A 115214-nucleotide genomic window follows, 5' to 3' on the forward strand; every position below is an offset into this window, starting at 1 on the left:
CTTTTTAACCCTGCTTTTAATTGTTCTTTTTTGAATAATCGAAACAGTTAATTTTATTGGTTTTTCTTATTATATTCACTATTTTTAGTTTTACTTATATGACACCAATTTTTAGCATGTCCTATCAGTACGAGTTAAAACACGAGACTGATCTATATTTTTACAAATCATAGCCTCACCGGCGTAAGTAGAGTTGCCCTTGCCAGGGCTGTTCCTTAACTTGTCTAGCACCCGATAATAAGTGTTGAATAATACCTTACATTAAGTGTTATAAGCTAACTAAGTGTTATAAGTTAACTTACATATATATAATTTAGTTGTTGTTGTAGCTGACGTTGCTGTTGTCTAAAACATTACAAACAAATTGAGTTTGGCTCGAATTATGCCTGGCCTTTGGCGTGCCAGACAACATGGCTCGCATGGCCAACGCTGCGCTAAACTTGGCCACGCCCAAGCGCCCCTAAAGTGACTGCTGCAAACTGTTTCACTTTTGGACACAGCCACATAGACACACACGCCCATATACACGTTCACACCAACAGCCAAAAGTCATTTGAGCTGCTTTTTTCTGGCTCTACTCTTGTAATTTATGAGTTTGCGCCTCAAGTTGTGGGCCACATGGTGGCAACATGCACTTTCGTCCTTTCACTCTGGACTGCAGCGGCTTATCGCCATTGTCTCTGCTGTGCCATGTAGCTGTTGCTGCTGCTGTTGCTGCTGTTGTTGCTGTTGCCTGGCAGTTTATGAAAACTGCAGTGGCAAATGTTTGGCTTTGCTCTCGCTGCCGCACACACACACGGCCATCCTCTTCATCTCTTGCGCTGAGCGAGCACCCTGGAGTGCAATGTCCTTGTTTATGCGCCGACACTCGTTGCTGTTGCTGCTGCTGCTGCTACTGCTACTATTGCTGCTGCTGTGGCGCTTGATTGAATTGTGTCCTTGTCAGCGCATGTCCTGCAGCAGTCGACTGGCAGCTCGTGTGCGTGTCAAACAACTTGCTGTTCACCTAGAAGTTTAATTAACTTTTTAGCTCAATTTCTAAACACGCTTTTCATTTCATTTCACGCTTTATTTCATATTTGCAGCCGAAAGGCTAAGCCAACTAATCTCATATACAAATGTGTTTTCCAAATACTTTTGCCAAAAGTGAACTGTGAATTTCAAAGCCAATCCCAACTGGCTTTAAGCTGAATTTCAGCAAATCCTATCTTTTGCAGTCAAAGCCAGTTTCTGAGCAGCTATAATTATGTGTGTATGGTGAAAGTGTATGTGTGTGCCTGTGTATGTGTGTGAACTGTCAAGTGACTTAAAATGACAGCAACAGCTTTTGACAGCTGCAAGCTAACGGTATTACAACTGACAGCTGGCGTCTGTTGCGGTTTATGTTAAAAGCCCAAAACCCCTCTCCGCAGCCCACACACACGCACACAAAAGCATGTATATTAATGTGCATGTGTGTCGTCTTCTTAAGGATGTGCACAAATTTATGTTTATGTTAACAGAGTCGAGCCATTCAAGTGGCAAACCAAAACAAGTAAGCAGCGTTTACAGCCGCAGCCACGGGCCACGAGCCACGAGCCAGGAGCTATAGCTCAGCCAAGCCACCACACCACACCACCGCACCGCTACCTTTCAGTGCGGCCTCCCACCGTCTATACATTGAATGCAGTCATGTGCACGAAGGCGAAAATATTGTAACCGAACGCGAGTTTTGGTAGATAACACAGCGACATCAACTGCGTGTTGATAATTTCGAATGTTGATGCCTACACTGAGCGAAATTTCATGCAACTACGAACAAAACGAAGTATTAAACTAATAACATGTGAATATTATTCGTCGGGCTCCTCCTCCTCCTTTGCTGGCTTCTGCGGCTTGTCATGTGTCTCCGCCTGTGCCAAGGCGCTTGCCTCAGCTTCAGCAGCCGCATCCATCTCAGCCTTGTGGTCCTCCTGCAGGCGCCGATTCATTTCGGCCGCATATTCCGTAAAGGTCAAATTAATATCATACGGTGTACGTCGGAAGATTTGACCCGGTGTATAGTTGATCTGTATGGGCCAGAAGAAGCCATCATCGTCACGTCTAAATGGCACCTTGCCATACACACCACAGAACTCTTCGAGCGTATAGTAGAAGCGGGTCGAGGACAAGACCAGTTCTATGCGCTGCATTTCCGGCAGCCATTTTCGAAAGATATCCGCTGGCAATGTATCTGAGACGGCGACAGTTATGCGTTCCAATTGACTGAGCGAACGTCTCTGTGGTTGATTGGTCTCTTCGCTTCCACCTTCAATTTCGAATGTCCCAGTCGCCTCTTGCACAGGCGTCTCTTGTTGGGATGACTCGGATTTGATTGGATGCATACTTTCGCCAATCAGTGTGCATATGGTGAATAGTTTGTCCTTGATGATCAGATGCTGTTTGCCCATCAGGTACTCGTCCGTGGGCGTCGACGGCGGAAACTTTTCGTTGAGAAAAGCAGCTGGTATGCGCCTAAACAGCAGTTCTTTTGTATACAGCTGGAAAGGGCCTAAGTTAGTAGTGGAGAAGTTCTATTCAAATTCAAGTAATCTGTTCCACTCACCTCTTTGATGTGATCCTCGATATGGAAGACACGATGATTTTGCCAATAATCAGAAATGGAGCTCAGCAGCGCCTCGCAGAAGATGCCTATCATATCTTCGGAGCTCTCCAGCATCATCATGGTGTATTCATTCATGTAGAGAACCAGTCCGCACAGGGGATCAGGTGAGTAGGCTAACTCCCGACATTTTGCATGCAGCTCCTGTAGCATATCGGTAAATTGAGTGAATATGTCCTTTGGCTGTTGAGGTGCTTGCGGTTCAGGCTCTGGTTCCTCTGGCTCTGCCTCCTCTTGTACATCATCATTGCCATAAAATCGGAAAGTGCGTGTCACCGTTTCCTTATTGCTTCCCTCATTAATTGTAACAGACAATTTATTGAGCTGACCGGCATCCTGGAGTTCGTCCGAATCTTCCTCCGTGGCCATCTCCGAATAGTGATCTTCTTCCTCAGCAGCACGATTAGATCCCGCATCTGTGTTCGCATTTTGGGAAACAGCTTCGGCATTGTTTTGTGCTTGCTCCGCCACAGTTTCGCTCATTGGATCCACATTCTTGGCCAGTATGAAGATACGCTGATAGAACACCGACGTGTTCATATTCAGCAGCTCCTCGTCCAAATACTCCACCAGAGATTTACGCACCTGGAAGACCATCGGGCGCTTCATTGTAAAGATGGCATGCCTCACATTGTGAGATTGGCGCTGCTTGCTATGCAGCCCTGAAACTGTCCGAGTAGTCCGACCACTATTCATCTTAAGGGCAGCTCCACTAGGCACAAATACCTGACCATCTATACCCGTCAGGCCTCTAGTTATTTTAAATGTTGTCTCGTAACTGGCAAGCAAAACGGTTGCTAGGTTATGTACTGCTGCCTATTGACTATTTGCCTAACTACCTACTTTGACAACAAGCAGGCTCACAACGAGTTGCCATATGAACGGAGTTAGAGTGTTATAGACATATTTGCAAATATAATAAGCAAAATAAAACTAAATAACAGGAAGATTAAGACGGATATGTGTTAGGGGAAATAACATATAACATATAACAATAATTCTACTTGAATTCTGGAAAATCCCATAATAAGTACAATAGAGAGAAAGAGAGAGCTAAAGAGAGATAAATAGAGAAAGACATAGAGAGAGCTACAGAGAGAGAGAGAGAGAGGGAGAGAGAGATAGAGAGAGATAATTAGAGAGAGAACAAGCGAGAAAGATAATGACAGAAGGAGAGAGACGTATTGAGCGATAATGATGGAGAGGGAGCGATAAAGAGAGAGAGAGAAAGAGAGAGAGAGAGACAGAAATACAGAGGGAGAATGAGAGTTTGAGAGAGCGAGAAAGAGAAAGAAAGGCAAATAGAGAGATAGAGAGAGAGAGAGAGAGAGAGAGAGAGCGAAATAAAGACAGAATGAGAGTGAAAGATAGAGAGAAGTGGACAGAGAGAATAGAGGTAGAGAGATGAGATATATGACATAAGCCTGAGCTCAAAGCTTCAACATTCCATTCAGACTTATTCCCGTTTTTACCTGTGAGCAGCTAAGTTTCTTGCAGTGTAAACTTGCCAAACTGTTGTTATTTGACAAAGAGAATGTGTGTCTGCGTGCGTGTGTGTGTGGGTGTGTTGCCCTAGCTGCTGCCTCAATTATTATTATCACTCGCTTGAAATCCAAACGCTGTAACTGCCTTTTGCTTTTCAGCGAGTTAATTTATTCATGGCGCATTTATGAGCAACTACAACAAGGCCAAAACAGCAACAGCAGCAGCAGGAGCACTGGCAATGGCAGCAACAATGTGTTGTAAACTTCTTCATCAGCATGCGCTCCCTCTCTCTCTCTCTCCCTGTCTCTGTCCCCCTCTCTTTCTATCTCGTTATATCTGCTTCCCATCTTAGTCGCCGTCTAGCTCTTTTGAACAATCTGAAACACTTGGGCATACAACATGCTGAAATGATAATGAGCGAAAATTGTTTTTTGACTCGCTCCCCAGGTGTTTTGTTTGCAGCACAAAAGCAAAATGTTTTGCATCAAAGAGCCAAGTCTTGCCGCCATTGAGGTGCTCAGCTTGTGCTTAATACGGCTCGGTTTCAGTAGCCGTTTAACATTTTAGTTTATTAGCCTGCAAAAGTTGAGCAGTTGAGCAGCAATTTGTGCTGTTGTCTGTTGTCCTGGCGACGACATCTTCATCGTTTTGAGGTCTGCGACCAGAGGATTCCTTAAAGTCAACTTTAAATTTCATTCGTCGAATTGAGTTTCACTTTCAACAGCAATGACATTGCCACGACATATATGCAGACTGAAATGCTCTGGTCTGCCAACTCCCGCCGAGCTACCGTGCTGCCGAGCACGCCCATTTGTCGCCGACAAGCGCCAGCGTTGATTGCACCCGAGTTCTTAGTCAATATTTGTCAATTTCAATGAAATGAGAATTTGACATGCAAGCAAACATGCCGACAAACTGCTCTGAGCCTCACTGCGCTGGCGATGACGATGACGATGACGTGCATCCAGATTGCCCGCTGCCTGCAACTGTAGCTTCAGCGGCCTCATGATCCACAGACCCTTCATATGCAAACAGAGTAGCTGGCCTTGGCCAGTAACCAGTGGAAATTCGCTGGGCATCAGCCACACACACACACACCCACACACCACACACAGAGACCAGGCATACCAATATAGAGTACAAGCACGTTCACACACTAAAGCCAAGCAGACATACACGAATAGGTAAATTAATTGCGATTTGTATGCAGTGGCATTTTTGTATGGCTAAGTGATTGATGGGCAGGTGCTTGCTGCAATATCTGGGAGCAAAAACCAAAAAAGAAGCCAACATAAAATAGATTTAAGAGATGACTGTAACAGCTATAACAAACGAAAGAGATATATGTTATATATGCACAGCATGGCGTAGATGAATGTGATGTAAGCCGATCGATGCGAAATATGAGGATGATGAGGGAAGCGAGTTGCGTACAACGATTAAAAAACAAGTGTAACGAGTTATGCGTAGCGATTAACGAATATGCTACTATTTGGTATGGCAATGAATATCGATAGCAATGAGAAAAGCACAAGGGAAAAGTAAGTATCGAGTAGTAAGTCACGAGTAGTAGTAGTAGCAACTAACGAAGTAACGAGTAACGATTATGAAGTAGCAAATAACAAGCAGAGTTTAACGCGTAGCAAGCAGAGAAAAACTACGATAGGAATAACGAGAAGGTCAAAAGTAAGGCGAGTAATTAGAATAGAAATGTTAGAGCAACGCGAAAATGAGTAAAAACAGAGGAAGGTAGCAAAAAGCAGCTAACAGAGAGCTATGAGCAACGACCGACGAACAGCAAATAAAATGTGAATAGCTTAGTTTCGACTTCAATACATTCCAAGCAGAGCTCAAATTATAATATTCCAATTGCAGTCAGTCTACACGATATTCTATATAATAATATATCACATCAAGCCAACCGAATACCCAATCAAAAGTTACAAACAATTGTGAACACAATACAGTAATTGCAATTAAACTTTCGAAAAATCGCTGTGCGCCAGAAATATTTAAAACTTTGCGACTATATATGGTTTTTTCGTATATCGCCAGCATATTTTATTATAAATTTTAATTTAATTCTGTGGCGCATCGGTAGCAACGGAACAACAACAAATAATCTGCAGCTTGGAGAAAAGTTGCCCTGGCAATTAGTTGGTTGTCACGAAAGTTTTACCAATGCAATTAAGTTGGGAATTGAATGAAATGCAATTGCTGCGATAGCGATAGCAAAAGCGATTGCTGACGAGCTGTTTAATCAATTAAAGCTTTGGGCACTAACTAAGTGCCGCCGGGCGATTCGATGTATTGTAAAAATGCTGGGCGCTGACCGATTGCTCAATTAATGTCGGCTAATTTAGTTGGCCAACAGAGCAGGCAGAGAGCCTTTTGGCCAAAACAAAAAAAAAATAATAAGAAAAAATCAATACAGTCTCCCTGCTCCCTCAGCTCTGGCTGGTTTCTCAATTATATTTTTATTTATGCGCCAACATTCGCGCACTCAACAAATAGCATTTGAGGGTTGTCTTCCGATCCTTAGGCAATGGAAAATTTATTGTTTCGCCAATCTAAGCAAATTTTTGGACGGAACTTTTTATACTGTTCGTCCTTGTCTATGCGAGCATTAATAAAGTTATGTATTTGATTATGAAATAGGCGAGCGGAAAGCATTGCGAATGGATTCAATTGCGCGGCACAACGGGCCGAGATATGAGGACAAGGCACATCATAAAAAAGAAGTTGGCAATATGCGAGTTTTATGATGCAAACTTTGCTTTAAATGAAATTGCCCAGTGAAGCCTAAGCACGAGGAGCTACAACTGATAAAAATTAACAGCGCACATTGAGCCAAGTGATGTTCCCAAAAGCATTTGCAACCACAAGTTTATCCAAAGCCTTCAACTTCAAATGAAAGCGAGAAATTGTAGAGTTTTAGCTCCTGAGCACGCGTTCGGCTATCAAGTGGTCAACATGACCCTTTTTTCCGCTGCTTCCTTTAGCCATTTTCTTGTGGCATTCCAAAATGGCACATCCGGTGCTTAAGTGTGTGTGTATGTGTGTGTGTGAGTGCACATTCCACAAATTCAACTTGTGTGCGGCTTGAATTTCACTCTTTTATGAGGTCATTTAAAGCCAACAGAAATGCCCCAAAAAGGAACAAAGTTTTCCTTTGCCCCTTAAAATAAAAAAGAGTGTGAAGCATGTATTTTGGCGTTAGCACATGATGACAACAATTAGCATTCAGATAAACGTTTTTGTTGCATATAACAAACACTTGCTAAGTTTTTTCTTTGCAGTTTATACCCTAAATACAAGCGAGGTATAAACGTTTCGGCTGGCAGCAGAAATCAGTTGAAGAAGAAATTGGGTTTGAGATAATTTTACCTATATATGTCGTGCAGTCTTCCTCAACTTAGCACTGTTCTGGGAAAACACAAAAATTTAAATTGTTTTCTTACTTTGAATTTCCTAAAATGAATTTAAATCAATTTTCTTCCTTAGATTTTTAGTTGCAGCTCGAAAATTTTAAGAATAAATATGGTCTTTGTTAATACGCACACTTCAGATCATACGACATTTAATTTGATTTATTAAAGAGTAACTGCTAGTCGAACTTATGCAACTCTCATTTGTTATTCTTAGTTTTCTTTGAGAATTTACAATTTAAATGAAGTAAAAATGCACAAAAGCATGAAATTGCATGTTCTTTGTCAGAGTAGACAAAAACAACAATAACAACAATGACAGGGCTTGATTAAAATGAAACTGTCTCTATATTTGCGCATATCACGATGTGTAAATGTGTGTGTATGCGTGTGTCTGTGTGTGTTTGTGGAAATATCAAACAATTAAGCAACACACCAGCTGAAATAAAAATGGAATCTAAAAGTGAACTCAATTTGCTGGCATCTAAATCATTTTTAATTTGAACAACAAAAGCTTTTGTGCAGAACAACAAATACAATATATACTATATACACATGTGAATGTGTGTGTGTGTGTGTGTGTGTGTGTTTGTGTGATTGTTTGCTGTGCATATAACAATAAAAAATTTAGCGCACATCTGAGCATAAGTTTACAAACAAATACAGGAGCTGCCACACGGGAGCAGCAACAGCAACAGCGGCGGCAGCAGCTACCGTAATGCAATATACTCTGCTGCATGTACCGTTACACGCTGCTGCACAATTATTCAAATCCACGAGCCATGACTGCCATCAGCAGCTAAAGGCTGCCGGCAGGTGGAGAAAGCATTTTTAGAAAGCCTTCACTCGTTGCCACGTTTTTTGTATTTTTCGCTTGTTTCATTTCATTTTTTATTCTAATTCTGTTTCATTTTTCTCTTCTCATTTCGACTATTTGTCACAATAACAAAGCATTTGTATAGTAGTCTGTCAACAACTACATTTTTTTATTTTAATTTAACTTAATTACGACAAGGACTTGTCGAGCGCATTGCAGCTGCAACTAGATGCAACGATGCTTAGCTTAAAGCATAACTGTTTATAACTGCTATGCCAGGACAATAAGTGCTCTTTAAAGCCGAACGCTGTTCGCCTTTTCCGCTAATTGGGCTTTAAATTCTAAATAGAAAAGCAAACGGCGAAAACCTTCCGCAAATCCAAAGAAATTTATGACTGGCCCACGTGAGTTATCTGCTCCTATAAGCTGAGCCTTGTAAGCCCAAAAAATAACAGCAAAAACGAAACAAATACCAGAACGAAAAAGCGAAAAAAACTATCAATTACGATGATCACGTTGCTAACAAGCAGCTGCAGCTGCCTCGTTCTGTCCAAGAGGCTAATAAATACGCCTAAGCACTGTCGTTTCAGTCGAAATGACAACGCCAAGCAAATTACGTTGAATCAACGAGGGTGGCTCATAGAGTATGACCAGATATCAGATGACACCATGTGACACGGCTCGAGTTGTGCAACTGAACAAACAGCTCTGACTAAGGAAATATTGATAGGGAACTTATGTGGCAACCCATGCGCCTTTAGCGACTTACTCACATTCAGCAAAGCACGCCTATAAAATGGAAAAAGGGTCTCATTCCAGTCGGTCTGATTGGTCGCTGCAACATGGCGTATGAGCAACGCGCTGCTGCCACTTAGTCGTAATAACATGCCCGGCAGCGGCATATAAAATCCGCGCGACGCTGACAATGCGTGTGTGGGCCATAAAAAGGCTTTGTCAGAGCAAGAATAAGAAGGAGCGAAGAAAAAGTCGTACTTAGCTTAATATCTAACACTAAGGCCGCGGGAAATGCGTCGCGACTTTGGGGTCACATAAAAATCCACGGCTCGTCGGGCGCATAAAGCCTCCGATTGATTTACCTGCAACGGGAGACCAAACAACACACAAAATTGATGTGTCACCATGGGCAATATTTTAGCCTGGTCAATTTGCATTGTCTGTACTCCTTTAGCCTGCCTGCTACTGGAATTAGCTGCCGTCGCTGTCCTGTTATGCTTGCCAAGTGTCAAATGCCAAGTCGGAAGTTCTTTAAGCTTCAACTCTCTATCGGCGCCCCCAGCACACAGCACACAGCACAATCAGCAGTCAGCAAGGCAGCAAGGCAGCGTTCGAAACAAGCCAACAGCCAACAGCCAACAGCCAACAAAACTTGGTTAGTTAAAAGTGTTTGTCATTGTTGACACCTTTCGTCTTGTCGTTCAACTTGACACTGCGACAATGACAGCAAACAGCGCAAAAGGGCAAAGTTTTGCCCTTTTTACTTTTGCCTCTGCCTTTGGCTTTGCCATTGCCTTTCTTTGCTCAGCCGGATACCCTGTAGTGAGCTTCTATGAGCATGCCGATAAGCATATCAAATTTGCTTTCACAAGTTGAACTCTTTAAATATTTATTTAATCTATAATCCTTTATCTAGCTTTCCATATTCTTTACTTCTTTACAGGGCAGTCGCCCGTCGGGCCTGGCCTGCCGCGACTAGACTTAAATTTCGAACTGCTTTTTGTGTTCTGCTCAGTAAAGCTGTTTTGTGTTGTGGGCGTGGCGCTGCCACGTTGATTGCTGTTAAATATTTGGCGGCGTCGGCGCAAGTTGAGCAAATCTAATTTATTACATTGGCCAAACCCACTTTAAAGCCTTAACTGTCAAGCGACAACAACTTACACAAATTGACTGTGCGCGTGTCTGTGTGTGTGTGTCTGTGTGTGTGTGTTAAGACCTTGTGCATGACACTTTCAGCGCTTTTGTTTGTGCCATAGATTTGCGAGTGGCTAGCGGCTGAGCTCATGTGGCTGTTAGACATGTCTCCGAGCTATCCTCCTCTCAAATTCCTTTGCTGTCATGTCTCAATATCATTTGCTGTGAAAAGCGAAACGCCCTTGTCGCTGCTTAAAGCTGAGCTGAGCTGAGCTGTGCTGCGCCCATTTATCATTAGCTGGAAATTGGAACAGTTTCAAGTGGCCAGAAGTGACAGAGCATACCATGCAGCAGACGCTGTCTCCAGCCCCATTTAAACTGCAATTTAACTGCAATTCAGTTTGCGTTTTCATTACGGCCAGCCATAAAAATGCAGCGCAAAAAAACCAGAACTGAAACTGAAACTGAAATTGAAGCGATACGAAACTTATCAGCGTAAACAATTCAAGCACTTCAACTAGTTTTCGGGCGTCTCGATAGTGCTCCAGATAATAGTTTTGTGGCCGAGCTAAGGCGGCAGAGGGGGATTGAGATCTACTTGGATTGCATAATGAAAAGTTGCAGACGAGCTGGCGAAAAGGCAAAGCGACAAATTTTTATGAGCAAACTTTCAATTACCCAAGTTTTTTCTTGCTTGAATTACTTTTGAAAAGCACTCACACGCACACCCACATACACTCGCACACCCACACGCACACATATATGACTGTTGTCTGTTGTCTGTTTTATTGCTGAAATGTGTTTTCAATATGTGCGCGTTCCATTGACTGCGCCTCTTACCTGATATAGACTGTTTATTGCTCTCGCACAATTTACGAGCGGCTCTTCGCAATTTTTCAACTTGTTACTTAGCGTCACTTTAAGCATTTTTGGCGCAATATTTGCACATTAAAGACAGCTTCGAGGAGCTGTGCTAAAAGCTCCTGCAAGGGCAAGACGGAACAATGCCAGCTCCTTGGCTGACCCCGTACGCTGCCATTTCAGCGCCAGCTGCTGTACACATAAACATAAATCATAATCTGTTGGCACAGTACATAAATTATTGACGCTAAAGAGTTCAAAATGCGCAAACAACACACAACAAACACTAACACACACACCCACCCACACACACACACACACACACAGAGTGATAATAGCTACTAAACACCTACTTACCGTTTGGAGCACAGTTATTAAAATGAAAGGCAAGGAACTGCAGAGCATACGCAGCTGCTGCAGTGCACTAAATATAAAACCACATGGCAGCTGGGTTATCTATGAGGAGAGCAGCAAAGCGAGAGAAACAGCGAGAGAAACAGCGAGAGAGAGAGAGAGGGAGCGAGAGAGAACAATTTCAGTCAGCTTTGCTTTTAATGGCTGCATTTGCAGTCTATAGCCTGGGCGTACGTAGCGTATGAGTTATGTGGCAGTATTTTTAATTCAGTTTTGAAGCAGCAAGCAGTCTTAGATAAAGGACATAAATAATGCTTGAGCCTTGGCCATAATATAATAAAAATATCCAAACTAAATAATTGTTATTTATTTATTGAAACAGACGCCAAGGCAAATGCTCTCAAATTGACTCAATTTATTTAAGCACATCAATTTGAATGTTCTTTCGCAGCCGTCAGTCACATCATTCACGATTGATTCGCTTTGTCAATTCGAGCAATTCAGTCGACACAGTTTCTGCAAATATCTATCCATAGACCACATCCGAGCTGCAAAATGTTACGAGGAAAATCAGAAAACTGGCATTTAAATTTCTATTGCCGCTTGGCAGCTTGACAGCAGCAGCAACAGCAGTGGCAACAGCAGCAACAGTGGCAGCAGTGGCAACAGTCGCAGTGGCAACAAAAGGCGGCAAAAACACAACTCGATAAGCTTCGGGAATAAACAAACAAACTGTTTTTTTCGATCGAATTTCCCTCTGTCTCTGCGCTGCCTCTGCATTGATGAATGCCGATTTGGTGTGCGACCCTCTAAGTAAACAGAATGCACACAAAATGTTCAGCAAATGTTCAGCAAATGCTCCTCAAATTACAGAGCGCAGCAGAACATTTGGTTTATTTTTTGCACCTCCTTTTTTCGTCGATTTTAGCCGAGTTTATTCGAGACCAACAGCAACAAAAATACAGGAATTTAAAGTTAGCTTGTGCTTGCAGAAGATCAAATACCCTAGCAGAAGAGAGATTTCCGTAGAGATATGACTTGACTTGACTTGTTAATATATGAATACAATATATATGGTATAGATGTATAGATAGTATTAAATTTCTATATTGTCTGTATCTCTAGATCAAGAGCTGAAATCGTATAAAGAAGTATATAAAAATGTATATTACTAGGCTATATAGATGCTTATAGATATGTGATGAGAAGATCTAGTGGAACTTCGGAAGTACATAGATGTATAGTTCTTAAAGTATATAAACTATTAATAAATTTGGAAACATCATGCTGCAGGACACATTCGATGTAAAAATATTAATGCTCTCTGAAAGCGTATGAAATATGGGCTTGCAATTTGTATGTTGTCGCTTCGAAAAGCAGGCTTTACATTTTTGTGACATTCAGTTAAAAAGGGTATATGAATAGTTTAAAGGGGTGTATTAACTATGTAGTTGAATAAGACATGTATGGAGTGTCTCAATGTCATATGTAAGTCTAGACTGTAGAAGCAGAGTTTTTTGCTGGATTATATAGAAAGCAAAGTTTCAGCAAATTTATTCTTGTTCTAAAGTCAAACCCTAATAAGCAGCAAAAATGTGCTTTTACTGTCTATACTTGCATATGGTAAGACTACATTGCCTTACTTCCACTGTCTGTAGAATTGCTAAGAGTATTTCGACTCACTTTCTCACATCTCTTGGGCACTACGACTACCTTACGTTACGTCCACTATCTTTTGAGTATTTAGACTACCTTCTGCATATACATATATATAGACGACTTATATCACTTTGAGCACTTGGACTGGTAGCAGCTGGGACTATTGCAGCTAAAGGACACTCGAAGATAAATCGTCGGGTCAGGATAGCGGTCGTGTGGCATGCCATGAATCAAACGAGCAGCTTAGGCATCGATTGTGCCGGGTCAGCAATTAAAAGCACATAATTCATGCATCAAATAAACTACAAGCTGCAAATTGTAGCCATGCCATAGCTCGAGAGAGAGAGAGAGTGAGGCGTAGAGCTCTTTTAAAGGTCCTGCCTGTTGGGGCATAATTAAATTGTGGAACTAATTGGGCTGCCTGGGCTGCCGCCTGATGATGGAGCAGCCCTGGCTGACGTCTCTTTAATTATCCGCAAAGAAACACGAAATGGCTAACGCCGACAATATGCGTCCCAGTGCGGCATTAGAATCCGGGGCGTGCCAGCCCGAAGGAGGTAAAAATCATTTCGGGCTAGGAAGTTGGCAAGCCATGTAGCGACAGCTGCGACAATGACACATGATTATCAGGCAACGCTGCTGTTATTGTAGTCGCCCGACCTGACCTGCATTGCCACAGTCCACAGTCCACGCCCAAATCTACGCCAGCTGGCCGACCAGGCACTAAGAGCCACGTTTTGCTACCTGCTGCCAGTTGCCGGTTGCCGCAGCAAAAACATATTATAACATATAGCTGAGCATTAGTAGAGGACCGTGTTTGCCTCTCGCCAATGGGCATGTCCTAGCATGATGTTGTTGCTGTCGCTGGTACGACACGAGCCATTATGCATGCGTATGATTAATGAGATCATGTTTCTGTTGATGTGCACGGCAAGCAAGCCAGTTAGCAGCAGGTCTTGTGCTGGGGCTAATAGCCTTGCACAGGACACTGCTGCCCGATAAGCCGCACACAATATTGCTAAACAGCTCTAATCAGTAATCAAATATTTCAATAAGCAGCTACAGTCTGTTAAGCATACGCCGCGGATGACTGCAGGCAACGCCACAAAAGTCCTCCGAATCCATTGAATGTGGCTTAAGAGGGTCTTGGGTTTGGTTGCTGGCAAGGCAAATGTAACAGCAATAAGGTAGAGTATAAACGTATTGCTGCGCAGAAGCTACTCTGTGGACTGCTTCAGACAAAACTTGATAAGAATTGTTAGCTTTGAATGACTGCAACTTGGCTGAATCTAATTCAATAATCGAATAGTGTAGCTTTATGGACTTCTATGAATCTTTGGCATTGATTAGCACTTCACTTATACAAATATAAAATTTCAATTATTCTTATAAATTGTCAAAGGTTTTCATACAAATTTTAAGCACTGAATAAATAGCATCAAAAATTCTGTTAAGCTTAGAACTTTTACTGTCTCAACAGTCGTTTGGTTTTCAAAAAGCATATCTCTTTAAACTTATTTAAGTCTCCAATGCAATATTGGTTATGAATTGCATTACAATTTGTACTTCATTTGGCTTATTTTCGACAAAGAGAGATTTGATTGAATGCAACTCGTTTGAGGACTTGACTTTTGATTGAATGTAAATTGTATAAATTAAGTTCAATTAGCAAATAATATATATTTTTTCAAGCTTTAACATATTTTTGCTCTCAGCTTTACCTCAGAAATAACTAAATTATTGATAACTAAATAACAAATTTATAATCGAGTCATCAAGCACAAAGCATCAAGCAGTCACTGGCTCTAGTTCTGCAGCTATATATACAGATTACTTGAAAGAGCAGCTCAGTTAGAACATTGCTTTAGTCAGCCAGCTCTCATTTTGAACTATTTCATATTGATCTATCATATCCGTCCAGCAAAGGTATTTAAAGTATTATTTTTGTACGCTTTGTGCACGTTTCAATGCATCAACGTGTAAAGCTAAGCTTTTATGCATATTACCGCAGCGCTGCAGCGCTGCCAGCGCAGTGGGTCAGCTGTAAGTGCACCACATGAGTCCGCACCACAACTGCCCAACCACAACTGTTTTCGCTGCTCGCCCATTGTCGCGAGCGCTGCGTGGGACGCAAATCCACTTCAATTTGGTTCAGCCGCATCACAAATTCATGACGCGCTCGTCAAAAAATGCAGTTAAGAGAGAGACAGCAAGAGAAAGAGAGAAAAGGAGAGAGGGAGAGCGATACATTTTGGGTTAGCCATCAATCAAAAGGGAGATGGCATAAGAATCGTTTGCAAAATTGTTGTGGGCGGCAAACATTTGTTGGTGCCACGTGGCGTATGCGTGATGTGTGCTTGACACGCAGCACGCCACGCTGGCATGCTGGACATGCTGGACATGCTGGAACGTTTATAATTACACTCGTAACATTTTAATAATTTCAATTTATTTTTAATTAACTGGCCAAAGTCGAGCAGTTTGACAATTTGGTTTATACCAAATTGACGCTTTGAACTTTTGCCCCAGCGGATTTTCATATTTTATGACCCCGCAGTGGTTGTTGCTGTTGCTGATGCTGTTGTCAGTCAACGCTTAGCTGCACACAATAGAATTTAATTTATTGTTGGCGCTGCCTGTTTTTGGGTTTTGCGCTGACAAGCGATTTAGATTGATTGCCAAGAGAGAGATTAATTAATAAACGCAGCGACGACAGCGCCAACAAAAACCGAAAAATGCAAAAACAAATTTATAATTGTGCGAATGTGTGCGCTCCTTCGTCATCTTCTTCTGCTATTTTTGGCTGGGCACTGCAAGCTGCAAATTGACTGGCATCTGGCCACGCCCACCAGGCCTTGAGCCTTGTAATTTATACATTTCAAAGGGCTGGGGCAACGCTGTTTTTCTGGCATTCATTAACTTGTCGCCAAGGTGTCGCACAACTGTCTATCCACAGATGTCAAACAATTCACGAAATTCATTTCATTTCATTGCGCGACTGTTTTTGGCTTAGCTGGCGCTTAAATTAAATGCCAAATATTGCTGAAATCGCGTTGAAGGACAAAAATTAATTAACATTTCCCACGGCGACGCTCAACTGCTGTTCGCTGCCAATTCGCAGCGAATGGCAACGCACGCGGGGGCGTATGATTAATATTTGCCAAGCATTAAGCGAACCGGCTGCACGTGTTAGGCATTTGGTCGAGCCGGTCCAAATGTGTGTGTGTGTGTGACTGTCTCTTTGTCAGTTTTAAAATTCAGCCCTGGCCACGCCCCCAAAGAGCGCCTACTACTACACGCACTTGCCCCGCCCACAACCTCGTGCGCCCTACACATAAATCTCTCAAGTGTCACATAAAATTTCCGCACATGCACGGAATCAAAATGAACAAAAAAAAAAACAGAAAAGCAACAAAAACTGTATTAAAAAAATGGAACAGAAAATCTTAAATCTAACGAAGTGAGAACACACTTTTTGATAAATAATATATAATTAATAAAATAATTAAAAAACAATTGAAATTCCAATAATCTGAGACTTAAGTCAACCCAAATATTTAAGCAGACGAGAATTGAAATACCATCGCCTAGTGCATGTACCTTAGTGCAGTGTATAATCAGCGAGTGTAAGTAAAAGCTATATGGGAAGGGGGTTTTTAGGCTTTAGAGTCGGCGTCACTCAGTGGGGCAGTAGTGCAATAAGTCAAGTTATCAAAGTTAATAATTCCTAATGTTAGTGCATAAATAAGACAAGGGCAATGAGCACTGACAGAGGCAAACAGAGCGACAGGCAGGCAGCGAGACAGACAGCACTCGGGCTGAGCCGTAAAAGTATGCTATATGACAGTCAAAACGCAGAACTTCAAATAAATATAAAGATGAAATTTTGAAATTTATGCAAAAGACAGATGAAAAAACTGAAAGCAACCGATGCCAGGCAAACCGAAAAAAAGCAAGCGAAACGAACACTAATTTGCATAAAGAAATCGGCTGGCGGCAAACGAATACCGATATCTGGGTGTGTGTGGGTGTGTGTGCATATTACCGCAGCGCTGCAGCGCTGCCAGCGCAGTGGGTCAGCTGTAAGTGCACCACATGAGTCCGCACCACAACTGCCCAACCACAACTGTTTTCGCTGCTCGCCCATTGTCGCGAGCGCTGCGTGGGACGCAAATCCACTTCAATTTGGTTCAGCCGCATCACAAATTCATGACGCGCTCGTCAAAAAATGCAGTTAAGAGAGAGACAGCAAGAGAAAGAGAGAAAAGGAGAGAGGGAGAGCGATACATTTTGGGTTAGCCATCAATCAAAAGGGAGATGGCATAAGAATCGTTTGCAAAATTGTTGTGGGCGGCAAACATTTGTTGGTGCCACGTGGCGTATGCGTGATGTGTGCTTGACACGCAGCACGCCACGCTGGCATGCTGGACATGCTGGACATGCTGGAACGTTTATAATTACACTCGTAACATTTTAATAATTTCAATTTATTTTTAATTAACTGGCCAAAGTCGAGCAGTTTGACAATTTGGTTTATACCAAATTGACGCTTTGAACTTTTGCCCCAGCGGATTTTCATATTTTATGACCCCGCAGTGGTTGTTGCTGTTGCTGATGCTGTTGTCAGTCAACGCTTAGCTGCACACAATAGAATTTAATTTATTGTTGGCGCTGCCTGTTTTTGGGTTTTGCGCTGACAAGCGATTTAGATTGATTGCCAAGAGAGAGATTAATTAATAAACGCAGCGACGACAGCGCCAACAAAAACCGAAAAATGCAAAAACAAATTTATAATTGTGCGAATGTGTGCGCTCCTTCGTCATCTTCTTCTGCTATTTTTGGCTGGGCACTGCAAGCTGCAAATTGACTGGCATCTGGCCACGCCCACCAGGCCTTGAGCCTTGTAATTTATACATTTCAAAGGGCTGGGGCAACGCTGTTTTTCTGGCATTCATTAACTTGTCGCCAAGGTGTCGCACAACTGTCTATCCACAGATGTCAAACAATTCACGAAATTCATTTCATTTCATTGCGCGACTGTTTTTGGCTTAGCTGGCGCTTAAATTAAATGCCAAATATTGCTGAAATCGCGTTGAAGGACAAAAATTAATTAACATTTCCCACGGCGACGCTCAACTGCTGTTCGCTGCCAATTCGCAGCGAATGGCAACGCACGCGGGGGCGTATGATTAATATTTGCCAAGCATTAAGCGAACCGGCTGCACGTGTTAGGCATTTGGTCGAGCCGGTCCAAATGTGTGTGTGTGTGTGACTGTCTCTTTGTCAGTTTTAAAATTCAGCCCTGGCCACGCCCCCAAAGAGCGCCTACTACTACACGCACTTGCCCCGCCCACAACCTCGTGCGCCCTACACATAAATCTCTCAAGTGTCACATAAAATTTCCGCACATGCACGGAATCAAAATGAACAAAAAAAAAAACAGAAAAGCAACAAAAACTGTATTAAAAAAAATGGAACAGAAAATCTTAAATCTAACGAAGTGAGAACACACTTTTTGATAAATAATATATAATTAATAAAATAATTAAAAAACAATTGAAATTCCAATAATCTGAGACTTAAGTCAACCCAAATATTTAAGCAGACGAGAATTGAAATACCATCGCCTAGTGCATGTACCTTAGTGCAGTGTATAATCAGCGAGTGTAAGTAAAAGCTATATGGGAAGGGGGTTTTTAGGCTTTAGAGTCGGCGTCACTCAGTGGGGCAGTAGTGCAATAAGTCAAGTTATCAAAGTTAATAATTCCTAATGTTAGTGCATAAATAAGACAAGGGCAATGAGCACTGACAGAGGCAAACAGAGCGACAGGCAGGCAGCGAGACAGACAGCACTCGGGCTGAGCCGTAAAAGTATGCTATATGACAGTCAAAACGCAGAACTTCAAATAAATATAAAGATGAAATTTTGAAATTTATGCAAAAGACAGATGAAAAAACTGAAAGCAACCGATGCCAGGCAAACCGAAAAAAAGCAAGCGAAACGAACACTAATTTGCATAAAGAAATCGGCTGGCGGCAAACGAATACCGATATCTGGGTGTGTGTGGGTGTGTGTATGTGGGTGTGTGTGTGTATGTGTGTGTGTATGTGTGTTGTGCAGTGAGGCGGCAAATATGAAACTCGCAAGTGTTTATGCTGACGTCGCAACAAAAAACATATCTATATATATATATATATATATATATATATTGTTTTTTTTTAGATATATACACACGCAAACTGTTTTGCTTTTATTTGGCAAGTCTTTGTGCCTAATAGCGCACACTGTTTGCTTAAAGCAGGAAAGCATAAATGCCACAAAACATCAGCAATAAAGCGCACAATGATCCATCCACACAGCAGCTATATATAACACATATATATATATATCAATAGATATATATATATATATATATAAATATATATGTGTGTGTGTGCGTGTGTATGACCATTGGCCATAAGGTTGGCTTTGCGGTCAACAGCTAACGGCTTTGGATTTAGTTTTATTTAACACATATGTTGTGCATTTTGTTAGGCCTTTATTGAACTGATATAGATATGAGAATATTATTCATTTTTAATGCTAATTCTTGTTATTAAACATATGACTATAGATATTTATATACATATATCTATATTTATATAAATATATTTAATATTTCGGTTTAGGTTATGTATACTATATTTGCATAACTTTCTACTTTAAAGCTCAGCAATTGCCTTTTGTGAATTGATTGAAAGAAAAATGATATAAATTTAAGCTTTAAGTATAACATATATATATAAACATGTACATATATAAACATATATAAATATATATATCTTATCATATGAATTTTTGTAGCCCTTTTTTTTAGCGCTTTTTCTTTAAGCCATCAATATTTTCATAAATTTTTAGTCTTGGTTGCCTTCAGCCTAGCTGAAATATAGATATCAGCATGGGTTTAAGTGCTTTTCTAGTAGTTATATATACATAAAATGTTTTAAATCAACAAACTCTAGTCTTATACAGTGCCATCTTGCTGTGTGCTATAGATGTCTTGTGGCAATTTGAGAGAAACTATGTCCTTCCTATGTCCTGGCATGGCATTTACCTCCAGCTGAACTGGCCAGCCAAGAAATTGTTGAAGGGTTAGTATCTTGATATTGTAGTCTACAAATTCATTCTTTGTTTTTACCTGCACGATAAATTATCTTCAAGCCCCGACATTTCATCTGTTAGCAATTCGAATACATCCACAAAATAATCTTAAAATCTTGTTGCTCTGTGTAACACGCCTCATAATTTTAAAGAAACCTTTTTCTTCCTTTTCACTAAACACCTTATTTTTATTATATATCATAATGGCTATTTAGCATATTCATTCTGCACTATTACTAACAAAGCGTTGCCCTTAGCTTTATATACCGTACTTATTATCATAAATTTAAAGAATTATTCGCGCTCCTTCATTCAAGCTAAGATACTGTGAGAGAGAGAGAGAGAGAGAGGAAGAGGAAGGTAGATATATATATATATATATATATATACTTTAAAAACGCCCTCTAGCCTTCACATAATTAGCTTTGTGCGTGTTTTAGATTCTTAAAGAACTGGCTGCACGTTAAAATTTATGCATTTAAGGCCAAAGGCCTTTGTGCCACATTTCATTTGGCTAAAAGTGTACGCCAGTTAGCCCGCTAGCTGAGCCATAAATGTTGCCCTCGAGCCAACAAAGCGATTGCATCATCTTTTGATGGCAAAAGCAGGCAGCTCGATGTTGGATGCTGAACGCTGCTTGCCGGTTACTGGCTGCAGTCAAGGATGCTGCAGTCGTTAATGCTGTTAGCCAATTGACAACCCGCTGGGAATGCACAGCCTCTGCCCTCCTAGGTGATTATATTGCATTTGTTGTGGCAATTCCTGGGCGACTCATATTTTCATTTCATTAGCTCACATATTTCAGAAGTGTCTGGCTTTTAAGTAAATATAAAGCTATGCTTTAACTATGGTAAATCTATTTATCTACACTGAAATGGGGTATAATGTGTTTGTGCAACTGCAGGTAACAGGTAGGAGAAGGCGTGACCGACTTCAGACAGCATACCTATGTGTGATGAGCTAAGTTCATCTATCCAGCCATGTGAGCTTAATCACTAGAGACGCGAAATTTACAATATATCGTTTTGTATACTGCTTTCAATAACTATCGATAACTGTCGTGCAGAGCAGACTATGTTGTATGGTGTCGATAGCTATTGATAGCCATCGTGAAGAGTAGATAAGACTTTAAATTATAAAATTCAAGTCACTTGCTTTTTGTGATTGTTAAGAAGTTTCTTGTTATCGATATAAATTGATATGTTTAAGTAGACCTTGAATACCCCAACAGCAACGGATACCCAAATGAACATATAAATATATCTCATGTATATATTATTAGCTATTCATAAACGACCTAAGGTAGATTAAGCGCAGCATGTGCTTAGGTCTGTATACGAATATGTTTTCGTGCATATATTATATGCATAGTAGAAGTAGTAATTAATTGCGTACGTGGTCAGGGTATTTGCTAGTCTGCCTTGCTGGCTGGCAATCAATTTGATTGTTGCGCGCTGTCTGTCAGCTCGTTGACTTTAGCTTTGTTTTATAAAAAGGAAAGTAATTTACATTGAATTGCAAAATGCTATAATATACCTACTGCACACACACACACACTTGCACACACAGTGCTGTTGGCATTACGCAGTGCGCTCGACAGGCCGCGTTAAAATCTCCACTGACCGGAAACTAATTTGAAAATGTTATTCATTATGCATAGCACTCGCAATGGCTGTTATTTCTCGCGCACTTCCTGCAACGCTTTTTGCAGCGCTTTTCTTGCATTTTTATTATTATTATTATATATTTTGTTACATTATTTTACTTTCCTCTTTTATTCACTCTCTCTCTCACACACACTCGTGACTTCGCACAGTTTGTTGCAGCTGCTGGGTGAAAGTTCTGTGTGTGAGAGAAAGTTGAAGCGAAAAGTTTCGCCTTGCTGTGCTCAGATTTTAACTGGCGCCTGTTTGTGAGTTTTAACCAGATTGTTGCTTATAGCCGAATTAGCGCATTTTAGCGGTCGCCAGTGGAAAATCCTTTAATGGATAGGAGCTGCACAGTTTTGAATAAGTGCGCGTATACCACAGTCACCTCCTGAAAGCATCTTGACTAGAGCACCTAAATAATAAGTCGACCAATTCTAGTTGACTGTTGCCAAAACTAACAACTAACAGCGTTGCAAGCGAAGGGAGTGACTGACTTTATAATACTCGGTAGTCCCAAATACAGCTGGAACAGATCTCGTTGCTCTCAGACAGACAGGCGAACTGAACGGCAGGCAGACAGCCCGCTAGATGTCACACAAAACCCATATACTCTTTTCACTTTGTGAACGGCGTATAAAAAACCCAAAACAGCAAGAGTCACCGAAACGTTCGTCCCAGGAAATGGCGAATGCTTTGCTTCAGGCAGACCGCGTAGCACGGGAAAAAACCAGCTAAAACAATGACAGACAATGGGGATGCGGATGTGGATGTGGATGCGGATGCGGATGCGGATACGCTGCAAGGGCAGAGCCATGGCACAAGTTTTTAGAGAAGACAAAAGTCTGGCTAGGGTTTAAGGTTTTAAGCATACATATAGAAATAAAAATGGCGTGCGGCGCATGCAGCATGAAACAGAAGAAAAAATGGCACCCACAAGAGCTTCCGGCAGACGTCCGCTTTAACAACTCTGTTATCCACTCACACACACACACGCACACACACACAGAAAGAGAGAGAGTGGGAACACACATGGGGCTGCAAAATCAGCGACAATAAAGTGCGCCCTGCACATTAGCTGCGGATCATGGCTCTGGCAATGGCTGTGGTGGTTAGCAACGTTTTTGTCATAAACCCATTAAAAGTCAAGGACAAAATTCATGTTGCATGTTTACTCAAGCACACACACACAGTGAGACAGACAACTGTTATACTAGCAGCAACTGTACTAACAGTCACAACAACAGCCAGCAGCAAGCCGCTGCTTACAAAGTAGCTTTAATTAATGAAACTCATTAAAGGGATGCCAAGCGCTAACACACATACACACACACACATACACTTACACATACGGCTAGAGTGCTGGCCAGGCAGGCCTAGACAGCATCGCGCGCTTTGACCTGCCACAATGCGTTGCCATACATTAGCCTATACCAGACCGACTTTTGGCCTGGCCGGCGCGCACTTCATTCCCGAGTCCATAGTCCCTGGTGCTGGCACGTTTAGACTCTACGACTTGGCCAACTTAGCCGACGTTGTGGCACGAGGCATGTACGAGGCGTTGCTGTCACGAAGAGCGACGAGCACGAACAAAAACGAGAGCGTAACGCAAGCTTTACTGAGCGGCAGCTGGGGTAAGATTTTGGTAAAGTTCAAAATAGTCCGAAAAAGGTGAAAAAATTCAAATGGGGCGGCAGTTAATAAAGCAGTGCAATAAATGTTACTGAAACAGCTTCTTAAGCAGTTCATTAGATCTTATACTTGTATTATGCGCAACAAGCAGTTTTATAAGTTACTCTTATACGCATTACTCAGTATATAAACCTACGCAGATTTGTGAATGTAAATAAAAAGTAGCTGAGCTGTAACTGAGGACATTACTTTTTGCCAGGGTTAGATAAGTTCAAAAAGAAGTTAAAGCATTAACTAATGGAAGAGCGGAAATTCCCTGTATGACAGACACTTTACAGTCTTATACTTGTATTATACACACCAAGCAGTTTTATATGCCACTCTTATACAACTTAGCCTGTACACAAACTCACGCACATTTGTGATTTTAGGCGGACACCTTGCTGAGCTACAAATGAGGAATTTTGTTAATTTAACGTAACAAATTCTATAGCTGTAGCAAATAATAATAAAAGTTTTAAAAGAAATTTCACTGAAACTGCCTATAAAGCATTGCCATAAAGTCTTATACTCATAATTATACTAAATCAAGCAGTGTTATTTGCTACTCTTATACATCTTAGCCTGTACACAAACCCACGCACATTTGCCGCTAGAGCTGTTTTTATACCTATTTTATAACGAATCCTCCCTTATAAGCCCTCTCTGTCACTCGCTTGTTCTGACTTTCTCTATCTCCGTGGTGCTCCCACTCGCAATCACAGGCATTTGACTCAACACACCTGTATGAATTGGACCACTCTCTGCGCTCTCTCGCACACATGCGCCCCTTTGAGCTGTTGCTGCTGCTGCCAGGACTAGGCCAACAGGCTGAGCTGCTGTCGTGGCTGCAAAGCAAGCAACAGCTTTGGCAGCGACGTCAGCGTCAACGCTGACATTATCATGTTTGACAACAGCAACCCCTGATACAGCTTTGGACGCTGTCCCACATCCTGTGCCATGCCCGGCACCTGCTGCATTTCAAAACAAAAGCCATTTATTTAGAATGGCAGGTGCAAAACGGATACAGCAACAAGGTAGACTACGTTGCCTTGACAACTGTTGGCCACAACAAACGAACTTTCTGAACTGGCTGAAAAATCTAGACACCGCAGTTTGAGCAGCCGAATCCAAAGCCAAAGCGATTTAAGTGGAATTCTCTGAGCAATGCAGCTAAAATATTTGCGAACTCTGCTTGAGGGGCAGGTGAGACTGGGCGGGACTACCTTTAGCTAAGCAATACTCACGCCGTCCACTTCCAGGAGCAAATCCAGCGCGTGGCAGGACTCGCCTGGTCGCCCAATCAGCAGAAGTTGGCCATAGCCACCGCCGATCGGCACATTCTGCTCTACGACGACGCCGGCGAGCGGCGGGACAAGTTTAGCACGAAGCCAGCGAATGCCGCCAACGGCAAGAACTCCTACGTCATACGCGGCCTGGCCTTCAGTCCGGACTCTACCAAGCTGGCTGTGGGCCAGAGCGACAGCATTGTCTATGTCTATAAGCTGGGCGAGTCCTGGAACGACAAGAAGGTCATCTGCAATAAGTTCCCCCAGGCGGGCGCAGTCACTGCGCTCATTTGGCTGGCCACCGGCGCCATTGTTGCGGGTAAGTGGATGCCACCGATCGAGTTGATTGTGTTGTGTAATCTCTGTGTGCTGCAGGCCTGGAGGATGGCAAAGTGCGCGCCCTGCACTGCAAGAGCAACAAGTCGCAGAGCCTCTACGGCGGCGACAGCATCTGCATCTCGCTGGCAGCGAACACCAAGGGCAATGGCTTCCTCAGCGGCCACAACGATGGCACCATCATACGCTACTATCTGACCGAGGAGGTCAGCGAACCACTGGGTCGAGTGGTGCAGCATCCAGTGCCACCATTTGCACTCGCTTGGCCGCAGGGCGGCTTCTGTGCCGCTGGCTGTGATCAGCGCATTGTCTTTTATGATGGCATGGTAAGGGGATTGGACTAGCTAAGGGCACTGTCTCTTGCTATCTCTCACTTTCACTTGATTCTCTACTGTCTCTCTCCCTCTCTCTCTTCCCGCGCCGCTCTCTTCCAGGGCCGTCAGCAGCGCTGCTTCGATTTCTCCCGCACCGAGGGCGAGCGAGAGTTCACTGTAGCCGCGTGCAGTCCCAACGGCCAGGCAGTGGCCTTTGGCAGCTACGATCGCATACGCATCTTCGCCTGGAGTCCGCGCCAGAGCGCCTGGAGCGAAAGTGCCAGCAAGGAGATAAGCTGCCTGTACACGCTGAGCGCCCTGATCTGGCGCAGGGATGGCGCTCGGCTGGCCCTGGGCTCGGTCAGCGGAGCTGTGCTGCTGTACGAGTCCGTGTTGAAGCGCACCATTTGGCAGGACAAGTTCGAGCTGATCTTCGTGGCGCCCAGTCAGCTGCTGGTGCGCTCGCTGGCGGAGCCCACGCAGCAGCTGACCATTGAGTCGCAGCTCGGCTTGGAGATCGATGACGTGCGCATCATGGGCAAGGACAATTTCCTGGTGGGTCGCACCGAGGAGTCGCTCATCCTGTGCGATCTCACGCGCAATCTGGCCAGCGAGGTGCCGTGGACGGCGTCGGGCCGGCACGAGCGCTTCTACTTCGAGAATCTGAATGTCTGCCTGATCTTCAATGTGGGCGAGCTGAGCCTCGTCGAGTACGGAGACAACCGCATCCTGGGCTCGGTGCGCACCGAGTTTGTCAATCCCCACGTGATCTCGGTGCGTCTGAATGAACGCGGCAATGGGCGCGAGAACAAGAAGCTTGCCTTTCTGCTGGATGCCAAGACCATATGCGTGGTGGACCTGGTCAGCCAGCAGATCAGCGGGCAAATCAACCACGAGGCCAAGATCGACTGGCTGGAGCTGAGCGAGACGGCGCACAAGCTGCTCTTCCGGGACAAGAAGCTGCGCCTGATACTCGTCGACAACTATAACGGCAAAAAGCAGACGCTCCTGAGCAACATCTCCTTTGTGCAGTGGGTGCCGCAGAGCGATGTCGTGGTGGCCCAGAGCAACAGCAATCTAGCCATCTGGTACAACATCGATCTGCCCGAGCACGTGACCATGCAGAGCATACGAGGCGAGGTTATCGAGGTGCTGCGGGAGAATGTAAGTGCGCTTGCCTCTGGAGAGGATTGCAGGATCCTCCCTTAGCCATCCAGTTATCTCTCCTCAACTCACTCAATCCTCCCCGTCTCCTCTTTTAGGGTCGCACTGTGGTACGCTCTCAAGACGGACCCAGCGAGCACAGCTACCAGCTGGACGAGGGTCTCGTGGAGTTCGGCACAGCCGTCAATGACAACGACTTCGGACGAGCCGTTCACTTTCTGGAGTCCCTGGGCGATAAGCCAGCCGCCAAGGCGATGTGGCATAATCTGGCCATCATATCGCTCGAGGAGGGCAACTTGCGTGTGGCTCAGCGCTGCTATGCGGCTCTGGGCAACGTGTCCAAGGCCTACTATCTGGCCGAGATGATACAGGAGGCGGACGACTATGAGCAGGGCACTGGCGAGCCGGGCATACTCTGCCCGGAGGTGAGGGCCAAGCTGGCCTTGCTTGGCTCCGATGTGCGTGCAGCCGAGCGCATCTATCTGGAGCAGGGCGACATCGAAGCCGCCTTGGCCATGTACCAACAGCTGCGCATGTGGGACGAGGCCGTTGCCCTGGCGGAGCGCCGGGGCTATGCACGCCTGCCCGAGCTGCGACAGCAGCACATGGATTTCCTGCTCGAGACCGAGCAGCAGGAGAAGGCGGCTCAGGTGCTCGAGGATGAGGGCGAGCTGCAGCAGGCCATGGCACTATTTCTGAAGGCCAACAAGCCGGCGCGGGCTGCCCGCCTGGCCTTGAAGACGCCACAACTGCTGCAGGATGAGCAGCTGATGCTGCAAGTAACCGAGGGCCTGGTGCACTGCGAGCTCTACGAGCTGGCCGGAGACATTGCCAATCGTCTATCCCGGCCAGAGGCGGCCTTGGCCCTGTACCGCAAGGGCGGGGCCTACGCGCGGGCCCTGGAGCTGGCGCGTGTTGTGTCCCCCCAAGAGGTGACGTCGCTGGAGGAGCAGTGGGGCGACTGGCTCGTGAGTCGCAAGCAGCTGGACGCCTCCATCAATCACTACATCGAAGCGGGCGCCACCCAAAAGGCTCTAGAGGCAGCTGTGGGCGCCAAGCAGTGGCGCAAGGCGGTGCAAATTGCCAAAGTGCTGGACGAGCCGGAGCTCATACAGCGGTACGCCTTGGACCTATCGAAGCACTTGGCCTTTGCGGGTGACCTGGATGGCGCCGAGGACTTGCTGGTGCGCGCCAATCTCTACAAGGATGCCATCGAGCTGCTCAATCGACATGGCAAATGGGAGCGCGCCTATGTGCTGGGCGAGAAGTATCTGAAGACGGAGCAGCTGCGCGAACTGTTCATCCAGCTGGCCAGCAGCCTGGAGGAGCAGGCAAAGTACCGGGACGCCGAGAAGGTGCTCATCGCTGTCAACGAGCCAGATCTGGCCATTGCCATGTACAAGCGCCGGGAGCTGTACGACTCCATGATCAGGCTGGTCGAGCGCTACCACAAGGATCTCCTGGACAGCACGCATCTGCACCTGGCGCGGCAGCTGGAGTCCCGTGGCAAGTTCAAGAACGCGGAGCTGCACTTCATTGCGTCCGGCGACTGGAAGTCGGCCGTGCACATGTACTGCTCCTCGTCCCGCTGGGAGGATGGCTATCGCGTGGCCAAGCAGAAGGGCACCGAGGGCGCCAGCCACCAGGTGGCCTACATGTGGGCCAAGTCGATGCCGCTGGAGAGCGCCGTGCGTCTGCTCAGCAAGCTGGGCCTGCTGGAGACGGCCGTGGGCTTTGCCTGCGATTCCGGCCAGTTCGATTTCGCCATGGAGCTGTGCCGCTTCGCCGGCAAGCCCACGGACGAGGTGCACTTGAAGATCGCCATGTCCCTGGAGGATGAGGGCAAGTTCGAGGAGGCTGAAGCCGAGTTTCTGAAGGCGCACAAGCCGAAGGAGGCCATACTGATGTACCAGCATGCTGGGGATTGGAAGGCGGCTCTCAGCGTGGCCGAGCAGCATCTGCCAGATGCTGTGAACGAAGTGCTCATCGGTCAAGCCTCCGCGGCGCTCGAGACGCGCAACTATCAGGACTACGAGATGCTACTGCTGCGAGCACAGCGGCCCGATCTCATCATTGAGCACTACAAACAGGAGTCGCTCTTCGACGACGCCCTGCGCATTGCCGAGGAGCACTACCCGGCAGCCTTGAATGATCTGCGACGTCTGCAGGCGCAGCTGCAGCGGGGTCAGGCGCATGGCGAGGACGCGGGCGCCGATGCCCGCGCCTATCTCCAGCGCGCTGCAGAGTTTGCCAAGCGGGAGCAATTCCGCAAGGCCGCCGAGTGCCTGATGCAGATAGACGCCAGCAATGCGGAGGATGCGGCCACCTTGGAGCGAGCTCTGCTGCGGGCCGCGGAGATAGTCAACCAGTTTCTGGAGGGCCAGGATGCGCAGGACCTCGCCCAGGCGCTGGGACCACGTCTGCTGGCCATCAAGCAGATCGGGCCTGCAGCCCAGCTGTACCTGGCTGCCGATATGCCCAAGCAGGCGGTGGATGTGTTCATACGCGCCGAGCAGTGGTCCAAGGCGCGTCGCCTAGCCAAGGAGATCGATGCCGAGCTGCTGGCCTACGTGGAGCAACAGCAAAAGTCACGGCTCAAGCACGAGGGCAATGTGGAGCAGCTGGCGGACATTGATATAATTAGCGCCTTGGATCTGCTGGCCGAGCAGGGTCAGTGGCAACGCTGCCTGGAGAAGGCCAAGCAGCTGAGTCCCTCAGTGCTGCAGAAGTACGTGGCGGCCTATGCGGCGCAGCTCATACGCGAGGGCGACAGCGTCTCCGCTCTGGGTCTCTATCTCAGCTATGGAGCGCCACCCATCGAGGAGCACTTCAACATTTACGCGCGCATCGCCCAGGATTGCCTGGCGCTGCGCGAGCAGCAGTCGGAGGGTGGCGCCCTGTGGCAGCGACTGCGCAACTTTCTGCATACCCTGCTGCAGGGGCTGCGTGGCTCGGAGCACGCCCAGGCCAAATTTACGGCTAACGCCGAGCAGTTCCTGCTCATCGCCCACTACTACGCAACGCGCGCCGCCTGCAAGCAGGTGCAATCCCTGCAGCCGGTGGCCGTGCGCTTATCCTTGGCGCTGCTGCGACACACGGACGTGCTGCCCGTGGACAAAGGCTTCTACGAGGCGGGCATGGAGCTGCGCCAAGCGGGACGCGAGGCAGAGGCCTTTGTCATGCTCAATCACTACTTGGACGTCTGCGAAGCCATTGAGGAGGGCTCGGGCAATCTGGTGGATCACTCGGACTTGGCCGACACCGATTTTCCCAGCTCCGTGCCGCTGCCAGAGGACATCCATCTCAAAAACGAGCCCAGCCTGCACGAGGAGGTGCGTGAATGGGTGCTGGCCGTCAGCATGGATCAGCAGGTGGATCAACTACTACCCAACGATGATCGCGGTCTCTACGAGTCCAGCTTGGGCCCAAACGATCTGCCTTGCCTGCTCAGCGGCTACCCGGTGCGTGGCCGTCAGCCAGTGACCTTCTCAGCCTCCAACAACCAAGTGAATCGCGATGTCTGGAGCAAGTTTGCGGTGGCTGTCAAAATGGCACCGGCCAGCAGCGTCACGGACATCATTGGCTTCGTCGAGAAGTGGCAGGGCGTGGCCAGCTACGTCATGCACTAAAACCAGGCACAATACAAATCAATATATATATTCCTAGACGGTAGGGGCAGTCTGGCAAATGTCATTAACTTATCAGGCGACCCTCGCATAATAAATAATTATGTACTCTCTATTTAACTGTCAATAAATGTTAATTACAATCAATTATTATTTTGTTGAAAGTGGCTCAAGGTATTGCGACCAAATACACACGCTAAACGATGTCATTATATTTAATATATATATTATTAGGTAAAAATCTAGGCTTCGACTCAGCGAATCATGTTGGTGCCGCCGCTGCTGCTGCTGCTGCTGCTGCTGCTGCTGCTCAGTGTAGGGTATTAAAGAGATCGCCGGCTGATGGTAGGGGAGCCAAGCCGCCTGTCACATCTGGCAGCTGCGTCAGATCGGGCAAATTGGATAAATGATCGTGTATCTCTTTTTGCAGGCCCAACATCTTCGCCAGCTTCTTCTTGTGCTCCTGCAAATATACGTATACAGAACACATTAGGCAGGCAGACAGTTGGCTTTTCGAGTTGGTAAGTGAGTGGGAAAATGCAAATACATATATACTATATGCACATATATATATTGTGTATATATGCATATTGGATGTAGACCAATTGAAACATTTAATGCAGAGCAAAAGTCGATTAATTTTCATATATAAACAATTGGCAGACAACGTACATCCAAGCGCTGCTCCGCCTGGGCCAGCAGCTCCTTTTGTTCCGCCTGAAAGTCACGCAGCATCGCGGCCAACTTGGTGCGCTCCTCCATTTCAGCTGCGAGACGCGCATTGTAGTCGTTCAGCAAGTCAACGGCCTCATTGACCTGGAAATCAAAATGGAAATGCTCAGTACACGCACGTAGATTGCCTCTCGGGGACTCACCTGCTTGGCCAAGACCTTGGCCTTGTCCTTATCCTCTAGTTTGGTAATGCAGCTTATTTCGGATATTTCCGGCGGCAGCTTGGCGATGCGTTCGCGCACCAGCGCGTCGCTTGACGCGGAGTTCTCAATACTGGTCAGCGCTTTGATCAGCTCCTCGGGCTCGGGCGGTTCGCCCAATGGCAAGTATGGAGGCGTGTGCCCATTTTCCGGCTCAACAGCAGGCGGCTCCACACTGACGCTTTGATGATGCGAGGCACGTGGTCGCTTCGACTTCATGTGTCGATCCTCGTGTTTGCGCTTCTCGCGTTTCTCCGACTTTTCCGCTTTGTTATTGTTGTTGTTGCTGCTGCTGCTGTTGCTGTTGCTGCTGCTGGTGTGGTTGTGCTTGTGACCGGAGACTGATTCACTGCTACTTTTGCTGCCATTGGACGCAGCAGCTGCTGTTGCTGCTGCCTCACGGTTCATGCGCGAGCGATAATCAGCAATCGCCTTGGGATCATAGACGCCGCGCTCTTGCCATATGTTCAAGATGCGTCCCAGACTGCCCATCAGTTTGTCCGAGCTGCACGTTTCGCCAATATGGCCAAACACCTTGGGCAGCACATTACTGAACTCTTTGCCAAACTCCGGACCCTTCTTTTTGCTATTCTGTATGACATCGTTGGCCAAATACATGAAGGTTAATTTCTTCGGTTCCGGCACTGCAAACAGAGATTATCTTCTGTACTAAATCCACTCCCGTTTCTTGCCGCTGGTTACGTACCATTCTGTAATTCGCGCTGCCAGGTTTGCACTATGACCGTGTGGTGTTTCCGATGGTGGATGAGCCATAGGGACAATGTTTGTATGCTCTGCTGGCTGGGGTTCAGTTCCGATAGTTTCTTGATAAGAGCGGATTCTGTAAAGGCTGACATTGCAGCAACTCTGTAACTTGGGCCAATTCTATTTATATGCCGTTTTTTATTTAATATGCAACACGAAAAAAAGGGACAGAAAAACACACGGGCCGAAAAACAAAAATAATTAAATCTTCCTCTTCTCGTGTGGTGATAACAGCTGCAATAGCTTAACATTAGCTATGGCTGTTAACTAAGCGCGCCCTTAACTACGGCTATGCTGTTGTTTGTTTTCCTGCATACCAAGTTCGTGAAAAATTCTATAAAAATAATAATTTAAGATCTTATTTCATAGAAAACTTTATTCTACAGAATACAATTGTAAAATCAGTAAATACGCGTTGATAAAAAAATCAACAGCAGTGCCAGAACATAAACGCATAGGTTACTGTTAAGTCCTGGAATAATCGATAAGCAAAATGTTAGGCAACCAGTATGTAAGTTAACAGAATGCACAGCTGCCAACTTAATGCAGAGTACAGGGCTGCCTGATCGATTGATAAAATTAAGAATTGGCGCCTATTTTTAGATTCAAAATATAACCATGGCTAAATCGAAGATAACTGATAACGAAACTATTTTTTAAAGTTTTCGTTTAATTAATCATAGAGGAAATCAATCAACGAAATTAATTAGCAACTATAATATGAACATGCGTCAAACATTTAGCGCTCACTTCACACCGATAAGCCCTTCAAACCCGACAACGGGTGTGATAGCAATGCGTCTAAACACTTGCCACCAGTTGATCGCCGAAGTTGAAGCGTATTGGACGGCGCGCAGGTGTCATATACAAATAGAGCCCAGCCGTAACGCGTGTGCCGTAGCTCAGTGAGCAGTACAATAGCCGTAACAGCAACCGTCTCTGGCAATCGACAGCGACGACGACGCTTATCAGCTTTGCCAAAGAGTAATTTGTGATACCTGTCCATTTTGTATTGGGTTGTAGCAGCGCGACGAGCTTAAGTGGTGTTAATTTTTTTATTAATTATTATCGTATTTATTGCCAACCAAAGTGAAGTGTGAATTATTTCAAGTGCTTTGCCATTAGCCAATAAATTACAATACGAGAACAAAACAAACTACAAATAAAAAAAAAAAAAACAACAAAAAAGGAAGAAACTGCATGGCTCTGTCCAGTGTGAACAGTGTGCATGCCAGAGATAATACGTTTTATTTCAAATTTCACAGAGTGTGTATGTCTTGATAGGCGAGTGTTTGTGATTTACAAACCATTAGGCGCTATCAACAACACATTAGACAAATTGCTAAATTAGCTGCTGGCGCATTGTCACGCAGCGCTCGCAAATTGCGATACACTTCGATTGGCTTTCGTTCTCTTATTGCTTTAGTATGAGTAGAATAAAGCACCTACTTGAATCCGATACTCTAAGATATCCGAAATAATCACAAAAACAAATACTCGTACGCTCTTCGCGCTCGCCCTCACTCTCTTAGCTCTGATAAGCTCTGGCTCTGGCTGCCTGACTGACTAACTCAATGTGTTTTTATGGCCCCAGTGCGTAGTTCTCCAAGGAGCCTAATCTTTTAGTCGAAAAGTCTTGGGAACGACATTCAAGCCACTTCTGTAAATGCTGCCAATAAACATGCTGACGACCTGAATGAGAGCAACAAGTGCAAACAGTATGAATTCCCAATATAATGCGAGTAATCGTACGAATTCATTTCGTTCCAATCACGAGCATGTCCAGACGACGATTAATGAAAAGAACTGGGAGTGGTCTTATCTAGTGGTAAGCAGGAGGAATTCCCTACTATATCTACCGCCGGCTAATCTCTTGGATTATATTATATATATAGCGAAAATGTCGCAATCTGGAGCTAGAGGAGTCATATGATATATATATGCGCCGTCTGCGTATTGGCTATCTGTCCATTTTCATCTTTATCGAGCTGCTCGTGACCTTCACGCATGCCTTGCTGGTGTTCACCTCAGCGGATCTGACCTATGCCTACGTTGACATGATTGCCTATGTGGTCACGGGCGTGCTCATTTGGCTAATACTCTCGGTCAACTTTCGCAACGAACTGATCAGCAAACACGGCTGGTTGATCTATGCCTCCACCTGGCTGGCTGTTTCCCTCCTGGTGCTCATGGGTAGTTAAATCCTTGTCTCCTAGACCAATTGCTACTTCATATTCTCTCCACTCTTCAGATATTGGCTTGAATGTTTATCATGCCACCTCCAACAACGACATACTTAATCCCATCTATGATGCATATACCTTGTATGCCATCTATATGTTCATGCCCATTCCGCACGTGCTGCAGCCTTTCATATTGGGCACCGCCGTCACCATTTGCTACATAATCAATTACAGCTTTGTCATTTCCTCCAAGGAGGCCAACCAGATGCACAGCATACTCAAGTAAGTCTCAGCGTTGCGCTCAGCGAAAGCTGCCTTCACTGTAGCTCCTTTTACAGTGAGGCCATCTACTTGAGCTGCGTCAATTTTCTGGGCATATTCTTTCGACTGATGCGGGATATTGCGCTGCGCACCACCTTTCTGGACCGGCGTCAGTACGTGGAGGAGAATCTGTTGCTGCGCTATGCGAGAGACCAGGAGCGCAGTTTGCTGCTGAGCATTTTGCCAGCTCAGATTGCCGATCGCCTGCAGGAGGATGTCCGCAACCGCATTGAACGCTCCAAGCAGCAACATCATCGTCGACCCGGCTTCGATCCTGGCTGCAATAAGAACAGTCAAGCCTTGAGGCGTTGGCGTCAACCAGATCATGGGTGAGTTATGCAGGTCCGAGTTATGAGTTGTCCTGCTCCAATGCTAGCTCTACACCTCATCCGCAGCACTCTCTTCATCGAACCACACAAAGATGTCACCATTCTCTATGCGGATGTGGTGAACTATACCCATCTGACCACAACGCTGGATGTGAAGAAGCTGGTGGAGGCGCTGCACGATCTGTTCGTGCGTTTCGACATTGCCAGCGAGGAGTACAACGTGCTGCGCATCAAGTTCCTGGGCGACTGCTACTATTGTGTCGCGGGCTTGGCCAGTCCCAATGAGGATCATGCAAAGTGCTGCGTGGATTTGGGCTTGCGCATGATCAAGGACATACGCGATGTTAGGTGAGATAGCTCCTGCTCCTGGCTCGCTTACTAATCTCTACGTTTGCCAGGGAGAAGCGACATCTGAATATTGATATGCGCATCGGCGTTCACTCCGGCGACGTGCTGTCCGGCGTCATTGGCGCTGCCAAATGGCAATTCGACATTTGGTCCAAGGATGTGGACATAGCCAATCGCTTGGAGGCCACTGGCGCCACGGGACGTGTGCATGTGAGTCAGCAAACGTTGCGGCTGCTGGACGGCGAATACTTCTACGAGGATGGCACGGAGAAGGCACGCGAGGATCCAGTGCTGCAGAAGCACGATATACGCACCTTTCTCATCAAATCGTTGCGCGTGAGTATTGCTCCATGGACTCATGGAAGCTCCCGACCAGGCGAATTGCACAATTAATCAATGTCGAAAGTTGTAGGCCCCAATGCATGATCCGCGTCGCGTGCAACGTGAGCGCCAGGCCAAGAAGCTAAGCGAGGCCAGCAAATCCAACTTCATGTACAACTCGACGCTGCAGCAATACAATCAGGTGCGGAACCAGGCCAAGCTGGAGATGTGCCGGGAGCTGGACAAAATGCCCATCGGTCGTATACAGTAAACTCTCTCTAACGCACCTAAAGTATACTAGAATTAAACCAATTCCTTCCACTAGAATCACAAAGATTTGCAGACGATCCACAAACCTTACCCAAGACGAAATCGAGGAGGAGACCTTTAGACGCAACATTAGCTCCTTCTGCTTACTCTTTCGCGTACGCAACTGGGAGATCCAGTACATACGAGAGCCGGATGTCATGCTCAAGTACAGCATAGTTCTGGCCTGGTTTGTCTACATGTGCCTGCTGGCCATACAGCTGCTAAGCAAGGAGTGAGTCACGGCATGGGAGATGGACGAAAGTTTTAATACTCAATATGCCGCTCTATTTGCAGTCCCCAATATCACTACTGGATCTATGACGGGATCACTGTATGCGTGCTTACCACATTGCTAATCATCTCGTGGTATAAGAAACTTTGGATTATGTGTTCCTCCGATACTGAACAGTCCTTGCCGCAATATAAGCTCAGTCGCTTTCTCTATAAAATGTCCGATGGCATGCAGAGCAGCATCGCTATACGCCTCACTGTCTACGTGCTCGTTATTGTCTCCTGTATTGCTGTGACTGCCATGCAAGTGGTGGGTTAAGTGAAAAAACTTTGACTTTATTTTAAATAATTTAAATTTAAGTAATTAGGTGGCAACGCTGCAACAATAAGTTGGCAGCCCTGCTCGATAAATTGTAGGCTTAGAGCACTAAAAAGCTAATTTACAACACTAGAAGATATTTAAAAATGCGCGGGCTTTGTATAGCATTAATCAGCCATACTTAATTGAAGACATTTTCCTATATTTTACAGATCGACTGTGGTCCAAAAACAGATACAGATCTCATACAATGCTTTCATCCTTGGGTAAGTCAGAGGAATGAAAGCAAGCTGTTAAACATTCTGATTTAATTTACAAATTATTATCTTAGATCCTAACCAATTGCGTAACTTTAATGATTGGCACCGCCTTTCTGTTCACACGCATACCATTCGTTGTTAAGACGTCTGTAGCTGTGCTCATCACTGCTGTCTATACGGTGCTGGTAGTCTATGAGTTTGACTATATCTTTGCCGGAAGCCCTTCGACGAATGTTAATCTCAATGCAAAATATTCGCATTTTCTGCTCATCATCATAACGTTGGGCATTTTTCATTTAATGGAACGCCAGACGGAATTTATAGCCAAAGTGGACTACAAGTAAGTTGTTTTACTATTCAATATCTGAGCTGCCTTATTAAATGCAGCAGCAATTGGCAGCTGGAAGCGGCAACTTATGCAGAAACAGGACGATGCCTTAATTACAAACGATACGATCAAGGTGCTGCTAGTGAACATATTACCCTCACACGTGGGTAAGTTAAGCGACAGAGACATTGTTTATATAATACTAATCGATTTCTATTGCTTCGCAGCCGACTTCTATCTATCCACGCAGCTGCAGAATGAGCTCTACTATGAGGAGTACGACAATGTGGCTGTGATGTTTGCCTCGATCAAAAACTTTGATACCGATAAAATCGGTTTGCGTGTGCTCAACGAGATTATATGTGACTTTGACGATGTGGTGAGAATAGACAGAGAAATATATATTAATATAGCAGACTTTTAGTATAATATATCTCATCTTACAGCTGAACAAATATTCGACTAGTCTGCGCGTGGAGAAGATCAAGGTGGCCAACTGGACCTATATGGCCGCTTGTGGTCTGGACGTTACTCGTTCCGAGCAGGTGAATGCGCCACAGGTGAAATTCCGGAATGTCTCGCTAATGCCCAATGGCCGACGAAGTCAATATCGCAATTTGGGCTCGGAGCAACTGCAGCGTGTGCCCTATGGCAACGGCAATACGTTGGCCCTGGATATGGAGCGTGGCCAGTATGAGGGCAATGTGATAAGTGGAACGCCGAGGCTAAGCAGTAGTGAAAATGATAGTGAACGCAGCAACGATGAGGTGGTCAAGGTGATGGCCAATTTCGCTTTGGATCTGATGCGCGCTATGCGGCGTTTCAATGCCGAGAACATGCAGTCGGAGTATGAGGGCAGCACGGACTATGGCATGCTGCGCATTGGCATCTCGCACGGACGAGCTATGGCCGGTGTTGTGGGCATATCGAAGCCACACTACGACATCTGGGGCAATCCGGTGAATATGGCCTCGCGCATGGATTCAACAGGTGTGCCAGGCAAAATACAGGTGACCGAGAATACCGCCTTGAAGCTGCGCAACTTCAATATTCAATGCAACTATCGGGGCAAAACGTTTGTCAAGGGCCGTGGCAATATACCCACCTATATACTGGGCACCGATGACGAATACAAGGGCTTCCTGCCCCACCAGCCGCCAACGCAGGCGGATAGTTAAATTATAAACAAATATTTATGTAAATAAATTTGTAAAAAAAACACTGTACAGCAAATATAGTTCAAACTTTAGCTACGCTCTATCGCAGTAGTCAATACAATCAGCAAGAATTCATTACAGGAATTTCGGGAATTTCCACCTCAGAAATAGTCAGCTTATGGACACAGAACAGGCATATAGAAAGTGTGAAGTGTGAAAGACTTTACAAGTCCAGGCAGTAGCACGGCGCGGTATCCCCTAGTCGAGCACTTCCAATAGGAGTTACAGCGTTCTCAGTCAATTAGAATACTTGAGTGTCTCAAATATATAATAAATGCAAACTAGCCATGAGCAGAGCTCAGCGAGAGTCTGTGACGGAGATACCAGAAGTTTCATCACATCAGAAGGGCTGGGAATGGGTTAATTTGCGCGTGAGTCCAACCGTTAAATCCAATCGAGATGACAGCACCTGATTCACCATTCCACAGTCACAATTTGAATATCTTCACTTGGAGCCGTGCTACCGCCGCTATATCGAACGCCTGGCCGTGGTCAATGTGTCGCTCTTTTTGTTCATCGCAGAGCTGTTGATTGGCATCCACATCATTTTGCAGTTGGCTTACAATCAAGTGAGTTCGTTAGCTTTCGCGCATTGCCTGCCGAGTTAATGCAGTCTCTGCCCTTGCAGTATACAGCACTGACAACGTGCCCATATATATTCGTGATGGTTCTGCTGCCATTCATACTCTGGATATGCATGATGGACAAAAATAAATATTCTCGCTTTCGTTTTTGGAATATCTTGGCCAGCTACGGAGCTGTTCTTCTAGTGACATTTATAGGTACAGCCGAGAAATTCTAATGCTCTACAGTGGTTTCATTCAGTTTGCTTAGATACCTTCTTCATTTTGCTAACTGGTGCTGCTGACACTCATCTAAGAAGTTCCTACGATCACATCATTATTATATCAATATATTTTCTACTACCAATTTCCGTCTATGGCAGACCCGTGTTCCTCGGCTTTGGTGTGGCCGTGATCCATCTGTTATATTATGTTTACACAAGCTTCATGACTGCGGAAGAGATCAGCATGACCAACCATGGATACTATGCCATCTATCTGGTTTCGCTGAATCTGTTCATGAAGGGCTTTCGCTTATTCATCGAATTCAAATTGAGGACAATGATATTGAATCGTCGCCAGTTGCTGTCCCAGAACTTTAAGCTAAGGGTAATTGCAATTGTTGGCTAAACCAAATACGAACTTGTGCTCACATCTCGTTGCATCTCTCTAGTCCACCGTGCTAAAGGAAAAGGACATCATGCAACAGCTACTGCCGTTAAATACAAGCGATACTCTCAAAGAGGAAATGTACAAACGCATCGATGAGCAGCGTGTGGGCATGCGTTATTTTGTCTCAACGTTCGTATAATCTGAAGATCGCATCATGTCACATGTGCCTAATGCCATTTGTAGCCTTCTCTTCATAGAACTGTATCCCGATGTTTCTATACTGGTTGCCAGAATAATGAACTATGAGCTAATAACACAGCTCGATGTGTTAGAGATCCTCGAAGTTCTTAATGAGATTTGTGTGCGCTTGGATGGATCAGCAACGTCGCATAATGTCCTGCCTATCAAATTCGTGGGCAACATCTTTAGCTGTGTCGCTGGGGTCACACAAAATACGGTCAGGCATACCAATGCCTGTGTCGATCTTGCGTTCGACATGATAAATCTAATAGAAGAGATAAGTAAGTCCAAGAAACTCGATATCGGATTACGTACAGCAGTCCACAATGGCGAAGCCTTCACTGCCATTGTGGGCCGCAAAAAGTGTTGCTTTGATATCTGGTCAAAAGACGTGGCCATTGTTCAATGCATGGAATCGTTGGGCAGACAGAACATGGTGCATCTGTCGCAGAAAGCCCTGAACTCGCTGCATAATGAGTACATCTACGAGGATGGGCCGATAGCGGCCCAAAAAAATTCCCTCCTGCAGAAGGCCAAGATCAGCACGTACTTGATTGGGCCACAGCCCCGAGTATTAAAAGGCATTGGCGGCAACTATTTGCTAAACATTGGAAATGATTCAGCTACGTCTTCGCAGACGAGTTTGAAACGACAATCGGGACCTTCGGCAAGTTCAATAGCAGAATTCAATTGCTTTGATGACCTTCCCCAGAAAACAGCTAAATGCCTGCTCGAGAAGATGGAATGCATGCCCGTCGACAGCATCCAGTAAGTCGAGTCCATCCACATGGATAATACTTAATCTGAACATACACAGCTTGGCAAGAATATTCGATTTCTCCGATCGCATCGAACGTGGCAATGAGGATTATGTAATTAAGCCGCATATTACGCCATTCTGGAGAATCTTTCGCCAACGCGACATTGAAAGCGGCTTTCTAAATCAGCCAGATGTAGTCTTTAAATATGCTCTCCTAATGATGGTATTCGTCGGTACAGTCTTCTGTGTCATCACCCTTATGCCACCAATGTAAGCATCCATTTGATATGTGCGTTTCGGGGAAACATCTTGTGACTGAGATTAAATGGATCTAACAGTTCTTGTACGAATTATGTTTCCCTGGAATTGCGCACATCTGTTATCACCTCTTAACATTACAGCCTTTATAATACCTGTAATGAAATCCTATTCAAAGAACTGAAATCGCATACAAAACGTTTATATTGGACATAATATTGATTGTGATATGTCTGTTTGGTTTCTATAACAAAATGGCGATAGAGTTTTGCAAGGTTCCACAAAGTCGTTGCTCCAATTTCTTTCTGCACCGTTGGCTTTGTCGAGTATCCAAAATACTGGAAGAAAAAATAGTGATACGCGCTCTAGTCTTCGTATTGTCCCTCTGGCTGGTCTATGTGATGGGCAATCTAGAATCGGTACGTCTAGAAATGATGCTTGATATATACAAATATGATTGATATGTGTGTGTTCAGGTCATACTTCGAATGGAGCAGATCGAGCAGAAAGAAATGGCTAAAGTACCACATACGCTATTGACTGAGCCCTGGGTAAGCTTGGATGCCAAATGTGAGGCTGAGTAATGAATAGACTCCCGTCTGCAGGACGCTTCAGAGCATATCATTCTTATATTTATGCTGCTGACTTACATGTCTGTGCCGCTATTCATCAAGACGGCCATGATCATTCTGGTCTGCATCATGCACATACTGACCCTGTACGTGTTTTACAGCAGAAAGGCCAGAACAAAGGTAAGGAATATGGGCTTGCCGCCAGAAATTGCAAGCATTTGGTATTTGCTGACGGGCAGCATCTTCTACCTGATCGTGGATCACCACATAATCTACCTGAATAGAGTCAGCTATTAGTGAGTACTGGCATAACTTGCCTTACATATAGTAGTAGTAGTTTCTAACTCCGTTTTCCAACGAGCTTCGTGTTCAACGATCGCAAGAAGCAAGTCCTAACGGACAACAGCAACAGCAACGCCAACCTGATAATGTCCAACATATTGCCCTCTTACCTGGTATCAATGTTTCTAAATCGTGGTTCGAAGGAACAACTCTATCATGAATACATTGACAATGTCGCAGTGCTATTCGCTTCCATTGTCAACTTCCCTTTGGATACGACCAGTTTGCGTGTGCTTAATGAATATATTTGCTATTTCGACGATCTAACCGAGAACTATACTGAAAACTATAAGGTTGAAAAGATTAAGGTCATTAACTGGACCTATGTGGCTGCGTGTGGTCTAGGTAAAGGTGACCATCAATCCTGCAGAAGCACAGATAGCGGAAGCAAATTAATGGAGGATCATTCGACCATAACACCAAATATATCGAGTGAGTAGATACTTCTAAATACCTTTGTCAGGAGGAGCTGCTATACATTGGCCCCTCTGCAGGTGACTCCTCACTGAAATTGCAGCACTATGAGCCACGTTTCGTTCACCCGCTTCTCGAACCCGACGATTATTGCGTCCTGTATCTGATTCACTATGCTGCCGATATGCTGCGCATAATGCAGGATATAAGCAAAATAAATCTGACAATGAGATTTCCCAACGCAATGCCCGGACAGCTGAAAATTGGCATTTCGCACGGACCCGTTTACGCCGGTGTTGTCGGCGAATCGCGCCTGTTTTTCGATCTCTGGGGTCGAACTGTCAACCTGGCCTCGATTATGGTAGACAAGGGTGTGACTGGCAACATCCATGTCACTGAAAACACGGCCCAAGCATTGCGACAATATGATATCAAATGCGATTTTCGCGGTATCGAGAATGACAAATTCGAGGGCAAATTGTCCACATACCTCGTCGACCTGGATGAGATGCTCAACTTTCAGGGTGTCGATGACAACTATAGGCTTCAGTCTTTAAAAGATGAGCAATTGGCCAGACTCGAATCATTCTATGTTGAAAACCACATTGCTAACTATGAGAGAAAAGATAAAACACAGTAATTAGAAATATAGATCATTAGCACTCGAATAAAATCGAATGTTTGGGATCTTTTCAAATTCAAAACAAGTTTATATATAGATAGATATATTACATATAGATATATTTGTATATATATTCGTATAATACAGATTATTCTGGGTAAGGTTTAAAACATATTTCAGTTGTCTGTCATACATAAAATATATATATGGTATATATTAAATTTATATAAAGCATAAATTATTTACTATTATAATTAAAACACGCATTTCAACTTTAACATTTCGTAGAGCATTTGAGATGAACGAAACACGAAGCACCACACGGGTAATAGCATCCTCCACTATGGGATTTGTTTAGTTTTGTGCACAGTTTTGAGCTTAAGTTATGATTGCAGCTGGTCGTTTGGGGAGCGGCACAATTTTACTCAGTTCCATTGGCAGAGAGCAGAGCTGTATCCTCCGGTATAGCCTTTCGCTTGTACGAGGGCTCTGTGGCCAGGTAAACAACGAGTGCGCCAAATACAACGTAGAGCACGCCGATTATGTTGGCCAACACACCAGCAGCGGGCAGCGTCGAATAGTTGGGGCTAGACAGAGACAGAGACAGAAATCAGTTAGTATTGGCCAAGTTATAAACAGCGTAACTCATATAGCATACATCGCAAATATGGCCTTCTCGGTGAGTCCCATAACGGCGCTGGCAATGGCCAACACAAAGCCAAACAGTCCGAAATATATATGCAGCGGCATCAGAGCAATCTTATAGTTCTCCCGCATGCCTGGCACCAGAAAGGCCATGAACCCAGCCACATACTGCAGGCAGAAGATGATGACAGCGGACAGGCCCAGCCACGAGTGCAGCGAATACATATTGGGAATGGGCGGATCAACCAGATTATGCGAATCGAAGACCGTCTTCAACGCAATCACCGTCAACACGAAGGCGGCCATGTGTATGCCGGCGTGGGTGAGCTTCAAAGTCTTCTTGCGTGTAGTGCGAAAGCCGCGATAAATGAGAATGGCTGCAAAAGAATTGCATTGGAGTGCCCGATTAGTGGCGCCCTTTCCGGCCTAGTTAGCCAAATAGCTAACGCCAGCTACTCACAATTGCCGTACAAGTAGATAAAGCCAATGGTCATAAAGAGCGGATGCCAATTGAATTCCTGCTTGGGATTGTCAGTGCCGCCCAGGCCACCAAAATGCTGCCCGATCCAGGTGCCGACCAGCACAATCATCGTCAAGCCACACAGCTGTGTCAGCACGTAGAGCACCTTAAAGTTGATCAGCGTCGGATCCATATTGGACTTGTTGCCTAAAAGAAGAATAAATAATTAAATAAAACTGGTAAGAAAGCTCGGATATGCCCGACTACGAGATACCCTGAGATGTGATTAAATAGAAGTTGGATAACATTTTTATTGATGACTTCGAGACGGGAAAAGTTATCGATTATTTGAAAGAAGTACAATGATGGATCTACATAAAAAAGGTTTCAGATCGATACATTTATATATATGGATCCTGATCAGGAATAGATATACTTATCTATTCCAGCTGCCTAACAAGCCCCAGGTATGTTGAAAGCAGGAAATGCTCAGTTCGCAGTAACCCCTTATATATACTTTATTCTAGATCTGATCTATACATTTGTATACCTAACTAGTCTAAAATGCCATTTTTGTTAAACATTTCAATTAAAAATAAATAAAATTTATTTATTATGTTTATCTAAACATTCAGCTGTATTGAGCAGCCAGAACGTTCTTATATAAATTTCATATACATTTTTTTCTGATCTAATTTTAGAATTTTAGCGCTACTTGGTAATTGACCCGACGTTTTCCCCATAGCTTATACATGATATCATAGCAGAATTCAACAGACTTCAACGCATTCGAGTCGACGAGACATATAAGCAATAAGTTGTAATTCCAATAAATTTAGCAATAAACATAGACTCATCTAACAGCGTCGCCGGCAAACTGAGATCTCTAAACAAACAAGCAGCCAGCACGCTCTGATACGATAGATTATTAGATTACATCGCCTCCAACTGGAGACTCGCCCCTCAGCTGATGTTGTAATTGTTTTTAGCGAACATACTACTTCATATATATATATATATATATAAGATGAGAGGCAGAGGCTAGCCCACGACTTGCCTGCGAAGCTCTTATCAGAGAAGTGCGTGTAAACATTGTCTAGCAGCCACTACGGCAATCTTTGGCAGTGGCAAATGATACCAAATCGCTTTAAATAGCATTGTTCAGCGTGTGTCTATAGCATGAGGTTTGGCGGGGCGCAAGATGAAAGATGAAAGAAGAGCGAGAGCGAGAGAAAAAATGGCAAATGAATTAAAAATTTCTGCGCTTCTTTGATAAACTGAACTATTTCTGTTCATGTATCGAATAATAATTTACTCAGTGTTGAAAACGAGTCTAGAACTAAGATAAATAATAGAACTTAATGATATACAAAGAAGACGATACACTTTGAACAGCAAGATCTTATAGACTGTGATGAGTTGAAGAGTAGAAGAATGTGGATAGAAATTGAAATAAAATAACTAAAGTTTTCTAAATTATTTAAAAATCGGTAGATAGCAATATATGGTAGTGTATATAGTCGCATATAGTAGCAAATAGTAGTAGTAATATAGTAGCATATAGTAGTATATAAAGTATTGCATATATACTGCTATATTCTACTAATAGTAGTATACATAGCATGCTACTCTATACTGCTGTATTTTGCTATATACTACTATATGATGCAATATACTACTATTTGCTATTACAGTACTATAGTAGTATAGTAGTATAAATCTGAGTATAGCAGTACACAGTTCTATTACAGCGCTACACACTATAAAGTAGCATATAGAACAGTTATATATGCTCACTTCTCCGGGTTTAGTTACCAAGTTAAGAGAAACCTTGAAGCAAACATTGCTCAGATAGCAAATTTTGAACATTGGCTTATCAGACGCTTTAATTGAAGTTTTTTCTTATGCAAATGAGTTTTAAATTTTCAATTGGCACAAGAGTCAAAGATAAGCCAAATGTGGCACAGTCTTTTCATTACAGTTATACACCTTTTCACAGTTATACAATCAACAGCACTTTTAGGTGGCTCCATAATTTTGGGGCAGTGAAATGAATTGGACATATTTGAATGTTAATTAAGGTGCACATTAGAGTTAATTGACTGTTAGTTAAGCAGGCGTGCTGCAGCAGCGGCTGCTCGGTAAAGCGTTGCAACAGATCGTGCGCAAAATTTGAAGGTAATGGGCAGAAGAAAATACAAGCAAGACATAAGTAATCCACATGAAAAGTAAAACTTTTTGAAGATGCGACGCCGATGACTTTGGAAAAGCGTAAAAAGTTGAAAACGGCAAAAGTAAAATAAATAAAGCATTAAACAACAAAAAAAAATGCTGAAAAACTAAAGTGAAATTCAACTTGGTGCGAAAATGTTGTTGACTGAGCAAACTGAAAAAGACAGAGTGAGAAAGAGAGAGGGAGCGAAAGGGGAGGAGAACTGCAGCAGACGCCAAAGAAGGAGGCGAAGCACGAGGATAAGCAACGGTAATGCAATTGCATCGGCTAACGCTCGCTCTCCCGCTCACTCTCACTTAAACCTATCACTTCTATGCACGTGTGTGTGTGAGTGTGTGGGTTTGTTTGGATTTCTTTCTTTTTACGCTTGTCCGTCCTGTTCGTCCGGCAATACGTTGTCTGCGCTTTATTATAACTTTTACTAATTCGAAACTAAAATGTTATGCGCTGTTATTGGTTAGCTGTTGGTTTTTTGAAAGCCACGCGAAGCTATTTGTTGCGCTTGCTGTTGTTGTTATTATTATTGTAGCGGTTGTACCTTTATTTGCGGTCGATTCGACGGTGGCAACTGACGGCTGCACTTGTTCTGCTGTTGTTGTTATTGCCGTTGCTGGTTGTTGCTTTTGCTCCTCAACCGCCTTGCTGCTGCTATCGCCATTTGTTGCTGTTACTGTTGGCGCTGGGACTGCTACTATTGTTGTTGTTATTGGTTCGGCAACAGCCACAGGTTCCGCTTTAACTTCTATTGAAGTCGTCGTCGTCTTTGTCGCCTGCGCCGCCTGCTCAACATCCATGTCCTTTGACATTGTGTTTACACTTTTAACAAAAATCAATACTAAAATCGTTGGCTAATGTCGGAGGTTAACAGCTAATCCAGCTTTGATTTGCATGCAAATGAGTAATAATACTCAAAAGACAGTAGCACAGAGAGACACACCACACAGAATTAATTAACACAACGACAGCCACAACCGAGCACCACAAAGTGCAATGCGCAACTGAATTCAAAGTTGGCGCTTTGCACAAAGCAGAGCGGCAGCGTCGCAACGTAGCAGCGACGCGAACAGCGCAAAGCTCGCATGCGAGTGTTACTGCCGAATAAGCTTTTAATGTTTTTTCTTATGCTCCTAAATGTAGTTAATTATTAAATATATAATTTGTTGTCTTGTCTAATGCACATTTGAGCGTGTAATGTGTTGGCCATTGACTACTAGAAATTGGCATGCAATTGGTTAGCCCAACCTTGTTGTTGTTTTTAATATGCTAGGCATACGCAGCGGCGATTAGTGAGAGGGACAGGGAGAGGGGTTGGGTACATTCCTTTGACTCTATTGAAATGGAATTTTTTAACGCGCTGCATTTCAATTGAGGTGTTGGTTAGCTAATAACATGTTCTATGCATAATAATTGCACCCACACATACACGCAGCCTCACACACACATACACACAGTCAAATACACCTACACACTTACCCAGCGAGAACAGCATGTCGTATGCTTGATAGAATTTTGCTTGTTTCCTTTTTGCTGCTGTTGTTTGTTTTGAATTTTAAGCGGCTTATCAATCGTGTTCGATTGTGAGGTTTTTTAGATAATAAAGTCTTGACTTGCAACTATTTTTTATTTTTTTTTCTTTTCAGCCGTCTTCACTTGTTGAACAAACTGCGTTATTTGCAGGATTTGACCTGCTATGCTCATGTACATCAAAAGTCATCCATATGGAAGCAGCGAAAATATCTGCAAAGGCAGCGACGCCTACGCAATACCCCTCAAAAAGCGCCGACAGCAGCGTCCAAAGCTTTTGTGGAAAAGCTTTTAGAACCTAATACCAACAAACTACAATATACATACACTCAATCTTTGTTAACCACTTGTTGGATGTTATTGATACAGTCATTCATTTTGTTTATGATGCAACTTTTAAACAGGGTTTGATATTACAAAATATTACTTACAGTATTATGAGCCAAGTCGTTGAAAATTATAACAAGCGCCACGTTATTTTTTTTTGGAACACGCGACAGCCAAAAATCCAAACACAAGAGAGGCACAGCAATTTTTACCACAACTGAGCGATCCAAGCAAACCACAACAACAGCGGCAGCTTCGTAAACGTCAGCGCTGATGTCGGCGTCGGCAGAGAAAGCAAATAAATGAGATCAAACAAACAGTAATCAGCGCGCGCCAGAGCCACTGACCGATTATCAGTCATGACCATTGGGGATTAACATTACAAAAACTATACAGAAGTTCAAGGTTACACTTTCACTAGGAGGGTTTTGTAATCGATCTATGTGGCCCTACATTTCGAATTAATTGTTGTTTACTCATTTGGAAAAGGCAGTTGTATCAAATATCAGCTGGCTATAGAGATGAACGATATAAACGTGCACCTGTAGCAAGACTATCGCTACTTAAGCTTAAGTATCGCTTGTTTAGCATATCGATAGCTTTGTGGTACTTACATCGCTAACGGTTAGCAACAACAAAAACTGCAGTTTAATTTTATTTTTAATTTATTACAACTAAATGCAATATGCTTTCCAATCTTATTGTGACCAATCAAAAGGTCGTGCTCATAATTGGTAAGCAAATTTTAATAAGAAATAACAAAGAACAATGTTAATTCATCATTGGATTTGCAGATCAACTAAATCGCGATCGCATCGCGCTAAAGTTCATTGGCAGCCAGCTAAACGAGCAGGGCGAGGGCAATGATATTAAAACACTGCCAATTGGCACGCAATTGAAGCACGTGGCCAGCTTTGAGGCGCTGTTAAATGATTGCTACAACAATGCAAATAATCAACAATCAAATCCAACCGAGCCCATCCCAACAAAGACTGGCTATAATATAATACTGCCAACGCTGGCAGATTTGCTCTGCTATCAGACACCTGCCTATATTTTTGACTTTCTCAATAAGTTGCGCCGCTGCGAGCATGTCCGCCGTGTCTTCCTGTGGGCGTCACCGAAACATCTGCAGCACCCAGACGCTGAGTATATCCTGGCTGGTTGTGAGTATCTGGCAGAGCTGGTGCTACGCTTGGAGACAGACAGCACGTTGTCGCTGATATCTCGCAAACCCGGCGGCGGGGTTACCAACAAACGCTACAGGTGCCAAGTCAGCAAGACGGAGTTCCAAGTGACGCCTCTGACAGAGGGTGCCGACGCGACTGCTTCTCCTGCTACCACAATACAGGAGACGCCAGATAATGCTTCAGATCCTGGTCGCACCTTCAAGATTGAATTGGATGAGGATGAAGTTGTAGCGCGCAATGCGCTCACATTGCCATATGAACGGTTAGTTAAATAAGTTCATCATCAATCAGTCACTAATCGTAACACGTATCTTGCAGCATCAGTGAAGCGGAGGAGGGTAACATCATCTATACGCCAGATGCTAATGATGACTTCGATCATGAAGATCCCGATGAAGATTTGTTAATTTAAAATGTGCTCGCACAGCGAACGGCAGTACAAATGGCCTTGGCTTTAAATATTTAAGTCTAACAAACAAATATATAAAAAATGAATATACCTGTAAGCGAGCTCAACAATTGAATTCCGGTCAAAATGAAACCAATCTTATAGTTGCATAGTTCAAAGTTTATACTAAATAGTAGAGATATACGTATGTGTCCAGTGTTACAATTGCATCGCAAGGTTACTTAAACACTAACAATAATGTTTGTAATACTCATTAAAAACTTGCGCACATTCACACCGAACTGCAAGCTGTGGCAAGTCCCCAATCTCATTCCCATTTTACATATATCACAACATTATAAAAGAAGAAAAGATTTTTATGTAAATGTGTTGAATTTGAATTGGAAAAAGTTTGAAGAGTGCAGAAATTTCAAGCCAAACCACTTAAGATTAAGGTGACAAATCGAAAGTTAATATGCTCTTGCATAAGCTCAATAATTTAATGGACGACGCTGTATATAACATAATTGTTGATATTCTATCTAGCTAAAATTGTTGATATATACAGATTTCTCAATGGAAAACAGGTTTCTCAGTTTAAGCTCAGGTTTGTAAAATTAACAACAAATATAAAACTAAATAAAAATCATATATCGAGGCTTATGCAAGAGTCTAGTTAACTTTCAATTGTTTGCGTTTTGTGTGCGTTGAGCATCAATATGTTGCAAAAGTTCTTACTGAAAATATGATAATTAAGTATTTATACGAGTAGTAAACAGATGGTTAAAAACACACAGAGCGCGAGTGATACATTCACAACTATGTACAAAAACAATATGAATAACAAATGATAAAAAAAATTGATCAATGGTAGCGTTTACGAAAATGGCTATAACAAATGACTGTAAGACTGTGGCCAATCTATCTATCGACGCCTGAGCAGCGCCTCCATATCGCTCTTGGGGTCCGCGGACAGCGAACTCCAGGCGGTGTCTCGACATAGCGGCAGCTCCGGCAGCACGCTAGTTCCATCCACAATGCAGGTTTCACGTAGTTGAAAGAATTTGCCAACCAAATCATCGATCCAGCTGTACAAAGGCGGACCAATCAGTTTCGTACGAGCCAATGCCTCTTGGCGTAATGCAATGACTTCGCCGTCGCTGTGCAGATGTTGCTGCCATTCCTCGGGCTGTTCAAAGCTCTCGGGCAAAGACACAGTTTGACCACCATTTTGAGCGCGTGCAGCAGCTACAGTGTGAATTGGCTCGCCATTGGCATAGGCTAGCGGAGCGACTAGAAACCTGAGCTGCGCGTAGATGGAAGTTCGTCCAATTAGCTTGGCTGTCCAGATGCCAGGAGTCAGCGGCCGTTTCAGCAACGTTTTGGAGTGATTGATAACATCGATTTGATAGTCCTCCACATGCAGCTCATTGAAGTCTTGCAGTCGACCAAATGGATCCAGCCAGATCAGCGTCAAATTGTACGAGTGCGATGCGTCCTGCGAGGTAGCTACACCCTGATATGTGTAGCTCAGCAATAGATCGCTGTGTGGTCCCAACAACTTGGCGAAGTTACGCGCCACCTGCTCCTTCTGATCGAAGTCCGTAGAAACCTCAAAGTTGCGCAGGCGTTTAGTAACACGTGAATTCTTCGCCACTTTGCCGTGCTGCACAGGTCGCACACGCGTCTCCAGCTGCAGCTCCTTCGAATCGTTTCTAGCCAAGGCACTGTAGCGCACTAAGAACCCCTTATATTGATCCCGATGCAGGTAGTGTGTTAGCTCCAGCAGCTGCACCGCATCCAGTTTAAACTGTTGCGCAGATAGACGCATTAGGCTGTCGCCAACAGTGCGCGCCAGATCATCGCCCGCACCATGTACATCTTCGTGATGGTAGAGCGATTGCCAATAGCCGTGTAGATTGACATATTCACTAGTATATGGCCCATAGAGCCACTCCTCCAGCTGCAGCAGCACCTCCTGATTGATAATCGGTTCGAATTTTCGCGCAAAAAAAAGTGACTTCTGTTCCGTGGACTGTAGCCGAGGCCAGTCTTCCGGCTTAAAGTCATTCGGACTACAGCCGCACCAGTCCACCACGTGCTTGTATTGACACTTGCAGCCCTGCTTCCGTTTCCAGTTGGTCACATGCAGATTGTTGTCCACATAGCTATGGCAATGCTGCGTGTTGCGCAGCACCGTATGGAAGAAAGATTCAGCTGGCAGCAATGTGTGCCGAAACAATTGCAGCAGAGCCTGCAGCAGTTCGTCATTCTGTGCTGGGTGCGTTACATAGTTAACAAATGGACGGGATAGCGCCACCCAGTCGCTGCCTCCATCCACCTGTATTCCGGCCGGCAGCTTGCGATCGCCAATGCGCCACATGTGCGTATCGCACTCCACAAACGTCTTGTCTAGGCCCTGCTTCTGTATGAAGCGCTGTGTCTCACGTCCATGGCTCTTGACAAAATTTCGACCTCGATTAGCGCTCATAAAGGCAACCAGCTTGTCCAGCGTCTTAACAGGAAAGTCACTTTCGCTCAAATTGATGACAAAGTCCCAGTCCCAGGTGGACTGCAGCAAATCCTGCATGCACTGCAGCAGCATGGTCAGCAGCGAGGCGCCACCCCATATTGTCGAGAAACGTTTGCGTGCTAGACGTATATTTTGAAACTTTGGTTCCAGCTCCAGCAATTTGCGATACAGATAATCCTGACGCTGTGAAAAGAGGTGGATTTCAATGAAAGTTTTTAAAGGAAGTAAAAATTATTCTAAGTTTTGCATATCTGTTGACTTTGTAGAAGTGCTTCAAATTACGTTAAATATTCATAAGTGAATATCGATTACATAAGAACTTTACATAAATTATTATATCTTATGTAAGCCTTATCATATTAACCTACAGCTTATCATATTGCAGAAAACTTTGCTTATACAGTGGAAAATTGTAAAGCACTAAACACTGCTACAGCTGTGAGGCGTTAAATTCTGCTCAATTAACACAAATTGTTCAACTGGCTTTAATTATGAATTCCGCCGGCATCGCCTCACCTCCGCCCCGTGCAACCACTCACCGCATCAACGTGTATGTAGTAAACGTGCTGCGGCTCATATAATGCTCGCAGCAGTCGATGTACCTGGCGCAGGGCCCGTCCGTTCAATGTCAGCAGGAAAGCAATGCGAACGTTACGCTGTTCGTCGCCCGGGGCTGGACTGTTGGCTGCCGTTTGTGGCGTAAACTCTACAATAGATTAGGCATTGTATAAACATAATTAGTTGATTAGGTAACTCGACTTACTTGCAATGCCCGTTTCGTAGACGTTCATGGCAAATATTCCGCCACAAATTTCCTTGGCGTTGCCCACGCATTTCATATTGCAACTAGAGTCGGCCAGTTTGGCGGAGCTGGGCGGCATGTCGAAGCCACAGAAGCATTCACGGGCGTACTGCACGCCTGCATATGGGTAGCCGGATTGTAGGCAGAGCTCAACACAGCTGCCTGGTGAATTGAACGTTTTTAAGCTGGTGAAGTAGCCGCCTAGCAGGCGCGAATCCTTCTCATCACGATAGCAACCCAGCGATACATTGGCTGTATGATTGCCTGCCGGACAACTGCTCTGCAGATGAGAGGCATAGAAGCGTCCGGCTTGAATAGCACAGGCTATGTGGGCGATATGTTTACGGCAGTCTTTCGTCTTGGCACGCTGTAGTGCCGATATTGCTTCCTTGGCATTGATATCACACTCGGGTTCGAAGCCCAGTTCCTTAGAAGTTAGGCGTGAGTTCTTAGCTACAGCCTGCACAGGAGCTGGCGGAGCTACGGGCTCTGGTGGCGGCACTTCTGACTCGTGAACGTCGCGCTGTGTGCGCAGTGCGCCCGCCAAATCAATGTCAACCGATTTGTAGGCCAGAAATATCTGGATGGCAATAATTAAAAGTAATATTAGAAAGCAGACACGGTAACGGCGCATCCAGCGCACGGACAATGACGACTGTTGCTCCGTGGCCATCTCTGAAGAGGATCACGTTGTTTATGGCAGTTGACCCGCGTGTTAATGCTTATGGCTGTCGTGGTTCTATGAATGCGATGCAGTGGCATGTCCAGCGTTTATCTTATTAGTGTGAGACTTTAGCTTAAATAACATTTAGAAGTATATACAATCGCTACAATTAGCTGCACTTTACTTAAAACACTCCCGCATTTCACTTAGAATACTGATACCGTACTCAATCAACAATATATCGATAGCTTACTTGCGATATTTGGGAATCTCAGATATTATCATTAGCGATATTCCATTGGGCGCTGTATGCTGTTCTTAGTGAATAAATGTTAGCACAGAAACAGCGGACAGAAAGTAGATTTAAAAGTGTGACCAGATTAAGTCATTAAGTATTCTTACAATAACAGTTTAACAAATTTAATTATTATTCCTAGAAATTTGGTCATAGTCCTCAGTCTCTCAAACATAATATAAACAGTGCAGCGCTACTGGCTGCTGACCAATATTCAGCTTAGTATCTTGGAAATTTTACCTTGCTCCGCGATCAGCATACTAGCCATTAAGCAACAAAAGTTTTTAACAATGGTTGATCCGAATCGTAAAATCAACAGGCTCTCAGATAAAGATATTAGCTTTTTAGAAGAATGCGAACAAGAATTCGCTTCACGCTACACAACAGACGATGTCGAATTTATGGCGCATTGCTCTAAGCCGCAGCCGGATCCGCCGCTAGTAGAGAATTGGATGAGTGGTGGTGGAGGTGCGGCCGGCGGTGGAGGAGGTGGTGGTGGTGGTAGCGGCGGAGGAGGTCGAAATGGAGGTTTTTCAAGCCCGTACAATAATCGATATAATGGCGGTCAGCGAAGAGGAGGCGGCGATCGTGGATGGCAAAGACGTAGTGGCGGCTACAACAATCACAACAGCAACAACGAACGCAATTTCAGAGGCAAGCAAAATATATATATATTTAACCAAAATACACTAACCACTGGCATCTATAGATCACCATCGGAACAGATATGAGGCTAATCCACGCAGGGATCGTGGTGAAGGAGGAGATAGATCTTCGGAGCGCTCCTATCAGCATAGAAGCCGCAACGAGCAGGGCGGTCAGGGCATGCAGGTCAGGCGGGACTATGGGAACTTTGTGCCTGCCTCCAAAGATTAGTGTTTAGCCTACAATTTCTTTTGTTTAGCACTATTAAAAAAACGCATTCACACATGTTTGTGTATGTGTATGTAGACGTATAATTCGATTTTTAATGCGATTTTAATCTTAATTTATAACTGATAAGTTCCTGTTTGTGCCTTAGACAGCCGACTCTGATAGATCCTTGGACTTTTCGTCTGCAGCTGCAGCTGACATTCCCACGCCCATGGCATTAAATAAATTGGATACGGGACCTGCGCCGCCCATTTGCGACTTATAGCTGTCCATCATATTGCGCAGCGTATTCACGTTTATATTAATAGGCTCAAAGTCCTCAATGTCATCGAAATCATCCTCCGCAGCATTGTGCTGCTCCGATGTGCTGGCAGCTGTGCTACTCTTGGCATGAAACGATTTGCCCACAGTAGTCTGTGCCAGTTCACGATCCATTTGCTCCATATACGCCTTGATATTACGATCCAAACGGTAGTTGGCGTCGCCGCCACCGCTGGCATTGGACAGCGCATCAAAATTGCGCTCTATATCCTCCTCGTCCGCATAATCACTCATCTCTGAATTGGAATCCCAGTTGTCCTCTGGTATCACAAAGTCCAGAAAATTGCGCACATGTGTGCTGTCCTGCTCATCGGATTGAATCAAAGAGTTGCGTTTGCAAGCCTTCCTCATCGAAGCGTTCTTTTTCACCTTTGCGTTGCTGCTCGTCGCACTTGTTGGCGCCGGTGGCTCGTCGTCGTCTGAGTCCAGCTCGTCGCCGGCATCACTCGGCCCTTCAATACCTTCAAAGTTGGATTGCCTGTCCAAGAACTGAGATAGATGCTTGGTAAATTCTTCTGCATTCATATCGCCATTGGGATTGTACAGCTTTTGTGGTCCATAGCGCTGCTGCAGCATCGCATCCAGGTCCTCGGCTGTGATGTTCAACCAATCATCTGAATCACTAGGTAGGAGATTGTTCTCCTCGTCACGCAGCAGCTCCGCAGCGCTGCCCTCACCAGGATGCAACAGCATATCTACTATTTCGGCGCCAACCAACGGTGCAGTTCGAAAGCGTTCCTGGTTGCACTTAAAATACTCCTTAGCAGTAGCCAACAGGCGTTCATACTCTGCACTGCCCTCTATGTTGTCCCGAAAATAGCCCTTGCCCTGCAAGCTTCGCAAATATGCACGCCAGGCAGGTGACTTGTCGTCCAGCTGGTCATCAGCACGTTTTGCCTGGCTGGCTAGTATTTCCAAGCCGCTAGTTAGCTTTACGCCCAGCAGCTGTTCCTTATAGCACTCAGGATTGGCAACGGAGTCCGTCAACTGCCAGCCCAGCCGACGCTCCGGTGTATATTGGCTATGCATTATCATGGCATACAGATAACGAGTGAAGGCGACATTTGTGCGTTTGCGTGGGGTTTCAGGAGGAAAATAGCGCATGGTACGCAGCGCTTTTGTGTCGAGCGTATCTCTTTCGCAGAAGGCGCGCACAGCTGACGCCACTAGACCAGGTCGCTGCTTGAGCAACTGTGCCGCATTCTGCGGTAGCTGCACTATTTGGCGATGAATAGAAGCGTGTGGCTGTGCTGGCTGAAATTCTTGCAAACGCGCCTCGATGCAATTCTGAATGTCACGGGAACAGCGATAGAGCGTGGGATTGAGACGTATGCGCTGCACTGCTTTAGCCATGGGCATACGTTTGCTGTCGCTATTGTTGGAGGCATTTTGTAACAGCTGCAGTCCGCCATTAACAATGTAAACGCGCTGTTCACACGTCTCGGGACTCGCCCAGTCGGGCAGCACATCGGCTGCTTCGATAAGCAGAAACTCGCCGTCGCCATCGAAAACACGACCTATGCAATCCGGTCGAGAGCGGGTCAATTCGCTCATGAGATAGACAATAAACCACTCATCCCCAATATTGTCGCCATAATGCGTGACGCCGTGCAAATGGGGCGGCAGCATACCTAAAAATGAGTGCAATTTGCTATAGCTATATATAGAGGTGCATATATAATGCACTTACCCTCAGGCTCCTCCTCCTCCTCCTTGTTGCCTTCCTCGTTGAGCAGACGTTCCTCAGCACTTCCCGTGCGTACTTGCAGATGAAATTCATCCTTGTTCCAAATATAACAGCGTTCTGCAACCTTCTTTTCCACGAGGGCCATGCAATCCGTACGCACTTGCTCCAGCTGCTGGCGCACTTTCTCCACATCGTGTTCATCCACGTCAGCTAGCTTGGGGAATATATAGTATTCGACAAAATCATCCTCGCGCACGAATTCCAAATTGGCACCTGGCAGCTTATTCATTGTCTTTGTTGTCTGCCTTTGTTTTGGTCACAATGACTCAGTTGCAGGCCAAGAGCGTGTGTATCCCTTGTTTGCACTGTTGGTCACAAAAAAACAGGAAAAATTCTATTTACGCAATAAATATTTAACAAATGACACTCTTGGCGAAATTCGCAGTAGTTTTTAATTAAATTTTCATTTATTATTGGTAAAATATATTCTTTTTTATTGGATAGGGAGCTGTTGCTGTGGTCACTTACGTTATCGAGAAATTGCCGATAACGATATCCGTATCGATAAGTCAATGGTTTTAAAAGTTAACTATATTACTTAAATTTTAAAAAGGGGTAGAGACCAACTTATTGAATAAAATTCTTAAATTTTTTACCTAATCGAGATGTATAAATGCTTATTGAGCTTCTATCTGTTAAAGTTAATGGACAAATGCCATTCGGATCAATAAAAATATTCATATTTCTGGGCATGCTGCAGCATTACCTCCATGGATTTTTTGCCTTGCAGCACTCCATTGCGTTCCATGTAATTCCAAATGGAAGCCATAAACAGGCAGAATAATATGACACCAAACACAATAAACTTGAGCAGTAAATAAATTGTCTGAAGTCCAACCGGTGGTGCAAATTCAATCAAGAGCACAAGGAGCACAAATAGAACAGTTGCTGCACAATAATATAACAGACGATCAGTATTTAATTGCAAGAGGGAAGCTTCGCATAGAGCTAATGACTCGTGCAGCGCTGCTGTACGAGCAGCAGGCAAGGACTGGCCATTAGCTGTGCAGGCCATGCCATTCATAGATTCAATTCCTTTTATTGCATGCCCAGCGCCCTCTGCCGGGCAGACTTCTTCAACAATATTGCACTCTACATGCTCCGTATTTACAGAAGTTGCTACTGGAGCTGCTTTAAGTTCCGGCGGCAGACGGGTAAGTCTTAATTTAGCCAGCACTGCTTCATGGTCCGAATAACTGAACTTTTGGCCAGGCACACGGTCTGGAAATGGTAGCGTATAGTCAATAATATCCGCCTTGATATTATCTGCGCCCCTCACAAAAATATGATCGATTCGTATGCCTAAAGGGTTCTTGATGAGCGCTCGGGACGATGTGTACGAGTTCCTGCTACACTCATTGGTTCGCAGCGAGTCTGACGCACAGCTGTCTGTCATCTTCGAGGTAAGTAACAGCACCTTATATGGAATGTCTTGAGGTTGAGTATTAAGATCACCAGCCAGTATCTGCAGCACCGATGTTCCGCGCGTGGCCTCTATGAATTGGGCCGTGTCAAATGCCTGAATTACACGATGTGTTTTGTATTCATCGTTGTCGTTATCGTATTCTGCATGCAAATGGGCATTATATAGATGCACGATTTGGTCCTTGATCAGGATTCGACAAAGGCCCACGCCCTTGCCGCCAAACCAGTCGGCGTGTTGTATACGATGGAAGTAACCGTTGACAGACCAGGCATGGAATAGTGTACCTAAAATTGGATACTTGGAGAGCACCAGCAGGCCAGCACCCATAACACCACTGTGAAAATAATGGGAATAAGGCAGGACACTGGCCGTGCCCTGCTGGAGTTGCTCGCTATCATGCTGTGACCAGACTTCCTGCAAGGACACAATATCATACTGACCGCTGCTTAGTTCCTTGCTAATGGCCTCGATACGTGGCGCGCGATTGCTGGATACAAGTGGTATACCCCTATAGTATATGTAATAGTAATTATAATTAGATTTGGACGAAAAAAGCGATTGCAAGGCGAATCGGTTTCAGCCGCGTGACCAAATTGAGAAAACATACCAAATGTTCAGTGTTAGAATTTTCAGCTCCAATAGCAGCATTTTGATATGTGTCGTGTTTATGACTCCCTCATCAGCTATCACTGGCGTACAATGTACGCTTGCCGCGGCACGATAAGATTAAAATTTTGTTTCCTAACAAATCAACTAAGCATTTGTGTTCAACGCATTTCTTGTTTGGCGCAATTTTGAGCGCAATGAAGTTGGCTGTACGCAATTATTTTGCCAACGTGAAGTTGGCTGTGCGCAGTTGTGGGTCCTAAAATAAGAGAGCACATGAAACGAGAATAATTTAAAAATATTTGGAAAGCATATCAGAGTCAAATATGGCACGAACCGAACTAGAAATAAAAAAGCAAAAGCGTAAAGCCAAAAAACGCAAGCATGAAACTCAGTCAGTTCCGAGCGACGACGAGGTGGCTAACAAAAGCTTAATTGTGGAGGAGCAAGTGGCAGAAGGAACGCAAACAGAAGAAAAACAGCTCCGCAAAAGTAAGAAGCTCATTCCAAATATATATATATTTTAATTAACCAATATTTATGTACAGGCAAAGCTTCTAAGCGCAGGCAACAGTCGGAGCACGGCGCCATCAAAGAAAAACGCAGTAAGCAAACAAAAGAGCCTAACGAAGACGCCGCAGAAGATGAAGACCTAGATGACATGCCTACAGCAGAGCAGCTGGAGCAGGCAGCTAAACCAGAGAATTCAAATGCCATTGTAACGGTACGGCAGAAGAAAAAACAAAAACATTTACAACGTTTGGAGGTGCAAAAAGATCAGAATGCTGACAAGGAAGGCAAGCGTAACGAGGAGTATCTCAGGAAGTGGCGGGACAGTCGACAAGACTGGAAATTTGAAAAACTCCGACAAATTTCCATACAACAAACCGCCTTCAATGAGAAAAAACTGAGTGCCGATATATGGCCCATTGCCTTGGAGTATCTGGCGGGCTCCAAAGGCGCTGCGAAGGCAATCATCAGCAAACTTGCCGAAGACGCCATACAGGAAATGGACAAACAGTGTGAGGAGCTCAGTGAGGATACGGAGCGTCAGAAAATTGTTGAATCCGTACGATATCAGCGAGCTCGAAACCTGTTGCAAAGTTTTGACTAAAAGTTAGTTTGTAGTTTCAATATGAATAGCTTAAAGGCGTTGTTAATTATTAGGGTTTAATAAACAATATAAAAATGTTGTAATTTACAAATCTACATAAGCCAATAGCTTGTCCAGATGTTCGATGCGCTGTCGCAGAACCTGCTGTTGCTCTTCCTTGTGCTCTTCCAGTTTCTCGAGCATAAAGTGCTGCATAAACAAGCGAATGCTTTGCTTGAATTGCTGCAGCTTCGAATTTTTGGTTATGCGTTCGAATGCCTGATAGAGTTGAGTCTCCTCGCTAGACAGAAGCAGCCGCGTCATAATCTCGCGCATAAAGTAGAAACTGAGTTTATGCAACTGCATAAAGTCCACAACTTTCAGCACAGACAGTTGCAGGCCAGCCGAAAGTATTAGCTGCTGCAGGAAGCTGGCGAAGTTGCGTATTTGAACTTTTGAAAGTGTTTCAATATCATTGATACGATCCCAGCTGGCGAACTGAAAGGCCAGCTGAAATTTGCGATTGTACTGACAGAATTTCAGTGCTAGGTGAGCATAGTAGGGATTCGCATGTCGCTCATTGAGCGCGCAGTGTATGATCACATAGGCAACGGTTCGCTGATCTTTCAGTGACAAATGCAGAATCTTTTCGAAAGCATCTACATAGTCGGCGGCGCTCATGATAATACAAAAGATGCTGCGACGTTCGGCGGTATTCATATGTTGTTTCTTGGCCAGTTGCAGTAGCTTTTCCGAGTAACGTTCGCCTCGAGGTTGTTGAAGCTGCTTCTCTTGCTCTGCCTGCGCCGTGCCCATTTCGGCCAGATTCCCCGCCCATGCTGAACCAACTATCCACCATTTGCCTAGCTTATCGGCACGTAGCAAATCTTCCAAGGTGATATTCAGTGTGACAACATAGCGTTCATTTCGTAGCATTCCCTTGAGGCGTTTGCGAAGCATCTCCGCCAGCTCAGGATCATACTGAGGCAATTTGCTCATGTTGTTGTTCTTCACAGCATTTAGTATATCAACCATAAAACGTAAGCGAGGATTCTCCTTCAGCTCCAGTGGTGATGCCGCAATTTGCGACTGCACATTTTGCATCATATTTTTAAAGGCCAATGGATCATCTTTGCGTAAACGAAATCCAACCGTTTGGAAGATCAGGAGCAGGCACTCAACTGACTTCTCGCACAGGCTACCCGCAAGTCGAGCAATCAGTTCCAGTAACAAACGTTGTTCGTAGATCTTAAAGATGTACATGTAGCACAGGATGAGAACCAAATTGTTTAGACGTTTATCCTCCACATCCAGAGCGTCAATCTCCCTCACAAAGCCATCGAATTGTTCCACGAAAGTTTGCAAAAAATGCGCACCTATCTCACTGCCAATGTGAGCATGCAGAAACGCTAACAGAACCATATGTTCTTGCACCATGCGCTCATTGGATCGTGATCGACCAAGCAGAGCCTCTTGCAGCAGTTTTGTCAGCGTTTCGTTCATGTTGTAGCGGGAGTTCTTCATGTATAACGTCTCGATGCCACTAGAAATTTTGTGAAGATTTGCTTCGGACAAACGATTAAGCAAGCCCTTGCATTGTTTCTGCAAGCGTGCCAGTTGCTCCGCCTGTTGGGCACTGGAGTTCTCGTTGGCGGCAAGCAGCGCGCGTTGATGTGGAGGTATATATTTCTGACCAGTCACCTTTGCATCCACCTCTGCACTGTCAGGCAAAATGTTTCCCTCGGCATCTATGCGACGACCGTAAATGTCTTCCTTGTCTGAAAAATGTTCATAGTTAACTGGTGTAAAAGAAGAAACGTCTTTTTATAATTACATGTTGTTTTTTCTGTTTCTTCCAGTTCGACTTCACTGTTTGATTCTAATCCCTCAGCGTCCTCCTCCATTTCACTTTGATCAGTCAGATCATTTTCGCCATCAACTTCCTCCGTCTCGCTGTCCTCGTCCGGCAAATCCATTGGTTCATCTTCATCGTCACTCCACATGCCCGCCTCTTCCTTCTCTTGCTGCTCTTTAAGTTCTTTTTTACGACGTTGCTTTTCCTCCCATTTCTGTTTCTCTTCTTCGTCGTCCAACACAAAATCGAGCAGATAGTCCAATCCGTCGTTGAACATTTTTCGAACTGAACGATTCTTATCCTTGGTCTTGTTGAGCTTCAACTTTTTCTCGAGCTTGGCAATTTCCTTATCCTCCTCTTCGTTCTCCAATTTCAACTTCTTCAATCGCTGTTTCCGTGATTTGCTTAGCAGCTCTTTTTGCTGACGCAATTCTCGTTTTCGTACTTCCATCTCGTCTAATCTCTGGATGCCAGCGTGTTTCTTGGGCTTCTTACCCACCGGTTCATATATTTCAACTTTACGATCTGCCGGCAACCGAGCATCCACTTCCGCATCACTAAAGTCGGAGGCAATAGATTCATCATTATCGTCATCTACTTCGCCGGCCAGCAGCTCCTCCCGAGAAATTTCTTCTGGTTTTAACTGTTTCTTTTTAGGTTTCTTCTTTTTTCTACCATTTTTATTCGCTGCTAGAGCTGCAGCCGCTGCTGCCTCTGCTACGCGTTGAGCTCCATTTGCTTTGTCCGCATGGTAGATCCTCTTATTGTTTTTTTTCCTCTCCTGTTTTAGTTTACGCTGTTCCTTGCGACTTAGCGGCTTTTTAGGTGCCTGCGCTTCCTTCTTTTTCAGCTTGACCATGTCAGAAAACAATACTTTCAAACGGTTTTGTTAGTGTTGCCAAATCAGCTGTGCTCAACACGTGTGTTGGATTTTTTAGTACATTACTGTTGTATACATTTTATTGATACATTTTCCAGGCAAACAGCTGAGAACGGTTTGCTAATCAATTGTCATATTTCTGTTTTCTTCTTTGTATCAAAACATAAAAGTTGAACTATGTCCACGCGGTGGTATCCTATTTATCAACGCGGGAATCCACAGTTGCGCGTCTTCTTGCCCAACTTTTGGATGAAGTTAGTTCGCCCTACAGAAGAGCAGCCGGCAAATGTTGTTACCTTCGCTGTGTCCACGGAAATGACCAAACATGATGTGAAAAACTATTTAGAGAAGATTTACAAATTGCCTGTGGTAACTGTTCGCACGCGCATTGCGTTGGGCGAGACCAAACGTGATATAACATATGGCTATGTGACCAAAAAAGATGATGTCAAATATGCTTATGTAACCATGGTGAGTGAAGACTATTTGAAAACTTTTCTCGAAGGAACGATATATTTGTATCTTTTTGTAGCCGAAAACTGAGGCGTTTACCTTTCCGGATATATTTGTGAATAAAGCAGAGCAGCAGGAAAAGGAGGAAAAGTCACTAGATGAGTCGAAGGCTGGCTTTCGAAAGTTCTTGGATCGCAACAAGAAGAGACCTGGCACGCCGGGCTGGTACTCGATTTAAGCTATTAAGTTAGATGTAGTTTAAGTTGTTTGCAACGAGTAATAACATTTATTTTGAAAATCCCAGATCATTGAGTAAAAACAATTTAAAGCTTAAAAACATCTATGATGGTTCGGTCTGGATTTCTATTGCTTTGCATTTTTAACCGCTGTGGCTACCCAAGCGCGAATTTTATCCTCGTCCTGCAGCCCCACCATGCGCTGTATTTCCTTTCCATTTTGCATAATAACGAGAACAGGCACAGCGCCTACATCGTAGTCCAGTGCTAGCTCACTGTGCTCATCGATATCAACTTTGGCCAATTTTATAGAGCCTGCTTGCTCGCCTACAATGCTTTCGATGCGCGGCGTCAAAAGCTTGCAGGGATTACACCAACTGAAGTGGGAGATATTTTTTAAAAGTGACAGCATTACAGTATGCTCTGAACTTACGTTGCGAAGAAATCGACTATAACTGGCTCCTGGCTGTTCTTCACCTTCTTGTCAAAGTCCTCGGGGCTTTGTACTTTGAAGATTTCTCTTTGCTTCGGCGTCACTGAGAATGCGCGCTGATTACTTCGCACTTGTCGCGCTACATTTTCAAGCAGATTTACCATTTGTCTTTGCATTTTGTATTTTTGTTAAAAAAAATAAAGTTACGAGATTGTATGACAGTTGGAATTCTCAGCGTTACCAATACTCGCGACACAGCTGTTTTTATTAAGCAGTGTGACCACAGAAAAACGAATTATAAAATACTGAAATCTCTGTGTCGTAAATGTACTTGTTTATTGGAATTACCGCTACTTTAATACTCTAACAGGCTTCTGAATACAAATTACTAAAACATCACCTACACTTACAGCAAAATTTTCAAATAAATGGTATATTTAGTTTTTGACATAGCTGAATTGTTTTCTAACGAACATCAGAATAGCTCTGGAAAATAAATTCGATAGTAACATCTATAGGACTTTGTGAATCATTACACATTGTCCATGTGTAATTTAATAGACCTCAACAAGAGTATTAAAATACCGAAGTATTAACTAACAAGAATACCTTAAAGGTACCCGTTTTTTAAAATACCGACTCACATATACACTCACGATAAACTCACACTGTAACACGTATTCGCGTCAGGCATAAAAATTGTAATATCAAAAGTTCAATTTATTTGATTGCACACTGAAATCAAATTTTAAGTGTTAGTTCCACTTTGACGGTTTGTTTGAAAGTTTTCCAAACGTGTTTAGGTGCGAATTGAGTGTTTAATAAAGAGAACATACAGTACACGGATTCTGAGTGCAATTAGTGAGCGCCTCTTGAACTGCGCAAATGGCACATAGCCATAGAAAGGTGGAATCAGCAGACGACGAACAGTAGATCATACCAAACGTACAACAATGGATGATCTATCGCAGGGCGACATATGTCGCGTCTGCCGCTGCGAGGCATTGCCAGATAGACCGCTCTTTTATCCATGCATCTGCACTGGCAGCATTAAGTATATTCACCAGGATTGTCTGATGCAGTGGATGCGTTATTCGCATAAGGAATACTGTGAGCTATGCGGTTATCGATTTAGCTTCCAGCCCATCTATGCACCGGATATGCCGCGCGTTCTACCATTGCGGGACGTTCTAATGGGCCTAATATCCGCGGTCTTCGAGGGCGCACGCAGTTGGCTGCACTACTCACTGGTGGGCATTGCCTGGTTTGGAGTGGTTCCACTGTCGGCATATCGAACCTATCGTTATCTGTTCCGGGCAAGCTCTTTTGATATGGTTCTGTCACTCCCGTTCGATCTCTTCTCCATAGAGAATCTGGATGCGGATGCTTTTCGTGGATGCTTTGTGGTAACTTGCACACTATTATCTTTTATTGGCCTGGTTTGGTTGCGTGAGCAAATTCTTCACGGTGGTGGACCTGATTGGCTTGAGCGCGACGAGGCACCGGCGGCAGCAGCAGTGCCAGCAGCACCTGCTGCCGATGCCGCCGCTGCGCCCATTCCACCAGATGCTGCTCAGGATGACAACAACAACGGCAACGCACCGCAGGATGTACCCATGGATAATGCCGCCCCAGCTGTGGCTAATCCAGCTGACAACGAGGGCGATGTGCCCCAACCAGTTGTCGAGCCCGCTGTAGGAGCTGCTGCTGGTGGAGCTGGTGGCATCGCTGCTGATGCAGACAATGATGAGCAAAACTGGAATCCCATGGAATGGGATCGTGCCGCCGAAGAGCTTACCTGGGAGCGTTTACTTGGCTTGGATGGTTCACTTGTCTTCTTAGAGCATGTTTTTTGGATAATCTCTTTAAACACCATGTTCATTTTTACGTTTGCCTTTTGTCCATATTGCGTGGGAAACTTTATACTAAGCTCCATGGATTTGTTGCAACCCGAAAAGCCGTTGTTGCATTTTCATGGACTGATTACCACGTTGTTTGGTTACTGTTGCATCGGATTGACCCTGGTAGTGCTTCACTTCTTTGCACGCGTCTTTAGGCTTCGTCGGATCTGCTGGTTCATTGGCCTTTGCTACATTGTGGTAAAGGTATCGTTGCTATCCGTGGTAGAGATAGGCGTACTGCCGCTCATCTGTGGCTGGTGGCTGGATATTTGTTCGCTGCCGTTGCTCGATGCCAGTCTCAAGGATCGCAAGGCCAGCTTCAAGGCGGCACCGGGTACATCTCTCTTCGTTCACTGGATGTTTGGCATGGTATATGTCTATTATTTTGCTGCTTTCATATCGCTGCTGCGCGAGGTGCTGCGTCCTGGTGTCCTATGGATCTTCCGCAATGTCAACGATCCTGATTTTAGTCCCATTCAAGAAATGATTCACGTACCCATTGTGCGTCATATACGACGCTTGGTTGCCTCGGCAATGATCTTTGGCTTCGCCGTGCTGCTTATGCTCTGGCTGCCTATACGTATACTACAGGTCGTCTGGCCCAACTTCTTGCCATATGCCCTTAGCGGAGATTCGGAGGTGAATGATCTGAGTTTGCAGCTGCTTTTACTTCAAGTACGTATACATCTTTATATAGTTCATATAACTAATGCGACATCTTATTCGCAACAGATTGTGCTGCCTGGTTTCTTCGAACAGACACAAACGCGTATTTGGCTAAAGGGCTTACTACGTCTCTGGTGCACAGCTGTGGCATGGCTGCTTGGTATACGAAGTTATTTATTGCCTGCACCGGAGCCACCAGCAGCTGAGGAAGGCGAGGCAGCTGCTCAGCCAGCCGAAGTTGCCGGTGCAGCTGCTGCTGCACCACCGCCACCACCACCGCCACCTCCAATGCCAGAGCCGGCTCCACCACGCAATTTGGCTGCCGCCCATCAAGCGATCATGCAACGAGATGTACCAGTTGGCTTTCAACCTTATGACCGCCCCACGTTCTTTACTCTGCGCTTGTGTGCACTGCTCACGCTGATGTGCTTCTCTATTGTTTGCGCCGCCATGGTAATACTAACTGTGCCAGTCTACATAGGACGCCGTCTTATGATGCTCTGGACGGGTCAGCCGGGTGACAAGGCTGCTCAACCCGTGCCAGTTGACATGTTACCAGCAGATTCGGAGGCGGCACGTAAAAACGAACGTATGTTGCGTCCCCATGAGCTCTACACGGCGGAAATTGGAGGCTACCTATGCTGGATTGTCTCACGCGGCATTGCTGTAGTTGTCACACTGTTGCCACAAGGTCGCACCGCCATCGTCAACAAGATGAAGCATTGGGCTCGCGTCGCACTACAATATGCACTTCCTGTGCTGACTCTGTTGGGTATTTTTGTGCTAGTGCCATTGCTGTTTGGACTGCTTTTGGAGCTTGTGGTTGTCATACCAGTACGTGTCACATGGTACCAGACGCCTATACACTTCTTGTGGCAGGATTGGGCACTGGGCGTGCTGTACACTAAAATCGCCATAGCACTCACTTTGATGGGTCCGGATTGGCATTTAAAGCGATCCCTGGAACGCGCTTATACGGATGGACTGCGAGATTTTGATTTGAAATTTGTGATGCGTGATCTGGCAGTGCCGGTGGTTACAACATTTGGCCTCGCCTTGGCGATTCCTTATGTAATCGCTCAATCGATAATGCCGATCTTCGTCACCGACCCGTACACTCGCCTGGGCATCTATAGATTGGTATACCCAGTGAGCTTTATTGTTGTGGGCAGCGTTTGCTTTGTGCTCTTCCAGATAAAGCAACTTAAGAAGTTATATCTGTCGATAAAGGTGGACAAATATCTAGTGGGCCAGCGTCTGGTCAACTATGAGCATCGCAAGAAGCAGCAGGCACAGCAAGCGGCTGCCGCTCAAGAGCTGAAGGCACGCCAAGAAGCCGAGGAAGCACAGCAGGCACAGGCCCAAGAGGGTGTAGACGGAGTTGTCGAACGGGAGGAGGAGCCACTACTAGATCAAGCGGAACAGGCAGCGCTGCATGCGCGACGGCGTCGTGAGCAGAGGCCACGCCCGCTGCTTGTGGACGCCAACGAGGAGCTGCTCTAGGGTTACGTCTATTTTATGTGCATGTTTATAATGGAGTCTCTCCTGATCTATCTCTGTTTAATTCACACGCTTCATCCAGAGCAAGCCATCTAAGTTAATGGCCATCAAGCTGCTGTAACCGAAGACCCTAGATGAAGTAGCTGGAGGGGAAAGGCGCTTCAAATTATCAAGTTAAATAATTTTTCGTTTTTCTACTTTAGTTCTTTATTTTTTTACCGTTAGCCACAATTGTTTGTTAAACTTTTTCGCTTTTAGGTCCTAAACTGTATGATAATTTAAGCCAGCCAGATATAGCCAATAATTACCAACTGATTTACTACACACTGACTTACTCTACGAACATATACCATATTAACACTTCGATTTGAGTTCTGAGATTTAAACAAATCGCTACGATACACAAAACACTAAAAATAATTATGAACATTAAATCCAAGTATGGCACTATAATAAATATATATATTTATATAATAATGGGGGTTCATAAATAAAAAAATAAATAAATATATATATATATATATATATATATAATTATTAATATATATGTGTGTAGAGAGTTTACCTTGTATTAGAATCTGATACGATATGTGTATTTACGAAAATTATTTCTCGATAACAAGAATATTTAAAATATAAAACAAAAATATATAACTTGGTAAATGTGGTGAAACCTTTTGAGTAGCTTTACGAACTTGTAAAAATTATATATGTATACATTTAATATTAAATGAAATATAATTAATAAATAAATTTAACTTTAAATTTCAATGGAACAATTTGTGTGTTGCATTTGTTTCTCCATTAAGCTCTAATATCTTTGCCAATTTGTGTGGCACATGGATTAAGATGCTTTCGACCACATGCTAGATCCCATGTACATATATAAATATACATTGAGGAGATAAGGACGAAATACCATGAAGAAATGAAAAGACCTCGTATACTAATAATAGTTCCCTCTATTTCCTATTCCTATTTCTTAATACAAAAGCACAACTGAATGAGCCATACAAGATTATGAGGAGGGTAGCCCATCAAGCCATGATATCGAAGCAATTGAGTCAATCGCAGAGGCCACTTAATTAAATGACGGTTACGCAATCGCTGCACATTTCTTTGGCTTCCTGCTGCTGCTGCTGGCCACTTGATTATGTGCATTTATCGTGGCCAGAATGTCGCCTGGCTTTGGCATGATAATGCAGCCAGCTGGACTGTGTTATACGGTGACCGACCAACGTCCAATCACTGACAATTTCAATTACGCTTGGAACAACAACGACAGGCGAAGCTTGAGATGATGCCCAGCACCACAGGCACCGCATATTGACAGCTCAAATAGAGCGTAGTAAGCATGGACAACCATTTGCGTTTTGAGAATGTTTTCTACATACTCGTTCAGCAGGTGAAGGGTTATATGCGACTTCTGTGTAGGATGAGATGCTAGAGACTTTAAACTCCTAAATTATTAGATATGTTATATTAAATGTGAAACTTAAGTTTAATATTCTGACTTCAAATTCGAATGCGACCTTACTAAAAATTCAATTTGCTTGAGCCTAATTACCAGCCAAAGGCTCGACCTGTACTAATCCCTTGAATATACGACCTGTTTAAAGCTCAACAAATTTACCAAAGCATAAAACGTATACACACACAAATATATATATATATATATATATATATATATATATATATATATATGCATACATATATCCAATTCCCAACACCCACATAATCTTACGTCCATTACTTTTAAGGTGGACAATGCCCACACAGACGTTGTTTAATTTTTTAGCCTTTGCCTTAGGTCTGGCCATGCCTACGAGCCGCCTGCGTGCTTTATAGCCCGTAATCGAGCAGCTGGCAGCACTTAGCACTCCTTAAGTTTAACTACTTCACGCTCAATCAGCGACGAAAGCGTCGGCGTATAAAACGCCACAGCTCGAACTTCAAACTTCAAAAGCGCCCCAGACATGCCACAAAACATAGAAATACATATATATATATATATAGTACTGGAGGTGAGCAAGCAAACTTAAATTGAAGAACTCAGGTAAGCTCACAACGCTGGACAACACCCATAAAATAAAAGCTACAACTATTTGAACCCATGTATTGTTGACATAAAATTTCAAAAGTCACCATGGGTACAAACCGCAGTGGGCAGCCGCCTTATCCCTAGGCGAACAAAATATCGAGCATAAATACAAAAAAGCATTCAGTTGCCCTTTGTGACTAAAGTTTTGTTTTTTGTATTATTTTTTTGTGTTTCATTAGATAACAATAGACACAAAGGTGGACATCGGGTACAACTGAAGGCTTATGGGAATATTTAATACAGTCTGACAATCTGATTAGAATTGAGCTTTAAATAAAATACATTATATATATACTAAATAAATATAATTTTATATAAATTTATTATTATATTTTTATAAATTTATTATATATTTTTGAACAAATATTTTTATTGAGTAATGAAAACATTTAAAAGGAGAGAGAGACGATAGAGAGAGAGAGAGAGAGAGAGAGATGTAAGAGACAGAAAGAGAGAGGGAGAGCAAAAAAAATTGAAAGCTTCTGCACTTAAAAAAACAAATATGAAGTCTGCCTATTCGAGATCTCAAATAATTAATACTTAAGCCGAACCTAAAAACAATAATATTTGCTCTTAATAACAGAATAAATTGTAAGCCACATAGAAAATAATAGAGTGCGTTTGAGTAAACAAAAAAAACAGCATTAAGAATTAAGATAACTTGTGTCTTTGATAAATTTCTAGACACTCAAAATCATTTTTTAAATTACTTTAATACAAACTTGCTATAAAATAAATCATACAAAAATTCAATATGAATATTATAAACATTGTGAAAATGCTTTAAGGATAAATAAATGGGAAGAGGATCTATGAAATCTGAATAAATTTCAGGATAAGAATTCAAAAGGCTATTTTGGAAATATGATTCTAAGAGATGAAGTTGCTCAGTAGCAGCATAAGTAAACAAGATATGAAATTACATATGCTGCCAGCCTAGAAATATGTAAATTTATGTATATATAGAGAATGTATTTTAGGCAACGGGGCTCAGGGTGTTTCCTAGTCAACTTTTAGTTATTTTGCCAGCTTTTGTTGCCCTCATCATTTCGTTACTTTGTTTTGTTCCCTCTGGTTAACCATTTGGCATGCTCTGAAGCTTTTACGCAAATTATTTTATTTTGCGTTGAAGAAATAATAAATTGTGGCAACGCAAATCAAAAGGCCACTTCAATGAACAGCATGAAGGACTCACAAAACAAAAAGCAGAAAAGCAAAAATTTAATTCAAACACTTTTTCGCCGTGGAAATGTGTATTTTCGACTAAGGCTGCCAGCACGAGCTGCTCTGAATGCGTAGGGTGAGCTTAGTAAGTGCGTGGATGCTGCATAAGCCCAGCTAAGATCAACAGCAACGGCAACAATAAAGCGACTAGCTGCTTGCCGCTCTGACTTTATGGCTAATTTTAGACAATTAATGAAGTGTTGGCTACGCTTGATAAGAGCTTCAAGTGAGCCAGCTGCAAATCATAACAGCAGAAAATAAGTCATGCAAATGAGCGACAGTTAAGGCTGCGGCATGGCACAAAATTCATATATCACGCATATGCCGCGTCTGCCGTTGCTGATGTGTGGCGCATGATAAAGGCGTAAATCCAGCAGAAGACTAATGCGACGAGGGCAAAGATTTAATCGCTACTGACATATGAACTTGTTAATTTTGAGCAGGAAAACAAAAAAAACCCCTAGAGCTGCTAACATTTCGAGTGGTTAAACGTGGTTGAGAGTTGAAAAACTTTTGAAACAGGAAAAGCCGAAGGGTAGAAGAGATGTTTATACACGAAATAATTTAGTTAACTAACAAATAGAAGAGGAGAATACTTTAAATTTTCAACCATTTTAGTTAAATTGATAATGTGAGCGCTTTCTGGCGCTGTGGCTCTGTAGCATCTGTATGCATTGAATACGCTTCTGTTGTACTATATTTTATTTATTTCGCTCGCCACATATTTGTGTGCTGACACCCGAGTGATGTGTGGAACGAAAGTAATTAAATATGCAGAGCATTATTTAAGTGGACCAATATTTCGACTGCCAGCACAATTTTCGCTGACATTTGAATTATTTAAATGAATGTTGCGTTAGAGTTTCCACAAAATGCCAAGCTGTGGCGAGTGCATTGATTGAATTGTATTTACACAGCCATTCAAAGTGTGTGTGACAGCTCCATTCGGGCTATGCCACAATCATCAATACTCTCCATACTTGTTATGGTTTTTGTGGTACTTTTCATGTCGATGGAAACACAGCTTCGATTATAGGCATTGTGCCTTTTTGGCTCGGTTTGCCAGTGGAGCTATAGAAATTTTGCCGTCCTAAAACTGATAAATTTTGCATGCCAAAGACTTTTGTTCTAGTCGCACGCGGCGTATGCGTAATTTGAGTGCATTTTATATGCATTGCGCTAGTCGCCAGCAGGACGAAATGAATTATGCGACAGCAACAGCTACATCATTTTATTTATGATGCATCACTGCCTTGGCTGGAGTCCAAGGCGCTATTCAGCTCTTTGGCACAAGAGAAAAACCAATTGAAAACATTTCAACAATATTTGAATAATATGTATAATTTGCATTTGCAACTGATTGCGTTTTCTATAAAACTCTGACAGTAATTGAGTTGTATGTAGATTGAATTGAATTACTTTACTTCTGTTTTAGAAACAGCTCAAACGGCTATGCCAGAGGGCTGACTTGGATATTAAGAGGTCAAGTGCGCATTGAGTGTGGCTATTATTTCTATCGATTGCCCAAGGCTAGTGCCATATATTCTCGCATGTTACCTAATTCGTAATTGAACTCATCAAGTGCTTGTAGACAAATGCCACAACAGTTCAATCAATTAGCCATTTGAAACTGAAGCGAATTCACAATGTTTACAGCTGTAGCTGACAATAAATCAAAGTCTAGGCATATTGTATCCAAATCCTTGACAATCAAATGAAATTGGATAGATGAGGAATGTGGCCAACAGGGATAGAGAGAGACGGTGAATATCTTGTCATTATGTCAACCATACGCCCTTTATGACAGTTGGAACAACGGCATATGGCATATGACCAAAGGCCGGTCATGCGTTGAGCTCGCTATTAGGCAAGTTTTTGCATAATTATCGTACAAGAAAAGGCTGGCTGGGAGATGCAGAAAGCGTTGCCTGGGCAGCCAAATGAAGCTGCTCGGCCATACACTTGCTGGCAATTCCTGACGAAAATATCCCAACAAAGGACCGTTTCTGTTGTGCGTGACTCAGAAAATTCTACAGTATTTATTTAGCTTGCGGCTGGCAGCACAATTGTCTGAGTTGTTTGTTTCAATATGCCCTAAGTGAGAGTTGATTGGACTTGTATCGAAAGATGTAATGAAGAGAGGGAGGGAATGAGAGAGAGGGAGAGAAATGAATGGAGGCCGAGAGAAAAAGAGCAAGAGATTATTGAGGGAGATAGACTAAGAGAGGAGACAGATGGAAAGAGAGGAAGACAGCGAGAGTGAGACCAAGAGAGAGAGAGAAGGACAGAGACATAGAGAGAGAGAGAGGAAAATATAGAACAGAAAGAAAAACTAAAAGAGATAGAGGGAAAGAGAAGAAGATAGTCAACGACTCAGAGAAGGGAAGTCAATGCTAAAAAGGCAATGAGAACCGCATAGAAGAGCGTCCTTTAAATTACGTTCACTTATGTGGCATCTTCTAATATGAGGATATTTAATCTTCGACATTTCATTTAAGATTTGCTTCTTCTTTGTTTTTTTGACAGCTTTGGCATCTACTTGTCACATTCTGTTATTGTCTTGCTCTCGGTTCGGGGCAAATAGAAAAGTTTTCAGTGTTTCTAACTTAAATTGTTTTGTGGTTTAACATGACAACGCAACTGCGATTCCGACTGCCAGGCAGCTACCAGATCCCAGCCAGCCCAGATCCCATTTCTCAGCTCCCATTTGTAAGCTTCCACTTTCCAGCTCCCACTGGCGCATTGTGTCTCGGCCAATCTGAAGTGGTTTATGCGCCAGCGACTATTAAAATGTGTGGCAGCTAAAAGTTAAGCCCTCACACAAATACAAATTGCGAGAGATGAGCTAAACAAGTAACAAGTTTTGCAGTTGAAGCAACTCGACAGGAAGTTAGCCTCGGTTTGAATGTAGAGAATGGGTGCGACTGGAACATTTGAAGACATTTTACAAGTCAGAAATGCAAACTTAATGGGCTCAGCTATTTGTAAACAATAAATGATATATTCATTTTGATGTTAAAAACTTTTCAACATGGCAGTAGTCCAAGCGACCCACATCTGCTCAGGCAAAACAGAGTATAGCTAGCATATAATGAAATAAGTCAAATCACATAATTTATATTGAGCAAAGTTGAAAGTTGACGCGTGCCTAAGTGGAGCCAACAATTCTTGGACAACGTGGCAGGGGACAAAGGAAATGAATGATTAAACTTGAGCTTTGTTGAGCTTAAATTGAATTGAAGTTGTTTTCTGTATCATGACTTTGGGTCTGTATACATAATTGAAGTCTAGCATAGTCTAGAGTACACTAACTTATAAAATCCACTGTAAATGCCAACAATAGATATAAAATGAAAGATGCGCACTTGCATGCAAATTGCGTAAGCTGTGGTATCCGACAGACTGACAGGCAACACACATTAGCTTAAACACTTGACAAGTATAAAACATTTGCCGCTAATGACAAACGCAGCGTAAAAGTTTTCACTTTAGAATTTTTGATGTACTGCTGCTGGCAATATCCAACTCCAGCTAATGCACTAAGCGATATAATTAAAATCAAACTAATTAACTTTACCACACAGTCAGCTGCGTAATTTGTGCACAATTAGATAATCAAGGCTGCTCTGCTCGGGGGCTTCATTAGGCTACTGAATAAGCTCCAGCTTATGCAACAAATGTTCACGATATGTGAACACTTTCAGCCGAAAAATGGTTAGTTTTTACAATGCTCTGCTCTGCACATTGTGTGGGGCATAAAGCAGCTTGCTAAGTAGGCCATCATGGCGTATGAGTTATGCACTTAGCATTCCCATCTGGACATCTAAAATGTAGCACTCATGATATGTTTGCATGGTATTAAGGAGGCGGGGCTGCACGGTTTTGTTTTCTTCTTTCCTTCTTTTTCTAACCAAAGCAATTTGTTGGCACCGCATTGTAAAGTTTTTAATAAAGCCACAGCGGACAGGATAATAGGAAAAACAAGTTTATATGCACATGGCTAACTCGAAGACAGAAGGCATAAGCAATACCAAATTCATACATATATATATCTATATATTCATATGCTTTTTCTTATATCTATATACAACGAACAATATGGAAATCTATGAAAGTAAATATGAATGGGACAGCTAAGGCTACTGAAAAAAAGATATAAATTCAATGCATGACGAATTCACAATTATAAGTAGAGTAGGAAAAAAGGGAATAACAATGGATTCATTTTTTTTTGTTTGTGAATTGTGATATACGAAATAGAAAAACTAGATATGACTATATTGGCTGAAGATTGATTACAATTGTATAAAAAATGATAGAGTGTATGAGAAAACATGAATTTCGATGTTTGTAAATATTGAAAGAGTAGAGCGCATATAGATAAAGGTGTGCGGTAAGCCGATGTAAAACATAAACAACACATATATAACACTGAGTAATTGCTGGATGCATTTATTGATTACGTTATGCCCTAATCAAAGTTACATCAAAATAATAGTACGCTTTAAAAAGTTCCCTTCTATAATTTTCAGCAAATACAACTGTTGGCAACGCAACTTTATTGACAGTTGAAAGTTTGAATGTGGCAACATGTCGTATGTGTAATATTCTTGAAAGCAGCACAGAAGCCGCAGTTTGTCTGCGCAATTAGCTAAACTTTATAAGCAGCCATTACATATCTATGTTTCAAAGTTGCACAGTTGAACTTTTGGATTAGTTTGGAATTTCGGGGCAGATAAGCAATTAAAAAAGAGAGCTGTTTGGCTTTAGTTGGTTGGTTCAGGTTAGTCTTTGGGGTGTGCGCTGTGTTTTTGCAACTGTTTAACACAATTTTGTGGCCAAAGGTTACTTTTTGGGGCTAGTTTCGTGTGCGGCAAATCCTTAATTCAATTTTGTGGTCAATTTGGTTATTTTTTTTGAGGGGATCTGTACAAAATATGTTGAAATTGCGCACAGTGTGCTGTGGCTTTGTGTGAATGGCACAGTTTAGATGTTTCTTTGCTGTTGTTGTTGCTCAATTAGCAAAATAGATGCGGCTCAGCTGCCCCTGGCTCACCCGAGGCCCTTTTGTGTTGGCTCCAGTCAAATGCCAACAGCTGGATGTGGCGACATCACTACGACAGTTGCCATGTGAATGTGCTTTGTGGCCAGGGTCACGCCCACAAAGTATCCCTTTTCTGAGTATGCATAAGTAAGTGTATGTATTTGTGTATTCGAAGCTTGTGTTTATTTCAAAGGCCATAATTAAATGCCAAAGCACAGCTGCTGTTGCTGGCTGAGAGGGCCTTTTGAAGTCTGTCCTCAGGATTTTCTTTTACCCGAAGTTTGGGTACGCATCATCAGGATCAATATTCAGCGCCAGCTGCAAATATTTGGCGCATGTAAAGTAGGCTTATTTCAATTTAATTTTAATGCTGCCACACCCACACCCACACACACACATACACACACACCATTCAATTGGCTCATTAAACCCTTCAAATACAATTATTTATGAGCCTACACTTGGCACCTACAAGTTTTCGAAGCGAAAGCTAACTGCAAATATACATATTTGAATTGATATATATATATATATATATATATATATATATATATATATATATATATATATATATGTATGTATGTATACATATATACCTATTGTATATACGGCTTAATTTAAGCCAGCACATTATGGCCAGACGACGAGACGTCAAGTGGGAGTGCTTAATCATTTGAAAGTGCTTAGCAACGGTAATTTCTGCTGCCTGTTGTCAAAGGCCGTGTTGCTAGCCATAGCTAAAGACAATTGGAGTTAGATAAATATATACAGAGCTTTGCCCAGGGAAAGAGGTGTCGTTGGCACCTTTGGCAGCTAAGTCAACGTCCCAGATGGCCAAAGTTAGCATTACGCTAATTAAAAAATTGTTCAATCGCAACGCAACACCAATCTTGAGCAGACAAGTTGAAAACTCAATAAATATTGACTCGAAAAAGAAATAAATACATAATATATATACAGATATATACATTTTCTTGGCAAATTTTTGTGCCTGCCTTCGACAATATATCTTAAAAATATTTGTTTATTTCTCAAGAAAACAAATCGAAATTGTGTAGAGGCTAGTGTTAGAAATCAGTTGATAAACATGCAGAAAACTGGTGAAAAGGAGTGAAAGTTTACAGCTTTAAAATTTTAAGTGAGATGGATACGGATTCTCAATTCTGCTATGTTAACATTTATGTAAACTCTAACAGTCGCTTGCTTTGAAAATTCTGCTCGTGCCAGGTCGCTTTAACAGAGCTGATAACAGTTTCAAGTAGTATCGGAGTACTTATCGACAAAGTATCGAGAATGTCATGCAGCAAGTGAATTAAAAATATAAGTAAGCATCGATCATATTCATCGATTATGTAAACCATCTTACGTCCAGCTAAACGAGTTAAACTGACTCTTACATTTAATATACAATAAATTGCTGTGTTGTTTGCAGTGCGCATAAACGCCTGGGGCATCAAGTGCATACTTAAGATATGCCGCCATTCTGAAGGTCATTCGGAAGAGAGCCATCAGCATGAACTCATAAATGTAAATTGCTGCTGCACGAGTATATGCTTGTAGTTATTACTTTTAATACAGACCATACTGTGTGGATTATGAAAATGAGCAGTTTGCCTTCCTATTTACATAATTGATATTTAAAATATAAATGAAAAATGATGTAACAGCCACACACACACAGAACACTGCTCAAGGGTAGAGGTCCTGCGAAAACACGGACATTATTAATTGAAAAATAATGGCTTATGTAACAGTCAGAAGTGTTGTTTACAGTTGTTGCTTTTGCTGTCAGCGGGCAATTGTTTCAAGGCGTGGAACGTGGGTTTGTGTACATTGTAAAGCGCTTGGCCAGAGCTCCAATCAGCTCGTCCTTTCACGTTCTCATTATGGTTTAGTGCATCAAGTGCTAGGCGCTTCAAATTGTTTAATACAGAGGAAATTGAGGTGTTTTTGCGGTGTACCTTATTAAAGAGAGAGAGAGAGGGAGAAACAGAGAAGAGAGAGATAAAACAAGAGCAAGCTACTTATAATAGTTTCGAAAACTTAATTATGCTGAAGATTGCAAATTTTAACGTTTACTTTGTTAATTAAATTTTTAATGGCTTCAAGTGGCATGTGCCACACACACACATACACTTCAGTATATGGTTAGCTATGTAAATTTCATTTGCAATTAAGCATTTAATATGCGCCACACAAAATCTGTTACTCTCTATCTCGCTGTGCCTCAGCCTGAATATTTCTCTCTCTCTCCCTCTCTCTCATTTCCCTGTTCTGTTTATTCAATGAGCCAATCACAACAGGCCTGCATTTAATGTAAACTTAATTTAATTTTTGGGCTTGCCTACATATATAGACATATATATAACACTCAGCATATTCGTAATTTATAAAATAATATAAGCAGCTAAATTGATTATCTTTTTTCTCCTCCCACACTCTCCCTTTATCTGCTTCGCAGCAGGAATGTTCGCCTGTCTGCCAGTTGTGTGCTGCGAATCAAGCCCACGCGCTTAGAATATTATTAATTATGCAATATTAATTACTTCTATATATATTATTCATGGCTGCAGACAGGAATTATGTAATTTGCCAAAGTAATTAACATTAATTATGCATTTACATGTAGCTCAAAATTGAGCTCGAAAACAATTTGATATGACAAACTGTAATCATTGCAATAAAATGATTTTTGATAAATACTTCGCAATTAATTGTTAATTAAAATTTGTTAGGCTTGATGCGGCGAAATCACAGTTAATCTAAAGAGAATTTGAATCAATAAGTTAGTTAAAAATTAATTTTCCATTTGTTTAATTGCTTTTAAGCAGCAGAAATGGATACGAAAAACAAGCTGGGTATTACCAACTGCTTAATGCTCGTTCATAGTTTTATAACAACTGCTACAGACTAACAGAAAAACTTTGCCAAATCTCCTCTCATAATTGTACTTGACTTCATAGTTTGAAGTGAGAGCCAATATACTCTCTTTTCACATGCGAATGTGCATTAAATTGTGGTTAAATATATATATACTTATACATATATATACACGGCGCAAATTGCTAAGCCACTTTAAGCTGCGGCTAGGTCCACAGTTTAGTCTTTACTTAATTTTTTTTTGTTTGCTTTTGTGCCTTTTTGTGGGTCGGCTAAGTAAATATTAGGCAACGCCTTTTCTATGCCGGTCTTACTGGCTAAAATGCCAGCCGCATTAAAGCAGCTCACGTTGACCGTCTAGTCGACATTTTTCGTCAGGCCTCCTTATTTTTTCTATTTGGCTTTTTCGGCGCTACTTAATTGCAAATTTTCGCTGTTTGCGTTGGGGCATAGATGGTGGGCAAGCCGTCGGACATTTGCTTGTATGTCAGCCAAAGCGAAGGACCAAAATGTACATATTAAATATAAAATAGTGCTGAAAGAATGTGCAAATATAATTAGTGCTGGATTTTTGATTCGAACTAACGCTTTGCCTTGAACTGCGGGAAAAGCGCTCGGCAGAAAGTTGTTGCCTCTGAGATTATGTTAAAATTTGTTTCACAACTTTTTGACCTTCTTAACTATAGCTCTTAGCTGCAGCATGTGTAATGGAGTTCTAGCTTTGTGAACTTTAGTGAATCGCTTCTGTCGATGGAGGCTGAATGAATGTATCAGAATATATCAGAATATACTATAAATCAGATTATATCTCTTGCAGTCTGATGACAAATTGGTTGTCACAAAACTTGTATTATTCAATATAATTGACCATGTTAATTGTTATTGGTTCTAGCCTAGCACCTTATTTATATACTTCTTATAATAATACTTTCGAAACAGTTCAGAGTTCAGCTAAGTTGAAATGTCACTTAGAAATGTCACTTGTTCAAGCGTTCTAATTGACACGGTTTAAGCGGCTTTGTTGGCCTAATCAATTTTGGATGGTGTTTTAAGCCGTATGCAATCGACTGATTTCAGTGACAGTGAAATTGGTTTGCCCCAGGTTCGTCACTGTCTTTAAGCCTATTAAGCTGAATGTTTTAGGGCATAATCATACCTTGCTTGAGTTAGCTTTAATCTAATGGAAATGTTGAATGGCATACATAATATAATTAGATGGGTAAGTATCGCGGAGCTGAGGGCTCGGACATAAATAACGCAATCTCAGCCAAAAGGCAAGTCATTAAATTTATGGCCCCTGGTCAGACCCGAGTCAATGGCAAATAAAAAGGTTTTCATTTATATATTTTAATAGGTTTCCATGGACTCGTCTTCCATTCGATTGTTATGCGGAAGAAATGACGATAAGCCATTTGGGTTGGCTTTATGGCAACAGACAAAAAGGACACAAGAAAAGAGAGTTTTTAGTGTTAATTAGCATATTTAAATAAATTAATTGGCATTCGGGTTGTATGACTGCTTGCTATTGCGTTGGCTAATGAAGGCGTGGCAATAAGCAAAGCTGTAACAGTTAACAGAAAAAAGGTAAGACTGGCAGTTAAAGATCTCTTAAAAGAAGCTTAAAGCTGTGTTGTTCATCAGTTGTTGTATATTAAGTTAGCATACATATAAGTTAGTAAGATTTAGCGGCCAATTATGAGTTACTTTAAATAGAAGCAAACTCTTGACCGTGTTTATGCATATATAGTTTATTAATTGACAATTTTCTTAGCTGCTGCTGTTTGATTTCTTAAGCCATTTGCTTGTGGGCTGTATGCTTAATCTTTAGATTTTCACAGCTTTGCATGCCAATTCCCGATTGGTACAAGCGGTGCAGCAATTCAATTTGTGTATTTGCATTTTAATTGAAATTCTGTTCACTTCAGCTTAACAAATTCTCGCTTTCTGCATGTGCCTCGACTTAAAATGTTTCATGCTTAGTTGCAATATAATTTTGAATTTGTTTGGCTTTCATAGTTTTGTCCTTGCTTAAAAGCTGAAAACATTGAGCTTAAGCAGAAGCCATTATATGTTTAATGGAAATACACATTCAAAATTCAAACCACTTTAGCTCTAATCCTATGTCTAGTCCTAGACTTATTTTGTTGTTGCTACATTTTTAAAGCTTTCAGAGCTCAGACTAAGTTTTGCGTAAATTTTAATAAAATTTGTATGTCTAAGCAGCTTAAAGTATAAAAAATTAAAGTTTCTAAATTATGTTTTTGCTCTTACTTAAAAATGTATGCATGAATATAGTTAAATAATGATATTTTCAATCAATCTCGATTTGCATAATTAGTTGAGAAGTATGAAAACATTAGCAAAGTTCGACCAACTGTTTAATTAAAGTTTCAGAATTGATTTTATGCACCAGCGAGTGAGTGTCTGCTGCAAATTGCTCCCGCGGGCAGTCGAGGGCGTAAAGTATAATGGAATTGCATGTTTGCAACTTTGACTACATGTTTATGTAATTGACAATTACATCGTGCGAACATTCAATTCACTATGAAGTCGAATAGCGAATATTCTGTATACGTATCGTTGTCGCTTTTCGCTTGTTGCTCAGTCAACTGTTGTTTAGCTGCTGTATTGCTGACAGCGCGACTCAATTAAAGTTAACTAAGGACTTGGGGTGTCGCGAGCTTTAATTATGTGCTACATGAACCCCTAACGGCCTTTTGTCAAGGACCTGCGTTCGCTGCACTCTGCCATTCGAGTTGCGTGTACAGGAATTTTCATTTTGCTTCCTTTATTACCTTTCTCTCTTTGTCTCTCTCAACATTTTGCTAGTTTTTGGCTAGTTGGAGCAGGGGCGCCCTCCGCTCATATATCAAACGGGTCAAACCTGCCATAAAACTCAACCCACACGAAGCAGATGACGGCATGAAGAGAACCCCAAAGGGCACTTACTTCTCTTACACTTCTCTAACTTCATGCACTCTCATCTCTAACTTCACAGTCTGTGTCGAGTTTACTTTCCTATTTATTTTGGTAGTCCTTTAGCACCTTTCGGCAAGTGCTAAGAAACCTTGAGATTTAAAACCATTTTCAGCTTAAGCCTGGAATTATCTGTTGCTTGTCTTATGTTAATAAGTTCCATTTGCCATTGTTCGCAGTTGAGCGAAATTTGCTTTGGGATTCTAAACGCAAATTTCGACTATTTTCTGTAGCAATTTTCCTGCGTTTGTTGGCATTTTGTAGCATTTTCTTTAGCCCGCAGCATGTAAAACCAAATGGAACAAATAGCAATCACAAATTTATACACAGATCCAAAAAGTACATGGCATAAAATTTGTTTTGAATGTGGCCTTAACAGCTTGACTAAATGGAAAACTTTAATAATTAAATAAAAGATTTTGATGCAGCTTTAAATGCATTTAAGCCTGGAAAATTTGAAAGACTGTAAGAGCTAGAGTGCGAGAGAGTTTTAATATACATTAAAGAAAAGTTCGACTCAGACTGCCAGTCACCCAGCCCAACTTGTTTCACAGATTATGAACAGGCAACTGCCATTACACACTTGCAATCTCATCAATCATATGCTCACATCACATTGCCTGACAGTTGAGCCGCCGCAATGAGCATTGAAATACAATCAAAAATTTTCAACTATTCAGCTTCGGCCCAGTCCTGTGGCTAGCATTATTTGTTCGTGGCTAAATCGAGCGTAAAACAGATATGGACAAATGAATTTAGTGGTTTCGGCCATAACAATTTAAGTGTGTATGTGCTTGTTGTGCTTAGGTGTGTGTGTGCCAAGTAAAAATTGTACGACATGTCGTTGGTATTTCGAGTGCAAATTACATTTTCCACACACATGCGCCGACACACGCCCACTCGCCCGCACGCCCATACGCATAAACAATGTTGGGGCTTAACGCACGGAAAAACCACAACAATAACAGCAACAGCAAAAGCAGCAACAACAATTGGCTGAGTGTCAACAACAAATACGCGTGGCCCCAAATGCCGGAAGTTGTTATGCAAATTTTCTATCAAATTTGTTGCGTGCTGCTTGACGCATTTTCATTATTATCACAGCAGCAACAGTTGCTCTCGTTGCTGTTGTTGTAATTGCTCGATTAATGCCATGTGTGTAACATGTGTGTATACAGTGTTAAGCCTTAAAGTCTGACAATGTCATTGGATTGTGTTCCGGCCAGCAGCTTATGCCATAAAAAACAAAAAAAAAAAATACGAAACGAAACCGCGTCCATAAAATTCCAGATTTAATCTCGTTGCGGTTGCCAGTGACGAAACCTGAGCGTGTGTGAAAGTTGAATTGGGTCGAAAGCAACATTCTACTACGTGTGCACAGTTGTTGCCATGGTCTGCTCAAATCTTTTTTGGCGGCAGACATAATCCCACGGCTATCGCTGCTCCTACTTTATGTGGGGAGAAAATAATATTTGCTTTTCGCATTGAATCTTTTAATGCACTTGTAAGCCTTTATTACTTAAGCTTAAGGTTAGGCATAGATAAAATAGTGAAAAAGTAGAATTTTCAAAAAACATAAATTCTTCATTTACAGACTTAATATTTGCATTGCTTCGGATGCCTTTCCCAACTCATAATGCTTAGTCTAATTTGCGGTGCTCGTGTTAAGTCAGAATTCATTTGGTCTGTAATGCAGGTCGAGTGCGGCAGCATTGCAAAAGAATCCACAAAAATGCCGCACAAATATTTTTTTTTCCTGCTTGCTGTGTCTCGTCTGCGTCATAAGCGTCGTATGTGTAATATGGAATATCTCACATGCTGCCGTGCTGGAAATTTCTAAATGCAGTAAAGGGTTCGAAGTCTTCAGGTGACGTTCGCTGTCAGCAGTTGCCATGACAGCCGACTTGGCGATGGGTCTTAATTAAGCCAGCCTGTTGTTACACATACGCACCGTTGCACGCAGCAAAATTAACTTTAAGAAAAACTTTGTCAGGCTGGTCAATAGCATAGTTTCTGGCAGCAACTATTTTCCTTTACTCGTTCCTTCTCCTGAGTCTGAAATTGATTAATTAAGCCATTTTTGTTTTTGCTCCAGCTGAAAAGTTTTGAGCAATACGCTTTTTTTTTGCTCAACTGTTTATCCAAGGCTGAGCTGAAGCCATAGAATGCAGGCCGAGCGGAACAACAAATCTTATGTGTGTGTGTGGCTCGATTTGCCGCCAGCTGCAACATGTGCAGCATTACACAGCAACAATAACCACAACAGCAGCACAATAACCTCTCTCTATCTCTCTCTCTTTATCTCTCTTTCCCTTGCACACACTCTCATAGATATATGCATGCCCGCATCTAAAGTGCTTCAGTCTGCGTGTGTTGTGTACAAAAGTTGTTTCAGCTTCTTGACAGGTGTTGAAAACGGCGCCAACTTGTTTGGCATTACCTTCGCCAGAGCTTTTGAACACTTTACTATTTCGGGCAATATGCAAATGACACTGGCTACAATAACAACAGCTGAGCAAGCTATGCTCATTATTCTGGCCATGACTGTCACAGCCAATGTTTGTTTCTCTTTGGGTTTTGCCTGATTAGCTGCTTTCACAAAATAACAATTTAAAATATTTTCATTAAATTTAAATAAGAAGAATGTTTCATAATTCTATTTAATATAATTTTTTATTTTAATAAATTAATTTTATATGCAAATATGTATTTTGCTGGCAGTTTCTTTGTGCTTTATGGAGCTGCAAACAAAGCTTCAAACAATTAATTTAATTTTTGGTAAATTTTATATTATAGAAATGATTTTTGTCCATTACAAAATTATTAAATTTATTTAAATGACAATTTAAGCTGCTTAAATGAAAAACCTCCCTGCGTAGGTTATCATAGAAACGGTTTGCTAGTGATGAAAGCATTTTCCCACCACAATTGGACCTTTTTGAACTTTTTTACATTTCAACTCTATTTTGAAAGTGAAAATCAATGAAAGTACAGAGCAATGTGGTAAACTACATAGAGTTAGTTTAATTTGGGTACATTGGCATGGCAATACACAGACACACACACACACACAAACGCAGTCAACCTGGAAAGTGTGTAAGAAGCAAAATCATAGATTGAGTTAGGCAAGCTCCAAGCATTGCCTTGACTAGAAAAAATCATGGGAAAAGAGACAGCAGCATAGCCAGAGAAAGAGAAGGTTTGCGTTGTCATCAGCTATACGAGCATTGGTTTCTCTGCACGTCCAGTTCCAATTTCAACTATTATACAGGCATGACAGCAGAACAACTATTTTACACACACACACTCTTACAGCAGTTGCAGTTGCAGTTGCAGGCTATCTGCTGCGGTTCATCTAGTTTTTGTTTCTACGCTTGCAACCGCACAATGGCAAACTTTAATGCCCTTGATGAAATTTTATTAATTTTGCCCGTTTTCTTTGAGTCTTATTTGAGAGTGCAAAAAAGATTTTTATATAATTGTTTGCTTTCATATTCTGTTCAGTTCTATTGTAGCGTTAAGGCTTTACTTGTGGCTAAGTTTTTGTGGTAAATTGCTTGTCCCTAAAAACATTTTCAACAAAGCCAACTGAATAAATATTTGCCAAGTTAGATTTTGTGTTGATATCAAATTCTTTTTTATATTATTCGAAGAAATTTATTATTTCCTCAATAATTTATAAATATGCAGTAAACATGCTACATTTCAACAACAACAAATTTAATTAAAACTAAATATAATAATTGGAAGTGCAACCAGGCATAATATTTCGTTAGCTCCGTGTTAACCCTTATGCTGCCCCTAGTTTTAATTTGGCTCATTCATATTTTCGGCTAAAAAGCTCAACTTTTATTCAATTAGCTGTTTTTTTTTGTCAACAAGGGTCATTAAACAAACATTCTCCACGCCCACCACTCTCATTGGTAGCCTTGTTAATTATTGAGGCGAGTTCGTCAGGTTTTGGCAGGTTTTTGTGCTTTTGCGGGTAATGAAATTGTGTTTTGTTAAGCCAAGCGTTTCATGTTGTATTAAGTTTGTATATATACATAAATTAAGCTTTAAATAGGAAAAGAATTTTATATTAGTTAAAGGTAAATACATTTCGAATACTCTGGACAAAATGTGTATAAAAATCTCACAGCCAATGCTTTATCAGCTAATAGACTCAGCATTTGAAGTGACCTCAGCTTGAGGACGTATATATATTTTTTATCTTTCGACCCTAAGCTAAGTGAGCCAAGGTAAGTGGCACATGGCAGGAGACATCTGCCAAGTTGACAAGGTAAAGCAGCTAATGAGACGTTTCGCTTAAGAATATATCTTATTAAAAGTCAGCCAAATTTGATACAGAAATCGTAGCTCACAAGTTAAGCTTATTACACATTAGTTTAAGTGCCCATTAGCTAAATGAGTTTGAGCTTTAGTTAGGCATAGGGCTTCTGGTGCAAGACTATTTGATATCACATAATTGATTTAAATTTTGTGCACATGGGAAAACATATAAATCCCATTTCCAATTGCTGCTTATGGCATGCGCTGCTAGCATGTGATATTCAATAATAAAACTAAAAGTAAAGCTCATGATGAGGCATTCGTGCAGCACACACGAAACCAATCCGTGCCGCCCACACGCTGCCAGTAACTCAGGTGTAGTTAAGTGGCAGCAAGGTGAAGCGTTGCTAGATACGACTATAAGCTGATTGCACAAAGCAGCCGGGCTCTACAGATGCAGCGAGCAGGAATGCTTGAGTTAAGAGCAATGCATTATGTGATAATAAATAGAGTCTACACTCTGCTTAAGCAGGCGGCTTGCTTTATAGATTAATTAAGAGCTCTAAGTGGGTAACGGGAAGGATGTGAACTTAACAATGATGATGATAATAGTCAGAATAATTATAATAACTATACAAATTTTATATAAGAAATATTTCTTACGTTCTCTGCATGAGTCCAGCTCTCCATATATTTTTAATCATTTTGCTGCCACGTTGCCCTCCAGCTCTTAACCCTTCAACTGTGCTCAACTGTCAGCAAATATATTAAATATAGAAATCATGTCAGCTATGTACGCAACACATATTTCAATTATCGTTAAACTTACTTGGCAATCAGCTAAGCGCCCCGTGCTGTAGCTATGATTTTTGCCTGCAGTCAGCTCAACACTGCCGTTAACAACTTCTACCAAACCATACACACACGCACACACACGCACATATATCATTATCAAATGCAGCAGCTTCGCCACTTATAACAGACATCACGTAATTACTGTAATGAGACTCATTAGATGCGACGGCACCGGAAAGGCACTGGGATCCACGCCTGAATGAGCACAGCCAGTTGCACAGTCAGTTGCCCCTGGCAGCGGTTAAGCAGTATTTGTGTTATGAGTGCCACATACAGTGCGCTGCGTTAACTTGTTGCAAACAGCTTTAAAGTTGCCACTACAATCAGAAAAATAACGTTGGACCACATGAGTGTACTGAGGAGCCTATGCCCAAGCTGATGTGCCAAACAAAACATAGCAGCTTAGCTGTATTTGATGGCCAGCCCAAAAAGGCCAACAGCTGGAGATGCCGTTGCTGAAGCTAAAGCTGTCAACTGCCTGCTAATTGTTGTTAAATGTAATATGCAAAGGGTGCTGCACTCAGGCAGCCAGCTGCCGGTTGGGGTCTGCATACACACTTCAAATGCACTGCAGCATTTCGATGGATGTGTGAATGGGTGCATGTGTGTGTAAAGCTAAAGCTTTAACGGTTTCAGCCCAAGCTGTTGGCTGCTGCACTTAACGATGCATGCATGAGTTGGCTCAAGCCTTTGCCGCAATTTGTTTGCCTCACTGCTGCGGCTTTAGGCAAAAGTTTTTCAATCAATTTCATATATGAAAAGTTTTCATTTAATACACAAAGGCTGACAGTGCGTATGCTTAATAAAAAGATAATCAATTGCCATAATTGTTGGTACATGAACAGCAGCAGCTGCTTACCTTGAGCTTATTTTCAATTTTGTTAAGAATTTATTAATTTCATTTATAAATTTATATTAGAGCTGAAAGCTTTATATACATATATATATTTATATATTTTTAATTATGTTTTAAGTTTCTTTCAGCTGTGATATATTTCAATTAGTATCATTAATGGGACTTTGCAGTTCTGAGAGCCAGCAGATTGCTTCTAGCAGCATTTTATGATTTCAATCTTGAGTCATATTTGCAGCAAATAACTCATTTTCAATTTCTAATTAAGGGAGAGCAGAAAATATAGGACACTTTTGTTATTGAACAAACGAACGCAGTTCCAACTGTCATAATAAAATCATTTATAAAGCAATTTTAGACTTTTAGCAAAGTTCACTCAGTCTATTGGCTGAAATTACAATAATAAATTGGCCTTAATGAAGCTGAAGCGGAAGTTAAACTCCAAAATCAAATTTAAATAATAAGTAAGCTAATTACAGCCTTAAGCTAGCTATTTGCGGGGCCCCAAGGCGGGAAACCTGATATTTAGATAGAGGAATAGGATTCTGTAAGAAATAAGCATTCGATATATTTGTCAGCTGCAGGTGCTGCAGCATTATTGGATTATCTGTATGCTGAGCTCGCTTTAAGTATATTGTTTCTTATATAAGCTGAAGCTAAGCTCTCCATCTGTGTCTCTAAAGTTTCACTGAGATAGTCGTTTGTATTATATTCATTCACTTGAACTGCCTTGGCAACTTTTTATACCTGGAACAGTTGGGAGAGGCAAATGCTGTTAGGCGTTAGTCTCGATGCAGATAGACGGTCTTTCTGACAGTATGAAAGCAGCAGGGAACTTCAGATTTTAAATGTAGACTCCAGAACAAGTTAATCATTCAATAACTCAATATCAATAATTATTCATTTGACTGCAAATTTAAGCTTAAGCAGAGAGAGCAGTCAACTTAATTGTGCTCGTCTCTGTGACGAATACACAAAGTTTGAATAATTCGTATCTTAATTGCTCCCACCTAATTTTAAATAGTAGTCACTTTTCCTTCATCGAATATAATTTACATGAAGCAATCACATCTGGAATAAAATTTATTCAGCAACTAAGATCTCTAAGTAATGCCAATGCACAGCCCAAGCACAGCTGCTGCGAAAACCTTGCAGTAAGCGTAGCATGTCCTTAGTGTGTGTGTGGGGATAAGTTGCTAGTAGTTGCATAGAATGTCCTCAGTTCCAAAGTTCAGGGTATCCTCTAGTCGTGCACTCTCCACTTGAGTCTCCACTGCTATTGTTTTTCGCATAATTTAGATTTAAGTTCATTAACATGTTTTGTACTATGCCCTACAATTCTTATATGGCTTTTCCGCAGAGCCCATATTTTAAATTATGTGAAAACTTTCTCAACTCTCACACAATTCTTGCATAATTTTTAAAATAGGCGAAAAGTTTAATTTCGAATTTAATATCCATGCAACATTTGTTTTTGTATGGAAAACAACTTTGAAATATATTTATTTTTCTGATTTAATTTATTACATTTTATTAAACAAGCTTTACATGAATTATTATAGCTTCGTAGTTAGCTGTATGTAAATTACTTACTGAGTTAATTATATAACTAATTTTATAAACGAATTACCGCTATTATAACAAGTAACAAATTGTTGTTGGTTTTTAGTTTTTATTTCGAGCGAAACGACAACTTTTTTATCAATTAAATTACATTTAGTTAAGTATTTAGCATGTTTGCCTACAGTATTTAAATAGATTTAATGCTAATTGTGAAACATTCCAAGTGAGCTGCATTTGCATAACAAATGCGTAGTTCGATTTCGTTTATATTTATTTGCCAACATTGAACATTAAAAGTGCCAATTATAATTGATTGAAAATATTTGCTGGGGCTCGATTGCAAATACTTTCATCAATATAAATCATTGTATTTTATTTTATTTTATTTTATTTTAAGTTTTATGCAAATTTATACAACTTTTTTAATGCAGCCTTCGCTTATCACTTATATAAGTATTGTTTATAAACAGTCGATGCTTGTTCAACAATTTTATGTTACATATAACTAAATCAGAGTTCAATTATTATTATTATTGTTTAATAACTAATAATATGTAGCAAAAGCCAAGTTTCTTAAGTACAAAAAGCTGTACTACATAATTTTCGATTCTGCTGAATCCTATGCAAATTATTTGTAATAAAAATTAAATAAAATACTTAATAAATAAATATCGCATAACTGTTCATGTACATACAATATTTTATATAAAAAAATCGTTCTCTTTATTTTTGATTACCTTTTGTTATATAAATCAAATTGTTTAATCGCATGGAGCGCTTAGTCATCCTGCTTGATTTGCATTTGACAGCCGCGCATTCCAGCATGTGCACACGGAATTCTTATCCTGTTTATTTCCCTCTAGCTGTGCGAGTTTTTTAACATGATATTGCCAAGCCAATGGTGCGTATGAATGATGTGCATTATTATCGCTTTTTTGTTTGCATTGTTATTATTTGTATTTTGGCTGATGTTATGCAAAACGCCCTAATGTATGCAATACTTTATTGTGCGCACCACAAAACAACTTATCAACCGTAAACTGTAGATTTGGACCAAATATATATATATATTCTTTTTATTGAATTTCATTTACATAAGCAGCTATATCTAATTGCATTCGCGAAACTATGTGGCATGTGAGCTGCCATTGCTGGCGAGTGACAACGCTTCGTCGACACACAGGCGATGATCCACTGCACCGCTCGCATTGTCCACAACTACGACAATGGCGTGGCATGGCTTTGCCTCTTGGGTATTGCCGCCAGCCACATGACTGGGCGCTTGCAGCTGCTGGCTTTTGTGCTACAGATTCGTTACTTGGGTGGTCGTTGTAGTGGTGGTGGCTGCCAGTGTCACCACTTGTGGCTGCTTGTGTATCGGCACTTGGCACTTGTCAGGTGCCGCCGCTATCACTGACCGCTGCAGCCCGTCCGCCCGAGTGGCCGTCAGCTCGTCCTGTGCCACGGGCAGCCACTTCTCCAGAAACTTTGGTCGAAATAGCAGAGTAAATGTGCTGCGAAATTGTTTGCTCATGGAGCAGTAGAGTATGAAATTGATGCTGGAATTGATTAAAGCCAGTATGTCCATCAGATCACCTAAGGATGCAAGCAAATGAATTTATGTGCCGTAATTCTAGAGCTAACTCTAAGGTGCTATAGCTCACACTTACTCAGTTTCAGATAGCATTGCAGCAGAAATGCAGTCCCCAACACTGTGTTCAGCAGTCCCATAATGCCCTGGGGAAATTCTGTGATGAGGAACAGCAGGAGCACCGCCAGCAGCATGCGTGTGGTGCGATCCGTTTGCTTCTCCTTCTCCAGGGTTTTGCTATTCTTGCGCGGTCGCTCGGCTGGCTTGCCATTGACCACAGTCTTGGTGCCGTTGCTGGACGACGTCGCCGAAGCCGGCTTGCTGGTCAGCTTCTTGCGTCGCCTCTTGGCCTCCAGCAGAGCCAGGATGAGCCGCACCGAGAGTATGGTCAGTGCAATGCAAGGTATCAACTTGATGACCACGCTGTAGATCAGAAAGGTGGCATTCAGCAGCAAGGGCTTGTGCAGGGCCAGATCGCTGTGGGACAGCCGATAGACGGTCACGTTGCGCACCACAAGGGGCGCGGGCACTGCAGTTGGCGTTGCGGTTGTGGTCAATATGCTCATATTTACCCTCTGAGTATCATTGGCCATTAGGCTAGGGGGCGTGGCATTTAGCGCAGCAAACGTTGCAGCTTGCAGCTCGTTTCTATAGTCGATCAGGTATTGGCTCAGGGGTATGCTTTTTATCACCTTGCCTTCCGCATCCAACTGATCCATCCATTCGGCAATGGCCGTGATCAGATAGAGCGAGGGTGAAACCACCAGCACGCAGACAACATATGCTGTGGTTATGGTTATTATAGTGGTGCGCATGCCGCACCACAATCGATTCTTTTGCGGATAGCCCACTGCAATGTAACGCCAGACAGCCAGCGTGACTGTCAGCCAGATGGAGATCGTGTGCAGCACCTGGGCAAAGATCGAGTGAAACATGATGAAGCAGGCCCAGCCATAGCTGAGCTTCTCCTCTCTGGGCAGGCTGTCCTTCAGTATATAATCGTGCACCGTGTAGGGTATGTACTCCAGCATGACAGCCAGATCGGCCACGGCCAAGCCCGTCAGAATCGCGTTCGTGGGCGAACGCATCTCACGCCGTGTCAGCACAATAATGTTCAAGGTATTGGCTATGGTGCCCAGTATACATACCACCAGCGAGATATAGCCGTGCATATTCTTATAGCTGAAGGAGAGAAGGGAACGAGATAATGAGCAGATGGAATACTTAATAAGATTATCTATACATAATTTATCCGTTATACCTTGCCATGCACCTGCACACTCAAATACCTGTCTGGCAGTAAGAAAGTTTCTTGTGAATGTGACCTAAGCCCTGCGTGTGGCAAGGCATTAAAGTGGGCCCATCATGCTGTGGCTGTCGATTGGCTGGGTGGGTGCTTAAATTATAGCCTGTCTGTCTATCTGTCTGCAATAGCAATTAGATGTGTATCTAACACTTGGCTATTTGCTTTGTGCATCAAATGGGTACGTGCCAAATTGGCAAGGCGCACGTTGAAAGACGCCGTCACGGCCAGACAGCCTCAAACTCAGTCAGTCACTCCAAGCAGCATTCAAGTGGCGGCTCCCACAGAACAAAAAAAGTTAAGAAAAATTGTGTCAACAGTCGTAGAAAGGCACAGATGCCAGACAGACGTGCATTGAGTCAGGCAGTCAAGTGCAACCCTTTCTGACGTCCCACGCGACGTATGCGTAATATTAATGACAAAGCTGAAGGCAAACTGTGCGACACGCATAAAACAAGCAATTAAGATGAATCAACAGTCGTGTTCATTTGACAGCTCGTTTTTTTGCAACAATAAGAAAAACGTTTTCTTTGCGCCGCAGGGGAAAGCGACCAAAACTGATGCCGAAAATAAATTATTTGCCATATGAGAACGCAAAAAAAAGCAGATATAATAGAAATGTTTCTATTTTGATAGACAGCATGTTGCTGGGGCACTTTTGTAACGGCTTTTAACTTGTTTCCGTATATGTCAGCCTTCACAGAAATTGAGAGCGAAACGGAAGCGCTTCTGCTTGTTGTTGCTGTTGCTGTTTCGTTTGTCATTTGGGAAATAGACAAACTAACGGCAGGAATGTGGCGTATTTGCAGGTGAGCAAGCTTTTTTCGCATTTTTTACGCATATTCTAGAGCAACATTCATCAAAGAATTTTACAGAGCGCGCATTCCACGCGCGTTTTCTCTGGCGCTCTGCTAGTCCTGGCTACAGAGTGCCTAGCTTAGTTAAATTTATTGCTCTTGCTAATCCTTGTTGATGGATGGCCACACGAATGCTTATGTACGCATTAAATTCCTTTGTTTATTAAAGTCCCGGTCTCGAAATGAGCTGCACTGGAAGCGCTTCTGAAATGCCGTATCTAGCTGGACAAAAGTCCCTTGCAAGTTGTTTCAACTACTAATTGCTGGCCAATCCATTAGACTTTGCATAGTTGAACATGTTTGTTATGAAAATTGGAAATGCTGTGGTCCCAGTTAACCCATTTGGGCGTAATTTCCAGGTATTTCCACTTTGCTTTCTAGCAGCTGGCCCAAAATTTAAGTCTACTCAAGCGCACCAAATGGGCTGTTGTTTCAATTCTCCTACTGGTCGTAAGGCAAACACAAGCTGTGAATATTTCATTGGAAAGTCGAGGTTTTTCCAAATAGCTGAACATTAGGTGGCTTGGCAGGTGGAAGCTAGTTGCCTGATTCCCAACCGAGATATAGAGAAAATATTGAAGCTGACCCAGAAAGGACAGCTTGCCCAACGTTTCAAAACTCTCTGTTTCCCTTGCAGACAGCTACAATTAGCAGATTAGGGGTATCCATTCCATGCTGAGAAAACTCAATTTACTTTCCATACTTCCCTATCAGCAATATTTTCAATTACTTGCAGCAATGCAAGCACGTAAATAATGGGAAAAAACTTTTAGAAATGTTTAGCTTTCTCAGCGCTTTTGTTATGCTGTTTATTTTGCATTGTGGTTGAAAGTAAGATAGAGAAAACAATAAAGATTTTACCTAAAAGCAAACCAAATATATGTTTATGGCAGCAGTGGGATCGAGTGTGCAGCAGAGCAGCTGAGTGCCAAATGGCAGCGTGTGGCAGCTTTAAAGCTGCCTGTGGCTGAGTTACAGACTTGATTGCCTCACACTTTATGTAAGTTTAATTTCTTGCTGAGTAAACAGGCAACAACAGAAAGGCAAAGACGCACACACACACAGGTCCCACTCCTCCTTCTCCATTTAAGGGCTCACGAAAGAAGGCATCACCCTTGGGGCCCAGTCGGCACCCACGTACATATTTGAGGCCGAAAAGTTTCGGTCACCGAACTGGGCCGTAAAAATTTAGAAATATTTCCAAATGCTATTGCCTGCTGCAAACTAAACAAAAAGCCAGGATGTGAAAATTTTATTCGTTCTGTTGTAAGTAGGCAAATGCTGCAGGCTTACAGTCTTTATTGGCATTGCAGGCAGCGCTGTTTGCTCAGCACACACGACAACAACCAGCGTACCGTGTGTCTGTGTGTGAGTGTGTGTACTGGAACGTGTTCAGCAGAGACTATAAAATTCAAATGCTTATCCAATGTTAGATTGATAGAGCGTTAAGTCTCAAATATCAGCGCTGCGCTTAAATGCCAATAAATGTGTTTTTATTATAGCTGGAATTAATCGACTTTACTTTTGTTTTACTTTTTGTATTATGTATTTTTGATGGGGGCAATTATATACAATTTTATAGCATGCCAATGATATAGTGCAGTAAGAATATAGAAAATTATCTAGAGAATTCAATATATACTAGCTCAACCTTGCCATGGCATACACATATATACATAAATGGAAGCTCTGATTTCTGCGAATGCGAAACAATAAAAACTGAAATTATTTTGCAACACATTTTAAGTGGTTATAGCAAGCAGCAGCAGAGAAGCTGCTGCATAGTCCATGCACTTGTAAGAGTGTGTGTAAGAGTGTGTGTGTGTGTCTGCTATATAAGTGTGTGTGAGTGCTATATATTTTGTTATTGTGTATGTTATGTGATGGCAGGCACACACTCGACTAGAGCACTCTTATTCATTTTTATACCTATTGAAAATGAGCACAGCGGGGCATATGGTTTTTGTACGTAACAGAAATTGATTTTACAATAATTTTATATAGAATTTCGAGATATTCAAGTTGATTAATTTTAGACAAAATGTAAGCTAAAAAATTTGAAAAAGATTTTCGTCAGGTTGGTTGATGAATATATAGATAAAACGTATTTAATGGAATAGATTAACGAAAAAATATTTAGATTTTATAAGCTTAATATATGAAAGCGAACGAAATGTATATTATATTTTTTAAGCCGGGATCTTAGTACACATTTTTGTATTAATTCTTTATATTCATTCCACCCATGACTAAATGGCAAATCACAATGCAACTTTAACCCAAACAGCTGCAGATAAAAAGCTAAATAAAATAGTATCTGTCTTGTTTGGCCACCCTGTGCATGTAATCTAGCAAAACCTCGTCTCGCGTTACAGTACATCAGCTAGTCAAGCACTCCCCACTGGCACGCTCTTACTGGTTTTCCTATTATTTTCATATATTACTCTCATTTTATGTGCGCTGGGCATGCAATTTAAGTAAATATTTTGCGCTGTTCATATTTTACAGTTTAATTATATATAAATAATTTCATAGCTGCTGTTGCTGTCATAAAAAGGTCGTCGGAAATGCCACCCAACATCCCCAATAAATTGTCGAAATAGAAGTAAATGAGCTGCCGGCAATGCAATGAATTAATCGATTTCGGCAGTGCTTCAATTTCTAAATATCCTGCAGAGAGTTCAGTCGGAATTGTCCTTGAGAAATCCTCGGGCTGCAGACGCTGGCATTAGCATTGGCATTGCCATAGACTTACCTCGTATGGAAATTATCCATGCCCGTGCCGCAGTAAAGCGGCGTCGTATCATTGCTGCTGCTAGCCATGGCTGTTGTTGTTGTTGTCGTGCTCGATGTTATTGTTGTTGACACTCTAGACTGCCAAGGTCAGCAGCGGCAGTGGCGGCGGCAGCGGTGGCCTGTGCATGAGAAGCGTTGCCCGCAGATGCATTAAAAATTGAATATTGTTCAAATGTCTGGCGAGTTCTGAAAATAAAATAGAAGATACATAGCGTTAAACGTGGCGTATGATTAATATCAATTATAAATTGATGCGTATACGCCACATGCGCCGCAACTCCTTGAATATTTTATGATGCGCCTTCGCCCAAGCGCCAAAGTCGATTAGTAAATGCGACAAAAATTTGCCAGGCTGCTCACGTCTGTCAAGTGGCTAAATGGGGCATGCCTCTATGCCACACAATTTAATTGCCACAGTGGCCAGCTGCAATGCAACTAAATTAAAGCTCATCGCGCCTGCTGCAACCGACCCAGCTGACCCTAGCAAATCGCATTAGTATTAGTGAATATATGCTTTATCCAAGGGCCAAATTAGATTTGTATTCGCAGCGCACGCAAACAAATGGCATGTCTTGGCAAATGTTATCTATCTTGCTGTTGCTGTTGATGTTGCTGTTGTATCCCCGTATCCGTATCTTTCTATCTGCTTTGCTCAAATCTGCTCTAGCCCTCGTGCTGAGCTATTTGTTATCTGTCATGCGCTTTGCTTTGCAGTCGTTGCGGCTGCCGCACTTTTTATGCTTTCCACAGTTTTTAATTACATTTGCAGAGCAGCTCCACTTGGCCAACAGTTCGGGCTGCAGTAATTAACACGTACCGTGGCAGGCGAAACCGCAACAAAAGCTCCTTAAATATGCAGCACAGGCAATACACTGGTTAGCAGGCAATTTAATTTGTAATTGTAGTGAATTCTAAATGCGCAAATTATAGTTAACTAGCTTACACGCTTCTGCTAAATTGTGAGCTTCATAATTAATTACATTTGGTTGATTAATTTCTTGTCAATTGCTGAAATTGTGAAGTGCACTTGGCACTGGCACTGGAATTGTCATAGAGTTAAACGTAGCAGCTGCTTTTTTTAAATGTTAGTTAGACTAACAAACTCATATACTAGAAAATAACATTTTAAGTGAAGCTTAGAGTGTCTCTATGATAGCTTAATCTATGTTCTGGTTACCTTTATAATTGACAAATTATTTTTAAAAAAATCACTTTAAATTTTTCGCTTCTAAAACTTTTTTTATGTTTTTATAAATTGTTTTTGGCTTACTTTGTGCTTCAGTTTTGACGTCAAAAGATATCATAAAACTATTATTGCATGATTATCAAATTCTGTTTTATTTTCTATCACTAAGCCGAGTTATGATTTAAACAAAATCTGATTAGATTTATATGCAAGAAAAGTTTAATGTCTTCAGCTAAGCTAAGCAATTTCTGGCTTCAATTTGGTTGTTCTTTGCTTCAGCCACAGCTTTAACACTTATGGTGCATAAGAGGCAATAAATTCATTAACATTTGGTCTCCACACCAATACATTAATGAGGCAAAGACATTTGAGTTCGACACTCACATTCGAATATGCTCCCTCGACGGCAGCTGCCGCGCACTAACATTAAAATTCAAAGAAATACACATAGCCAAGAGTACGTATTAATTAACTTTTAATTACATCAATTATCGACTGTATGTGTGTGTAATGGCATGACAAATTAAATGATTAATTAGGCACATTTGCTGGTGCTGATTCGCGCGCGCACAAAAGTATGCTATATTTTTGCAACACTGAAAGAGACAAGTGAACGCAAAAGATTGGCATCAATTCAGAAATCAACGCAATCAATTACACAACAACAGGAACTTCATTTTTCGCCTGACAACCCCTATTAATAACAGAAATGTGGCACAGATTTTCATTTGTGGCACAGTCCAGTGCGCACACGTACAATGGACAATTGAAGAAGCGACTGATTTGCGCTTAGGTAGCTGCCTGGAATGCCAATGCCAGAGTGAAAGAGATCAGCCACAAATCGGAATGCTTTCATTTGTGACTGCCACCAGGCACCCAGCCAGCCTGCTCCATATTGCCTTTGTGGCCAGCTGGCGAACAATGAGAAATGGCAATGACAAGTCCGATTGAAGGGATCACGTAACCCCAGAGCCAGCTAGCTTCTTCCTTGCTTGCTCGCTTTTGTCTTGGTTCCAGTTTTAGCTGGCTTGAACACTTGATTTATGCATTCATGCATACATCACCATGTCGCACTCAAAGCCAGAGCATTTAAATTAATACACATTTTCTGCTATTGATTACAGTTATTGATTTGAGTGCGTTTATGTACTGTGCTCAGCGCTTTCCTCGTTGAAATTGCGCTCTTTGCTTTTTGCATTTCATTTATTTGTGTGTAAACAAAAAGTTCAATTTACTTTGGCATTTTTGTTTACCCGAGGCGAACCCCATTGGCATTATTTAAAAATTGTTTTTTTTTTATATTTTTTAAATGATTGCTCATAAACAAAATGAAATTGCAAATGATGAGAAAGTATTGCGAGTGGGCGTGTGATAACAGGCGTTACAGCCAGCGATTGTTTTCGAAATTGGCTGAATTTTCTTATAATTGGCCTAAAAAATGAAGAGGGAAGCAAATGAAAGTGGAGGGCGTAAATATGGAGGATAATAGAAAAGTTAAGCAGAGAAAATGCTGCACAAAGAAAAGACACTTCAGGGTAAGGGAAGGATATTGGTTACATAAATTTCTATAAGACTCTAGTTAATATATGCAACGCTCTCGCGCGCTCTCCCCCCCTCCCCCCTCCCTCTCTCTTTCTCTCTTTTTCCCCCTATCTCTCCCTTTCCTTTCTTTCTCCTGCTCTCCTGTCTCTCTTACTCTCTCTGCCCCTCTCTTTCTCTCTCTAAGCGCCTCTCTTTTTCTCATTCTCATAGATCCTGCTATACAGAAATGGGTTTTTTCTCTCTCTCTCTCTCTCTCTCTGCCTCGCTCTTTGTGTCTCTCTCAACTCTATGCGGCCTGCCTCGCGTCTCATTAATAAATATTTGTAATTAACTATATTGTGATGCACTCTCACGCGGCTGCAACGTAAATTTCTCATTAGTTATGTGATTTTCTTGGCAACGGCAACAACATCAACATCAACATCAAACTGTAACAAAGGCCAACCGTGATTATAATAGAAGGGCTGACAGCCAAGCCAAGAGACACGTGGGTTGGGGGAGACACGCGGTGCCACACTTAAAGTTGCATGCATAATGCATATGGGCTGTCAGGGTGCCGCAGCAGCAGCAGCATTTAACTCAGCTGACGTATAATACAACTTTAATTGCTTGAATCTGCACTTTTGGCTTAAACGCAGCTGCTTTCGGCTTAACGCTTTATATTTATCGTGTTGTTGGCTTTCATAAAACAGTCGAGTCATGGTCACATCGCAGCATAAATTGCAAACGTGTGGGTGTGGATGATTGTGGCATTGGGCGTGGGCGAGTTGAGTTGTTGCTGATGCCACTTGCAGCACGTTCGCTTGGCCCCTGGCCCCTGGCCATGACTGTGATGTATGTATATATTTGTGTACTGAGCACACACACAGCTACAAATACGTATACAAATGCAAACATAACAGTTAACTGTAAATATTTTGGCAGACTTTCTATTCAGTCAGCTAATATCCTAGCAAATTTCCGCCAGATGTCCTCGGCACAATTCTCTAATCTAGACACACACTCTCTCTCTCTCACTTTTACTCTCTACTCTCTACTCTCTGCTTTTTAGTCTTTTGTGTGGCTTTCTATGCCTCACTGAGCAAAAACAAAATTATGACAATCTATGTCAACTGTTGGTGAAACGTAACACAAAGCATTGAAGGGCTTGCTTATTCCGGATTAACAAATAGTACATACCCTAGGCAGATGGATACATGAAATTTGTTGTTTGTTGCTTTGGTAATTTTTCTCTGTTCTGCTACCCACAGCACTCATTTCAAGTGGGCCGTAAAGGTATTGTCTAAATTTATACAAAAGTGCCTACGCTAGCAGATGGACAAATGAATATTTTACTATGGCAACTGTTTGTTATATTCAATTGTTCTGCTTTAGACCAGAAGCTGGGCTGAATATATGCAGACAAAGTGCTTTATATTTTCAAATGCGTATATTTATATTTAGCATTAATAGCCGAGTCGTCTACCAAATTAGGTGTCTCCCAAGGTTTGATGATACTTCGAAATAATTTTAAAAAATCTTGAACTATATTTAATATCTAGGCGATCCTTACCCACTTTACACCCAGCTATTTCAGTAGTATTTCAATTTTCCTTTTTTAGCTTTGCAAATTACGATTCCTGCTCTTAATTACAGGCAACAATTATTTCTGTGAAACAAATCTTTACTGGGCAATCATGTTGCCAGCTCGAATGCTTATAAAAACATTCCCTTGGCATATTCATTTGGTTTCATACAATTTTAATCAAATCGCTCAGGTGCCACAGCCTGTTGACACAGCAGCGGCCTTGCTATTGTCCTTGCCAATAATTCAAATGTCAGTCAGCTGAGGCTGCTGCTGCGTCTTATTTAAAAAAAATTCTTTTACTGGAGCAAAAAACTCGATTTATTCTGAAAAAATGCAGCTGAAGGAATTTGTTAAGTCGTATGAAATTCACATTACCGTTAACATGTATGGCTGTGTGTGTGTGACCATGAGTGTGTGTGTCTATTTGCTGTTGTGTTGGATTCGCGCTCAGCACTCTACTTTTGGCCTCATCACGCATACGTCATGTTGTCGGGCAGCAGACAAAAGCGAGCTCATTTGACATTCGCATATCATATAAGAAAATTGCTTAAGGAAGCGTTCACAAAAACTTGTATATCAAAGACAGAACTTTTTCGAGCTTAACCCATTACCAGAAAGCACATCAAGAATTTAAATATATGTTTGAAATCTGATGTCTACTGTCTGCTGCAGTAAAAAATTTGACACTGAAGACTGAATTTATTATCGCGCAAGAACACTTCAGGATAAGAAATGCAGCCTGAAGCGAGCAAGCAGCTGGAATAGCTAAACAATGAGATACTAATGATATTATTATTATGCATAGCAAACATTGTAATCTGATTAATAGAGTGTGCGTCATTATGCTTGGGTCTCCTGAACAGATATGCAAATTGACAGCACGTTCACTCCACTGCCACTGTTTACGCTGGCTATCAGCTGCCGCCTGCTTGCCATAATAATCCGGCTAATTGCGGTTAGCCAAGGTTTGCAACTGAAATACAAGCAGAACAACAACAAGCGCTTGGCTTATCAATGCAATTACACATGAGCTCATGTTATTTGCAGCTGCTATCGATGCATTGTGCAGGGATTAGTGTGCCGTTGGGCTATTGAAACTGAATCTGGTCAGCATGTTAAGGAAACGTCGCATATAATAGATAAGAGGTGACGCCTTTCGACCTAATTGAAACGTGTCTGTTCAGGCTGAAATACCTGTTAGCCATTTGCCATTTTCCATTTGCCATTTGCCATTTGCCTGTTGGCCAACTGAATGCTGGCAATTTGCAGCAGCTACTATGCACATGTGTCGGAGCGTGTAAATAGCTTAACAAAGTGAACGTCCTGTGTAAGACGCACGTCCTGAAGTGCAGCGCAGTAGCAAAACAAAGCTGGTGCTAATTGAGCGAACGAGCTGAGCGAAGACATGCTAAACTTTGCATCTAAAATTAAAGATACAGTGTGAAAGGAGCTGAGAGAAAGACTTTTCCTAAATTGTATAGCACATAAAAGGATACGTGTCTGTGTCGGAAAAGTAAATGTATGATGTGCTCTGGGAGCCATGCCATCCTGTGTGTCTCTCTCCCTTCTTATGCAAACTATTTTCCGCCTGTTTTTCCTCACAGAAGCTCTGCATATATTGGCTTCAATCGAAAAGTGAACACTGCTTTGCCGGAAGATATCCTCTCATATAACTATAATATAACAATTGCACAGAAATTCAATACATATTGAACTGTGAAAAATCAATTTCAGTTTACCTGGCATTGCACCTGAACTTGATTTAAATACACTTTAAGTGTTCGCGCACCGGTGCTTCGCCCTCACACATAATAAGCAGCTGTCAGCTAAGTTGACTGCTCAGAGTGCCTGGCTCGATTGGCATGCAGCGCCGCACCGAGCTTCCATTCAGCCGCACTCAATGCCCACCGCCCACTACTTGCCCACTGCCCACTGCCGGGGCGTGGTCAAGTGAACAAGTAGTCTGCCATTAAGTAGACGCATTGGAGCGGGCAGCAACGACTTGAGGGCACCATTGAAAACTTAAAGCAAGGTCAAAATTATGTAAATAGCCAACGACTCGAACGAGTAATTACGAATCGTGTTGGTAAGTTCGTAAAAAATAGCTAGCGGAAACGGTAAATAAAAATGCAATGATAGAAATTTAAGGTATAAACAAAGTTCGTGCTGACTGCAGTGATTATCAATCTCTCAGTCAGTGAAACTCTACAGTTTTCGCTTTATCTTTGTATCTCTGTCTCTGTCTCTTTTTTAATTATTCAGAATTTGCCTTCTATAGCAGTACGCGGGCATCCTAGGTATCATGCCGAACAGAGTTTCGCATTTTCCGCTTTTCCCACAACATTTTTCGTTCTCGGTATTTGCAGAGGAAATGTGTTTTCTTTGATGCTTGCCCAGGTTAAACAATGAAAAATAGATAAACAAAATGCTGCACCAGAAAATGGTGACGGAAAGTGTCATAACTTTAAGCGGAAATGACACCCTTATACCCTTAGCAAAGGTAAGCTTAAAGTCTGGAGTCAACCTGAATACCCTTTCTGCACATGAGAGACAGACAAGACAAGACAAGATAATCTAGAAATAAGATTGAGAAATATTTAATTGAAAAGTAAATAAAAATTGTCAGCAGCTCGTGCTGAATATTAAAAGGATATTCACAAAGCCGCTCAACAGGGAGTCCAGAGTAGCCTCCAGGGAGTGGGCCTGAATGGCCAAGTTGTTGTATTGTTGGATAATAATTCGAATGAATTACTTGTGGCGCGTCTTTGTGACGTTACGCACAAGCAAGCTTTGCATTCCATGATTCCGTGGAGACGACAAGTCGCCAGTCCAATAAAAATGCCTTGCAGGACATTGTGCGGCTGTGATTTCCAGAGGCAAGGACAAAAAATAAACACAGAAGGCAGCAGCAAGCATCAACTGACAAAATGAATTGAGGCACACGCGCTGTTAAGGCAGCTAGAAACATCTCGTTATCATAATCAACAGCTACCGCTCACAGTTGTTGCTGCTGCTGCTGCTCCTCCACGCAGCCAGCGCTAAAGAAAACGACATTAATGGAAACATCAAAGTAATTTGATTGCATTTTGCCACAATGGATATGAATGAGGCGAACAACGAACGCATAAGCCCCAGCGAATGCAAAAAATATACATACAAATGTTTTTTGTATACACATATATACACACATCTGAGGACAGCTTGCCGGCATACCAGCTGCGTGCCCATGATATCCAGCTGTGATGCCAGCCTCCACTCATTTTCTTGCTCTCTGCGGCATATAAAATGTTGCTCTGCTTGGACTCAATGTTGTGTTAATTTAATTTGCGCCCAGAAATAGATACGGCAACTGTGGAAAGGGAGTTCGTTTGCTGACTTCCCAGAATTTCTGCACTCAGCTAACAAAATTATGTAGTTACAAATCCGACGCATGTCCGGTCCGCTAAAGGCTAAGCCCAGTCAAGCACATGGGCCAGAGCATTTTGAGCTCAGCATTGCAGCTAATGCTAAATGCAAACATAAGTATTTCAGAATTTGCAAAGTAATGAAAACTTTCATTAAATATAAATTGTATTAAATACCATATGTGCAAAATACAGATACAGATACAGTTACAGATACAGATACAGATACAGATACAGATACAGATACAGATACAGATACAGATACAGATACAGATACAGATACAGATACAGATACAGATACAGATACAGATACAGATACAGATACAGATACAGATACAGTTACAGATACAGATACAGATACAGATACAGATACAGATACAGTTACAGATACAAATACAGATATAGATACAGATACAGATACAGATACAGATACAGATACAGATACAGATACAGATACAGATACAGATACAGATACAGATACTGATACAGATACAGATACAGATACAGATAGAGATACAGATACAGATACAGATACAGATACAGATACAGATACAGATACAGATACAGATACAGATACTGATACAGATACAGATACAGATACAGATACAGATACAGATACAGAGATACAGATACAGATACAAATTACACTTATACATATGGAGACATACCTAGCCACATACACACTCACTCACTCACACACACACACTCAAATGCTTAAAGAGTTTGGACACTTAAGCTTAAGGTATAATTTATTCAATTGTATGCAGCATGCAACAACGCCTTTCAATTATGCAACAAAGAGATAAAGTATTTAAGTTAGTTAAAACGATTTGGATATTCAAAGAATGCTGTCAAGTTGCTTCCCATTACCCATGTGGACCCGTTTCTGTGGCAGCTTTGGCTTTGTGCCAATTTATGCAAATTTTTAAGAAATTGTTTTAGGCCCGCTGTGGTTAGACCCACATGCTGGTCCAGGGATTTTAGAATGGGCTCGTTTTGTATTGTTATCCTGGCTGTTAACTGGTGTTTGCTATGCCTGATATTCATTTGAAGTTGCCCCAAATTGAGTTGCAAGCGTCTTAAACTCTTGAGTCAACTTGATTGATTGAGGCAGTCGTAAACTAGTTCATTTGGCAGAGTTCAAGGTGTCTTTAATCAAGTGAAAAACACTGGAAACTCATTCGAGTGCACCTAATCAGTGCCCCTTAACAATGCTGTACACCAGACACAGTATACAAGTATACTGGTTGGCATTTCGTGTATCCGCGTCGATAAAAATACATAATCAAAAGTAAACAATAATTTTGCAAATATTTATTTTCATGATATTGGCAACTGCCTTAAGCCCTGTGCACTTTGCCTGATATTCGAACTCTTCATATTTCCATAAAACAATTTGCTACGCATTTCAAGCGTTGGCGTCTATAAAAAAAACTTCAGCACCGAAAAAATTCGCTTGAAAGCAAATAAAACGCATACGCAACGTAGGCGCAAAAGGCTGTCAAATATGAATAATGGATGCATAGAGTAAGCTGTTCACTTGTTTTCCCTTTTTCCATCAAGAAAAATTTAAAATCGCGCACAGTTGCCAGCGGGAAAGATGCCAAGTTGGCTGTGAAAAACGCACGGCCTACGCATTTGACTGACTGCCAGCCAGGTCAAGTGTGAGGACCCTTCTCTGTATATAATTTCGGCAATCCTCAGGCTGACCACTTGACAGCTGCGTACGGTGTCTTTTGTAAAGCAGTCTCAAATATTTTATAAGCCTACGTGTTGGCCATAGCTAATTTGTTATACATCCCTCAGCGCTGGTCGGGCAGTGCCAGTGTCAATGCTTTAAAATGTAGCTGACAACTTTTCTAGTTTGTTGGTCTTTTATCTGTTTGACATTGTCCTTTGCGGGGGCCTCAATCAATTGCTGGATTCTTATCGGAGTTGACAGAGAGCGGACAACTCTGACAAAATGGCAAGAAAGCATTCTTATTATGACAGAAAGTTCTAATGCCAGGCTCATAAACTCAATCCACATCCACATCTCACCTCCAGTCACTTCGGCTCTGATTGATGTTGCTTATTTACTTTGTTGTCTCGTTCGCAGGCATAAATCATGGTGCCAGGTTTGAGTCCTTCGTGCGTTGAATTTACATTTCCATTTCTTATTCAGACTTTCACTAAAAGTTAATATCCCACGATTTGTTTACTAATTTTTCGCAATTGTTTGACTTTATAGCGGCTGAGAGAACTTGGACCATTAATAGTCGTGCCATGTATACATGCAACCCATGCCGCGGTCGTCCCTTTCGGCGGCGCCCAGTGCTCGAGCACATATTTAATTAAGTTGGCCAGCAGCCAGACAACGACACATTAGCACTGCACATATCATATCACATCGTCTTACTAGACCCTGTGCAAATGTCATCAGCACTAATGGAATAATTTGAAATCTACTTAGCTGCCTGCCTAGCAGCAAGGGCACACTGAGCCCAAGATATTTCTTTTAATTATTTTACGCATTTTCGCCACAAAGTAACAGAAAGAACATTACAACCAGCTGACATTCAATTGGGCGTGTCCCAAGTCCTCTTACATGCTGTGCAGCGCAGTTTGTTTTAATTAACAATGAAGTTGACTAATTGAATTATGTGCCAGAGCTGGCTCACGAGGTTGGGCTTTAGTCCCCATTTTAGTTGCTTTTAAACCCTGTCATAACAAATTATACTTCCGCCTAGAAGTAGGCAATGAAATTTTAATATACATAAAATAATTATAATTTACTTTTAAACTTTTATGCAGTTAATATTTAAGTACAACTGGATTGTGTTACAAATATATATAAATATATATATAGATATATATTTCTTTGGCTTAATTGAAACGTGATAAACTTTCATAATTTCCTGCAGGCAAAGCTGAAATATATATGTACATATTCATTTGGCAGTCTAATTACTTAGGAGGGATGGGAAGTAGACTAGCCAAGCCTATAAAAGCTGACTGTATAGAGAAACTTACTGATTAGTAAACACTTTTATAGTCCATGGCGCAATCAATCATGAACATTAATTATTTAATTGGGCGCCGATATCGAAAGCATGATACAAACGGCTGACCGGCGCTTGTGGCATGCCACGCATAAAAACTAAGCCAAACTACTTTATGCACGTCTCACTTACACACACACACACACGCACACACACAGACGTGCGCTCAATCAAAAAGGTTATCAAGCCTATTTAGTTCGAATTATACAAAAACTTGATTGCAGCGCAAGATCCTTGGACTAGTTTATGACCCAATTGTGCCAAAGACTGTGTCGATTTGAGTTGCGTTTCGCGCCACCCTAAGCGAAATTAGAAGAAAACACTTCAAATGCACTTTCACTGAGGTTGGCACCCATCCAACCCAGCCACCCCATATCCATCTATCAGCAAGTGGCACACGCACATGTTGCAGTTGCCGCCAAGCTTGAGCTCGCATTGCCTCAGCATTGGCATTTCAGTCTTATTTGATTTTCAATAACATGCTAACAAATACGTGCCTGAATGTGTTCACTGGGCTGTCTATTAAAAAGAATAAGGGCTGCGCCTTTACTTCCTATCATTTTTTCATATTTAAATGGAAATGGAAGACGTTACAGGGGAATCAATTGTGGGTAGGCGCAGACCGGGTCGTTATCTGAAACCTGTTAGGCAAATGGTCGTTTCATATATATTTACAGTAAATTCATAGTGACCGCTTGCAGCTGTGTCCGACTTCATTACCGAATTACAGCTCGTTCATGGCTTGCCCTTAACCTGAACCAACTGTCGCAAAGTCGTTCACAGCGTCGCTGGCAATCGCTGTCATCAAACAACAATCTAAAAGGCATGCCTGACTAAGCAATACCCTGCACTGTGGAAGAACTTGATGCAACTGTAACACTCTGTTCTCTTTACACAGTTTTGCCTCCTTTTCTATATCGTTCAACAACTTCAAAGTAAGTTTCCCGCCTTAGCTGCCCTCTAGCACCTTTTGATACCTTGTACCCTTAAATCTTAAGAATTTTTTGTTGGTCTTTGCTCTTGCGCTTTTTGCCAGGCGCCTGATCCACTTTAACAGTCATGCGCTGTTTGCCGCATGTTGCACCATTGCTGCGCCACTCGCCAGTCGCCGCAGCTCGCATTCCGCGTTGACAGCATTTAGCAATAACTGGGAATTTGGGAAGCTTGAATGCCTGGGTCACGTAAAACGCTGTCAAGGGATTTCACAGCGCACTCAACTGTTGCCCCAAGCTGTGAAATAATCATTTTGATTACAGTCAGGAATGCTATTTATTTGGAAATGTGAATAAATATATATATATTTTTTCTTTCTACTAAAGTCTGCCTCTAGTATCATAGCTATGCTTTATGTCTGCCTTATATATGAGTACATATGTATTAATAATTTAGTTAAATATTTTACTTTTTAGTTAATGATAAGCAGCTTAATTTACGCATAGCACTTTGCTGCCTTCTGCTTGTCAGGCCAAGTTCACTTATTTGTTGTCACAGTTTTTATTTCTGTACGATAAATTGTTGGCCAAAAGAGACGCAACAAGAGGATGCAACTTTTTTGGAGCTTAGTTGAGAGTGCCCACAGAAAACATTTGACAGCCAAGATTCGGAAGGCGGAAAGTGTCGGCTGCAGCATAAGTTTTGGCCATTGTTTATCATAAAACTTGAAATAATTTATTAAATAAAAGAAAAGTTTTTTGTTTCGCTTAATAAATAGACATAAAAAGTTTAGTTTCTCAGACCAAGTTGTTTACATTTTACATACACTAAAAGGCTGTCGCTTGCGCGAAAAACCTTTCTTAAAGCCCATTTGAGATCTCAATTTTCATCTATGATTTATTTTTGTTCATTTTTATAAATAGCTCCAGCACAACAGCCAATTCATAAATAAATCCTAAGAAAAAATGTAATTTTATTATAATTGGCATTACGTGCGACTTGGCTGACATATCATTTGCAAACAAATCTGCGTCTAAGTGAGCCATAAAAAATGGCAGGGCGCACGACCGGCGGCAATTGTTGTGGCAACGAGAGGCGCATAGGCAGCCAGGTCAACAACGCACCAATGTAATATGAAACAATCAGCAAGGCACATGATAGAGCCCCAACTTCTGGCTTATCGTATATCAACCCAAATTGTGCCTGCACACACAATCAAAACAAAAAAACTCTAATAATATCAGAGGAATAATAAGGAGGAGGAAAAAACAAAAAACAAATGGGGAACAACAAAGAATCAGAGCGAAATTGAATCAGCACGAAACAGGAAGCGACATCAATAAGGAAAAATCATGTTAATATGGCAGTTGCCTAGACTCGATTTTTTGTTTCAATACTTTATTGCGTATACGCAGCGTTATGCAAATGGCTTGTTTACTTAATTTCAAGCCAACAATGGCGTACGGCGATGTTTTATTTCCGATTCATCCAAATATACTTTATAATTTTAGGTGGAAATTAGTTTCTCACGAAAGAAAGCCCAGAAAGTTTCTAGTGCTGAAAGTTTCAACTAATTTTTGATTAAAACTTCATGTAGATGATGATGCTGCTGCTTTATGCGCAAACAGGCGAGTGGCTGAGCGAGCGGTGTAATTTGGATGCCATGACCAAGCACTAAACTTGCAGTTGTAAAAGTTTTCTTTAAAAATAAATAAATGCAATGAAATGATGAAACTTAGCTCAGCGACCGATATATATTTCTGGCCATTCAGCAGCAGCCACAGGGGGTTGGATTTTAATTAAGTTTTCGATGGGTTGAATGGGCGTTAGCCATTGATTGATGACGCCCACTGAAGAGCAGCTTCATTGCTTTGCGATTGTCCAGTTCGTGTTCCAATTAATGGCAACACGAATTCTAATTAACACAACAGCCGCAACAACTGCACACACCTGCCACAGAGACACTCAACAGCATGGTCGGCATTGCTGTTGCATGGTGGAAAATCACTTGAATACTTGTATTTCAATGCACTTGCAGCTTAACAATTGAAAGTGCCCTCGCTCTCACTCCCGCCTGTATATGATTTTCTACCTGTGCTTAAGTAGCCTTTTTTCCCGCTAGTTATTTTCAGCCAATTCTGGGGACTCGTTTCATAACCCTAGCAGACTCATACACTCAAGTGTGGCACACTTGTCTTTTCAATGCGTTTTCTTCTGCTTCTTCTTCTTCTTATTTATTGTCTCTCAAGTAGCACTTTCTTTTCTATTTTGTGTCGTCACGTGCCAGCAACGTGCGCTTTTATTTGCCTAGTACCATTTCGAGATTGTTTGAATTGTTTCGCCTTCGGTATTGTCCTTCTCGACTTGGGACACTTTTCTTATTTTCAAGCGATTCCCAAACAGCAAACACAAAGAGTTGCCTAAAAATTATCTGAGCTGCAATATTATGGAAGGAAAAACAAATTTAGAAAATTATTTGATCAGATTTTTATACTTAGCCAAGGCATATTAATAGCGAGCTATTGGAAAATGCTCCGGCTCATTAATAACGCTTCATTAATTTTAATAGAGAAACACAAAACCTATTCACGCGTATTGTTCAATTGAACACAAATGAATGTAAAATATTGTGGCTTCAACGATTTCTTACAAATGATTAAAGCGTTTAGTTATGTGAAAATGCTGCTTACGAAGCAATTGATTGGAAATGTAATAAAAATTGTAGAATGTAAGATATGAAAATTTATTTTATGAGAAGGCTAGGAAAATGTAGAATTTAGAATATTTATTTAAAATTTGTTTGCCAATTATCTTCAATGAAAGTCTCTGCTCAATTCAGAATTTGTATATCTAGCATGAAGCACATAATGAATGGCTGTAATAATTCAAGGCACTTACAGCAAATGGGGATTTGCAGCTCACACAGATAAAGTTCTTATTTGTTATGGTATTTAAATTTTGAAGCCATCTACACAAAACATTTAAAACACATTTTACTTGAAGTTTATATTTTATTTTTAAATATTAAATTTAATTCTGCACATAGTTTCGCTGACCATACGGCAGCAGACGTATTGTTTAATGGGCCGAGCCGATCGTGCGGCTATTTGAACCGATTCGTGGCGCACGAAATACAAAATACAACTGAGACAACATTGCCGAAATTTCGCATGATATAATTCGCAGCGAAGAGCCGGACTCTGACGACGGGCGACGACAACGACGACGCCAAATGCCGAAGACGAGAATTCGCGCTGACAGGCTAAACGCACCGAGCGGCAATCAATGTGTGCACGATTCGCAGCAGCATTTGGCGGCAACTGTTGGCAGTAATTTGGCCGGAAAGCCAGAAACTAAGTTAAGATCCACGGCCGTCAAAGCCAAAGTGGAACCTAACCAAACTGCAAAGTCAGAAAAAGTCAAACAAAGTCAAACTGCGTCTGCAAATGCTTGCTCTTAACTTGTCGAGCGACTCTCTTACATTTAGCTTTGCTGCGCAGGCGCTCTTTCAGGCCAGCTGTTGTTGGCAAACAGCTGATTACCGTTAGCTGTTGCTCGGCTCACTTGACAATATTTATGTTTTTGACTTAGTTTTGCTTTGTGCCTTGTGCACACTTTGCTACTGTTTGTGCTTTGCAGTGTTTGCTTTGTTTTCCATTTCCTTAACGCTGCTCGCGTGAGGGGTTAAGGTCAATGCAAAAGGCGACAACAGATGGCGCTGCCTCGCGCTGACTGAAAAGCCCACCGTGTGGTTGGGGTAATGGCCTAAGCTAATTTATGCAGCCAACATGTCGTATGTGCAATGTGGTTAGTATCATGTTTACTACAAAGGCCACAACTGTTGCCAGCGAACAAATTAAATAATGTCGTCCTAATATTAAATTTAACACTTCATAAAGTAGAAATGCGCAAAACTTTTACTTTAAGGCAGTTAAGTTCCAGGGGCTAAACTACTAAATTGCTGTCGGGTCATTATCGACAGTGGCACAGTAGTTACCAGACCCTTTCGCAGAGTTGGCAAATCCAAAACATTTGTCAGAGCATGACTTCAGCTGTGGCGCTATTGTCTCCGCTGGGTACACAATGTACAGCGACTCTTTATGTAAATGAAGCGTGAAACTGTCGCAGGAACAAAGCTGTCCCAAGTGCTGATCTGGCTGGTTCTGGTTCAAGTTGTGGTTATGGTTCGCCGTCTGGCTGTCATGTTGCCCAGCAGATGCGTCTATCACATAACAAAGAGCTTGTACTTCAGCGTGTTAATGCTTAAATCCTTTAAGGCAACCCGCTGTCTGTGCCAATTCAAGCACGACCTGGGACGTAATTAAAGTTCGGCTAACTTAAGGCTCAATTATGGCCAACGCCGATTCATTTAGTGCCGCATTTCCATTCAAAATAATGAATAATCAAGCTAAATGCCGCAGTGATTTGCAGTCACATAACTTAAAGCTGAAGAGCAGGAGGCGTGGCAACCGAAAACTGCGGCTGTGGCCACAAAATGCTGCCAAATTGCAGCCTCATTGGCAATGCAACCAGAAATGCGCCAGCGGCAACATCGTTTGCCAAAAATATTGCCACCAAAAATGTTGCAGAGTTTTCTCGTTAGTGTTTCCGGCTCAGTGGCCGAGCAGCTCAGCCCCGCCCTGCCATGCCTGCTTATGATGAGCCATGTACTGAGTGGCATTAAAAATTTTGGCTTGATGTCATGAGGGCCACATGCTCGACAAACGACTGGGCTGGGTGAAAGCGACTTGCATAATTAGTGCAATTGCAGTTTTTGGTTGGCCAAATTGCAAATGAGCTTAGCTCTGATATGTATATAGTATAGTGAGAGCTGCAAGGCTACAAATTAGTTATGATGCTTCAATGCCATGACTTTGGCTTGAAAATTCATTTTTTATGCACTCAAAATTTAATCAAATATTTATTTGGATTTGCCATTTTCATTGTTCATAAATCCTGAAAACTTTTTAAAATACTTAAATCAAATATGCCGCTTGACGGTATCCAATTAAACGTAAACAATTTGCAAATTCATTTCTGAATATTTTTAGAAAATTCACAAAGATAATAATAAATAACATAAAATAACACAAAAGGTAACCAAATGAATTCAAAACATGCCAGCATGAAAAATATAAAATAAAAATTCCATATCGGCAACAACTGAGCATTGAACCGTGGCGATATCTTCATGTGATTGTAAATAAAACCAAATACTACATGCGATTTTCACTGGCAGCGCGAATAAATTTTTATTTATTGAGCTGCGTCGCGTTTTCTGCGAATGGGGCACGTGTGGGCGGGTATATCTATATGCGGATGTGGATACGGACATTTGTGCTGACAGCCAGGCATATTGCATGGGCTTGCATGCATGATTTGGTCTTTGAGGCTGGGACTGCCACAAAAGGGGCTGGCCCCGACACGACACGTCTGCGGCTAAAACTCTTGTCAATTGCCGGGGCAAACTGCAAATTTGACAAGCTTTCAAAAGTCTGGGCTCTCTCTGCTACGTGCCTCCCAAGCGAAGTACCCAGTGTGCGCTAGTTAAAGTTAGTTTTCTGATATCTTTATGCATTCATTTTATTGCATTTATCAAATAGCTGCTGTCATTAGCCTTAACTCTGCTGCGAACACCAGGGTATGTATGGGGGCCTGTGTTTCGATTGTAAACAAATAGAACGTCAGCTGAATGCTAAACATTTTCATATTTTCTCTTTTCGTTTCGCATTTGCAAACATAAAGCAACAGCAAATAGCAAAAATTGTGTCAGCAAAACTGTTCAATATTTCTTTCGCGTGGGCAGCGACAGTTTTCCAAAGGAAGCGGCGAAAGGCGCCAAATTCTGCGGCACCCTAATGTGTTTATTCAAATGGGCAGCAGCGGCAGTAGCGAAACTAGACAAATAAGAGGCCCAAAATGGGGCGCTGTAATAAGAAAAACACATCGAACCAATTTGTAGCTTAGGAAAATATAATATATTGAGACAACCTGAAAGATTTAAGTAATTTCTTATATAAAATACTTTCATAAATAATCTTTTTTAACATTTTAATTGGATTTCTGTGACGCTCCTTTCCGATGTCTATTACGTTAGTTGTCAAATGCGCTAACAAAATATATAACAATATCTAGCTTAGCTTATGCAGCGCAATGTAAAGACTAAATTAGATTTTAAAACTGAAGCTAAAGCTGAAGCTGATGCTGACTTCATGACGATATCAATTTGCATTTTATTAAAACGACAAGGACGTTTCGGGACTTCTACTTGGCTTTGTACATTAATCAAATGGCAACACAAATTGCGCAACGTTGGGCATAAAAATATATAAAGCCATGGCACATAAAGCAAAGCCCCAAGCGGAACTGCCACAACAGGCAGCTGTTATTTAGTGCTATTTAAACCAACTGTTTGTGTTCTGGTCTTGAGGCTAGAGTTTTGATGTCGCATCATTTGTTGTGCACATTTCTATGTAGGCGTCAGACTTTTTCCAATTGAACACGTGAACACTCTGGGGTCAATCCCATGGTCAGCAGTTCTTTGATTTTACGTGTGAATGGACTCGCACGCCCACTTTCGCCTTATCTGTTGACAGTATGACAAAATCAATCTCAATAACAAATCTGATTGCATGTGTGCACTTGTCGTGGACGTGATTGGTTCTGTGACGTCGAATTCTAAAAATAACTAGAGCATCTATTAACAGTTGACTTGTTTTATGCTGCCGACTATCTGCCCAATTTTAATAGATTTATTTTCAATCTATTTTCATTCTATTTAAATTTGCCCTAACACATACTGTCTGCTGCTATCTAGTTTACTCACCTTGTCTTAATAGAATTTCCTATTACCAAAACCAAATATTTAATGGGACATTTGTCTAACCACACGTCCACCTCAACCCATCCACAGGACTGCCAAACTATAAAACTTTGGTCGCCAATTTATGTAGCGGAAGTGCAGCCTCAAGCACCACTGCGACCAGCTGTTGACCCACATCTGCGTCTCGGATCCGAAGCACGTCCACAGTAATTTATTTTTTTTTTTTTTGGATGTGTACCTTAGAGAAATCTGCGTAATGACGGTGGCGACTGCCTACTGGCCGCAAACATTGTTCATTTCTCACCTGAACGCCAAGAAAAAACGTTAAGCTAGACTTTTACTATTTTATTTTTTTTCTCGCTTGGGCGGCTGGTAATTTTTCTTCGTAACTCGACGTCTAAGCGCAAATTAATTAAAAGCAACAGCTGCGATGGCGGCGTCAAGGGGACGCTTAAAAGGTCGCTCGGGCAGCCTTATAATTTAATCACGCCACAGTTGCAATTATAGCTCAACCCGCGCCCGATCACAGTTTAAGACTAGGTCGTACAATGCGGCGCATGAATTATTTATTTGCTACATCAAATGATTAAATGATTAAACTACAGCAGAAGTTCCCCCAATTGCGCAGAGCAAACATGTAACACTGACTGCAAACTGCAAAATTAATTAGATTGCAGCTTAGATTGCAAAACTTTTCCATTGTTGAAGGTGCAATGCAGATAGAAAATGATTCTAATTATGTTCAATTAAATTATGCACAAAACGGAATGCAAAATTATTTAAATTTTGAAGGTCATCTGCAGCA

General features: G+C 42.3%; 17 protein-coding genes across 26 annotated transcripts; 8 read left to right on the forward strand and 9 right to left on the reverse strand.

Annotated features, from left to right (window-relative positions):
* Positions 1 to 305: 305 nt before the first annotated feature.
* LOC111596144 lies at positions 306 to 3458 on the reverse strand. The gene is made up of 2 exons (XM_023310227.2): positions 2585 to 3458; positions 306 to 2519 (listed from the first exon to the last, which is right to left on the reverse strand). The coding sequence occupies exons 1-2, from the start codon at positions 3335 to 3337 to the stop codon at positions 1833 to 1835; spliced, it is 1440 nt and encodes a 479-aa protein (XP_023165995.1). The 5' UTR covers positions 3338 to 3458; the 3' UTR covers positions 306 to 1832.
* Positions 3459 to 24696: 21238 nt separating this feature from the next.
* Positions 24697 to 30306, forward strand: LOC111598673 (intraflagellar transport protein 172 homolog). Its single transcript, XM_023314031.2, has 5 exons — positions 24697 to 24778; positions 24835 to 25180; positions 25237 to 25523; positions 25632 to 26675; positions 26774 to 30306. The coding sequence occupies exons 1-5, from the start codon at positions 24740 to 24742 to the stop codon at positions 30302 to 30304; spliced, it is 5247 nt and encodes a 1748-aa protein (XP_023169799.2). The 5' UTR covers positions 24697 to 24739; the 3' UTR covers positions 30305 to 30306.
* Positions 30307 to 30459: 153 nt separating this feature from the next.
* On the reverse strand, positions 30460 to 32338 carry LOC111598671 (regulation of nuclear pre-mRNA domain-containing protein 1B). Its single transcript, XM_023314028.2, has 4 exons — positions 31940 to 32338; positions 31177 to 31877; positions 30974 to 31117; positions 30460 to 30764 (listed from the first exon to the last, which is right to left on the reverse strand). The coding sequence occupies exons 1-4, from the start codon at positions 32247 to 32249 to the stop codon at positions 30612 to 30614; spliced, it is 1308 nt and encodes a 435-aa protein (XP_023169796.2). The 5' UTR covers positions 32250 to 32338; the 3' UTR covers positions 30460 to 30611.
* A 492-nt stretch (positions 32339 to 32830) lies between these two features.
* Positions 32831 to 38184, forward strand: LOC111598669 (adenylyl cyclase X E). Of its 5 annotated transcripts, none has more exons than XM_023314023.2 (15): positions 32831 to 32982; positions 33531 to 33826; positions 33894 to 34191; positions 34250 to 34463; positions 34520 to 34831; positions 34898 to 35179; positions 35230 to 35515; positions 35592 to 35767; positions 35826 to 36041; positions 36104 to 36350; positions 36572 to 36625; positions 36691 to 36959; positions 37020 to 37114; positions 37175 to 37326; positions 37394 to 38184. In XM_023314023.2, the coding sequence occupies exons 2-15, from the start codon at positions 33695 to 33697 to the stop codon at positions 38123 to 38125; spliced, it is 3465 nt and encodes a 1154-aa protein (XP_023169791.1). In that variant the 5' UTR covers positions 32831 to 32982; positions 33531 to 33694; the 3' UTR covers positions 38126 to 38184. The 5 variants fall into 5 exon arrangements, with proteins under 5 accessions (XP_023169791.1, XP_023169790.1, XP_023169794.1 ...); XM_023314022.2 differs by having other exon boundaries at positions 33593 to 33826; XM_023314024.2 differs by lacking the exons at positions 32831 to 32982; positions 37394 to 38184 and having other exon boundaries at positions 33219 to 33826; positions 37010 to 37114; positions 37175 to 37293.
* A 69-nt stretch (positions 38185 to 38253) lies between these two features.
* On the forward strand, positions 38254 to 42585 carry LOC111598670 (adenylyl cyclase X E-like). Its single transcript, XM_023314027.2, has 12 exons — positions 38254 to 38535; positions 38593 to 38733; positions 38793 to 38946; positions 38999 to 39336; positions 39401 to 39528; positions 39583 to 40347; positions 40397 to 40609; positions 40776 to 41016; positions 41074 to 41148; positions 41203 to 41465; positions 41531 to 41943; positions 42006 to 42585. The coding sequence occupies exons 1-12, from the start codon at positions 38452 to 38454 to the stop codon at positions 42563 to 42565; spliced, it is 3375 nt and encodes a 1124-aa protein (XP_023169795.2). The 5' UTR covers positions 38254 to 38451; the 3' UTR covers positions 42566 to 42585.
* A 204-nt stretch (positions 42586 to 42789) lies between these two features.
* Positions 42790 to 47889, reverse strand: LOC111598672 (cytochrome b reductase 1). Of its 3 annotated transcripts, none has more exons than XM_030225980.1 (4): positions 47841 to 47889; positions 43653 to 43859; positions 43206 to 43569; positions 42790 to 43134 (listed from the first exon to the last, which is right to left on the reverse strand). In XM_030225980.1, exons 2-4 carry the CDS (start codon positions 43843 to 43845, stop codon positions 42969 to 42971), a joined length of 723 nt encoding a protein of 240 aa, XP_030081840.1. In that variant the 5' UTR covers positions 43846 to 43859; positions 47841 to 47889; the 3' UTR covers positions 42790 to 42968. The 3 variants fall into 3 exon arrangements, with proteins under 3 accessions (XP_030081840.1, XP_030081839.1, XP_030081838.1); XM_030225979.1 differs by lacking the exon at positions 47841 to 47889 and adding an exon at positions 47359 to 47565; XM_030225978.1 differs by lacking the exon at positions 47841 to 47889 and adding an exon at positions 46424 to 46880.
* Positions 47890 to 48333: 444 nt separating this feature from the next.
* On the forward strand, positions 48334 to 49358 carry LOC111599763 (elongator complex protein 5). Its single transcript, XM_023315520.2, has 3 exons — positions 48334 to 48470; positions 48531 to 49188; positions 49245 to 49358. Exons 1-3 carry the CDS (start codon positions 48422 to 48424, stop codon positions 49336 to 49338), a joined length of 801 nt encoding a protein of 266 aa, XP_023171288.1. The 5' UTR covers positions 48334 to 48421; the 3' UTR covers positions 49339 to 49358.
* An 864-nt stretch (positions 49359 to 50222) lies between these two features.
* On the reverse strand, positions 50223 to 53565 carry LOC111599764 (xylosyltransferase oxt). The gene is made up of 3 exons (XM_030224129.1): positions 52611 to 53565; positions 52387 to 52553; positions 50223 to 52030 (listed from the first exon to the last, which is right to left on the reverse strand). The coding sequence occupies exons 1-3, from the start codon at positions 53320 to 53322 to the stop codon at positions 50240 to 50242; spliced, it is 2670 nt and encodes an 889-aa protein (XP_030079989.1). The 5' UTR covers positions 53323 to 53565; the 3' UTR covers positions 50223 to 50239.
* A 115-nt stretch (positions 53566 to 53680) lies between these two features.
* LOC111599284 (RNA guanine-N7 methyltransferase activating subunit) lies at positions 53681 to 54585 on the forward strand. The gene is made up of 2 exons (XM_023314882.2): positions 53681 to 54262; positions 54318 to 54585. Exons 1-2 carry the CDS (start codon positions 53899 to 53901, stop codon positions 54482 to 54484), a joined length of 531 nt encoding a protein of 176 aa, XP_023170650.2. The 5' UTR covers positions 53681 to 53898; the 3' UTR covers positions 54485 to 54585.
* A 24-nt stretch (positions 54586 to 54609) lies between these two features.
* Positions 54610 to 56792, reverse strand: LOC111599281 (protein ecdysoneless). Its single transcript, XM_023314879.2, has 2 exons — positions 56493 to 56792; positions 54610 to 56433 (listed from the first exon to the last, which is right to left on the reverse strand). Exons 1-2 carry the CDS (start codon positions 56776 to 56778, stop codon positions 54626 to 54628), a joined length of 2094 nt encoding a protein of 697 aa, XP_023170647.2. The 5' UTR covers positions 56779 to 56792; the 3' UTR covers positions 54610 to 54625.
* Positions 56793 to 57203: 411 nt separating this feature from the next.
* Positions 57204 to 58657, reverse strand: LOC111599282 (putative neutral sphingomyelinase). The gene is made up of 2 exons (XM_023314880.2): positions 58583 to 58657; positions 57204 to 58483 (listed from the first exon to the last, which is right to left on the reverse strand). The coding sequence occupies exons 1-2, from the start codon at positions 58621 to 58623 to the stop codon at positions 57214 to 57216; spliced, it is 1311 nt and encodes a 436-aa protein (XP_023170648.2). The 5' UTR covers positions 58624 to 58657; the 3' UTR covers positions 57204 to 57213.
* Positions 58658 to 58890: 233 nt separating this feature from the next.
* Positions 58891 to 59778, forward strand: LOC111599283 (uncharacterized protein C7orf50 homolog). The gene is made up of 2 exons (XM_023314881.2): positions 58891 to 59073; positions 59130 to 59778. The coding sequence occupies exons 1-2, from the start codon at positions 58908 to 58910 to the stop codon at positions 59693 to 59695; spliced, it is 732 nt and encodes a 243-aa protein (XP_023170649.1). The 5' UTR covers positions 58891 to 58907; the 3' UTR covers positions 59696 to 59778.
* LOC111599280 (nucleolar MIF4G domain-containing protein 1 homolog) lies at positions 59715 to 62409 on the reverse strand. Its single transcript, XM_023314878.2, has 2 exons — positions 61509 to 62409; positions 59715 to 61452 (listed from the first exon to the last, which is right to left on the reverse strand). The coding sequence occupies exons 1-2, from the start codon at positions 62386 to 62388 to the stop codon at positions 59780 to 59782; spliced, it is 2553 nt and encodes an 850-aa protein (XP_023170646.2). The 5' UTR covers positions 62389 to 62409; the 3' UTR covers positions 59715 to 59779.
* Positions 62410 to 62478: 69 nt separating this feature from the next.
* LOC111599285 (39S ribosomal protein L23, mitochondrial) lies at positions 62479 to 63116 on the forward strand. The gene is made up of 2 exons (XM_023314884.2): positions 62479 to 62880; positions 62942 to 63116. The coding sequence occupies exons 1-2, from the start codon at positions 62587 to 62589 to the stop codon at positions 63098 to 63100; spliced, it is 453 nt and encodes a 150-aa protein (XP_023170652.1). The 5' UTR covers positions 62479 to 62586; the 3' UTR covers positions 63101 to 63116.
* Positions 63117 to 63131: 15 nt separating this feature from the next.
* Positions 63132 to 63900, reverse strand: LOC111599286 (thioredoxin, mitochondrial). The gene is made up of 2 exons (XM_023314885.2): positions 63532 to 63900; positions 63132 to 63475 (listed from the first exon to the last, which is right to left on the reverse strand). Exons 1-2 carry the CDS (start codon positions 63705 to 63707, stop codon positions 63226 to 63228), a joined length of 426 nt encoding a protein of 141 aa, XP_023170653.1. The 5' UTR covers positions 63708 to 63900; the 3' UTR covers positions 63132 to 63225.
* A 71-nt stretch (positions 63901 to 63971) lies between these two features.
* Positions 63972 to 68075, forward strand: LOC111599279 (E3 ubiquitin-protein ligase MARCH6). Its single transcript, XM_023314877.2, has 2 exons — positions 63972 to 66107; positions 66165 to 68075. Exons 1-2 carry the CDS (start codon positions 64485 to 64487, stop codon positions 67599 to 67601), a joined length of 3060 nt encoding a protein of 1019 aa, XP_023170645.1. The 5' UTR covers positions 63972 to 64484; the 3' UTR covers positions 67602 to 68075.
* A 22012-nt stretch (positions 68076 to 90087) lies between these two features.
* LOC111596610 (sex peptide receptor) lies at positions 90088 to 114971 on the reverse strand. Of its 4 annotated transcripts, XM_023310891.2 has the most exons (5): positions 114714 to 114971; positions 114413 to 114658; positions 95873 to 96099; positions 91037 to 92139; positions 90088 to 90962 (listed from the first exon to the last, which is right to left on the reverse strand). In XM_023310891.2, exons 3-5 carry the CDS (start codon positions 95938 to 95940, stop codon positions 90670 to 90672), a joined length of 1464 nt encoding a protein of 487 aa, XP_023166659.2. In that variant the 5' UTR covers positions 95941 to 96099; positions 114413 to 114658; positions 114714 to 114971; the 3' UTR covers positions 90088 to 90669. The 4 variants fall into 4 exon arrangements, with proteins under 4 accessions (XP_023166659.2, XP_023166660.2, XP_023166657.2 ...); XM_023310892.2 differs by lacking the exon at positions 114413 to 114658; XM_023310889.2 differs by having other exon boundaries at positions 114413 to 114971.
* Between the last annotated feature and the right edge of the window lie 243 nt (positions 114972 to 115214).

Source organism: Drosophila hydei, unplaced genomic scaffold (assembly GCF_003285905.1).
Source record: "Drosophila hydei strain 15085-1641.00,03,60 unplaced genomic scaffold, DhydRS2 tig00000001-arrow-pilon, whole genome shotgun sequence".
NCBI classification, from domain to species: domain Eukaryota; kingdom Metazoa; phylum Arthropoda; class Insecta; order Diptera; family Drosophilidae; genus Drosophila; species Drosophila hydei.

Bases quoted from the DNA above. Each gene is read 5' to 3' on its own strand.
- LOC111596144 (XM_023310227.2), bottom strand. From the start codon at position 3,337: ATGAATAGTGGTCGGACTACTCGGACAGTTTCAGGGCTGCATAGCAAG. The intron at 2,520-2,584 runs GTGAGTGGAACA...GGCCCTTTCCAG, and splicing joins TCGAGGATCACATCAAAGAG to CTGTATACAAAAGAACTGCT.
- LOC111598673 (XM_023314031.2), top strand. From the start codon at position 24,740: ATGCAGCTAAAATATTTGCGAACTCTGCTTGAGGGGCAG. The intron at 24,779-24,834 runs GTGAGACTGGGC...GTCCACTTCCAG, and splicing joins GAACTCTGCTTGAGGGGCAG to GAGCAAATCCAGCGCGTGGC. The intron at 25,524-25,631 runs GTAAGGGGATTG...GCTCTCTTCCAG, and splicing joins TTGTCTTTTATGATGGCATG to GGCCGTCAGCAGCGCTGCTT.
- LOC111598671 (XM_023314028.2), bottom strand. From the start codon at position 32,249: ATGTTAAGCTATTGCAGCTGTTATCACCACACGAGAAGAGGAAGATTT. The intron at 31,118-31,176 runs GTGAGTCCCCGA...TTTGATTTCCAG, and splicing joins CCAAGGTCTTGGCCAAGCAG to GTCAATGAGGCCGTTGACTT. The intron at 30,765-30,973 runs GTACGTTGTCTG...GTATATTTGCAG, and splicing joins AGGCGGAGCAGCGCTTGGAT to GAGCACAAGAAGAAGCTGGC.
- LOC111598669 (XM_023314023.2), top strand. From the start codon at position 33,695: ATGAGAGCAACAAGTGCAAACAGTATGAATTCCCAATATAATGCGAGT. The intron at 34,832-34,897 runs GTGAGTTATGCA...CCTCATCCGCAG, and splicing joins TGGCGTCAACCAGATCATGG to CACTCTCTTCATCGAACCAC. The intron at 36,960-37,019 runs GTAAGTTGTTTT...AGCAATTGGCAG, and splicing joins ATAGCCAAAGTGGACTACAA to CTGGAAGCGGCAACTTATGC.
- LOC111598670 (XM_023314027.2), top strand. From the start codon at position 38,452: ATGAGCAGAGCTCAGCGAGAGTCTGTGACGGAGATACCAGAAGTTTCA. The intron at 38,947-38,998 runs GTACAGCCGAGA...CAGTTTGCTTAG, and splicing joins TCTTCTAGTGACATTTATAG to ATACCTTCTTCATTTTGCTA. The intron at 41,944-42,005 runs GTGAGTAGATAC...GCCCCTCTGCAG, and splicing joins CATAACACCAAATATATCGA to GTGACTCCTCACTGAAATTG.
- LOC111598672 (XM_030225978.1), bottom strand. From the start codon at position 46,691: ATGTCAAAGGACATGGATGTTGAGCAGGCGGCGCAGGCGACAAAGACG. The intron at 43,860-46,423 runs GTACAACCGCTA...TTCTTCTTTTAG, and splicing joins CGAATCGACCGCAAATAAAG to GCAACAAGTCCAATATGGAT. The intron at 43,570-43,652 runs GTGAGTAGCTGG...ATTCTTTTGCAG, and splicing joins TATCTACTTGTACGGCAATT to CCATTCTCATTTATCGCGGC.
- LOC111599763 (XM_023315520.2), top strand. From the start codon at position 48,422: ATGCTTTCCAATCTTATTGTGACCAATCAAAAGGTCGTGCTCATAATT. The intron at 48,471-48,530 runs GTAAGCAAATTT...TTGGATTTGCAG, and splicing joins AAAGGTCGTGCTCATAATTG to ATCAACTAAATCGCGATCGC. The intron at 49,189-49,244 runs GTTAGTTAAATA...CGTATCTTGCAG, and splicing joins CTCACATTGCCATATGAACG to CATCAGTGAAGCGGAGGAGG.
- LOC111599764 (XM_030224129.1), bottom strand. From the start codon at position 53,322: ATGGCCACGGAGCAACAGTCGTCATTGTCCGTGCGCTGGATGCGCCGT. The intron at 52,554-52,610 runs GTAAGTCGAGTT...AATCTATTGTAG, and splicing joins CTACGAAACGGGCATTGCAA to AGTTTACGCCACAAACGGCA. The intron at 52,031-52,386 runs GTGAGTGGTTGC...CTCTTTTCACAG, and splicing joins ACTACATACACGTTGATGCG to CGTCAGGATTATCTGTATCG.
- LOC111599284 (XM_023314882.2), top strand. From the start codon at position 53,899: ATGGTTGATCCGAATCGTAAAATCAACAGGCTCTCAGATAAAGATATT. The intron at 54,263-54,317 runs GCAAGCAAAATA...TGGCATCTATAG, and splicing joins CAACGAACGCAATTTCAGAG to ATCACCATCGGAACAGATAT.
- LOC111599281 (XM_023314879.2), bottom strand. From the start codon at position 56,778: ATGAATAAGCTGCCAGGTGCCAATTTGGAATTCGTGCGCGAGGATGAT. The intron at 56,434-56,492 runs GTAAGTGCATTA...ACTCATTTTTAG, and splicing joins GGAGGAGGAGGAGCCTGAGG to GTATGCTGCCGCCCCATTTG.
- LOC111599282 (XM_023314880.2), bottom strand. From the start codon at position 58,623: ATGCTGCTATTGGAGCTGAAAATTCTAACACTGAACATTTG. The intron at 58,484-58,582 runs GTATGTTTTCTC...CATATACTATAG, and splicing joins ATTCTAACACTGAACATTTG to GGGTATACCACTTGTATCCA.
- LOC111599283 (XM_023314881.2), top strand. From the start codon at position 58,908: ATGGCACGAACCGAACTAGAAATAAAAAAGCAAAAGCGTAAAGCCAAA. The intron at 59,074-59,129 runs GTAAGAAGCTCA...ATTTATGTACAG, and splicing joins AGAAAAACAGCTCCGCAAAA to GCAAAGCTTCTAAGCGCAGG.
- LOC111599280 (XM_023314878.2), bottom strand. From the start codon at position 62,388: ATGGTCAAGCTGAAAAAGAAGGAAGCGCAGGCACCTAAAAAGCCGCTA. The intron at 61,453-61,508 runs GTAATTATAAAA...AACATTTTTCAG, and splicing joins AGAAACAGAAAAAACAACAT to ACAAGGAAGACATTTACGGT.
- LOC111599285 (XM_023314884.2), top strand. From the start codon at position 62,587: ATGTCCACGCGGTGGTATCCTATTTATCAACGCGGGAATCCACAGTTG. The intron at 62,881-62,941 runs GTGAGTGAAGAC...ATCTTTTTGTAG, and splicing joins AATATGCTTATGTAACCATG to CCGAAAACTGAGGCGTTTAC.
- LOC111599286 (XM_023314885.2), bottom strand. From the start codon at position 63,707: ATGCAAAGACAAATGGTAAATCTGCTTGAAAATGTAGCGCGACAAGTG. The intron at 63,476-63,531 runs GTAAGTTCAGAG...CTCCCACTTCAG, and splicing joins ATAGTCGATTTCTTCGCAAC to TTGGTGTAATCCCTGCAAGC.
- LOC111599279 (XM_023314877.2), top strand. From the start codon at position 64,485: ATGGATGATCTATCGCAGGGCGACATATGTCGCGTCTGCCGCTGCGAG. The intron at 66,108-66,164 runs GTACGTATACAT...TATTCGCAACAG, and splicing joins TGCAGCTGCTTTTACTTCAA to ATTGTGCTGCCTGGTTTCTT.
- LOC111596610 (XM_023310892.2), bottom strand. From the start codon at position 95,940: ATGGCTAGCAGCAGCAATGATACGACGCCGCTTTACTGCGGCACGGGC. The intron at 92,140-95,872 runs GTAAGTCTATGG...TCTCTCCTTCAG, and splicing joins ATGGATAATTTCCATACGAG to CTATAAGAATATGCACGGCT. The intron at 90,963-91,036 runs GTAAGTGTGAGC...TTGCATCCTTAG, and splicing joins GCAATGCTATCTGAAACTGA to GTGATCTGATGGACATACTG.